Here is a 116,876-nt window from a genome sequence, read left to right as displayed (position 1 = left end):
CAGAATGGAAAGTAATGAGCAAATCGAACAGACTTTGGTAATTATACGGATGAGAGCTGTTTTGCTCAATTTTATTTTCTTCCCAAATTCGTTCAAGGGATTCCATTTCAGTTGTTTCTTTTTTAAATTTAACTTCAATTAGCCAGCATATAGTACATCGTTCGTTTTTGGTGTGGTGTTCAGTGATTCACTAGTTGTGTATAACACCCAGTTCTCCTCACATCACGTGCCCCCCTTCATGCCCATCATTCCCCTCTCCTGTGGGTTACCCCATCTCCCCACTCTCCTCCTTTTTCAGTTGTTTCTCATAAAAGAGTAGAGTGGTAAGCTCAGGTCAGCTCACAGAATTTGAAAGTCAGTGGAAGGAGAAGCAGAACTAGACCACAGGAACTGGGCCCCAGTTTACCATCTAAGATTGACACTGAAACCACAGGCCATTCATCTGAAAAGCTTCTACTGATCTGAGAGGTGGTGAAAATTGCTAGATTGGTCATTACTTTTTTGTTTTGTTTTGTTTTCTTTAACACTTAAATTCTTCCATTTGTTTTCCTAAACCTCACATCTAGCAAATATGAGACCAGCGGGGGGTTGGGGGGAGCGGATTTCTTAGGCGTCACTGGCTCCTCTCGTTCAAACTGAGTCTGGGCAGCTTGGAGGCTTCAGTGCCGAGTTCCAGAAACTCAACGATGAACTCTGTGTGTCTGCCAAACCTCGGCACTGTGAAAATCATGGCGCAGTTGCCTCAGCTGCTTTCAGAAGCAACGTCCAAAAATCACTGAGGCATATTTGGTGTCAGATACACCCAAATCAGCCCTGGCTATTTTAGGCGTGGCTAATGACTTTTGGAAGTGGGTGACATTCAGATTTTTTACTTACGGCTACTCTCACGCATGCTTTAAATATTCTGTTCACCAGGCATTTGGACGAACCTGCGCTCAGCCTGCTGCCCAGCACTCTGCATGTTTCGCGTGTTAGAAACACTGATCATTGTGCAAATATCTAATAACCACAAACTGATTTTAATGTTGTTTATTTAAATATTCCAGGAAATACAGGTGTTGGTGGCAATCCACTTAAGAAACGTGTGTGAAGCAAGCTGGAAGATGTTCTTTTGAATCTGCCAGGAAATCTATCAGAAACGAGGAAAAATAAGCTTGAAAAGTACCCATCTAATGGCTTTGAAGAAGCGATGCCACCATCTCCTGCCACATTAAGGGGACAGAATTACCTAGTCTTGGATATATTAGTAAATTAAAGTGGTGTCTCATCCATAATCGGGCTGAAGAACATGCTTTTTCAATTCAACAACCATTTATTAAACACCCGTGCGGTTACTGTTAAAAATACAAAATCAAATAACACAGAATGAGCAAGAATAATTTTAAAGGTACAGTTTAACATAATTCACCATGACAAGTAAAAGTTATTTCTCATAAATCCTGTAGGAATGGTGAGTCTACTTTGCAATACATTTTCCTCATTAGAAATGAAAAGAGCTACTACTTTGCCTGATATATATTCACACATCACATGCATTTATAAACAAATTTATTCTGAATGATTATTATTATACACTGGCCCACAGAGAACCTTGTTTACCCCCATAAATAGCCTGGCTTGAAACATTTTTTAAAAATAGGTGTCCCTTTTGATAGTGAGTGGTGGGAAAGGAAAATTGTGCTTCACTTGGAATTTGGTTCTGGTGTTTAGCAAATCATTCAGGTCAATTAAACATTTCCTACTGGTTGCTTCCACTCCTCATAATTTCAGTAGAAGGAAACCAAAGCGAGCTGATATCTTGAAAGAATAATGATATTTCTTACCTTCTTATAATTTCATATTCACAGGCAGACATTTTTCTTCAATGGGAATTATTCATACCTTTATGCTATCTCATTAACAGTTTCATTTGCGACTTCCAACAGGAGTATTTCGAATGCGGAATCCCATGACGTGCCTGTCAATTTCCAGCTAAACTCTTGTCAGTGGTTCTGCATTTTTGAAGGCTTGGCTTTATTAGAATTTCTATCTCCAGAGACTTCCCAGTTTAATTTCACATTTTGGGGCAGGTAATATTTAGTAAAAGAAAGTAAAGAGAGCCCCGATGAAATAGGATTACTTCTTGGGAGTGTGTTTAGAATCCAGTTTTATCTGAGGTAAAGGGTATAGTTTAAATGCATATCTTACCAGCTATAGGTTATTTATCTGTGAACCTTGCGTTCTAATGGGACAAATCTAAAGTAGAAGATTATGAGAATAACTTTCAACCCATAAAATATAGTTCCTTAGAAAAGGGTTATAGGAACAAGTCTTCTGAACCTTGGCAGGGGAAAAGATCCAGAGAGAAGGATTAGATTTGGATAAACAGTCATTTTAAAAGTTTCTTTTTTCTTCTCTTGACCGTATGTTCAATCTCCTGAAAAAGCTAATCACTCATGGCCTAACTATGGTAAGTTCCCAGGACTCCTGCGGGGCCTTTGGAGAGCTGTGGAAAAGATGAGCTTGTCTTACAAGTTTCACTTCAGAGTGCGTAAGAACATGAAGGTAGCAGGCATAGGCAAAGCGGCAGCTTCAAGAGCTTCCTGAAGAGGAGTTGTATTGAGAGGCCAACACTACAGGCGGATCTGAGGAAGGCCATTTGCTTCACCAGCGATCTGTGGCAGAAGGAAGCAAGGAGCTTTTCTAGGAGCTAGAGCGCCTCCTCTAGGAGAGTTTCCAATCCACAGAACACTTATCACGAACGGAAGGCTCTGGATACGCTGTTAGTATTCATTAGTTTAGGGTTTATTGTAGTCAGTTTTTCCTGGGGAATCCTCCTCCTGACAGTCCAAAGTGATTTTTCTAGGTTTCCAAGTAAGGTAGTCACTTGGTAGCTCAAGCCCTTCACATCTCTGATGACTCAGACCCAGCCTTTATGGAGAAACAGTGTTCTCTCGGTGGTGGTTTGGAGGACAATACTGATGCTCATCTTAGCAGTTAACTGTCATGTCTGGTTTTAATGTGGTATTTATTGAAATTCAGGGGACCTGAAATACATTCATACCTATATACATAAAAATCTAGATAACTACAGGCCACATTAAGCACAGTCCTATGGTATTTAAATTTAGCATAAAAGTACTTTCATCAGTTACTTTAGGAATAAATGTTTCAAAGATATGGCACAATAAAAACTTAGTAAGAGTTGACAATGAAGATATCTTCTGTATTACTGCTACACTAAATAAGAAACCCTAAGTTTTATAAACAATTGGTGAGGCTTTACTATATTCAGAATGCCTCTTGACTTTAGACTGAAAAAGTGTCAATCTTCCTATTATAAGGACAACAAAATAAAAGTCATTGCTTTACTGTGATGATGTTCCTGAACACCTCTGGATGATTTCATGGAAATATAGACAATAAATATATATAAATTTTGATTGACATGAAAATAATATTTTCACAAGATATAACTCATTTTGATGTCGCAACTGTGTTAACCATCTGGTAATTTTTATAGGCAAAATATTTTTCCAATGCTATTAAAACCATTGTCTAATGAGACTTCTTTCATAAAAGCATAATTAAACTTGGAAAATAATTTGTACACATCAGTAATATAGACATTTTCTTAGTAGTAAAATAAGTTCATATTATTTGGGTTTCATACATATGAAATTTAACAATAGAAAACCTACAAATTTAAAAAATTGCTTTGTTTTTCATATTAAGGCACAAGAGATGCAAACTGACATGGTCAAATGACACAGTTCTATGAGGAATTCATAGTTATAACTGGTAATAAGGTATAGAACACTGTAGAAGTCAGAATAACAGATTTGTACTTGAATCAATCCAATTTAGATTTTAGACACAAATTGGGTTACTCCTCTATTGTCTTCATGTGCTAAAGAGTTATATGAATTTTTCATAGTTTATACATAAAATATTTTCCTGCATTCATTTAAAATGAAGAAGGAAACAATCATTTATATATGTATAACTTACAGTCAGTGGATCTTTTAAAGCAGTTAAAGCACAAAATATAGGCTTCTTAATCTATTTTAAAACAAAAATAAGGAGAATTATAGTAGGAGTTCAACTGCTATATACGAATGAAAAGATTTTACTACATACATGCTAATGAAAAATCCGCCTCATCTAAAAAATTTTGAGTTATGCCTATCACTAAGGATTAAAAAAGTTTCATACTTTTGATGCACTGCATACATTCTCTTCTATATGTTCATTAAATTTTTTTTATAAAATAGAATTTAGGCCCGTAACATCTTTTTGACAGTTAGAGCTGGTCAATGCAATAGATATATACATAATACATATTATTTACTGTTTTAAGAATCTTGTTAAAGAAAATTTTAAAATTATTTTAAGTGCAACAAGTTTAAAGATAATAAAAACCACAATTATTCTAATTATAGGAACTCACTCTGTAGTAAGACAAAAACATCTATATTATAAATTCTGTAAAACAATCTGAGTATCAAAGTACCGTTCTTCCCAGTAATGCATTAATTTCATAGACCTCTGAGTGAGAATTCTAGTGCAACTGAAATACTTGCAGTCATTTCTCAGGCTTTTTTTTTTTTTTTAGTAGTTTTGCTCTTTTAATATTTAAAAAAAACTTGAGTTTATAATATACCCCAAATTTCAACTAATATGTACTTACAGAAATTTCTTTGAAGCTAATTTTTTCAAATAAATTATGTTATAGAGTTAATATAAATCAATTAGAAATTACTGTAAATATTAAATGGTAATAAAAACTATTATCACATACCTGTAAATTCTCATACAGATTTAACTGCATTTGTGTTTTTTACTCCTCAATTTTTGTTATGCTTATAGAACCTATTCCTTTATAACTGGACATTTACTTTCAGTTCAAAAGACTTGGTAATGCTTTCTTTAAAAAATAATAAAACTCGGAAGTATTTTGACTGTGTATCCATTTATTGATACATATCAAACTCATTACTGGAAACTTATTAAATATGAACTGAAACGACTGGTTTACTATATATTTTACAGAGGACAGTATGGGTGTTGGTTAACTTGAAGATCTGTCATACATACCTTACATTTTGATATGTCAAAACAGTCATTCCAATATTCAGTAAGTGCTTATTCTATGTCAAGCACTATTGTGGGTGTTACATTATTTAATATGTTTCAATGTTTTCAACAATATAATATTTTGGTAATTTTATGAAACTTTGGTAACTTTATGAAACTTATATATGCTCTTTTATATACTTCAGCCTTTTATAATTTAAATATTATCTTTCTCCCTAATATGGCTATTCTATTTTATAAAGGACACATCTATTTTTCCGTGAAATCATATAAATATTTTATTATTTGAAGTTAATTTATAAAGTCAACTCTTATTCCCCACCATCCCCGCTCCCCTCAACCTTTGGCTCTTGGACAACAAAGGCTAAAGTAATACTAACCCACAAAAGGACTTTAAAAAAAAAAAAAAAACAAGGAGAAAAACTTTCTGTCAAAATGGGTTGAGTCGTATTCCAGTCCCTAATGGTGAGAATGGGTTCACCTTTGCCCACATCAAAGCGTCATTCAGTGAGATAGTGGATTTCCCATCTTCAAGGAAATATACAGGGCCCTGTACACAGAGTCGAGGAAAGAAAAGATGGGATTATAAATTTGCAATGTGCTTATAAATTTCCAGAAACAGAATCCCTTAAAAAGAAAAAGCACTGGCAGTATTCAGACAATGCTAATAGAAAATTTTTAAAATACGAGAAAAGTCAGATTTTTTTAACTACTCCAAAATATAAAAAAATTTTAAATATCTTAATATTATGCCCGGATGTCTTTCAAAATAGAATTTGGTTTTATAATCAGAATTCTCTGAATACAGTAGTGCTACCTATGACAAAGGTATTGCTAATCCATTAACTAACACAAAGTTAACATTTTATAAAAGTATATATGCTTAAATAGACTTAAATACACTTCGCTATTTTATAAAAGTATATATGCTTAAATAGACTTAAATACACTTCGCTATTTCACTCATATAGCCTACATCAATACAGCTGGGGAAACTATTTAAGCCAGAAGCCCTGAAACTCCTCTCCAGAAGATAAAAAACATACTGCTGTGTATATTATACACAATTTAAAATCATGTCAATCGTATGATGTAAAAGCGTATTTATGATTCAGTTACTTCAGGTACTTTGTCAAGGGTAGTTCTGAAGAACCGAATTCAAAAAAACCTTTTAATCTATTTCTCCCAGCTCTCAGAAAGAAAAGCATGATTTCAAAAACACAAAATGGACTAAAAACTAATGTTCTTAATTCTTTTCTAGAGTGAGCAGATTTTTGATCACGACTTCAAATCACTAAATCATGTGTAGACGTTGGAAAACCCGTCATGTGAAGTAGACTGCTTCCTACTCAAAGACAAGTGACATTTCACAGTTAGAACCAGAACAGTGATTTCTATCAAAAGACAAAGATCCTGGGAGGGAAACACCCCATTTACATTAGTGCTAGATGATAATGAGTAGGTTCTCTCCTACTTCAGGTCTGGGTGCAGAGAGGTAAGGCAGCCTCTCTGCTAGGTCATTCGGCTACTGCAGATGGAATGGAGAAAAAGAACCTGAAGGGGAGAAGTGAACAGGAAGGTGCTCCAGGTATACGAAGGAAGGACTAGGAATGGCACGGGGAGGGCAGTGAGTAGCACTGAAGATATATTCTAAAAATTGCATGATGATTTTGCTCTTAATTATAAGTTACTGAATTTACTGCTTTGATTATCTCTCAACATAAGTGGATAAAAAAGCATGCACACAACTGAATGTCCTGTCTGCTTTTTGGACTGTCCCCACTGGCCTGGCATATCAGTAATAGAAATGTAATAAGTCACATTCCATTAGAAATAAAGAATCCACTGTGTAAAATGTGAACGTTTTTCTGGGAAGTGGTGTTCTTTGTATCTGTACTATAGCTTCAATCCACAGTCTGTGTGGACGCGGCTTGTTGTTCCATGTGGACACCTCCACCTGGCCTGGCTCTGAGACCATGAAGGCGTCTCCACTTGCCCTAGAAATGGGGCACTGGGAGGTGTCACTCCCCATCATTACTTCTGATTGTACACTAGGGACCTTCCTTAGGGATTAGCTATCCCTCATGATTGATCCCAATAATTCGTAATTGTTGAAAAATTCAGTAAGCCAATATAAGAGCATGTATATCAATAATATACATATGCCAGTTCTTAATTTCTTGTGTTTATAAAATACAAATGGAGACTATAAAGTTAATTTTAATCTATTGCGATATGATCATTTATAACTGTGTTGACTGGCTTTGTTTCCCTTATTTAATTTCCCTAAGGATATGATCTACAAAAAAAAAAAAAAAAAAGGATATGATCTACATGTACTTTTTAAACATTTGTCACCCAGTACACCTGTTACATGAATTGCTTTCACGATAATAATACAACAACCATCTCTCTGAATGTATTTGGAGGAGAGACCATTTAAGCTAACCGTAGAGCATTAAGGGTGTATCTTCTCACTAAGGCATCAGTCCTCTTCATAGGTACCTCCTCTTATTCAGATTATACTTATTTTAAGACCATATTTTTAAAAATAATGAAACACATGAAAACAATGGAAATGAACAATTTATGCCTTACATTAGGCTGTACCTGGATTTTTAATCCCGTAAGACAAGAGATGTGGATATCAGAATGACTGGGCAGATTTGATCCAGTCACGTAATCTGGTCCAACAATTCCTCTGAGTGGTTCTTGTTCTAGTCTCTTTAGTAAAGTTGCATAAACCATTTTTTGTGAATCAGTAGGGGGTGTATAGGCAGACTCTTCCGATGATCTATATTTTCAACAGATATTACATTTTCATTTTTGTAAAATTATTAAGGATTAAATCAGAAACAGTCTGTAAGGATTATTTGGTCCCCCTTTAGAAATGATGGCAACTTAGACTTGATTTGTAGTAAAGTGAAGGGCTTTGACAAGACAGAAAAGAACAGGATTGTAAACTATCACCAAATATATGCTGAACAAACCAAGATGCATTATTTGGCTAAAATTAATAGTCAATCCACATTTTCACCAAGTTTGTCTATAATATGAAGTAATACCTCCGCATTCCAATTTTTCCATCATCTCCACTCACCGGCTGATGGACTGTGTGCAAGCTCTCCACGCATCCAACTCCTCCGAAAGGTGCTCAATTTTTAAAGGCACTGACACCGCCCGACACTTTAACAGCTGACTGAAACATGTGAAACAGAAATTAACATCTGGCACCCAAGACTAAGATATCAAAAAAGCAAATGTGCTTTAAATAACTGCAATTTCATATTTAACAACTGCTCAAAAATACGTGTGTATACACGAAGGTGTGCGTGTGTGAGCTCGTGTGCGCGTTTAAGTGCCCTGAAGTCAAAGATGTTCGGTAAGTGCCAGTTGGATGACGGTCTGAGTGAGCAGATGAATGAATGAACCACAAGGGAGGCTTTGGGGGGATGGGCGAAATGGGGGGGCAGGGAGGAAGGGGGACACTGGTCGTGAGGAGCACGGGGTGACGTACAGAAGTGCTGAATCATTACACAGTACGCCTGAAACTAATATTACACTGAAGGTTAACGAGATTTAAATACAAACTTGAAAAATAAAATGTAAAACTTGCAAAAAGTGGGTAAACAAAGGAAGGAACAAGTGAACTGTGGAGAAAGGAGAAACGAGCCAAGCAATGTCGTGTACCGGTCCCGCAAGGCTGCTGTCCTCTGAATTAAAAGTGAATATTAGGGGAGTAAGAAAGCAAGTGGGAGAACAGCAAGAGAAGAATGTCAACTTGGTGGAAAGGAATGGACATGAGGACTGCAATTCTTTAAAGACAGATGTGTGTGAGAAAAAGCCGCAAAACAGTGACATCAGGGATCCATCACATCTCTGTAGAGAAAACTGGAAAAGAGATATGATTAGTATTAATTAGGAAGCCTTAGATAAATAATGACTAGTCCTAGTTTCTTTAATAAGTTACGAACTCAGTGGGTTTTCCAAGGAACCAGTTAGCTGAAATTTAAAAGTAAAAGCTGTTTGAGAGATAGAAACAGAACACAAGACCTTAGAGATGAAGTAAGGGTTAAGGAAGCCATTCTGTAACGTGCATTTTCTGGTTATTCCGGCTAATTATAATCATTCTGCTGGGACATGATAAGACTTGGTGAGGAAAAAGGTAAAACTCTCCCCCCATACACACGCATGTCTAACACTGTAGAAATATTATCTCAAATTGACTAGTAGCTTTTCATGTTCTTTAACCCCAAATGACTAAACTTAAAATTTTTACTGACAATGTGGCTAGATCCAAAATGAATTCCTTAAACACTCTGGCTTCCCTGTCTACAAATCTGCACTTGATAGGACTTCATCTGTGCAGTCATTTGGGTAATCTGCTATAAACAAAGCAGTGCCAGAGAATGAGGAGAAAAACCAAGGTAAGCAGTGGAGGGACGCTGAGAGAGGGAAATCTTCCACAGGTACGGGGGGGCCACGAGTAATTCAGTTTGGCCAGAGTGGAGGACAGAGAAGGCTGCAGGGGAGGCGTGGTCAGAGCCCTGTTTTTGCAGACCTTTAATGTAAGACTAAGGATCTGGAAGCTCTGTGATGGACAGTGGGGGGTCCGGAGGGTACCGAGGAAGGGTGGTGCTGCTGGGAGCTGCCAGGAGGCAGATGCCACAGCAGGAAGGGGATGGAGCAGAAGAACAGAGATGCAGAGATCAGGTGACCAGACGCAGGGCTGAGGCAGGAGGGAGTTAGGGCAGACCCTAACTATGGCAGTCAGAAGAACACTTAATCAGGACCCTGATCATGTGATTCTGGGTGACAGAAATAGAATGACACAATCAAAAGAAAGAGAGCACACAGGAGAAGCAGCAGATTTGAGGAGGACGAGGTTTTCATGTTGAGCCCATGGAGCTGAGGCCAGACTCTGGCCGGCCACGGGAGCGATGCCTGAGTGTGAAAACCACCGCGGAGGCGATGGGTGCGGCCACAGAAATGTTGAGGGTTCCATGGAGAGAAAACTGAGGGGAGAACAGAGTGAGGGAGACCTGGAGAGCAAGCCGGGAAGCAGAGGAAGGGAGGGAGCAGAGGGCCAGAGAGAAACGCCCTGGAGGCTCAGTATGAGGGGCGGGGGCAAGGGCTGAGACAAGAGGACAGACACTTAGCCAGCGAAGTAAGAAGTTCCTTCCCATGAGGGCCTTCTTCCTTTCTCGTTTTACACTAGCAGGCTTAGATGCATTCTCCTGAGTCTCTCCTGCCTCACGTGTAAAAGCCTCCTTTTATTTCTGATTCTATTTCAAGGGACCATTTCCCCTGTCTCTACTTTCATTACCCAAGTCACATGTAAATGGAACACATTTCACCAAATATTTTCATTCCATGCGGTACATCCTATTGCTCCCATCAGGTATTTAAATATTGTTAGAAACTGCTTTCAAATTTGGGTCTGCCACCTGCACAGAAATAGGTTTTTCCCCGAGTTTCCCCGCAGGGTCACTCCCCACTGTCCCTCAGTCTGCTCCAGGTGGCGGCCTGAGTCCCACACGAGGCCTTAGTGGAGACGGAGAGGGAAAGGAGGGAAGAGGAAGCTCTCTCGGAAAGTCGGCCCCGTGTGAGGGGCACTCAGAAAAACTGCTTTTACCCACACATACTCAGCATTTTTTGGAGTTAGCTACTCTGCTGTGGAGCAAACTAGTCAACTGGGAAGGGATGTTTTGCAAAGGCGCCACGGATTTTCTTTCTGATGATAACAAGTTTTAAGCACAATGGCTGAAGTTCAGCAAGCCGGTAGAAAATAGAGGAGTTTGGCAGGACTGCTAGGCTCAACTCTAAAGTAGTGAGTCACCCACTGTTCACAAATCCTCTTTGCTTTTTCTTACTCTAGAGATCGGAAAGCTGAAATACCCAGTTTCTCTGTTTCTTCTAAAAACAGGGTTCCACGGTTCTCACCAAAGGGAGGCATATAACCCAAGTGAGCCTCTCCTTCCCGAGTCGATGGCCTCATGCTTTAGGGTCCCTGCCTTGCCACTCTTCTCTACTTCCTGGTTAGAATGCAGACCTGTCGTGGTGGGTTCCTCAAGCAAGTGGAGGGGAGCTGAGGAGGTCAGCGTCAAAACAAGGGAAGAATTCAGTCCTGGATGGACTTCATGCATAGCTCTAACAGCCCTGGGAAGCCGATCCCAAGGGTCTTGACACAAGACCAAGAAACCCCATGTGTTTAAGCTAGAATTAGGATTTCTATCATTTACATCCTAATTCACTTCTAATTCACAGATTTTTATCACTGCTTTATTATAAAGTGCATGCTAATGAACCAGTGGACACATATGATATGTACAGGAGGCCTTCTAGGATGTACTTAGAGACTATCTCAGTGAAAGGAATTTCCCTACGTTTGTAACAGAAGCGAAATCGGTTTTACCTCGTGTATTCATAAAGTGCTGGAACGATGCTTTGGTACTGTCTTCTGATAGCCAATAGTGCCCCAATATAACCACACAATATAAGCAATTCATTTCGAGCTCTAGAAGAGAATACATATATACATACAGATATATATCTTTAATTCCATAACTTGAGATCTAGAACATTACTCACATATGTAGTCACTGTACTTGCATCTCTGTATTTTGATGAGTGACACAGCAAAATATGTTTAGAAAATTTTCCAGACTTGAAGATGTTTTATTCTTAAGTTAACTCCTATTCACACACTTACGCTATACCACAAATAAGGTTTAACTCTTGTCTTCTTGCTTTTCTCTATTCCTTGTCTGTTTCTTCATGTCCATTTTTCTCTAAATAACTCATTAGGCTCAATTTAGGAATTCCTGGCATACTCTGTAGACTCTGGGAAAGGACAGAGCATATCCACTCCACTTCTGGCTAGGGAAACTTGTCAAAGTTTCCCAGGCTGTGGCGTCATCATTTCCACACATGCCATTAAAGCAAAAATAGCCCAAAGCCTCCATTATAAACGACACAGTCTCTGGGGACCTTCAATCTATGGACAACAGTGTCCTTAAATGACATATGAATGCAGGGATGGTGTCTGTTTTTCACTTTCTAGCACCTTCACTTTTCTCCCAGCCTAGTATGATCTGCACACAGTTGCTATTTAATAGATAATGACCACTAGCTTCTTGAGGACTTGAGGACTAAGACTACCCCACAGCTCTGAATTAGCCCTATCTGAGCCAGTTAGGGGTGTGTGTATGTGTGTGTGTGTACGTGTGTGCACATGTGTACACATACATATATAAACATACACACTCTAGGTATTAGTAAATAGGACGACTAAGATTATTTGTTTCAAATTGATCTCTTTATGTTTTCTTAAGAATAGCAAATAAAGGCATGCCTGGGTAGTTCAGTAGGTTAAGAGTCCAACTCTTGGTTTCAGCTCAGGTCATGCTCTCAGGGTCATGAGACTGAGCCCCAGGGTAGGCTCTGAGCTCAGCCCAGAGTCTGCTTGAGATTCTTTCTCTCCCTCTTCCTCTCCCCTTCCTCCCCCCTCCCTCTAAAATAAATATATATATCTTAAAATTTAAAAAAAAAAAAAAGAAGAGCAAATAAAAATGTAATTTTTTCTACAAGGGCATCTACTGGTCCAAGATGATCTTTTTTCGTGATCTGAACACTAAAAACAATATAACCATTTTAAAACATTACATAGGTTCAGTTATATATTTTGGAGAAAAAGTACTCACTTAGTACACGTATGCAAGACTAATTTTTCAGTACGAATATAACTCAGCAGGTCAAGAACAGGATAAATGGTATCCAATGTCCAATTTGAACTAGTGATGTGTTCTGGCAAAATAAAACCAAATACGAGATTCTCTAAGTAATAGTTTTAAACGTGTTCATCCAATTTTTTAACTTATGTAATTAATTCTCTTCTGGTCAATCCCGTCTACCCCCTTATTTTCTGGATCACAGGTATTTCCATATTTACTGTCTTTTAAGTCCCCATACTATACAATCACCAATCTCTTTACTTTTTAAATTTAGGATGGCCAGTGCTTGATTTTAAGGTTGCTTATCAATATTAATGAAAAGATCAAGTAACTGGGTAGATTTTAGATTATACTAACAACTAGAAACTTACCTTTAATGAAATCAATACCAATAGGAAGGGCTTTTTCAGGTTCCTGACTTAACAAGTAGTATTTCACAGTTTCAAATATATTACCATCTGCATGGGCTGTCTCCGCTAACTGCATACATTCCTCTACCGTGGGTAGCTTGCACTGAAAGTAATTGGTTTGATGATGTTACTAAAATTTATAGGGATAAAAATAGCAGTATAACTAATAAACATTTCCAATATGTCTAGTATGCTTTTCTTATTAAAGTCGTTCAAAATAGATGTAAATGAAATAATTTGTATTAAGAGCATACATTTAGGAAAACACCTTTAGGATCTAAATACAATAAACAGGGTATTAGCTAATGAGTTAATAGCTTTCCATCACATAAACACCTAATAAAAGAGGTGGAAGGAAACTGTGATAGTTGGAATTAGTATCCATGCATGTAATTCAGGGAAAAAACAGCTGAGATTTGCTATTTCAAGATACACTGACCAATGCCAGAAACTACATCAAATGTAGAAAATGTCAACAGTACACTCTTCCACAACCTCTACACTCTAGAGTTTAAGTTCACTTGGCCTTTGAGACAAAGCCACGTCATTTCAAGCAGGAAGGCAAAACACATACCAGCTCTCACAGTTTTTAGCTCTGACATTCTGAAATGCCACAAAATGGAGATTTTGAGCCTATGAGATTTCATTACTGTAAAATGCGAAGCAATACTCCTGGTTTTTTTTTTTTTTTCAAATAATTTTTTTTCCTGTTGAAACAGAGAGCCTGCTCTTTCCTAGGTAAGCTCTTCCGCTTCCAGAATGTAGGCAGGAATTGAAAGTTATCTTTTATATCAAAATCTGATGTGTTCATGACGTTTGAAGAGGAAGTGTTAAAGGTCTGCTGGTCAGTTTCTAAGCAACACCTATAAATTGTTGAAGGCTTTGTCTCGCTGGTCTTCGGCGACCCCGGAGATGATGCTCCCGGGGCAGAGGGCTTTCCTGTGTGACCCCCCAGGCCTCAGTTCAATCACAGTAGGTCATGGGTCCGCTCACCTTTGAGATTCCTCACACTCATCCCTTCATACTTCCCCTGATGTCCCCTCAAGTGACTAAGATGGTTTATTCGACCTATTTATTAACGCTCTTATTCAAGAGCTTCATAACTTCTGTGACTTAAAGTGGGTGGGGAGATGGGTGAAGGAGGTGATGGGGACTGGGGAGCGCCCTTGCTGTGAGGAGCCCCGGGTGATGTGTGAAGTGGTGAGTCACTATATTGTACACCTGACACAACCCACTGCAAGTTAACCACCCAAAGTTAAATGAAAACATAAAAAATAAATAAAAATTTGGTAAACTGAACATTTTAGATTCCTTAATCTCTCTTAAACAATTACAACAAACTCTATTAAAGGGGCTTTCATACATATAACATTTCCACATTGTTTCGCCATCTTCATTTACTAAACGCCAGTCTTTACTGAGCAACTACTATGTGCTAGGTACTATGCCTGGCTAAATAAAATAAAGTTTCTTCACTTTGTTACATGCTCCAAGAGTAAAGGAAATGGAAAAATGATTTCTATTGAAATTTTATTCTCAAATAAAATATAAGTAAGATGATCATTCCTGTAATTTCTGTCCCATCTTAAAATTCTAAGTTATATAAATCAACAAAATATTTGAAAACACAATTTTTAGCATTACTTGTGAAACTGTCCAGAGGCAGTAACACATGTACACAAACTGACTAGTCTTTCTAAAGAGTTATTAATGAAGTCTGACCAGAAAGTCTGATATCTTTTTAGAACGTGTGATGAAAAGACTGTGTGAATGTCATCTTGCCCATGTCATTACCAGTGTGTAAACACAGACAAATATTTTTCCACTCTAAGCCTCAATATTAGCACCTGCTGTTCTCACCTCAGAATCTTAAAGCACTAGGCAGGGTGTCTGCATGGCCCAGTGTGTTACACGGCAGGTCCTGATCTCAGGGTCCTGGGACTGAGCCTGGCACAGGGTGCTGCAGTCACTGGGGACTCTGCTTCTCCCTCTCCCTAGCCCTTTGCCTCCCCTTCCTCCTGCTCCTGCTCTCTCTCTTTCTCATATCAATCAATAAAACATTAAAAAAAAAAGGCACTATGCAACAAATGTAAAGTTCCTACTTCCTTATTTTAATTTCAACATGGAAATAGCTTTTATTTGTCATATTTGTAAAAACAAGCGCAGCTCATTTAAAAAAATAATTCACAAAATACAAAGTGTATAAAGAAGTTAAATCACCCCAAATCTCACAACCCACTGATTACTGTGCATACTTATCCTTTCACAGGTATCTTTCCTGGTATCACACATTCACACACACTTCCACACATCTGCTCACACACTGGAGCTCACACACACACACACACACACACACACACCTGGTCTATTTGTACTATCACAATACTTAGTAAGTATCCCATTGTTGAATGAATAAGGCCACTCAGCCACTGGGCACAAATCAAGGGTCATATAAGTGTAACAAAACATGGTTATTTTCAGAGTTAAAGATAAGAAAATGTTTTATTCTATCTTACATTTTTCTTAAAAGAACTGTACATATCTCCTTGAATATGCTATAAATAACATAAGTACGTACACAGTTGTTTTCAAAACGAAAATCACACGGCATGTGCCTATTTCATATTCTGCCTTTTCATGATTGCTTTACAGCCATCTACAAGCGCCAATAAAAACAGAACTTCATGACCTTTTTAATGGATTAAAAGCACTGAACTACAAAAATGTGCTGCACTTTATATAAGCCATCTTCAGATTATGGAATATTTTGGCTGTTTTTATATAAAATCTTGGCACATAAGTTCCTATATTCTATAAAGGAATAATTCTTTAAACCACTTTAGAGTAATGCATGGGAATTTCATCATACTTCATTAACTCTTTTAGGGATCCTAAGTTGCATATTTTTAAAAAGTCAGCTTGCATGTTCCTTACAATGCAGAGCGGCAGAGTGGGAAGGCCTTGGGACGTGGAGGCAGGCAGGCTGAACCTGACATTCACCCTCCGCCTTCCACTGAGGGCAGTTCCTTCCCTTCTCTGAACTCTCTTTCTTTGTGGAATAGGAACAATATTCCCGGCTTTTCAGGGCATCATGAGAATTGAGTAAAACACATATTCATGCGAAAATCTACAACTGTCCCAAGCATACAGTAGAAGCTTAAGAAATGTCATGTACCGTTACCATTTTTATTCTATTTATAAAAGGGTTGGAAAGAGATATGTTTGTTTCCCTGCCTGAATCTGTATGTGCCCGAACCTACAGTTAGTTAAATCACAGCACTGTGTTCCGACTGGGGAATGGACTGTCCTGAGCTTACCTTCTCACGAAGATCGTTCAGCTCTTCAGTGCAGCCTGGGTAGAAGGCACAGAGTTTGACCAGCTGCAGCTCATTGTCAGGAGTCATCATCAGCAGATCGGCCGCCAGATTCCTACACACGCAACAAAAGGGGAAACTTCAACTGAGGAAAAAAAAATCTAAAAATAACATTTAGAACTATTTCCAAGGAAGAAAATTCTACCGCCTCCCTCGATTTTCTACTTATATAAACAGCACCAATTTCCTACCTAATTATGGAAGTCTTCTAAATGTGGATGACAGAAACTGAAGAGCATGAAGGATAAATGGATTATGAAATTTCTGTAGTTTTTTTTTAATCTAAGTGAATCTTTATATATTCATAATTAACTTTGTTATTACAGGACAATTCTCTAACCAAGCTAAGTAGAATTAGATATGTTCTTTGGAGTGAATTACACAGCAAATTTTGTCAAAGCTAATTCTCATCAGCTTTGGTCATGCTAGTCAACCACAGCTCCTTAAAACCAACAGAACACCTAGATGTTTTAAGTTTAGAATTTGGGGTATTCCGCAACTCTCCTAAACTTTAGGTGGAAATCAAAGATAGAAATGCAATTTTTGGATTTGCTTTTTAAAGATTCAATAAATGGAATAAATCACTTAAAAAAATAAGGTACTTTTGGGGCGCCTGGGTGGCTCAGTGGGTTAAGCCGCTGCCTTCGGCTCAGGTCATGATCTCAGGGTCCTGGGATCGAGCCCCGCATCGGGCTCTCTGCTCAGCAGGGAGCCTGTTTCCTCCTCTCTCTCTACCTGCCTCTCTGCCTGCTTGTGATCTCTCTCTGTCAAATAAATAAATAAAATCTTTAAAAAAAAAAATAAGGTACTTTAAAGTGTTGTATGGACTTAACAGCTTTACATTAAAAATATTTTGTATATCTTCTTAAAAATCACTAGGTAAAGAGTTTTTGGTTGCATACATCATAACTGAGAAAACACTACTTTTTAATGGTTTGAGATGTTATCATTCCATTTTCAAGAAACTGATATTTGACACATTCAGCATAACCTGAGAATAGACAATATTTCAAATGTGAATTTCTGAAGGTCAGACTTCTGAGAGTAAAATCCTCCTTCACCTTCTTTGTGAAGCCTTCAGTCAAATGTACACTGGTCATTTATATGAATCAATCATTTTTAAAACATTAAGAGATGTTTGAGAATACTGTGAGCTTGGAACAGGAATAGATAACTTGTGTGTGTCAAATATTCTACCATCACAGAGCAGGTAACCCTTTGGGTATTTTTACAAGTCTCAAATTAGGGTAATTCATCTGTTCTTGCTAAAAGGTTTCAATGACTCTGTTTTCTGATACCAACATTTAGTAGCAGTATTCAATTATGTCCATGAGAATAGGGAAATTACCATTTGCTTTTATAGGGCATAAAATAGCTGTGCTAGGGGCACCTGGATGGCTCAGTGGGTTAAAGCCTCTGCCTTTGGCTCAGGTCATGATCCCAGGGTCCTGGGATCGAGCCCCACATCAGGCTCTCTGCTCAGCAGGGAGCCTGCTTCCTCCTCTCTCTCTGCCTGCTTTTCTGCCTACTTGTGATCTCTGTCTGTCAAATAAATAAATAAAAATCTAAAAAACAAAAAAAATAGCTGCGCTAACCTTCTATTCAAACTTTTATGAACATTTAAGTCTGACTTTCTCACAGTAGAATTATATAGTCATACACTGAAATTTACAGCAATGCTAGTTAATTTTATTCACTCTTTAGTGTAATTTACCATTTATTGAAAATTCAGGACACGAATTGGGGAAAACGTATATATTTGTAATAATACAGACCTACCTAATAACCTAAAATCTGAAATTTTGCTACCAGAACAGGCGTTTTTCACTTGCTTAGTTATTAACTATCATTTAGTACTATAGAAAGTCACAGTTTGTTTATTACACAAGTTTTAAGTATAAAATCAGGAGTGATTTTTGTATCTGGGCTAAAGGAACTGTTCTTGTTACTTTGTAGCTAGGTTTTACATGTTATAAATTCTATGAAAGAACTAGTATTCTGTGAAACAATGAAGCAAGAACAGGTAATGATCATTTCTTAATACAGAGTTCATATTCTAAAACTTTAATATTTTAGAATTTAATATTCTAAAATAAAATATGAGTTTTTTAATTAAGTGTTTTTATAAAACAAGATAATACCTGTATCCAACAGATGGAAAGCTAGAAAGAAAATGATTTTAAATATGAATACCATGGATAATATGCAACGAGAACCAGGAAGAAGGAAACTTTTACCAGTAAATGCAAAATAGGCAAAGTACACTTGGTTTACAAAATTATGAACATTCTCTTGAAATTACGCAGCTATCCATTTTTACTTAAATTTCTGGGGCTCTATGAATACCACAAGGATTACAGGTTCCCCCTACAAACCTGATTGGTGCCACATATTTCAGAATTTGAACTTTAATCTAGTTTCTTGTGCATGTGTCTATTCTATGGATATATAAAGGAAACTTCTTGGGGCAGTTATAAGGAAATGGAAGTTTGTTTTGTATTAAAAGCAACTAAGATATATAGTCAGTTGAAAGATTTGTTTAGACCTCACTTAAATTTAATTGCTTTTTTTTTTTTTTTTTTTTGGCTATTTTTACCCTCATCTAAAAAAAAAAACAACTAATCACATTTTATTGAGATTAGATGATGACTTTTAGCCTGGAGTCAGTCACCTTTGTGACTAAATAGCCTGAGTTAAACCTCATGCTTTGGGATGGGTCCAAGGCAAGTCGCAATAAGTATGTAACTGACTGCTATCCACAGGGAAAACCGGGCACTCGCAAAGGATGGTGGGAAGTTTAAGGCCGATGGTGGGGGAGGGAGCTCTTATACGTGTTAAGATATGGTAAAAATTATAAAATCCCTGAGATTCCTGATTCACTATGAAGCCCCCAGATCCAGAAAGAAGAGGAAAATGGGAAGTGCTGCCCTTCTGCTGATTTAGTCACAGATTAAGGACGTGGTACAGCGTGACAGCTGCCACAGCCTGGATGCTTGTGTTGCCCCCTGAATTCCTGTGCTGAACCTAATCCCCAATAGAATGGTATTTAGAAGTGGGGTCTTGGGGAGGTGATTAGGTCTTGGGAGCCGAGCCCTCATGAATGGGATTAGTGCCCTTATAAACGAGCTGGCCCCTTCCACAAGTGAGCACAGCAAGAAGATGGCCAATGATGACCCAGGAAGCCAGCTCTCATCAGACACCCGATCTGTCAGCATCTTGATTTTAGGCTTTGCAGCCTCCAGAACTGTGAGAAATAAGTTTCTGCTGTTTATAAGCCACCCAGCCCGTGACACTTTGTTGCGGCAGTCTGAACTAAGACAGTAGCTAAGTGCAAACTTTGCAGCCAGTTTATGTAACCTTGAATCTTGCTTTAGTGGTGAAGGAGACCTGCGGCGAATCAGTATTGACTGCAAAGTATCTAGTGGGTCATTCCACGTAAAGTGCTTCAAACGGTGATTGGCACACAGTAAGCAGCACAGAAGGGTCAGCCGGCCATCCTTATGATTACTATTTCTGTCCTCTGTAGATGCCAGCAGTGGGGTCTGTCCAGCTCCGCCATAAGAGTGGCACGTGTGTGCACGGGGCGTACGGCGGGAAGAGGTGCAAGACCTGAGAAGCAAGTTTATTCGGAAACTCCTTGGGGTTCTATGTACTTTGCGGAAAGAGAAGATAAAAGTCTACAGTTGCCTTTACTCAACAACCGTCTTCTGACTGTCAGCATCGTGTGTTTCCTGAGGCGGCTCGATGAGGAAGGACCGCCCGCCCTGAGATCAGGGCGCTGCGGACAGGAGCGAGGACTGCTGGGACAGGGCCCTTCCAGAGTAGATGTCTTGGCACGCTGCCCACGTCTGGGGGGACAGCCTGTTCCGAGTCTCCGGCTAAACCACACTGTTACTCTCCATTAGAAAAGTGACTTTATTTTCCACACCTTAAACTAAGACACAAGATCTGACACGAATGAGTGTAGATATGCAGAATTTAAAATGTGGGAATGTGTGGTCCTGATTATCTTAAGAAGGGCACATTTGTTCTCACGATGTTTTGTGTGCTGGAAAGATCGTGGAGGTGCACCTGCCCCGAGTCAGAATGGGTCATGGAAGATTTCCTTCTATAACGAGGGTAGTTCCCACTGTCACTTCGCTGTCATGGCCCGGTTTCCTCCCATAGTCTCTGCTAGTAATTTAGAAAAAGGAGATGTTGTGCTCTCCCAATACACACCAAATGCAACTAACTTACAGTATTTAAAAAACGTATCCCATCACTGTAGAATCTTTCTTTGAATTTGGAAATTCTTACCATGTGGAAATCATCATGCATTTTCTTGCCAACAACTCCAGGGCGTAGTGGGTGCCAGGGGCCGCGGCCTCCCCCAGCGCGGTGCCCACACACACGGCCAGTTCCAGCTCATTCCCACGGATCAGGTACGCCATAGCATGCTTGCTCAATGACAAAATAATTGCTTCAGTTTCATAGACGTGGCATTGGCTCATCATTCCCCGCCAAGCTCATAAAGTAGATAAAGCAGTATTAACCTATAATCAATCATTCTTACAAAAGATTGAATGTCATATACCTATGAAGTTCTTATGTAAGTACAAATGCAATTTGCAGGTGGAAAAGCCCACGAAAAAGGGTCAGAGAGGAAATTTTTATAAGGTCAGAATTTAAGTTTAAAACCCTCAGTATTGGGCGCCTGGGTGTCTAAGTTGGTTAAGCAACTGCCTTCGGCTCAGGTCACGATCCTGGAGTCCTAGGATCAAGCCCTGTATCGGGCTCCCAGCTCCACGGGCAGTCTGCTTCTCCCTCTGACCTTCTCCCCTCTCATGCTCTCTCTCATTCTCAAATAAATAAAATCTTAAAAAAAAACCCTTAGTATTATTTTTGTAATTAATAACTGTCTTTCTGCCATATCCTCCACATGTCTTTCAATCTATCACAAAACAATGTGAATTCTTAAAAGTTTTTTCAGTAGTGTGCAATGATTATCAATTACCCCTTAAATACACTATACCTAAGGATATACGCAAAATAGAACCCATCTTTACTTCACATTCTTCTTATTAGATTAGTGGGTCAAACAGAAAATACTTTAAAAACAGAATATACCAAAGAATACTTAAAAGTAAGTGCTTTCCAAGGTCAGGTATGCTGAGTCCCAGTCCAGATTCTTCCATTTACGACACTACTGCTCCTCACATAAGATGAAACACTTAAAGTAAGGTGGTTACAAACATGTGTCTTGTGATAAAAATAAATTAATTGGGGAAAAAAAAAAGATCACATAGTCTCTAGAGTTCATGTGTGCTTATAAGGCCTGGGAGCTCAGGCTTGGAAAGCACACACAGTCAGATCTCACACAGAAGGTGCTGCATTTTTTCCACTCCAACACCATGCCACGTCTTAAGAGCGTCTCATCCACAGACAGCACAGTGAAAAATGTACCTCGGTGTTATCTACAGCTAGCTGGCAGCAGGCGGCTAGCACGGCCCGCCCGTCCCGAAAATACCACTCCGCTAGTTCTTCACTGACTTTGTGCAGGAGTCTAGAAGAGATAAAAGCATATATTCTCCATAAACGCAAGGATTCCACCACAGAATGGACTAACGCCCTTTAACAACAAGCTGATTAAAGGATCAAATCGGATTTAATTTGATATCTTTGATTAGAGTATAAAGTCTGATTTTTGGTAAAAAAAAAAAAAAAATCAGGAAAGCAGGCGGGGCAGACAAACCACCCTGCCAAATGTCAGACGAAAAGCTTAACTTTCAGAATTCACCATCCTACACTGAATCATTTATAACTCAGCTATAGGGACAGTCAAGTAAGTAAATGGAAACTTTCAAAATTTAGTGGTGACACCAAGTACAGGCGGTGTATGTTTGAGCTTAGTAATGGCACAGAACAGCAGCAGAGAACCAGGAAGGAGTACGCTGGTCACAACACTATTTGTTTAACATTTTATAACTTTTTTTTTACTTGATAAACGTCCTTAAAGTTTAAATATCCAATTATCTAGAGCAATGAAAGGAGCCAATAGATGTGGCACGGGAAAGTAGATTATTAGATTTTACAAAGGTCAAAAGGCTGAGGAATTCTAATCTCCAATTCTTTTAAAAGTATATATAGCTGGATTTCTTCTTTAAAAGGAGCATAAGTTTTATTCCCAACACTAACTCTGGGGTCTTGGGATTATGAACAATGAACAGTTATCCACACTGACTTTACAGTGAAACATTAATAAACAGCACACATGTATTTTCATAGCCCCTCCTTCCCTAAACAGGTCTGATCAGTTTTTAAGTATTTAAGTACTTAGGCGCTTTATTTGGGATCTCTCTACTGAATGCATTTTCCTTCTCTGGAAGGGACACAGAATGTCATAGGCTGTGTCTCTGTGCCTGACCTTGCCCTATTCTCCGCAGGAGGAGCCGAGACAGAGTGTGACCGTGGTGAGAAACGAGGTGACCCCGCCAAGCCTTCTGTATGCAGAGAAATATGAACTTCATGGTTCTCAAAACCTCCTACACGGAAGCCAACCATGAAAATATGACCCCACACAAGGGATGAAATGCTCACTCATTAAAGTCCTCCTTGTAGATATCATCGGAAGATGAAGATCCTTTTGGTGTAGAAACATGTAAGGTCTGCATGTTTCCCTCACAAGCAGCCTAGAATTTAATGAAATCTTTAATTAATTTTTAGCTAATTCTTGATAGCTGACCAGTTTCAAAAATTTTTTTTCCAGAATATTATTTTTATCAAAGTACAATTGACCCTTGAACAACATGGGTTTGAACTGCATGGGTCCACTTCATGCAGATTTTTTTTTTTCAGTAAATACAGTACATCACTGTAAATGTATTTTCTCTTCCTTATGATTATCTTAATAACATTTCTTTCCTCTAGTTAACTTTATCATCATAATACAGCATGCAATACATATACAAAACATGTGTTAGTCAACTACATTATCGGTAAGCTTCTGGTCAACAGGAGGCTAATCAGCAGGTAAGTTTTGGGAGGGTCAACAGTTATATGTGGATTTATGACTGGGTGGGGGTTCAGTACCCCTAACCTCTGTGTTGTTCAAGGATCAACTACTTACTCAAATCATGTTTTAAATTTATACAGTTTGAAGATACCCTTAGAATTTGGGGAAAAAAAACGTGAACTCCCTTTGTATCAACAAGTACATGGTTACTAGAAAAATCTGCTCAAGCACATCTAACATTCATCAGTACACAGAAGTTCAGACATCAGGGATGCTGGTAGGTCTAAACTACACTCGATGTGCTCAGATCGTGTGAGAGCGATGTGGGCGGAGACAGCTGGGAGGTGGGCGGAGGCCAAGCCATCCACGACACCAGATCACGTGATGGCAAGTGCGGAAGGTCAACACAGCCTTCCTTCCACGCGCCCACCCACCAGGGCATGGAGCCTGTGCAGTCACGCAGCTGTACCTGTGCAACAAGCAGAGCTTCTTTAAGCTGACCTCTTGACATAAAAAAGTCGACTAATTTTTTCACATCACCAATGGCGATGCAGTAAGGAATGACATCATCCTTGTCTTCCTGGATTAACTGATCCGCTCTCCTAATAAAATAAGAACAATTTCTTTTATAATATGCTAATTTCAAGGTTCTAGTTCCGACAGAGATTTTCTGAAATATCTAAACATCCAAATATTCAAAATACGTGGTAGATTTCATAAAGCCCTTTTGCATATCACTTTTCTAAAAGCCTCAAATTTTATAATCAAATCAGATATGGAAGACAAAAGTTTTCTGGAATAATAAATACTACAGATACTTGCTTTCTCTTAGAACACTACGTATTTTCATATTTTTAAGTGCACTGAACATTTTGGTCTTTAAATGAATGTAGCTTATCTATTACAATGAGCAGTATGTTTTCTGAAAGTAAGTTGCAAACCAGGTATGTGAGCTGGGATATCTGCTTTCACCTGCATTAATAAATCCAGGGGTGTCTACTTCACCACAGACAGTAGAATGTTAAATGTTTTACTGAGCACAACCGTGAATGGAGAGCTTCTAAATATAAGTAGTTTAAAATCATTAAAAAAGATAATATAAAAGTATAAATATTGGTAATACAGAAAATATTATGAGTACCCCAAGCAAGGTAGTTAAGAAAAAATAATGCTCCTGATATATGAGGGGAAGACAGGATCCTGATCTTGGACATGATAAAGGGTTTACTTATGCCTGCCTCTGTCTCTCTGTATCCTGTCTTTCTCTTTTCCTAAGTCCCAGGTAGTTTTCCAATGACCAACCAAATTAATTCAACTCTTACAGTTTCATTAAAAACTAATCTAGTCTATTTAACTTATGCTGGCGTTTGCATTAAACTACATTTCAACTGCCAATTTTTGGATAGGTGTAGCAGACTTTTTTTTTTTTTTTTTTTTTGACCCAGCTTATTGTTAACAGTCTTCCATTCATAGGGTTTCTGGCATTCTCCCCAACAACTATGTTTTTAACCACCTGACCCTGATTTCCTTGTTAGAGGAATAATATCCCCTTCCTAGGGACCGGGGCTGAGATACTGCCACTCAATCTCTCTGAACGGCTGGATTTATACAACACAAACTTGGGCGTTGTGGGGAGACCACTTTCTGGCCAACATGTGTATTAAGGAGCAGAGAATATCAGATGTTGGTTTCCCCAAATAATCTGAGGGTTTTGAAGGGTCGGGGGGTGGGAGGTTGGGGGAACCAGGTGGTGGGTATTGGAGAGGGCACAGATTGCATGGAGCACTGGGCGTGGTGCAAAAACAATGAATACTGTTATGCTGAAAATAAATTTAAAAAATCAAAAAAAAATAAATGAAATAGTTTTTGCTGAGGTTGAAACAAAATGGTTTTGTGAAATAATTATCACTAACTTGGCTTTATTAAGGTTTCCATGGGAGGGAACAACATTCATAATTATGCAGTGAGGGTGCAGGAACTGAGAATTATTGGGGATTCTTAGGACTTAAGAGGGGGGAAGCCTTAAGAGGAGGGGGAGCCTTAAGAGGAGGGGGAGCCTCTCTTAAGGGGAGCCTACAGTGCGAGGGCTGGAGCCAGCGTGCTGATGAACACACCATCGGGAAAGCAGGTGCTAGCGCACAGTCTACGTTCCTATAACAGGTAAGTTTGTTAATCCTTTTGCATTTCATGCTTATCCTCTGACAGATTTTTATTTGTACATGAGAACTGCAGTTGAATTTACTTCTAAATCATTGCCATGAAAGAAAAATCAAAACTTTTTAATGCCAGGAGGAAGGCAATTACTCATTAGACAGTACTCTACGGGCTTAGAGCAGTGATTGGCACAAAGTGAGGACTAACTAAATAAACATTCACTGAATGAATAGAATAGAATAGAACAGAAAGCAGACTTATGTCGTGCATTGAAACGTGTCTGCCCAAAAGATATGCTGAAGTACGACGCCATGATATCTACAAACGGAACTTTATTTGGAATTACGGTCTTAGCCAATGTAGTCAGTTAAGATGGAGCTGTACCGGTTTAAGGGAGAGAGGAAATCAAATATGACAGGTATCCTCAAAGAAAGGGGGACAGACACACAGGGAATAACGCCCTGAGAACACAAAGCTGGTGTCGGAGTGACGCACCCACGAGCCAGCAGGTGCCAAGGGTCGCCGGTAACGCCCGCAGCTGGGGAGAAGCATGGAGCTGAGTCTGTGTCAGAGCCTTCAGGAGGAACCAATCCTTCCGGCCACCTGACGATGGACCTCTAGCCTCCAGGGCTGTGAGAGCCTAAACACCTGTTGTTCTATGCCAACCAGCTCATGGTGCTGGGTTGTAGCAGCCACGAGAGACGAATACATCTCCGCAACAGTCTTCTTTGTCATCGGCACCTCCTTTATATTCATGGAGGGAACATGGCAGGGATTAGTGTCCAGAGAGAAGTTCTGAGTTATGACTCTCTAAAAGTTATTTGGAGAGTAGGTATTCTGTGAACTTCTGGTAACTGTCAGAAACTCTTACCACTTCTATTTCAATAGCAATATATTCACCAGTGAGTATGTTTACGATCTGTCAATTACGCCACTGACAGGGGAAAATCTCCCTTCCACTGTTTTTTTCAGATGTCAGGTCAAATACAAGAACACCAAAATGACTTGTAACTGATTCATTTAATTCACTGTATAGTAGACATAAAATTCCGCTATTTTTAAAGACAACATAACAGTAAAAATTCTCAAATGTTACTATCATATTTATATACTGCTTCCACTTTAATATATTTCAAAACATGTATCTGGACACAGACTCTCGGCTTACCTCTGCATTAACTTCTTCCAGTATTTTACAGACACCCCTGGGGCGACGGACAAGGCTTTGTCCCACTAGAACAGAAAAAAAGAAGAAAAACATGTTGTCTATTTTAAATTTTATGTATTTATTTATTTGAAAGCGAGACCGAGAGCTGGGGGGAGGGGCAGAGGAAGAAGTGGACCCCCCACTGGGCAGGGAGCCCAGGACTCTGGGATCCTGACCTCAGTGGAAGGCAGAGGCTTAACTCACAGAGCCCCCCAGGCACCCTGATTGTGCTTTTAATGGACTTTTTTTTTTTTTTTTTAATGAACTCACATTTATAATATGAGTTTTTAGTGTATTTTTAGAGTGTTTGGATTTCCAGGAATATTTTTGTATTCTACCTGATGCATTCCACAGAGTATAAATATTACCACATTTTAAAATAAAGTAAGATATATAAACCGTATTATTTAGCAGGGGAAATCCCAAACCTAGAGAGCAGGGGGCAGAGTGTGGGAAGGAAAAGAGTAGTAACTAAACTATACAGTTTGAAAAATATACTAACTCATCTTCTGACACAACCCTAGAGTAATTTGTTTTATGGTAGTCTATAGTCTATGTTCAAAATAATACATGCTGAAATTTTTACTAGTGTCACTTCTCCTTAACAAATAAGACATTTATTTCTATTTTTATTCTTTCCTTGTTTATTCATAAATTTTATTTCTTGTCACTTCTTCCTTTTTAGTTGATAATAATGATCTTCATATTTTAAAAATCAGATGTTATTAAATATGATCATTGTTCAGTTAAGACAAGTGGACAATTATATGGAAATATAGATTTCACTGAACTCAAGTCTAGAAGGGAAATGAAGAGAAAGTATTCTGAAATATCAAAACATGAATCCAAGTTTCATTTTAATTAAGATTCTCCTAAACAGTAGAATTCTACTAAATCAAGGCTAGAAAATTGGTAATTAGCCTGAAAATAATAGGTTAAATTTTAAATAGGAAACTTTTTTTAAGTTTTTATTTAAATTTCAGTTAGTTAACATAGAGTATAATATAAGTTTTGGGTGTACAAAATAGGTAATTATTAATACTACATTATTTGAGTCATATTACCTTTTTTTAAAAAAAGTAATCTAAAATATGCTTTGAGGGAAAATTTGCCTTTGTTGGAGTAGAGGCAAATGGAAGACAAGTTAAAATACAGGTTAAATTAACTTTGAAATCATCAAGATTTTTCTATACAAACATGTCTTGTTGGTGAAAAGACTGAATGTTTTCCTAACCTCACAGTATTAATCTCAGAGAAACAGAAACTATGGAAGCAGGTGACCATGAACAATTACAAGGACACTCCCATTTTTCAAGGATTATAAGCGCAGTGTTTTGGATCATTAAGAAGATTAATTCTTAAGCTCCAGAAGTAGGTGTTTTATTAAAGTATCTTTAATTAAATTTGAATTATATATAGCTTAAAATATATATATATATATATATCCATATATAAAACTAAGAAAGATGAAGAATTAGTATCCTGTCAAAATTTATTTGTTCATTTTGTCCTTGACTTTTGATAGATATTCTAATACAGCTTTGTTAAAAGCGTAATTTTTAAGACAAATCTCAATTTCTTCAGAAGTAAATTTTTTTTTAAAGATTTTATTCATTTATTTAACAGTGAGACAGTGAGAGACAGAACACAAGCAGGGGGAGTGGGAGAGGGAGAAGCAGGCTTCCCGCAGAGCAGGGAGCCTGACACGGGGCTCAATCCTAGGACCCTGAGATCATGACACTGAACCAAAGGCAGAGGTCTAACAACTGAGCCACCCCAGTGCCCAGAAGTAAAATTTTTATATTGCTCCTAAATGCTTCATAGTATACAATACCTTAAATTTTTTTTTTTCATTTCTTTAAAGTAAGAGAGAGAGAACACATAGTACAATGGGGATGGGTGAGAAGAGCAAGAGGGAGAGAGAGAATCTTAAGCAGGCTCCACGCCCAGCACAGAGTCAGACTCCGGGGATTGATCTCATGACCCTGAGATCATGACCTGAGCCAAAAATTAGGAGTCACTGCTTAACTGACTGAGCCACCCAGGTGCCCCTTCCTTTTCAATAGCGTTTTTAAATGACATTTTTTGTCTTAGGTCAAGCAGTGAATTCATTATTTATCTCTAGTGTGTGGATGGGGGAATAAAAAGGTGAGTTAAATTTAATTTTGATATATTTTAATGTAGCCTTATTGTTTTACTTTACATTATTTATTAGTACACTTAATAGCATGCTTTGTAATTATAAAATTAACTAACTTAGAACTTTTCAAAATGATCAACTATGAAATGAGTCCGTGCCATTCTCTTTTTTTTTGGAGGGTGGGAGAATTGTTCTTGAACTACAGTGGCCATGCAGAAAAATGAATACCTTCATAAATTTCACAAAATTTCGTAAAATCCACAAACTGAATACACTCAGGTAACCAGCACCTGGATCAAGATATTTGCAAATGACACAAACAAAGGGCTGATATCCAAGATCTATAAAGAACTCCTCAAACTCAACACACACAAAACAGATAATCATGTCAAAAAATGGGCGGAAGACATGAACAGACACTTCTCCAACGAAGACATACAAATGGCTATCAGACACATGAAAAAATGTTCATCATCACTAGCCATCAGGGAGATTCAAATCAAAACCACACTGAGACACCACCTTACACCAGTTAGAATGGCCAAAATTAACAAGACAGTGTAGTGAAAAGAAGGGCCATATGTACCCCAATGTTCATAGCAGCAATGGCCACAATCACAAAACTGTGGAAAGAACCAAGATGCCTTTCAATGGACGAATGGATAAGGAAGATATGGATCATATATACCGTGCAGTATTATGCCTCCATCAGAAAGGATGAATACCCAACTTTTGTAGCAACATGGACGGGACTGGAGAAGATTATGCAGAGTGAAATAAGTCAAGCAGAGAGAGTCAATTATCATATGGTTTCACTTACTTGTGAAGCATAAGGAATAACACGGAGGGCATGGGAGATGGAGAGGAGAAGGGAGTTGGGGGAAATCGGAGGGGGAGACAAAACATGAGAGACTGTGGACCCTGAGAAACACACTGAGGGTTTTGGATGGGAGGGTGGGTGGGAGGTTGGGTGAGCCTGATGGTGGGTATTAAGGAAGGCACGTGTTGCATGGAGCACTGGGTGTGGTGCATAAACAATGAATTCTGGAACACTGAAAAGAAATAAAAAAAAAAAAAAAAAGAAACAGAAGCTCCTTCTCCCTTTTGTTCTATTTTATTTGCCACCTACTTTTCAAAAGAACCACTATCTTGAATTTTAATAGGATAAATTCATCTTAATTTTTGAAAACTGTGTTTCGTTGAATCAGTCCTCAAAACAATCAAGATGTGCCTTAGAAACATCTTTCACTAGGTAATCCTCAATGAAAACCCTCTTCTGGCCAAAGCAGGGTCTCATTATGACAAACAGTGTTAGCAAGGGGCAAGGGAAGTCCACTGTGTGCAACTCAGCCAATGTGGATATTTACGGGGTATCAAAGATCCTACCCTACGGCAGTGGTTCTCAACCTTCAGCATGCATGTGAATAATGCGGAGGGCTCATAAAAGCACAAATCACTGGGCCACATCCCCAGAGTTTCTGATTCTGGAGGTTTGGGGTGGGACATGCTTGTCTAACACATTCCCATGTAATGCTTATGTTAATCTGGGGGATCTCACTTGGAGAAGTATCTCTCGGATATACACCTGATATCAAACTGGCAGAGAAGCAAACAGATCTGGAAAAAGAGAAGCTTAATATTTAGCATTTCACCAATACTTAGAATACTCTGTTAAACTCACTGATTTTAGCACTTTACCTCTCCAAGTTCAACCATCAGTTCACAGTATCTCTGAATTTGTCCTAATCTCAAATGTATGTCAGCAGCTTCCTTCAGCCTTTCCTCTTTAGTGGGGACCCCAATGCCACCACCAAATTTAGACATCTTGACTGTTGTCAATTCTTGTGCTTCAGACTGGTTAAAAAGAAAATAAAATTTTCTAAATTTAATTATCAAGAGCTGGTGATAACAGATGATTATAAAAGCATTGCACGGGCACGTATTTTAAAAACATGTAGCACTGGAAGTTAAATATTTTAAAAAATCAGTGCTTTTTCTCTATAAAATATGATACCTCTCCTACTATAATATTTTGGTGTGGGTGTGGGATAAAAAAGTGGATGTGTCTGGTGTGGGCAGGGAGAGGCTAAATCCCACTGTCCCTTAAAACTCACCACGTGTTGTGGTTATACAGAAATGCAGGGCCCAAAAGGTCGTGAGTGATAATGTAATCACTGGGAAAAAAAAAAAACACAAAAGTCTGGAATAAAAATTAAAAAAAACAGGCTCACTCTAACTGGCTCCTGTACTGGCAAGAGGTAAGAGCTGCCATCTTCCAGTGGAGTGGTGACTATAGAAAGTCCTCCTTTATGAAAATAACTGTTTCATCTGACCTTCAAATCCCCATCTCTGGCCCAGTTCTCATGCTCTAATAGTTAAGTTAACCATGCTATTTCCTTGCAAACATAAGACCCATTTCCACTTTCTGGTCCCTGCACTGGTTTGTTGGTACTGGTTATCACTCCACGCATAAGGTAACTGATAATTTTGTAATGAAATTCATTGAGAGCTCTAATATGGCCAGTTTTAACAAAACATATCCCAGAATACAGTCTATTGGGCCTCTGAGACTAAGGTCAGAGTGGTCCGTATGTCACGGTCATCTGGTAGTAGGGTAAAGCATTTCAAGGAGTACCAAGTGACCTTTGAAGAAATTCATGAGATTCAACCTATAAACCATGGCTGCCTCAATCTGGTCTCAAATAATTCAGACTCTCATGACTGATTTTTACAACATTTATCTCCTCAGTGTTCACTTACTTCAGTCTACTAACTCTAATTCTAAACATTTTTCAAAATAATTTTTGTATTTCAACAATGAAAAAGCAAAACTAATTTCTGCTTGAGGACATGATGCTTGTATACTGTACTTACCATTCGAAACTTAATCAGATGTTTCAAATGCATTATTCCTTTACAGTAGTTCTGAGGAAGCAGGCTATCGTCCTGTCCTCTGATCACAGCCACTAAATTCCACAAATTGTCACTGCCACCTGGAGGCTGAAAGGTTGATACAAAATAACCAAAGAGAAAATAATGCATTTGAAACCCCACAGAATTTTGCATCTTTAAAAATATGAGGCAGGCATATATCTAAGTTGGAAAATTAACAAAATAGTAATATATCTCATTTATTGTTCCTGGTTTCCATTTGCTTTCTTACTCTGAACCAACTACGTTCAGAGGAACTGCTGAGTTGGGATGGTAAGTGTAAATATGTGATAACGACAATAGTTGTAATGACTCATTCTGATTACAGGGAAAATGTTCACATTTAACTCCTATAATACTCACTGATAAACATTCTGAAAACCATCTTAGTTTTTTTGCTCGAGGATTACCAGTTAGTTTCTCTATTTCGTGTTTAATACCTCTTGACACTTTACCACACAGTAGAGGAGGGCTGCCTTGTTCTATAGCATGATCTAAAGAATAGACAATTCAGTAAGAAAGGATTGCTTTTAAGATATTATTTAAAAATAAAATCTAATACATGCATATTTTCAATACCGGTGTTCCCGATAATTTCTTCCCAAGATCTGTCTGCCAGAATATTTATTAGTAAAGGAGTGATTAAAGGTGTTAATGACCAGAGTCTCACTGTAGAATCACGGGAGCAAGAGGCCATAGTGAAGGGGCGGCTGGGATGACATGTTAAACCTGATGGGAAAAAGAAACCCATTTTAACAAAAAGTAAACACTGAAAAATATTATTTACCTATGTGTACCTCATAAAACTTCTACAGAATTGAAGTTATATAGAAGTGTTTTGAAATAGCATTTCTATTTTGGCTGAAATGATACAAGAATATATTATTTAGCATATTCTATAAGTATGAATACAAAATTGAATAATGATTAGCTAATGGTCCTGGATGAAAATGCTGAAATTCCATTTCAGTTGGTTTAGCAGCTAGCAAACTGTCACAGCAATGGCGTCATGGTAATCTGTGAGGAAATGGCAGATGGACGGAAGTTCTAATTATAAGAAGAACGAGAACTGGGACTTCCAGTTTAGAACAACCAGAAACAGGATTCTCTCCCACACTCAGCCCCTCTGCCTCAACTGAAAGGCCACTGAGGTAAAGTATACAGACACAAATGGCTAGAGTGGGATGACTTTCTTAAGGAACGATTTTTGCCTTCTTAATTCACCACTTAGGCCCATCAAGGTTTGGGTCTATAAATGAAAATGACATGCAAAAGACAAGAACTCTGATTTCTATACCCACCTTAATTGTATTTACAGATTTACTATTACATTAAAAAGCAAAACATTGTCCTAAATATCCAAGAGTAGAGATACAGGAATGGCTAGATAAGTTATACCTACTTTATCACTGATTTCCTGTTTTACAACTTCCTTCAGGAGTGATGGTAAAGGAAGGAAAAAAATCCAAGCCATTATGTGTGTGCATGTGTGTGCGTGCACACAGAAACACAAATAACTCCTCATGACATTTTGTATTATCTTCTGTGTATTCTAATATTCCAATAATAAACAAGTACAGTTTTAATAAGAAAAATGTTATTTTAAAATGAAAAAGTGAAGATTTCTTTAAAAACATTGTATTTCTCAGAAATTATAAACTTCATTAATACAGCAAAATTTAAAAGTGCATGAAAACCCTTTACCATATACATCTGCACCATGATCATAAACAGTATCCAAACAGGTTCCTTCTCGGGTGTCCCATACTTTTATAGTGTAGTCCCAGCTGCCAGATATGAGGAGATACGGAATCTCAGTATTCCACATTAAACCCCTCACAGGCGCAGTGTGGCCTCTAAGGATGTTTATGCACGCATCTTGAGTATAATCCCAGATTCGAACAGAACTGAAAACAGAATATCATGTATTATAATACATGTTATAATTTGTCTAAAGTATTAACACATTCTTAGAGGAGCACAATTACTTCTCAGTAAATTTAAAAAGCATTTTAAGTTTCAAGGTATGTTATAATTCTTTTCTTTATAGCAGATGAAAATAAACAAATAAGTAGGCTATATTTTTTTCCCTACTTTAACTAGTCCTTTACTACTGATCCTACATCTACTATTTCAGTTTATAGACCTAAAAAATTTCTTTCTTAAAGTGAAATATCCAGAACAGATAAAGCCAAAAAATATTACTAATAATATGGATACAATAATTTAACAACACTCACATTATTTGTAAATCATGAAAATAAAGCATGTATATTAGGTATTATTTGACAAATCAATTCATCTTTATGCTCTTATCAAAGAGTAAATTATTCCTTCATGTTTTGGTCAATAAAGTTGGTTAGTCAGTGTGGAATCACTAAAATCAAGTACAAAATTTAAATATAACTGGATTCATAATATTACTTGAATCTACCAACTGTACAAAATACAAATGGTACTGAAAAAAATCTGAACTCAAAAATCAATTTAAGACCTCCAAATTCCATAGGCACCTGGGCGGCTCAGTGGGTTAAAGCCTCTGCCTTCAGCTCAGGTCATGATCCTGGGGTCCTGGGATCAAGCCCTGCACTGGGCTCTCTGCTCAGTGGGGAGCCTGCTTCCTCCCTTCTCTCTCTCTGCCTGCCTCTCTGCCTACCTGTGATCTGTCTGTCAAAAATAAATAAATAAATAAAATCTTTAAAAAAAAAAAAAGACCTCCAAATTCCAACTCTGCTTGGATAATTCATAATAATTTTTAGTTACAGATTTATATCAACCTGACAATGCTAAAATATTAATACTTCAAAGATTATATTACACTATAAAGGAGACACATCATATATGTATTTTTCATTTCTTTAAGGTATATTTATTTCAGCTTTCTATAAAGACTTCCTTCTTTTTCCCCTTATCCTGGTTCCTGTGTCTAGGCATATCACAACCTAATTTTGTGCTAAAACCTTATGTTAGCACTGAATTGGTTTTGGTTGATACCATGTTTTTATAAGTAAGCTAATGTTAAAGTGAGGTGAATCAAAATACTTTATCATAAGGGACACTCATTAGAACAGGTGCCCTTGCTTTGTGACGTAATTTAGATTAGGCAAACATCAGACTAACATCATAATTATATTTTGTAGTCAAACATAAAGACACAGACCTGTACCCCTGGGGCAAATAATAACATCATATGTTAATAAAAATAATTATAACAAAAAAATTTTTTTAAATGTAAAAAAGCTTTATACATCCCATTGTACATAAGCGCTATTTAAAGGTGCTAGATAGCATATTACCTATATAGCCACATAAAGGGACCAATAACCAGAATTACAGAAGAATTCCAAGTTTCATCACCATAATTAAGTAAAATAATCTTATTGCTATCTTTCTCACAAATATTTCTTAGACAATGGTTGAAAATTATACTTTTTTTAAATGTAGCAGTAGAATTCAGACACTGAGGTCTGTGTTAAGAGACAAACAATCTCTAAGTCAACTCATTCACTGGGACATGACAATCTTACTGTAAGCAACATTTCCAGTGATAACCCACAGAACTCCCACAATTGATTTGCTTAGGAAATTTGGATGGAGGCCAAAATTTCAAGATAAAGAGTTAATTATTCAATATTAAACTTGTGGTTACTAAACACTATGATTTCTATCTGCATAAAGTAAGATTTTTCTTACCTAAATTTATCTCATATTCAAATAGGGACCAAACTGTACTATGCAAAAATCTATCCTGTTTGAATATAAAATAGAGACAAAATTTCAGTAACTTTTTCACAAACCCAGGAAAAAATGTTAAATCACTCTCATTTCTAAATAAATTCTCTTCATGCTAAAAATACATGATCATCTTCTTGTTTTCTATTCTTAATGAAAACAGAGTACAGCTGTTTTCCATATTAAATATCAGGACACTACTAAAAATAAACTCTTCTCTATATTTTACAGAGATTTGTTCGTTTCTGATCTTTTTTCGCTTTCCAAAATGATTCTTCCGAAATTTTTGTTTCTGTTAACTATGTGGCTAATAAGATAGAAATAAGCATCCATAATAAGCAAAATAAGTAAGGAAATAGAAATCATGAGCATGATAGCATAAGCATGGCAAAATTTAATTTACTATGGTTAAATGCAATTAGGTAATTGTTAACTGCTAATACATCCTGGTTATATGCACATATTTAAAACATTTCCACCCATAAGCTGGATCATATTAGTATATACACTTCTAGAAGATTATAAGCTTATGAGTTTAAGGACTAAAAAATTAGAATCCAAAAATACATACCCATCATCAGAACCACTACAAAGAATTCCCTCACTCAGAGGAGACCATTTAACATGGAACACTTTTGCAGTATGTCCACTAAATACTTTTAGTGGTTGATCAGAGCTGGTGGCCACATAATAGACACGAACATTTTTATCTTCACAGCCAGTGGCTATCATGTCTCTGAAACACCATCAATTGCACATTAAAACATGAAAAAATATTGATATTATTTGTTACCAATAACAGAAAGTCACAGTCCTAGTTTCCCAATTGTCTCTGGTGGCTGCACCAGCTTGAGATGCTTTAACTCTTCCAACTAGGGATTCTCTGTAAATAAAATACGTGGATATGATCTTTCAGTGACCTTTGTTTGTTATTCTCAAGAGAGTGAGAGTAACTAAGCAACCATTTATATCTATTGACATCCTAGTGGTCATACTCAGAACACTGTTCCAAATGGAGTCAGGAGGTCTAAGGCAGACCCATAGAAATTATGCCCAAACAGTCTCCCTGAGAACATTAACAACCATACAAACAGCCCCCATACTCTAGACGGAAGTTACACATTTTGGACCCAACTGTTATCATGATCTTCCGCAAACTTCAAACTGTTGATTTTTGTCACGTGGGTTATTATACATGCATTTATTTAAGCCCATATGTATAAATACACCAGTTTGCAAACTGGCATGCCAATTTATAAATGTGCATTTTACATCTGCCTAAGTCCCACTGATAAATGGGCCAGTCTCTACATGTGGGAAAATACACTTTGCATAATACAAATATTTACATGTATACATGAGAATGTTTTTGATTATGTGTATATGGACACGTGAATATAATATCTTAAAAATTAAATAATAAACATTCAAGGAATGTACATATAGAAAGAGATCCAAATTATAAATTCAGAGATATCTTACAAATAAACTTTTATAAGTTCAAGGTATTTTTCACTTATCACTGAAGGGGCTATGTAAAGTATGGATACTGCTATTAGAACATTTTAAAAAGGTTTTTAAGAATAAAACTGAAATTTATTAGGTATACTTGGTAGTAAGCATAAACGTTAACCAACAAAACATTGCATTAATGTCTAATTTTTATTTCAACTGGTCAAATACTTATTAATCATATAAAACAGAAATAAAAATGTGGAACTGTTTTATTGATCAGACACAAGATAATTCTATCCATTTGTATATTGAAGAAATATTTTTTAAACATCTACTTTGCTCTAGGCACAGTGAGGGTTAGCAGCACAGTGTTTTCTAAGAATATACTACTAAAAATAGATAACACAGTTGCTGATCTCACAGAGCTTATATTGTAGAGGGCAAGACAGCCAATTTCCAACTAAAATTTAATTATGTTTTTTATTTATTTTTTATTAACATATAATGTATTATTTGCCCCAGGGGTACAGGTCTGTGCAACCATTTTGACCTCAGCCCCAGCAACTTCTTCCTAGACACACTGCCAAAGGCAAGGGAAGCAAGGGCAAAAATGAACTATTGGGACTTCATCAAGATCAAAAGCTTTTGCACAGCAAAGGAAACAGTCAACAAAACCAAAAGACAACTGACAGAATGAGAGAAGGTATTTGCAAATAACATATCAGATAAAGGGCTAGTATCCAAAATCTATAAAGAACTTATCAAACTCAACACCCAAAGTACAAATAATCCAATCAAGAAATGGGCAGAAGACATGACAGACATTTCTGCAAAGAAGACATCCAAATGGCCAAAAGACACATGAAAAAGTGCTCAACATCACTAGAAATCAGGGAAATACAAATCAAAACCACAGTGAGATACCACCAGACACCAGTCAGAATGGCTAAAATTAACAAGTCAGGAAACAACAGGTGTTGGTGAGGATGTGGAGAAAGGGGAACCCTCCTACACTATTCTTGGGAATGCAAGTTGGTGCAGCTACTCTAGAAAACAGCATGGAGGTTCCTCAAAAAGGTGAAAATAGAGCTACCTTACGACCCAGGAATTGCACTACTGGGTATTTACCCTAAAGATACTAATGTAGTGATCTGAAGGGGCATGTGCACCCTAAAGTTTATAGCAGCAATGTCCACAATAACCAAACAATGGAAGGAGCCTTGATGTCCATCAATAGATGAATGGATAAAGAAGATATGGTATATATATACAATGGAATACTATGCAGCCATCAAAAGAAATGAAATTTTGCCATTAGCAATGACGTGGATGGAACTAGAGGGTATTATCCTAAATGAAATAAGTCAATCAGAGGGAGACATTTATCATATGATCTCTCTGATATAAGGAATTTGAAAGGCAGGGTGGGGGATCCTGGGGGCTAGGGAGGGAAAAAAAGAAACAAGATGGGATTGGGAAGGAGACAAACAATAAGAGACCCTTAATCTCATGAAACAAACTGAGGGTTGCTGGGGGGTGGGAGGGTAGGGATAGGGTGGCTGGGTGGTGGACACTGGGGAGGGTATGTACTATGGAGAGTGCTATGAAATGTGTAACAAATCAATGAAAGTAGGAGCTGGTTCTTTGAAAGAAGTAATTATGGTTTTTTAAAATTATATATATATATATATATATGTATATATATATATATATATATATATATTTAACTCATATGGCTAATAGTTCTGTGTCAAGTAATTCATAGTTGATTTTTTTTTTCATCATGGTAAGTGTGCTCTTCAATATACATCCAATATTTCCCCCATCTCTTCACCCACTTCCTTTCTGGAAACCATCGGACCGTTTTCTACAGTTAGGAGTCTGTTTCTTGGTTTGCATCTTTCTCTTTTTGTTTTCCTTTGCTCATTTGTTTTCTTTCTCATATTCCACACATGAGTGAAATCATATGGTTTTTGTCTTTCTCTGACTTAGTTTGCTTAGCGTTATACTGTTTAGCTCCATCCATGTTGTTGCAAAGGGCAAGATTCCATTCTTTCTCACAGCTGAATAGTATTCCATTGTGTATTTCTACATATACACACCACATCTTCATTATCTATTCATTTTAACATTTGCTCTTCCAACCCACTGAGCACGGGATGTCTTTCCATTTCTTTGTGTTCAGTTTCTTTCATCAGTGTTTTATCATTTTCAGAGTACAGGCCTTTCCCTCTTTGGTTAAGTTTATTCCTAGATGTTTTAATTGGTTTTGGTGCAATTATAACCAGGATTGTTTTCTTAATTTCACTTTCTGATGCTTCATTATTAGTGTATAGAAATGCAACAGATTTCTGTACATTGATTTTATATTGTGCAACTTTACTGAATTCATTTATCAGTTCTAGTGGTTTTTTGCTGGAATCTTTAGGGTTTCCTAAACCATCTGCATATAGTGAAAGTTTTACTTCTTCCTTGCCAATATGGATGCCTTTTATTTCATTATGTTGTCTGACTGCTGTAGCTAGGACTTCCAGTAATATGGTGACTAAGAGTGGTGAGAGTGGACATTATTGTCTTATTCCTGACCTTGGGAGGAAAGCTCTATGCTTTCTGAGTATGATAGTGACTGTGGGGTTTTCAGATGAGGACTTTATTATGTTGAGATATGTTCCCTGTAGGCCCACTTTGCAGAGGGTTATCATGAATGGATATTGTACTTTGTCAAAGGTTTTTCTGCATCAATTGGAATGATCATAGGGTTTTTATCCTTCTTCTTACTGATGTGATGTATCATGCTGATTGTCTTGCAAATATTGGACAACGTTTGCATCCTAGAAATAAATCCCACTTGATGGTGGTATATGATTTTTTAAAATATACTGTTGTATTCAGATTGCTAATATTTTGTTAAGGACTTTTGCATCTATATTCATGAGAAATACTGGTGTGTAGTTCTCTCTCTCTTTCTCTTTTTTTTTTTTCCTCCCCTGGTTGCTTTATCTGGTTGATATCAGGGTGATACTGGCTTCACAGAATGATTTTGGAAGTTTTCCTTCCTCTTGTATTTTTTGAATAGTTTAGGAACAAAAGATATTAGCTCTTTTTTAAATGGTAGAATTTGCCCGTGAAGCTGTCTGGTCCCGAACTTTTGTTTCTTGGGTGCTTTTTGATTACTGATTCAATTTCATTGCTGGTGATTGGTCTGTTCAAATTTTCTATTTTTTCCTGCTTTAGTTTTGGTAGATCATATGTTTCTTGGAATTTATCCATTTCTTCTAAGTTGCCCAATTTATTGGCATAAAGATTTTCATGATATTGTTATAACTGTATTTCTGTGGTATTGGCTGTTATTTCTCCTCTTCCATTAGTTATTTTATTTGGTTTTGTTGTTTGTTTGTTTGTTTGTTTGTTTTTTACAATGTGTCTTGCTAGAGGTTTAGCAATTTTGTTATCTTTTCAAAGAACCCAGTTCCTGGTTTCATTGATCTGTTCTATTGCCTTTTTTTTTTTTTTAAATGTGGTTTTATTTTATTTGTTTTAGTTTCTATTTTCTTCCTTCCTTCCTTCCTAGATTTTATTTTTAGTTAATCTCTATACCCAACATGGGGCTGGAACTCACAACCCTTTGATCAAGAGTTGCGTGCTCCACTAACTAGCCAAGTAGGCACTCCTCTATGATTTATTTCTGCTCTCATCTTTATTAATTTTATTTGTTATAATTACTTTTATTAAGTGCTCCCAGGATATCACAGAAGAAATTTACCTAACATGGGGGTCCAGAAACACTTCTGTAGAAGTGGTTTGATGCTGAGGGCTAGAATATAGGTGGATGTTTCCTAAATACAATATAGAAGGGTTGTGTGCATGGGGTGGGGAAGAGATTCCTAGATATAGGGAGACAGCATGAGAGAAAGCTTTGGTATGAAAATGAGCTGACTAGTTCAAGAAACTGAAAGCCAGTGTGGCTGAATGCAAAGAACAAGGGGGAGCCAGGCTTGCAATGGCATGATTAAAACACACAGGAACCAGATTATACAAGGACTGCCCTATCCGGCCCCTAAGATTTTGCATTTTACCCTACAATCAGTGTAAGCAATGCAATGGTGCACTGAGATCGGTTGTTAAATACTTTGACTTCACATCAAGAAGGTGGGGCAGGGAGACAAGGAACTGGTGACAAAGGATGTGAACTCTGGAATTGATTTAGAAGGCTTTTGAGGAAGTCCAAAAGCAAACAAGTAGTATTGGGTTGGGGAGGGGAAAGGAGTGGTTAGAAAAAAGAGTATTTACATGGATGGTATCATAGGACTTGACGGCAGACTGGAAATGGAAATGGACAGATGACAAGGCATAAGAGAAGAGGCCAAGGATTTTGGCTTCTGCAGCTTTGTTATGAACATTATCAGGCCACTTAGATGGAGAATCCTGGGGGAGGAGCTGGGCATGAGCTCACTTTGCATAAAACCTCTGACAGGTTTTATAGGTTTATAAGGTTTATAAACTCTTCTATATTTACTGAAAGAAATACACAGATCCATTATTTTTTATGTGATTTAACCCAGAACACAAGTATAACAAGGTTTTAATATTATAATATGTATATTTTCCACTTGCAATGTGGAAAAACATAATTTCACATTATTTTCACAATATCTAAAGGAAGTTTGAATCTTTAAGTACACTTTATACAGAATAAAAAGAGGCTTGACATGCAAGATTCTTGGAAGTGCAGTCACTTGAAGGATCAGTTTTAGTGGGGATTTGACTTGGATTAATTTTTAAATCTGACTTGACTTTTACATGGTAAATACTAGGCTTGTAAGGAAGGATGACCCTTCAAAACTATGCACATAAGTTCTACATTTCGGGAAATCATCCAGTGTCAGGGCATTGCAGAGGGGAGGACAGTGGAAAGTTGTGGTGGAATAACACCACTGGCGAGACTCCTGAAAGGGTTTAGGGAAAGGGTCACATACACTTCCATGGTAGAAGCCACATAGAGATTCAGACTAAATTTCCATTTCTTTTTTTTTTTTTAAGATTTTATTTATTTATTGACAGAGATCACAAGTAGATGGAGAGGCAAGCAGAGAGAGAGAGAGAGAGAGAGAGGGAAGCAGGCTCCCTGCTGAGCAGAGAACCCAATGCGGGACTCAATCCCAGGACCCTGAGATCATGACCTGAGCCGAAGGCAGTGGCTTAACCCACTGAGCCACCCAGGTGCCCCTAAATTTCCATTTCTTATTAGTTAGTCCTATGCTTCTTCCTAAACACCAGCTAACATAAACAATCAATTACAAGGCCAGACAATGAGATCATTACCCTAAAGAGAGTGATGAGTATTACCTGTGGGAATAACATTAAATTTCAGGTTTATTTAAAATCTCAGAAGTTATTATTTATCTTGGGAAAAAAAGAAATTCTTACTTGTTGTTCTGGCTCCAATCACAACCAAACACCGCAGCTGGATGTTTGTATTTGTGTAGCACTTTACCATCAATTGTTCGAATAATACTGAAATTAAGTATAATAGATTAATAGAAAAAAAAAAACATTCCAAATACATTATTTACAAAAACAAAGCCAGTATTTTATAATTCAAAAGTAAGTTTTTTAGGATAGAGACCTTGTCTTCAAAGCACAGGGAACATTTAAAAATACTGAGTAAATGATATCACCAATTATGAGTGAGTATATTTATATCAGACAGTATTAACTATGGCAATCTACTTAAATCAATTTGAAGGTGTAAATTTTGATTTAGAATATTTCTTATAGAATATTTTTATATTCTATTTCTTATCGAAATATTTTTTATAGAATTTCTTATAGAATATTTTTAGTTGAGAAAAAACATAGTTTAACATATATTTTGAAACAATGATATAACTAACATATGCTTTCAATTTTCAGCTTCAAAATTTAGCAGTTCAAAATTTATATTTCAAAGAGCTCATTTATAATGCAAGTTGCATGTACTATTTTACCAAGTCCAAGACATGCAAGCTGTAACATTGTTGTGGCACGTTCTGAGTTACATAACTAGAAATTTGGAGGATCTCTTCTCCCCAAAAGAATACATTTTAGCTGCAAAAGTTAAAGAGGCTCTAAAACCCAACTATATCATTGCCATAACAAAGGGCAATTGATTAAAAAAAAGAAGAAGAAAAAGAAGAAGCAGCAGCAGCAGCAGGAACTATGTATAAATTAATGTATCACAGAGTTTTAAAAGTCTTAAGAAAAGATCCTCCAAATCATCATTAGGCCAATGAAAACTTCTGAGGCTACTGGGAAGTGGTTGCAAATGTTTAGTCATTGCCTATGGTTATTTATCAAACCAGTGATGTCCTGAAAGCCCATGGTAAAGCTACCTGTGGATCACCTTATCAAAAAACTCTGAAGCACATCTATTGTATTTTGGTATTTATCAATTAGCAAATAGTTCTTTTCAAGGCAAAAAAATCACTAATATGCCTATTTTTGGAAAATTTCCCCTTCCTGGTGAAGATCTTTGGTTTCCATAACAACTGTCTTTTTCACTGAAATTAAAGAGAGGACGAGAAAATTGGGCTGTGGCCTGCCAAACCCAACAGGAGACCATCTCTCCTACATTGCCTGCTGCCACGCGCGACTCTACCACCTGTCGACAATGACAAAACCTACAGCCACACAACAGCAACATCTGGATAAAAACATTTGTTCAGCTCAAAGGCGATTCTTCCCTTACATATATATTCCTTGGAAACCTACTTTGTCCTGGGATTTAGCAGAATTAAGAAAGCACTGGTTTCTGAAACAAAGGGTCAGAGCCATTACGCATTTCCCACATGCCTTATTCCTTCTTGCAAAGGCTTTTCATCCTTTTATAAATAATGGCATCTACAAAAGGCGAACAAGTGTCTAGTCCGCTTGATATCTCTTGAATCACCCATGAAACTGAAATACCACTCCCTCAAAAACGTGATGAGGATTAACAAGACTCTTAGCGAAAAGTTCTTAAAGTCTCTTTGAGGCATTCACAGTATTTTAGTTACGACTCAGGAAGTATTTTCATTTAGAAAGAAATGACTGGTTTATTTATTTGAAACCTCACCACACTCTGATTTGGTACTGTTACAGAACACGGCCTGTGCCCATGTGGGCTGGTACACATGCACTGACGACAGCTGGTGGAGCCGTACAGATGGGATCTCGTGGACAACCCGGATGTATGTGCTAACAGGACACAACTGGTACTATCACGTGCATCTTTAATAAGCAGTACAACTTCATATCAGGTACTTACCAGAAGCCATCCCCACTGCAGGTAGCTATTCTTTTGGAATCTTTATGACTCCAGGCAACACAGAATATTCCATTTTTTCCATGCTTCAAAAAATGCAAAATACCTATCAATAAAAAATAATTCACCCCTTTTTTTCTCTTATTTATTTACTTCTAGTATTGCTCTTCTGTTAGGAACTTACTCTAGATGATGCTAACAGGGGTATTACTGTCAACAGCAGAAACGGAACATATACTTTAAAAATGTAGGAAGCTAACACACTTAAAAAACCAACCCCCTCTGCTAAGATATCGATTAAGTGGCTCTGTTTCGGTTTTGCAGACGCTGGCAGAGAGCGGAGATCTGCAGAATAAAGCCGTGCTTGATGCCTTTTCTAGAAGTGCCTGCATGGAGACAAAGGCAGGGATCTCTCCGCTTCCTAAGCCGGTGCTACCACAAACACAATGGGAGAAACACCGCAACTGTTATTACTGGTTGTTCTAATTCTCAAAGATTTCTGTTTTATAAAAACAAAGAAGGATTTAAGGTTCTTCCTGTCACAAACCACTCTATATTGACCTGTTCCTCTGCTTTCTTGGATTGGGGGAGGGGAAGGGATACAGTCACAACCAGTATGATGAGGATTTGTAAAACCACAAGGAATATACTACATATGGGAATGTCATTCATCAGCAGGGCATGGGAGAATAAATGTTGCCATCGATCCGTTTCCAACTTTTCTTTAACTTTATATAGCAGTTCAGTTGTGGCTGCTGCTAAGGAGAGACTAAAGTTTTGAGTTTTAAGGCAACGTTACTGAAGTGGTCTCTAGCTGGCTGTTTTCTCCCTCTTTGCGGATCAAGGGGGTAGCTGTACAAAGATGGGCATAAAATGGAGACAATCTCTATATTCATGGAACTGAAGGAGTACAGGCCTTCCGTCAGCTTCGTTTATCCCAGGAAAAGTGCAACTTAGGGTTTCTAAGACCCGGCATTTCCTTCTGTGAGACGTGTGTAACTCAGTTAATTACAGCCAGCACCGCCCCGTATTTATTATCCTAGATTTAGGATCCTAGATTTAATCCCAGATTTAAGCACTTTTTCTATCAGTCACGACTATGCTCTGGAATGCTGGGAAGACATGAAAGGAAGTGAGGGTCACCCTCAACCCCCATGCTAGGATACTGGTTGCTGGAGTCAGGCTGGGGCCGTCACAGTGCTGATGGGCAGACATCTGAGGTCACAAGAGGCCAAGATGCAGTAAGAAGAGTTCAACAGAATGACGCCCAAGGATAATATCCCTGAATTTAGGTCAAAAGTTTCTTTCTCAGATTTATCTCTTTTCTTTTTACATGACTATTATGGGATCAGTGCTGTTCTTGACCGGAGGGCGAAGGGCAGGTCGGGGGCACTGCTGAACTGAAAGCACTGCGCTGTAGAGAAAGGGAGGATGGGAACTATATGGGCCTTTGTCAAAGCTTCCTCTTTTGGGGGCAAAATTGCTTACTGGTGGTTGGTAAAGTTTCCCTAATACTCTGCATTTTCCACATTACTTTAGTGTCCCCTAAAAGATCAAAGCTGCTTGATCCTCAGAGGAAGATCAGTTTTTTGTATAAATAGCTTTAAAGTCATTTTCAAATAGATTATATCTTCAATAAACTCCAACAGTAATCATTTGAAATGAGTGAAATTTCAAAAGAGAGATCCTTTCTTATTTCCCTTGATTCATATCCAACATATTACAGTGAGATCACATGCAGTTTCCAAGTATTAGTGGGACTCAGTAAAACACAGGATGACAATTAAACTCCAGGCAGAAGTCAAGTACAATGTTTGCCACTACCAGCAGGAAGGGGCATGGTCTTAGCACTTGTCCTGGAGGAACAGAATTTGGGAGGTGGAAGGAAGTCCACGAAACTGTATAAATCCAACTTTCCCATCTTACAGGTGAAGAATCAGGTTTATGATATTAAACGGTTCTCCCTACGTGAAAAGTGAATTGTAACAGAATTTAGACTGTAATTTGGAACTTGTTTCGAGTTTACTCTTCTTACAACTATTGAATATTTGTCCAGATAATTTTGTGGAGAATAAATCATAATTCCTTTGAATGTCTAATGCAACTGTAGGTGAATTCTTTTATCTTAGACCCATCTATATGTTTCAGAATTCATTTCAACATGTGTATGTTCTCTTACTTTTTTTTTCCAAGTGACAGAACATAATGTCACCTGGTGATTATTAAACTAAGAGAGAAAAGCATTTACAAAACATGAGGCAGTATAAGACATTGTACTATTCGGCTACCAATAAATACACCTTACCTCATTAAATCGTTGCACCATTTTGTCCTTCCTAACATCCCAAATAAAGGCACCATTTCGGGAAGTTGCTCCAGCAATACAATTTAAGTCACCTTAGGAAACAATTTGTTAGACATTATATGAAATGTCTGCCACACATGTAATTCTTTCCAAAATGTTAATTTTTGAAAAGGACTTGCAATTTACAATGCAGTTTTTCTAAGTTTTTATTGATGAAAATTATCAAATATATGGAAAGAGAAAATAGTATAATGAATGTGTTATACAACTTCAACAATTATCAAAATATGGTCAACTCTCATTTTGTCTATAGTCTCTCTTGGGTTTCTTTGGAGCAAATCTCTGACAGTCTATCATTTCACCAATAAATACTTCAGTACAAATGTCTAAAAGACTCTTTCATTAACATGACCAAACTATCACAATCACGAACACAAAAATTATCAATAATTCTTCAATACTATCACTTATCCAGTCAGTATTTACATTTTTCTTTACACTGCATCTAATGAGTTGTTTTTTTTTTTCTTTTTGGTTAGGAAAGCATTTCTGTAAGCAGAACACATGAAAAAATCCAGGTTCTTTAAATCAAAAACCTAAACAATGCTCTTTGTTTTTAAGAAACAAAAAGATTCATGCACATCAAACTGCTGCTAAGTTAGCAGATGTTCTGATACATGAGTGTTTTTTGCAAGGCAGTCAAAGAGGCTTTCTGCATTATAACAAAGGAACAGTTGTCCTGTGCTACCTACAAGTAAGACATGGAGGAAATACTTTGGAATAAATGATTAAAAACCTTAAAAAAATAAGTCCTTACCATTTTTCTAGTATTTTCATTCTGCTCTCCTTTTTTGGGTTCTCAAATTATTGAGGAGAAGTTTCCATATTAATTTGTACTTTTTTTTCTTCTCCTGCGGTTGCTACTCTAAAAGGACAGCAAGTTACACAATCCTCTAAACCCTACTAGACTTCCAAGCCTATCGACCTTCGTAAATCTTTTAAATTTTAACCATACTTAGCTAAAAGTAGTGCTTCATCAGTAATCACATTTCAAAAAATTAAAGAATTTTCATTTTCCAACAGTCCTGCTTTCCAGAGAGTGAACTAATGCTTTAGGTAAGATCGGGTTCTGTGTTCTGAATCAGAACAACGGTTTTGACAGTTGCGATTTCTATTTCAGTTTTAGGTGTGAGGCTGAGGTAATACTGTGGAGGAGGAACTGTTCAGCCAGGAGCTGCCACAGCGCCATGTCTCTGTGCCGCCAGCCGGGGCCCCCCCCCGTACAGAAGCATACATATGGCACTGAGTGGGAGCCCAGGCCCAAGTCTGCCTGTGTAGACCTCACTTCTGCCATCATTCGTGAGGAATGTAAGCTGGGGAAGTTATTCAGCCTCTCAGACCCTCTTAAATAAATGTTGGTAAGCACAAAACGTCAAATGGGGATGAACATGAAGAAGAGACCTAATTAGCTCTTTTTGTGCCTCATTTCTTAGTGAAGTAACTTTTTTTTTTTCAATTGGCCTTGTATCCATGATGGCACTAAGTATATTCTGCTTACAGAAACAACTACTGTCAGAGTAAGAGTTGGAAGTAAAACCTTCTTCTGGATCTTCTGCTCATTGGGGCAATAAGGGATAAATAAAACAGCACTAGCTTCTTAACCTTTTTTGTATCATGGACCTTTCTGAAAATCTGATTCCTATGATAATCTTTGACAGACACAGGCATGCACACATATAGGCTAAAACTTTCATGCATAAAATCCAAGAGATTCCCGGCATCCCTAAAGACATCTAAAACCCTTGACAGCCCATAAATTTAAGACTAAAAATCGCTGTGCACGAGGAGATAATCTAAAAAATAAGCTATATCCTGGTTATAGTTGGGTTTAAATATGTTACCACTAGGACAAGTAAGAAAAGCATTCTATATACTTTATAAAGTGAAAAATTCATTTGGGTGTGCAAAATGAGATAGGGAAATAATGTTTTGGAGAAAAAATGTCAGGTTTCAAGGACATCTTTTCTCTCCTTTATGTATGGGAAGGTATAAAGGTAGCAATTTTCTGAGATCAAACAAAAGACCCTATTCTGGCACAGAAGTTCTTCAATGTTACGATGGTGGGATTTATATCAAATTACATTGTCAACATTGATCTGTGATTATACAGAATCATTCATATTTAAAAACAGATGTTAGGGGCGCCTGGGTGGCTCAGTGGGTTAAAGCCTCTGCCTTTTGGCTCAAGTCATGATCTCAGGGTCCTGGGATCAAACCCCTTCGGGCTTTCTGCTCAGCAGGGAGTCTGCTTCCCCCTTTCTCTCTGCCTGCCTCTCTGCCTACTTGTGATTTCTGTCAAATAAATAAATAAAATCTTAAAAAATAAATAAATAAATAAATAAAAACATATGTTATCAGGGAAAGATCTATATTATTTTTTTAAAAATTTCATGTATTTGATTCATATGAAAATTTTAAGGAAAACTTTTGTCACATAAAATCTGTTACACCTTGAAAGTCATAGCTATACAAATGCAGCTAAAATTAGATGGTCAAGATCATCCTTATTGACTGTGGCTTTTGTATATGATTATGTCATATAGAAAGGTCCAGAAATCAAAGTGCCTGCACGGGGCAGTTTATTCAAAACCCCCACAAAAACGGAACCAACATATATATTGGTACTAATTTGTCCCTACAATTATTTGAAGCAAGGTGGCATTGAGAGAAGGATATAATTCAAATGAAAACAAAAGTTAGGAGAGTCCTTTAACTGCATTCTTGATTTTAATACAACACTTCTTACCTGGGGCCCATGATAGGGAGTAAATAACCCCTTCATTACCCGGGGAGGTGTACACAGCTGTTAATGTATTTATGTCCCAGACTTTTATAGTGCCATCAAAAGAAGCTGTTGCTAGAAGATTGGGATCATCGGGTTTGAATTTGCAGTCAAAGATCGTTTCCACATGTCCCTAGGAACGTGGCATAGAGAAGTGACAACTACTGAGGAAGATTCGTGTTATTAACAAACAACAATGTATAATCAAGTTGACATATGTACTATAGTTTTCAAATATTTACACAAAATATATATATATATATATATATGTACAAAATTAGAATCACTGTTGTGGTTGAATGTTCTCTATGCTGTTATTTTACTCTTTTGTACAGACCTAGATTTTATTCAACCACAACGCCTCCAATCAGCAACTAAATACAAAGGTGTTAAAAAAACAAAAGAATGCAAAACATATCTTTTCTGATTATCATATACATGATACCGTCCTAGAAATTTATAAAACAATGAACTAGTGATAGTTATTATGTCATTCTGGAAGTGTGATAAAAGACTAAGATGAAATTAAAACTACAGTTCCTTAAATGCAAACCTTCTCTTTTTTATACCAATGACATACTCCAAGAGAACTTCATGATTTTGGCAGAAATAAAAAGAATCCAGCATAATCTTGATTTTTAATTAGTCTTGTTCAAAATTTTCTAACAACCTTATTCTTTGAAAATTATTAGGGAAAAAATCATTATGTTCTCTGGCTGGCAGGCATTATTAAAGTGAAAACAAGCCACTGAAATAATTTATAATCAAGAGTATTTTAGTTTTTAATGAGAACTATCAAATAATACAGTTTTCTAAATAAAATACTTTAACATGAAGATACACAATCAACAGAAATGCTACTGAACTTAGATTACATGATTTCTCCTTTGCTAATACAAGTTTTTATAGATTTAAATGTATTCTTATATTTTTCTCTCTTCCTTTTCATACATTTTTGGGAAAGTAAATGGTAATTTGAAGTACAGGAAGAGTTGACCACACTAGAAACAAGTTTACATAAAAAGTTGACATGGAAAGGGAATAATCTATCTGCAAAAGGAATAAAAATAACTAAGCTACACACTGTTATAAGATTTTTTTGGCCATATTTCAATTTTTTCACTCGAGGACAAAATTAAATTTGTTCTAAAGTGATACAATATTACTTTCTTTCCCTCAATTTCTTTACAAGGGTGATTATAGCTCTAGATTCCTTTTCAAAGTTTTTCCCCAGAAAAACAACCAACATATAAAAGTTTTTTAAAAGTCTAGATGAGTCTAGTGCAGACCTGTAGAAAATAAGAAGGCATTTTTTTTTTAAAGATTTTATTTATTTATTTGACAGAGAGAGATCACAAGTAGATGGAGAGGCAGGCAGAGAGAGAGAGAGAGGGAAGCAGGCACCCTGCCGAGCAGAGAGCCCGTTGTGGGACTCGATCCCAGGACCCTGAGATCATGACCTGAGCCGAAGGCAGCGGCTTAATCCACTGAGCCACCCAGGTGCCCCTAAGAAGGCATTTTTATGCCCTATCAAATAGGGAGATTTAAAGAAGTGGATTCTTGACAAATCGCAATTATAACACAATATACATTATTACATGCCTTCATTCATTCACAAATTCCTTCATTCAACAAAACTGAATAAAGTCTTGCTATGTGCTGGGCACTATTGAGGGGGTTTAAGCATACATAGAGCAAAACCAGTCAAAAATGCGAGTCCTCAGCGAGGTTGTACTCTTATTTTATATGGAGGCTTAAAGATCACAAGAACAAATGTTCACAGAATACTAGAATCATTGTATTGATTTGATAACAGCAAAAATCTTAGAAGTCTTAGAAAATCTCAGAAAACACTGAACCCAACCTTGTTCATTTCACAGATATGAACAATAAAGGTTGGAGTAACTGGTACAGATGGACTTGTCCTTCCTCCTGAAAGAATACTTATTTCTCGTTTTGCTTCCAAAATATAGTACTGCAATGCAATTTTCCAATATTATATGAAGGATCAATGGGGCGTACACAAGAATGGGAACACTACCAACCACGCAGAATAATCACAATAAGCTAAATTAAAAAAAAATAAGCTAAATAAACATCAAGATTGAAAGAAGTTTAACACTTAAAATTTTAAGAATTGTCCTAGTTTTGTCATCTCTCATTCTACACACAATTCTAAAATGTTTTAGCCAACCAAGATAAAGTCCTAACATACAACTCTTTATGAAAATAACTTAAAACAGTCATGCATGTAAGTAAAAGTAAACATCAAGAGCTAACACAAAATAAGTGTGGTGTATTAAAGTAGGAATGAGCACAAACATACCAAATCCCTAAGGAAATCCCATTTCTTGGCTCCCAAGTCATAAAGTCCAACTCCACCATCCAAGAAACAGCACACTGCATGCCCAGGAGGAAGAGAAAATGCCTGATTTTGTGTCAAAGTCGGTTGTGGAACTGCTTCACTTGTCGAGGACATATAATGATTTTTAGTTGGAGACTGGGCTAAAACTAAAAAAGAAAATATAGATAAGTAAATATTTACACCAACAGCTTCCCAGAAACTGGAATGAAACCACAGGGTCTAATTTATAAAAATGCCTCTGCTTTCTTTTATCCAGAATTTATGTCAGCAAACCATGAGGCAAGAACCATTTTCCACCACAGAAGTGCTTCTGCAGCACTGCCAAAAATTATACATATGGGTACATAAAAGTGGATGTTATTTTGAAGAGATGTATAAAAATGCAGGTGCAGCAAAATGGATGGAAATTAGTGAGTGAGGAACCACAACATGTTGTGACTATTTGATTTCTTATCACCCCATAAATGAAACGGCAGCATCATTATTTTTTAATTAGAATCTTTTTTCAAAATGCTGACTAATGACTTACTTCCCCTCTACACACACAAACATCCATGAGAATGTTTTTATTTTAAAGCTAATAACTCTCTTCCACTAATTTCCAATCCAGTGAAAATAATTCTTTTTGAAGTTCTTTATAATTCACTGTAATTTAGCACCCAAATTAAGAATCACAACTGTCTGACATACATTTGCATCTCAATTCTCCCCTCTTCTTCCTCGGTTTATTTTCACTGTTCATTCACTTCCATGTCTCAATTTTAAATTACATAAATGTCTCTCTGTACGTTCTTTATCTCATTTTTTGTCTTCTTTCAAGAAGTTGTTCCTTAGAACATGAATATTCTCTTGCAAACATAATTCAAAATAATGATACTGCTGGAAATGATCAGGCTAATCTATATTAATTACTTAGTGGAATATAGATAAATATTTCCCAGTAAATTCTCTTTTTGGTCCAAATATAATAAAGTCTTCTTTGTTGCACTCATTTGGATAATACTCATTTCTCAGAATCTGAGAATGACAGTAGGTCCAAACTAGCATAAACTACTAATAACAAAAGAGGCATTTGGTTCAATAAAATATTGCTGACAGCTTCATTAAAATTAGTATGTTCCATGGCCGGTTCTTCTAATATTTTAATTTGTTGACCTTACGGGTTGTGTTGATACCTTTTATGTACCTATGTATCTGTAATTTATTTATTTATTTATTATTATTTTTCTAAAAGATTTTATTTATTTATTTGACAGAGAGAGAGAGAGAGATCACAAGCAGGCAGAGAGGCAGGCAGAGAAAAAGGGGGAAGCAGGCTTCCTGCTGAGCAAAGAGCCCAATGCAGGGCTTGATCCCAGGACCCTGAGATCATGACCCGAGCCAAAGGCAGAGGCTTAACCCACTGAGCCACCCAGGCGCCCCTGCAATTTATTTTTTTAAAGGATTTGGTGAGTAAGTCTACATCTAAAATTTTTCATTTTCACATCATTTTTCTTATTCCACACTTTCTGTTACTTTAAAAAATTGGGAGGAAAAAACCAAGATGTCTAATAATAGGTAGCCTGAAAGGACTTGCTTAATAATGACAAGATCGGTATGTGCTTCTTTATATTTTTGGTTTTTCCTCTAATGGGTCGGGGCTACTCTTATAATAAGAAAGAAAATATGAAAGAAGAGAATCTGTCATATTTCAGTCATCCCATGATAACAACTAAACAAAGAAACTAATAACTTAAAAAAATACAGGATATATTAACAGTATGCTAGCGTCCAGCATATTACTTCTCTGGCCCTACCCCAGCATAGGGTAGAAAAGGAGAGGCTTATCTTATCTTACAGGATAAGATATTATCTTAATATCTCCATTTATTAGCATTTTAAAAATGTAACCTGGCTCTAAATATTTTCAAATTAGTAATATTAGAGATCATGTGGCCTTGATGATTCCTTTAGTACACATACTGTCAAAGGCTAATTTTAAAAATCTTGTTTTCAGTAACATATAGTATTTGGTATGTTTATTTTCTTTTTTCTTTCCACATTTTTATCTAATTTCCAGTAGGTTAACACACAGTGTACATTTATTTTTTTATTATGTTCATGTGATATGTTAATATTATAATGATCATTGTATTTGATAGCAATAAATCCGACATCTTAAAATACTAAATTTTGATGATATTTTTACTTACATTTTTTTCGTGGAGGAGAATTAAGCACATGTAAGCAGTGAAACCCTGTCCTCTTTAATTTAAAATTATCAATAGGTGTTGTTCTTGAAACATTCCAAATGCGCAAAACACCCACTTGAGAATCTAGCCAGATCAAGAAAAAAGTATTATGTTAACTAGTTTTATTTGAAACATAAAATGCCCAGACATAAAAGTAGTAACAAAAACTTAAACTTGCAAGATTTGTAGCACCACTTACTGACATTCTTCAAACAATAATGTACAATAACCCAAAGAAACAGGTGAAATGCTATTCGTCCTTTTAATGTTTGGCTTATTTTGCTTTTTTCTGTTCCAGATCCTTCCCTAGAGTGAAAGACTGCCCGTTTTGGCAGCTTCCCCTACAAAGGTCATCAGAGTCTGATCACAAAAAAAGCACCCCACTGACACACCTGCTCTAGGAAAGCCAGCTACAAAAACTCTCCACCTCTAACAGTAAATAATATTTTGTCTTTTGAAATGTATTTAAACTGCTCCCTTGCTCACCTGCAACCAAGACTGCCTGATATACCAAAGACTAATTAGGAAGCTCCCTCGCTTCCCAAAAATCCCACCTATTACGTAGAAGCTACTCTGGGAGACTTTCTGGCAGTTCCTCCAGTGATTAAACAGAGTCACCATCAGACTCAGTGACTATTACTCCTACAACACAATGATAAATGTAAACGCAGACACATGGCACATGTCACACACACAGAATACATTCCACTTTATAACCAGAAACCTGGAAAACTGAGCCTTCATTTCATATTTATTTGTCTTTATGTTAATGAAATACAGTGTAAATAAAAGTAAAGTAAGCACTTACTATAATAAATAATAACATTAGGATATTAATACATTTTATACAAAATTAACCAAAAAAAGAATATAATTTCCCTGATTCAGTTAGAGAATATACATATATTTAAAACTTTGGGGAACAGGGTAAACTTACCCCCAGTTACAAACATCCCAGGAGCACTGGGAACCCAGGCCAAGCACTGCACAGAAGCTGCTGCATTGGGAAAATTAAATGTTGTTATGCAATAAAGTGATTCCGAATCTAGCAGGCGAATTCCAAAATGCAAATTAGCCACAAGGAGATAATCGGTAGACAGTGGGTCCCATTCCACAGCTGTCACTGGGTCCTCTTCGTCTGTCCCTTCAAGAGATTCAGGTCTCAGAACATGTTTCTGACTTTTATTACCTATTAAAATATAAAGAAAAAAATTTAAACAAAATGCTCAAAAGAAAACCAACAACTAAGATCTTATTAATTTCCTCTTTAACAGCCCTGGTCTCCGAGAGTACTGGGAACAGAGATCTGGCCTTTGTGTGCAGAGGTCCTAACAGACACGGGAGTGCAGGGAACGAAGAGGAAAGTCAGACCGAACTGCCCTGCTCTGGCCACCTCTGGTGCCCTGAAAGTTTCTTCTATTTGTTACTGAAATGCCAAAAGAAAAAGAAGAGATAGACAATACCCATGATCCTGTCATCAACTACAGTTCTTGTGGGGACAGGAAGGACCTACCAAAAGGGACTCCATGCTGTGTTTAGAACCACAGACTTTGCCGCCGGCTGCCCTGGTGCACAGCCTTGTGCCACCACCGACCAGCTCTGTGCTCTTGGACAAGACACGGACTCAGTGTTTTATTTGTATAATGAAGAATATAACAATACTTAGCTCGTGGAGTTTTGTAAAAGAGAGAGTCAGTCACTTCGGGGGCTAAGAACAGTGGGACCTGTTAGAAGCAGCGTATCAGTATTTACAGTCACCCCTTCCTCATGCATCACCGCATCTGTCGTAACCACCGCTCACTCCTGGCAACCAGTACGAACGAGGCAGCCAGAAAAACAGGGACGTAAAACACACGCAATTAAATGAAGCAAAGGATTATCCAACAATCCTCTTGTTCCTTCCAAATTTAGACACCACTGGCAACGGGGAGAAAAAGGCCTCTGCTGGTACAGCACGCGGGGCTCCCGACAGCCGGCCTCCCATTCCCAGAGGAAAGGCAGCGAACCAACGGTGTTCAGGGACCACGGTCTTCGCAGAACCAGCTCCCGCTGAGTATTATAAACGCAGCCAGATGTGTTTACTAAACAAAACCCAGCTGATGGATACCACAGCTCCTTCTGCAGTATCACCATTACATACTGTTTTTCAACATGTCAGAGAATAAAAGCAGAAAAAACATCAATTTCCTTGGCTATATAAGCTATTTGTAAAATGAACTGAAAACCTTACAGCTTCTGTGTTGGGATTAAATTTGTCAGAATACATTATTCTTTATGATGTTAAGCTCACATTTTATTTAGAATTTTTGCATATAAGACCATAGAAGCTACATGTGATATTTCCTTTATTTGGCTTTAACAAATTTTTGCAATCATCATCAAGAAAAGTTTGTTACTTATCTCCCCAAATCAGCATCTGCTAAATTGCTATTTGTCTGACAAACAGTAATGAATATTAATATAATCATTACAAGTCAGAGCGAGATAGAAAAATGATTAACCTAAGCTATACTAAAGCTGTTTCTAAAGTAATTTTCAGTTAATATGAATGGTTTATCAAAAATATTCCAGAATGTGAAAAAAATCAAAACAACAGTAACACAAACATGGGAAAATCTGCAATGCAAATGCTATGGTATCTAAATCATGTTGCTTGAAAGCCCGTGCTTAGTAAAAATGATTATAAATTACCGCACTGTTTTCTCTTCTGTCTAGTACCAACATTTTTATTATAAAAAATAGAAAACTAAGTCTATAAAATTTTATAGCCAGCCATTAAAACAGCTGATAATACTTTCATTATTTTACATACTTTGTTTATTTTTATTTATGTTCTATTTTATTATACAAATATCAGACAACTTGTGTTGTCAGATAAGGACGAAGCATTTGAGAAGAGTAAGTCAATAAGAAGGTAAGGTACATAATTTCGGTATAAAAAACAAAAACTATGAGTGTCTTGGTGGTCCAGTCAGTTAAGGTCTGCCTTCGGCTCAGGTCATGATCCCACAGACCTGGGATCGAACCCCGTGTCGGGCTCCTGCTCAGTGGGAAGCCTGCTTCTCCCTCTCCCTCTGCCTGCCTCTACCCTTGCTTGTGCTCTCTGTCAAATAAATAAAATCTTACAAAAACAAAAACCAGGACAAGGGAAAATTGGGGTTTAAAAATGAGATAATGAAGTAGTGTATAATCCACATAGCTGTTCAAATTTTTATTTTGAAACCGGTGGCCAAAGCAGAGGAAAAAGTCTTGAAAGGTTACATAACTCACGGCGTCCATAGGAAAATAATAAAATAAAAAGACCAAAAAAAAAAAAATGTGTCCAGGAGAAGCACAACTTTTCCCAGAACTGAGACCAGAAAACTTGTGTGTTTTCAGAAAGGGAACACAGTATTACACAGGGAATATGTCATCAACATTTCTAAAATAAAACCATGCAAATTAGATTAATGCACATCCTTGGAATAACACCAAAGTTAATTCAATGAAAACATTTCTATTATGAAGATAAAAAAAATTATGATGACTTAGCCTTGTCCAAAACTATAATTTAAAATAGCTAGAGCAGTTTTCTAATGATTTTGGCTCTAGAATCCTCTGTTTACTCTGAAGTTTCACATGAAAATCCAATACATAAATACAGAATAAAGTGGTTTTCAGACTGAAAGGGAGAAGGCATAAAAGCTAGCTCCATGAGTATTTCCTTTTCCTTCCAAAAGAGATAAAGACCCGACAGCAGAGACCTTGAGGTTTAGTCTCCTGCAAGAGGCTGGAGGACATTAATTCTTCCTTGTTATTAGAGATAGAACAATCTGTTGTGCCAATAAGTCCTTAAGAAGGTAAAGGTGACCACTCCTTAGGAAAAGTAAAAAGCATAACAATTATCGGTATAATGCTAATAGTCTCAAAGCTTCAAGCCGCAATACAGAATTGAGCATTAGAATAAAAAGTAGTATTTCCTTCATGACCCATTAGCTCATGTACACACAAAAGGAAAATACACAGCAAGATTATACCTTCCCTAATATTTTGTACATATCCACTGCTAAACATCCTATGGAATAAATGAGGTCAACAACTCTGTATGGGGTTGTTATGGGTTGAATTTGCGTCCCTCCAAAAGATGTTGAGGTCCCAACCTCCAAGGATCTGTGAATGTGACTTTATTTGGAAACAGGGTATTTGCAGATGATAAATTGAGATGAGTCACTGGGGTGAACCATTATCCAACATGACTGTGTCCTTATAAAGAGGAGAAATTTGGACAGAGCACTGCATGCACACAGGGAGAACACCATGTGAAGCCTGATGCTGGGCTGCTACGAGCTAAGGAACGACCAGAAGCTAAGACAGAGCCCTGGAATGAAGCCTTCCCTGGTGTCTCTACAGGGCCTTGCCTTGCTGACACCTTGACCTCCTATCTCCGGGCTCTACAACTGCAAGACAATGCATTTGTTGATCTAAGCCACCCAGAGTGTGGGACTCTGTTAGGGTAAGCCTTAGCAAATGAATCCATGGGTGGATCCAGAAAAATAACACTTGATGATATGGGAGATATGGGTACAGATGCACAAATTACTTCGTTTAATAACTGGAAGATGAGTTATGGCAAAATGATGGCCTCTTCTGGAAGTCACAGGTCAGATGTTGAAATATTATACATTCCACCCTGACTTAAACCCACAAAAGGGAGACGCAAAGTGCAAAGGAGGTCTTTATGCCTCCCTATCCTTTCAATGCCAGAATAAGCATACAGTGTCTCAATGTTTTATATCTTAGAGATATAATACAATGTCTCAATGTCTTAGGACTTAACACCTTCAAAAATACCTAATTAAGAAAAGTACCTAATAATGATATATTAATAATAATAAAGCAAGAAAAGAAAGCCTTAAGTCAGTGAAAAAGAGATGGTCAAAATGACAAGTTATAAAATGTGAATAATACCTAGAATGAAATTTGGGCCAAAGTGCGTGCACACTCCTCATTATCCTCTCTAGAGCTCAACAGCACCAGGTTCCTCAAAAACAAAGTACTGCCATCCTCACGAAGTCTCTGGGTGCGGGCTCGCTGGGGGAGTGGTGGGGAGTTCCTACTGAGATCTGGTTACACCCCCAGAACGCAATCACGAGGAAGAACCACACAGCACACGGCCATCCTGACTGTCCCTAAATTACCTCCCTGGGACTGAAGAAGACTGCGGGATATCAAGAGTCCAGGAGGGAAAAGAAGTGGTGTGCACCAGATCCAAACGGAGAAAGTCTGTGAATGAGGTCACTGAACCCTGAGCCCAATGACCAACTCTCAAACAGAATTTTCTCCCAACGCAGAGGACAGAACAGATAGGGTGGAGGTGTCTGAGACAACAAATCCAAATGTAGCAAAAAACAAGCACAGACCTGTCCCCCCTCCAACTGAAAACAGATAAAAGCCTCCCCAAGTTACATTAGTATGCCCAGAAGGAACAGGAGGATAGGCGCAAAGAGCAGAGGGAGGTGGTGAAGACAGACATGCACATTTATTGTCATCTTGCTTTAAGAGGTAAAACAGCAGATCCCGTTTGAAATGTGTTTGAGATAAAATGGCCCCAAAATAGCAGTGTTTTATATATCATTTTTTAACAGTAGGAAGATTTCTTTAGGAAATATTTATTCAAATTTTCAGGATTTCTTCTTTTCAACTTCAACTTCTTTTTTCTTCTCTTAGTTTCAGATAAATTAGATGTAACACATTTTTTAAAAGTAGCGATCTTAATCCTAAAAAGCACTTTTATCCGTCTATCTGGAGAGTCAGGAGTCTCCTACATCAACAGCGATGCCAGATGGCAAAAACATGTTTCTCAGAGGGTAACCACACTACTTTTGAGTGGAGAGCTATCCAGATAATTTTCAGATTTTCCCATTACACACTTTATCATTGTTTAAAATGGAAAAAATAAACATAAATTAGCTTCTCAGACCCCTTCATTCAGCTAGATTAATTAATTAGCTGATGGGGGGATCGAAAGATTTATTGTTCCTTTCCACCTCAAGTTCAAAGTCTTTGCTAAGGACCTACAGGCATCACATTGGTATTTTAGAAGCAGGTGGGAAAATATTTTTGAGTTGTATTAGTAAGTCATCATATTCTGTTGAATGTCCTTACTCATTCAGGCCATTTTCTTAGTAAAGGTATAGAAATAAACAACTAACTTAAAAAAGTAAAATAACGCGGCAAATGACTGTATTTGGGTTAACTCGAAGTACAATCTACACAGTTGAGTTAAATATATTACAATAAAAGTGACTTCTTGGGGGGCACCTGGGTGGCTCAGTGGGTTAAAGCCTCTGCCTTCGGCTCAGGTCATGACCCCGGGATCCTGGGATAGAGCCCTGCATCAGGCTCTCTGCCTGCCTCTCTGCCTACTTGTGATCTCTGTCTGTTAAATAAATAAAAAAATCTTAAAAAAAAAAAAAGTGAATTCTTAGTGCTGGATATTATTTGTAGAACTATTATTTTAAAATTAAAATACTGTGAACCTTAAAAAAATAAAATAAAATAAAATACTCTGAACCTTGGCTGTATGCTACGTAAACAAGAAATTACATAAGGTAAGAAAAAGAAACTTGACTAAATTAAATTCTTACCTGGTTGAAAAATTGATAGGCTTCCATCAATATGACCAAATACAATCTTTCCCTTTTTCTGGGTATGCCATCTGAATACACAGACATCAGACAAGAAGCTGTGAGCTTCCTTGTGTACAGTCACTCCACTCTCTGGGCCTGAGATGGTCCAGATGAACAGTGGGCCTCTGTGGGAAACAAAGGCCACGGCATCACCTGCATTCCAGCACCAGCTGAGAGAGGCAGGCGTCCCTAGGAGAAATGAAATACAGACATGTCATAGAGACATGAGGAAGAAGAGTGTACCATTAAATAGTATTCCTACTGTATACTTCTAGAACAACTTAAAATACAAGACTAGGCTTGTTATTAAAAAAAATATATTACCACCTTCTTAGTTGGGAGTCAGACTTATAAAGTGATCCTAACAACTACAGGCAACATAGGCAGGGTGTTTCCATAATTCCATAATGAAAGGAAAAGTACCCCGTTGGGTTTGAAACTATTCATATCATAACATGCTTCATATATATAGACATTTATGGAGTTTTTTCTTTCAGAAACTACATATTAAAGCAATGAATTCTTACTGAGTTTTTGTGTAGACTTGCTGTAGTCATTCTAGGTATACAAGTTAATACAGGATAAAATTCCTATTTTAAAGGATCTTAAATATAAGATACAAATATAATATCTTGGGAAGATAAGGATTACATAAATGAAAAGTTATATGCAACTATAGGGATTTAGTAATAAAATTAATGCTACAATCTATGTCTTATCAGGGTTTAGATTCAAATCTTAGTACTGCTTAGATGAACTCAACAAGTAACTTTACCTCTTAAATCTGTCTTCTCATCTATAAAATGCAGATAACTAAAAATAGCTGTACACCTATTCCACATGAATATTAAGACGAGAAATATAATAATGCATATAAAAGACCCTTTTAAACTATAAAAGAAATACAAAAGTTAATTATATTCCCCTTTCTATAAATCATATATAAAATAAGTATTATGGTAAATTTCTAACTCAAGACAGAGATTATGAACCTCCCAACACAGATACTTTATAAATGCATCAGAATCAGCAAACTGAATAAGCACATCAGATCATATGGAATTAGGGCCCAGGAATCTATTTGTAACAAGGTTTTCCAGGGGCACCTGGGTGGCTCAGTCGGTTAAGCCTCTGCCTTTGGCTCAGGTAATGATCCCGGGGTCTTGGGATCGAGTCCTACATCGGGCTCCCTACTCAGCGGGGAGCCTGCTTCTCCCTCTTCTGCTCCCTCTGCTTGTGCGCATGCTCTCTGACAAATAAATAAATAAAATATTTTAAAAAACAACAACAAGGTTTTCCAAATGATTGTGACATATAGAAAAGTCTGAACTGTTGGGCAACTGTCCTGGAAAGAAGTTGGATTTGGATTATACTTTGAGGAAGCAGTAGAGTTTAATGTATGGGATAAGTAGTATTTCCCAGGAAGAGGAAATGATATAAAAAAAGGCACAGTTTTAATTTGTTCATTGACAGTAAATTCAATTTGTGTCCTTAATGTTCCAAGAGGCAGAAACCAGAAGCCTAACCCCTAGTTCAGGGTCTGACATAAAATGGTAACTCCATAAATATTTATAGAAGGAATGGATAAGTCCATGAATAAGGCCAATAAAAAGCTGATGTGGTTTTAGACTACATTAAGTCGAATTTCCCAATAAGGGATGAGACACTCTGAATGGGTCAAACCACCATCGAACACTTGAAGAAAGCCTCTGGAACGTGGGCTCTCTGAATGCGTGATTCCAGAGAGACAGCAAGGAAGAGAAGGAACTAGAAACAATGTCATATAGGTAAAACAGAAAAGACTTCTATAATGGCTCATTATTTGTAAGTACTTCTAAGAACTCTGTAAAACATTAACTCATTTAATTCTTCCCAAAATATTCTAAGACAGTTAGGTAGTACTATTATCCATCGGTAACAGTGTTTTGTTTTTGTTTTTTTTTAATTGAAAGGATATTATCAAGTGTGATATTTTTCAACCTCATGATAATTTTAACATTTTACATTTAAACAAACTAATACATTTTAAGTAAAATTTTTATTACTGTGGAAAACAGAATGATGAAATAAAAAATACAGAGGCAGTTTCAAATTCTAATATTGATTTTTTAAAAAGTTTGACTAAATGCAAATTTCTACTTTGCTTAAGCCAGATTCTGAAAAAAAGATAGAGTCTAAGACATTTCAAAGGGAATTACTTACAATGAAAATAACCCAAATATTCATAAATTTTTTGCAAATAAAGCTTTCAATTTTTAAATTAAGATATTTAGAAATAGCATGAGGAACTTATTGTGAAGAAAATTTCAAAACAAAAGAAAATACATAAGGAAAGGAAAAATACGTAAAAGTGATCAAAACTATTACCACAATGATTAATAATTCTACAAATGCAAATGAAAAGCTTTTTATTTTAGGATTTAGCTATCTTTTTAAATATAAATTCAATTAGCCAAGGTATAGCACATCATTAGTTTTTTATATAATGTTCAATGATTCAGCTAATGAAAAGACTTATTTAATTGTATACTCACTGGCAAAAAAGCTATGGTGCACAAAGCTAATGAATAAAAAAACTCTTCCATCATGAAAAGAGGTGATGCACATAGCGTTTTATGACAAATCAGTGGGTACACAAGGTGATAATACAATAGTATACTGTCTAAGCTGTACCTATGCATAACATTTAGAAAATGTTATTCTACAGTTATAATCAAGTATAGATTTTGTGTGACAACCTTGTAAGATCGATGACATCATGTAGCATTCAAGGAGTATTTTTCACATAAAGATTAAAATTATTTTCACATAAAGTTGAATATAAAGTATTGAGAAAATGCACTCTTGCCCAATAAAAACAATACTGGAAAAACCTGTAGGATTGAGAAACAGGACTGACCAAACAAACATGAAAAATCTTGACTGAGGCTATTAATTGCTGTTTTTATATATCACAAAGCCTTGTACTAAAAGTATTTTGGATTTTTCTCATTGATGTATTGAAAACCTTAAGGAAAACTGTTATTTACTTTAATGGAAGCTCACTGAATAGAGTTGACTTTAAAAAAATTTTGCTCTGAGATTGGAGCAAACTGCACACTATCTAATACTGAAGCTTAGGGGTTGTTGCAAATGAAAATAAGCAGCAGGTTATATGAGCTTGGGAATGAGAGTCACATTTTTCTAGCTGAAAAATTAACCTTGTTTGACAAATATTTTTTTTTAAATGGAAGTAATATAACAAAATTGGTTTATTTTACTGGTATTTTCAACATTCCTAATGACCTAAATTTGAAAAGACAAGGAAAAAGAAATATACTAAGTATGCTGAACATATCCAAAGGTTCCAAAAGGCATTATTATTATTATCTTGGAAGCAAGAGTTCCATACAATTGCCTATGAACTCTCAATATTGTTGCTACACACTGAAAAGAAGATTATAAAGAAACTGAACAAAATAAAATTAGTGAGACGGTCAAATCTCAGTTTTCTGTCTCAAAGCTATAACCAGTAATTGTTAGAGAAACAACTGGACATGGAAAACACGTCCAGCAGTAGCTCTCAAAACCATAATTAATAACTGAGACACCCTTGGTGTTTAAAAAGTGATTGAATTATTATGACATCTAACAGAGAAAAATGATAACTTCATCATTATCATGGGGTAAGATGCTAGCTAGGAAGAATGTCATAATATTCAATTCACTAAGACCTACTTGTGTGAACTAGGACTTTCTGTCTTGACCCAATTAAAAATAAAGGAAAGAAACCAGCTCAGGGCACTGATTACATATGTAACACTGTCCTTGTATGTTTCAGATTGGAACATAGTAATGAACAGGCTAGACCAATTGTCTCATTAAGAAGATCTCACCAGTTATTATTTTTATATTTATTTTGGGAATTTTTGTTATATTTACATATTAATGAAATCATTTGGTATTGATCATTTTTCATAGATCATTATGCTAAGTATAAAATATTTCATGAAATTTTGTTTCAGTTTTTATACATATGTACAATGAGTCATGATATGAAATTTCTTCCATAGATTTCCTACATAGATTAGCACTAGTAAGTTTGAAAAGCAGTTTAAACTAGAAAGTTGGAAAAGCTCAGTTTAAAACCTGAGCTAATTTAAATAAAATATTTTGCTTATTAAAATAAAAATATTTCATTTAGTAAAATAAAACCCAGTTATAAATATACCTTTTGTATTGTCGAGCTTAGCAATGACTTTTTGTTCTGCAACATTCCAAATGATGACTAAATTATCGGTACCGCCGCTTGCAAACACATCAGGGTTATGTGGACACCAAGAGATAGCTGTGATTGTTTTTTTATGTTCAGACATAATTGCGTGAAGTTTGAATTCATTATAACGGTGATCCAACTAAAAAAAATATATAAATAAGACATTTCAGTGCTTCTTTTTAGATAACACACTTCTCAATAATCACATTAATTTTAAAAAGCTACATACATGAAAATTAGTATACCTAATAATATGGTATGAACACATTTCAAGCCTTGGTTTGCTTTCAAGTGTTAAGTGTATTCAATCAAAAGAAAGAAATCATTTTTTAAAAATTTTATTTTAATTCCAGTTAGCTGATACAGTGTACAACAGAGTGACTCGACACTTCCACACATCAGCAGGGCTCATCACAAGCGTCCTCTGTAACCCCCAGCACCTATTTCCCCCTTCCCTCCCCCCTTCCCCATCAGTTTATTCTCTATAATTAAAAGTCTATTTCTTGATTTGTCTCTCCCTCTCTTATTTTTTCCCTTTGCTTGTTTTGTTTCCTAACTTTCACATATGAGTGAGATCATTATGGTGCTTGTCTTTCTCTGACTGACTTATTATACTTAGCGTCATACTCTGTAGCTCATCCGTGTTGTTGCAAATGGCAAGATGTCATTCTTTCTTACGGCTGAGCAATATTCCATTTACATGCCGTCCACTTCTTTGTCCATTCGTCAGTCAGTGGACACTTGGGCTGCTTCCACAGTTTGGGTGTTATAAATAATGCTGCTATAATCATGGGGGTGCGTGCGGCCCTTTGAATTAGTGTGCTTGTATTCTTTAGGTAAATACCTACTGGCATGATTTCTGGATTATAGGGTAGTTCTATCTTTAACTTTTTAAGGAACCCCCATACTGTTTTCCACAGTGGCTAAACCAGTTTGCATTCCCACCAACTGTGCATGAGGGCTCCTTTCCCTCCACATTCTTGCCAACATCTTTTGTTTCTTGTGCTTTTATTTTTGTGTTTGTATTTTTTTTTCTGGTGCTTAGCCATTCTGGCAGGTGTGAGGTGAGATGTCATTGTAGTTTTGATTTGCATTTCCCTAATAAGTGATGATGAGCAGAAAAAAATCCATTTTTTAAAAAAATAAGAGAATTAAAATTAAATAATAATTTTAAAACAAATAAAAATAAATGTAATAAAATTTATTTAAATAAATTTTAATAAATAAATAAATAAAAATAAATTTAAAACAAATAAAAATAAATGTAAATAAAAAACATTTAAATATACATAATAATTCAGAGCCTTATTATATTTTCCATATCCATATCTACTTATGGGGAAAAAACTCTTGGTTTTGGAATATTTTTTCTGTAATTTTTCAATTAGGTTTAAATGAAAAAATTTAGGCTAAGAGAATAAACTACTGGGACTATACCAAATTAAAAAGCTTTTACACTGTGAAAGAAACCATCACAAAGAGAAGATATTTGCAAATGACATTTCCAATAAGGAGCTAACATCTAAAACATATAAAGAAACATCTAAAACATATGAACATTATAAAACTGAACACCACCCCCCCCAAAAAAAAATAATCTGATTAAAAATGGACAGAGGACCTAAATAGACATTTTCCAAAGAAAATATACACATGGCCAACATCACTCATCAGCAAGGAAATGCAAATCGAAACCACAATGAGATATCACCTTATACCTGTTAGAATGGCTAAAATCAAAAACATAAGAAGTAACAAGTGTTGGTGAGAATGTGGAGAAAAAGGACTCTTGAGGGGACTGTAACCTGGGATATCCACCACGGGAACAGTATGGAAGTACCTCAAAAATTAAAAACAGAAATTACACATAATCTAGCAATTCCACTATTGGCTATTTACCCAAAGAAATGAAAATACTAATTTGAAAAGATATGTGCACCCCTATTTTTTATTGTAGCATTATTTACAATAGCCAAGATACATAAACAACTCAAGTACACATCAATAAATGCATAAAGAAGATGGTGTGTGTGTGTGTGTGTGTGTGTGTGTTGGAATATTACCCAGTCATAAAAAAAGAATGAAATCTTGCCATTTGTGACAACACTGTTGGAGGTAGAAGGTATCATGATAAGTGAAATAAGTCAGAGAAAGAAAAACACCGTATCATTTCACTTACACGTGGAATCTAAAAATCCAAACAAACAGAAAACCAGACTCTTAACATCAGAGAACAAACTGGTGGTTGCCAGAGAGGAGGTGGGTGGAGGGATGGGTGAAATAGATAAAGGGGATTGAGAGGTACACACTTCCAGTTACAAAAATAATCATGGAGATGAAAAGTGCATCACAGGGAATACAGACAGTAATACTGTAAAAACATCGCATGGTAACAGATGTTGATGGCACTTAGCGTCATGACCATGAGCAGTGTATACAATGGCTAAATCAGTATGTTGTACAGCTGAAACTAATAGGACTTGGAATGCTAAGTGTATTTCAATAAAAAATTGGGTTAAATAAACTAATTGCTCATTATTACCTTATTAAGATGTCTAAAGTCTGCAGAGCAATGGTATCACTGGACCCATTTTCTATTACTGCTTTTTGGATGGGGCTTATGTCGTGCTCTTGCATGTAAGTGGAAAAAAGAAATAGCCTAATTTTCCGATCTCCTTTGTAAATGTGCCATTAATCAGTGAATTTTTCTTTTTCGCATTTTCAACATTTGGGATTATACAGTGTATGCCATTTTGTTGTACCTGGCTTTTCCTCTTAACAAATTATGAACCTTTCAGAGTATTATTGAAGAGGGTTTCCAATCAACATAACATTAACTATTTTTTACACCATTCTTTCTTCAACCATATACTTGCAGTAAAATCCGAACTGCAGCATGGCCTCCGATGTCCCACATTTCTTACCTCTGCTATCCGCAAGGCTCACTCGGCATCGGGTTCCTGCTTGTCCACTCTGGCTTTCTTGCTGCTCTATTACGGCAAAATTATTTCTGCTTTAAAGCCTATGTTTGCTGTTCTTTTGGCGTTGAATGCTCTCCCCATCTATTTGTTCATGGTTATTCATTCCTTCCTGTTCAGCTCTCAGTCCAAAAATGCCTCTTTTTACAAAGGTATTTTCTGACCACAACTAAATAAATTTATACACCCACCCCAAAACCTGTCCCGTGACTCTATCCTTTATCCTTTTAAAATTTTTTTTAAATTTTTATTTATCTTTTATTTTTTTAAAAGATTTTTATTTATTTATTTGAGAGAGAGACAGTGAGAGAGAGCATGAGAGGGGAAAAGGACAGAGGTAGAAGCAGACTCCCCATGGAGCTGGGAGCCCGATCCTGGGACTCCAGAACCATAACCTGAGCCAAAGGCAGTTGCTTAACCAACTGAACCAGCTAGGCGCCCCTATCATTTTTTTTTTAATTAAGATATGATTGATATATAATATTGGTTTCAGGTAGACAACATAATGACTTGATATTTGCATATATTGCTAAATGATCACATAAACCTACTTAAGAATCACCACACACAGTTACAGCTTTTTTTCTTGTGGTAAATTTTAAGATCTAGTCTGAGCAACTTCCCAATGTACAATAGAGTGTCATTAACCACATTCAACATGCTGTACATTGCATCCTTGTGACTTATTTAGTTTATAACTGGAAGTTTGTACCTTTTGACTCCCTTCACCCATTTCACCCTACCCTACCCCGCCTCTGGCAACCACCAATTTATTCTCTGTGTCTATGAGTTCAGTTTTATTTTGTTTTGTTTTTGTTTTAGGTTCCACATATAAGTGAGAGCATATAGTATTTGTCTTTCTCTGACACATTTCACTTAGCATAATGCCCTTGAGGCCCATCCATGTTGTAGGAAGTGGCAAAGTTTCCTTCTTTAATGGCTAAATAGTATTCCACTGTATGCATACCTAGACCATTTTTTTTTTTTTAAGATTTTATTTATTTATTTGACAGAGAGAAATCACAAGTAGGCAGAGAGGCAGGCAGAGAGAAAGGAGATAGCAGGCTCCCTGCTGAGCAGAAAGCCCGATGTGGGGCTTGAACCCAGGACCTGGGATCATGACCTGAGCCGAAGGCAGCGGCTTAACCCACTGAGCCACCCAGGCGCCCAAGACCACATTTTCTTTATCTGTTCATCCATCATGGACACTGGGGTTGCTTCTGTGTCTCGGCTATGCTGCAGTGAACATGGGACTGCATGTATCTTTTCAATTAGTGTTTTCATTTCCTTCACATAAACCCTCAGAAGTAGAACTGTAAGATCCTACGGTAGTTCTGTTTTTAATTTTCTGAGAAAAACTCTACTGAGTTTTCTATAGTGGTTGCACCAATTTACATTCCCATCAACAGTGCACAGGGTTCCCTTCTCTCCACATCCTCCCAATATTTGTTATTCCTTGTCTTTTTGAAAATAGAGATCCTAACAGGTGTGAGGTGATAGCTCAACGTGGTTTTGATTAGCATTTCCCTGGTGATAAGTGATGTTGAGATTTCTTTTGATGTGTCTGTTGGCCATCTGCATGTCTTCTTTGGAAAAACACCTATTCAGATCCTCTACCTATTTTTCAATCACATCATTTGTCTAATTTGCTATTGTGTCATATGAGTTCTTTATATGTTTTCGATATTAGCCCCTTATCAGATTATGATATGCAAATATTTTCTCCCATTCAGTGGGCTGCCTTTGCATTCTGTTGATGGTTTCCTTTGCTGTGCAGAAGGTTTTTAGTTTGATATAGTCCCACTTGTTTTTGCTTTTGTTGCTTTTGATTTTGGTGTCAATGACTCTAACATATGACCTGTTTTTAATAGCCTTTGTAGAACACATTTCTTCCCGAAACGTTTATTATTTATTTATTTATTTATTGACCTCTCCCTGCCCCCATCCTTACTAGGAATATGAATCCAATGAGAAGAATCTACCTGATTTGTTCATAGTTTCATTCTTAGTGCCTAGTGATACTTGGCCAATGGAAGAGATTCAGTTATTATTGAAGAAATGAGCCACTATGCTATTGTTTACCACTTAAGCCGCTTTGAAATTTTGCTATAACAAATAATGCTGTAGCGAACATCAATGCATATAAAATTTTGACTAACAACCTAATTATTTCCTAAGGTTTCCCTTCTATAATTTCTATATTTCTCACTACTTGAACTTCAACTATTCCTGAACAATGTCAGATGAAATACTGTTAAAAAGAACCAAGTACAAGTGGAGTTTTGCAGTTATAATCATCTTAAGTTGGCCTGTTTAAATATATTTAAGTACATTTTCTGTATATTTAGGAATAGGTTTGTAAGGAATAGCTGTGTAAGTTTTAAGTCATTCAGTGATTTATCTGTGGTAAATACTATGAATGTGTCTAATGTATCTAATAGAAAAACTGCTATATAAGTTAGAAATTCAGTGGAAGAGTCTATAAATACAGTAAGTACATGAAGAAGCTATCAATGATCTTCACTGGCTTTACTATTCAAATTACCCAAGTAGTATCTTAAGCACAATATAAATACATATGGGGATTAATTTATTAATACATTCCTATTATATTTACAGTTCAGTATTATGAGTCTATTCCATTACATTCAGCTGCACCATAAATTATTTTTAGAGTAGTTAATACATTATCGCATCACAATTCAATGGTCAAAGGGAAAATTCTTATGGCATTTACAAGTATCATTTAATAGTTCAGACAGATGTGATAAAACATCAGTATTGTTATACAGAGTGTGACAGACTATCAGGCTCTGACTGTACATTGACCCTAGGTATGATTTAATAAATATTCCCTTTGAAAATAACCTTAATATTTTATATTTATGTAGCATAATTTTCAAAGCACTTCAATTTAGATAATGACATTTAAAACAATACTGATTAACATAAGTTGAATGTTAATGTCACCATTTAATATAAATGTAATTGTCTATTTACATACTTTGAAACAAGTTTTTACAGGAACTCTGTAATGAACTGTCACCTGAGTTTGTTTTAATATCTAAATCAGGATGATTCTTAGTTTGTTTCAGTCTTTAATAACACATAAATTTTCTTCATAGGTTTTTTATATTAATAATTTTAGTTCAATCTTCCTAAATATTCAAGTCATAAAATGTCATCATAAAACTGGACAAAGGTGAACATGAAAAAAAATAAGTTCTGCCTTCATCCATTCTCTGACTGTCCTTACTCACTGGAGGAACAGTTTACCTAGACTGATATGTTATACTGAAACTCAGGTTGATTACTGGGTGTTTCTATAATCTTGAATAATGGACTACATAAAATCTCAGTATTGTGGGAAATTAACTAGTTTATAGAGTGATGCTATTTTTTTCTTCAATTTTCAATAAACTACACTATTGCTAATTGAAAAGATTTTTATTCCAGAATAATGCAATAATTTTTTTCACTCTTCACTGAAATGCACTGTTGTTTCAAAACAACAACAACAAAAATGTATCATTCAAAAAATATTTAATGAGTATCTTAAATTCCAGAGAGCACAGAGTAACTTGAGAAATTCAAAGGTGAGGAAGACTGATTCTGGTAAAGGGAAGCAGGCAGAGAGGCAGTCCGTTTTATAAGGTCCTTTGCTATCACAAAAGCGGAAAAGGCAGAATATGGAAAAGAGTTTATACACTTGAGCTGAAATTTGAAAGATGAGAAAACATTCTCCAAACAGGCAACAGAGGCAAATGGAAAAATCAGTGTAAGCAAAGGCAAGATACAAAAGAGTCTGAGATGCCTTAGAAAATACAATTAGCATGGTCTGCCTCGGGGCACAAGGTGAGAGGAGGAAACAGTGCAAAACAGCGTCACACCATGAAATCTGGATGTGAATAGAAGGAATGAGGAGCCGCTGAAGACTGAAAACTTCGGATCTGCATGACAGACGATCGACTACACTGAAGTGTACATTAGAGGGAGTCAAAGTAGAGGCAGAGGATAGTAAGAGACTATTGTAATAGTTGGGTGAGAAGGCTACAAACCCTAGATTGCTCCTGGTTAACCTAAAATACAGGAGTGAGAAGCAGGAGCCAAAGAGAGCTAACCCTCACGTCCGTGGTTCAGACGAGTGGTTGGCTGCTCACACATAAATGCTGACTCCAGGTTTAAGAAAGTTTGACCTGGATTTAAGATGTTTATAGCACCTCGATCTGGGGCAATTCAGAAGGCCATTGGCTCTTCAGCCTGGAAACTGAAGAGCGATGTTTGGATAGAGTTCAGACATGAAGAAAAGGAGTTATAAAGGTTTGTATCTCAAGAATATCTCAAAATATTTTATATCTGCACAGTTTTTAATATAATGATCTCTAATGGATAACCCATATTCTCTGATTTTTCTCATATGAAATGCTACTAAGCAAAGTCTGAAACAAATGAATAAATGAATTCCAATTATTTATATGGAGATACATTTTAAAAGCATTAAGTTCTAATTGCTCATCACTCATAAACTGGAAGCTTTTAATTCTTGAAGAAATTCCTTCTGATGAACAGCACATAAAGGTTGATGAAATCAATTAAGATTTTTCTAGTAACTTAAAACTATGATAAAAGCATTTTCTAAAAGCTTGAATTATAAAGCCAATATAGTATAAACAGCAGCAAAATATAAATATCAATTACATTACAGTACTTTTAAAACTTTTATGTAACAGGAATTTTAAAATATGTATTAAATGTTAATTTTACCTAATAAAATGAGAAAAGCAACCAAAGTATTTTACCTGGTAAATATAGATGGCCAGAGTGGCACAGTACGCAAACCTGTCTCCACTGGCAGCACACACGTCCTTGTTCCACGGCTGACATCCCGCAGCCAGCAGTCCCACCTGCCTGACCTGGGACATGTTTGCCTTGAAAACCAAATTTGGAGAAATATCAGTCATTTTCATTATTCAAAAAACTTAATTATTTTATAGCTATCTTTATCAATCCTTATCTTTATGCTCTGAAAAAAAAATTTCTACTAGGACTATTGATCTCAGGGTATACTTTCAGAGAACGAGAGCTGAAATCCCCAAATGTTTAGAGACATCAAGGCATGTAATTCAAATTTGAAAAGCAAGAGATTAGAAAATGATCAATGACAAAGAACACAGGGCCAAGGACTGGGGATCCTAGAGGAGCGATGGGGACCATGGTGAAACAGAAGGGGCAGATTCTACATAAAGGGCTCCAGTGCCACTGGAGAAGGCCCTCCCCTGTTGCCAGATTTATGAAACTTCCAGGGAAATGGAAGCATCCAGAGTTCTGCATAAAAGCTACCAATTTTTAAATACTGGCAATTCATTCAAAGCAGCAAATTCAAGGGTAAAACAATATTGGGAGGACTGTGGCCTCTGCCAGGGAACATCACTGTGTTTATAGTGACTCAGTGTCTTTGCACAAAGTATTTGCGGTACACAGGGTAGGTAGACAAGCCGCGTCAACAATATTGTTCATTGTGAAGATGGGACAGAAGGAAGATAGTAACTACTGGTTACAAGATGTTGATGTGGCCAGCAGAGGACGGAGGAGTAAACAGGCAGCATCAGTCCAGCTGGGACTCAGCAAGCAGGGATGGAGGCCCAGCTCCACGCCGGCCTCGAGCATGAGCTGGCGTCAGGAATCTAACCTCGTGTCTCTGTTCCTTCCATCTAAAAGAACCCTCTGAAAGAGGTTTTCCCCACCACTCCTCTCAGCTCCAGGGTTTCTGTGACTCTATGTATAAACTCAGTTCTTCTAGGATGCTGGAGAATAGGAAGCCAAGAGGGAGGATGTTTATAAGTCTATGATCCTATTGAAAACCCAGATATAGTGGAAACACCAAGGCAAAAGCAAAAACAAAAAACCTATTCTGAATATTACCCTATGTAGTTACTTCAAGAATGGCATTCAAGAATACATTAATTGACCCAAAAAAGCTTTTTCAAGGCAGAATCTAGACCATTATATGATATCTTTTCTAATACGGTCAAAATATTGGTCTAAAAATGAGGACTCTTAACATGAGACAATCTTGGGGTGCCTGAGTGGCTCAGCAGGTTAAGCTTCTACCTTCGGCTCAGGTCATGATCTCAGAGTCCTGGGATCGAGCCCCGCATCGGGCTCTCTGATCAGCAGGGAGCCTGCTTCCCCCTCTCTCTCTGCTGGCCTCTCTGCCTACTTGTGATCTCTTTCTCCCTGTCAAATAAAATCTTAAAAAAAAAAAGAGAGAGACAATCTTCACTTATACCACAAAGTTATATCTTACAATTATCAATTTTTCACTGTTAATTTATATCTGATTAAAATATGGAAAAATAATAAATAGCAACTGTAACCTTAAAATATTTTTGAAAAATTAAGTAAATACCCAGCAGATATAATAAATTTGGGTCACACTGACTAACATACCAACTCAATTTTTTTTTTAAAGATTTTATTTATTTATTTGAGAGAGAGACAGTGAGAGAGAGAGCATGAGCGAGGAGAAGGTCAGAGGGAGAAACAGACTCCCCATGGAGCTGGAAGCCCGATGTGGGACTCGATCCCGGGACCCCAGGATCATGACCCGAGCCGAAGGCAGTCGTCCAACCAACTGAGCCACCCAGGCGCCCCCCAACTCAATTTTTAATCAATACTTTGTTTATGCTGTTCAAAAATTTTATATTATTTTAGTAGCAAAATGTTATTGCTTTAACATATAAAATATCACACATATGAAACATTAATACATAAATATATATATACCTCTGAACTATGACACAAGTCTAATAGGTAACTAATTGTTCAATGTATCCCCAGGAACCATCCACCTCAACCTGCCTCCTCTCTCTACCCTGCCACCTAGTGGTTTATTATTTATTTATTTATTTATTTATATTAACATATAATGTATTATTTGTTTCAGGGGTACAGGTTGGTGATTCATCAGTCTTACACAATTCACAACACTCACCATAGCACATACCCTCCCCAGGGTCCATCACCCAGCCACCCCAGCCCTCCATTCCAGCAACCCTCAGTTTGTTTCCTGAGATTAAGAGCCTTTTATAGTTTGTCTCCCTCTCTGGTTTTGTCTTATTTTTCCCTCCCTTCCCCTATGATCCTTTGCCTTGTTTCTCAGATTCCTCATATGATCTATGAAATCATATGATAATTATCTTTCTCTGATTGACTTATTTTGCTTAGCACAATACCCTTTATTCCATCCACATTGTTGCTAATGGCAAGATTTCATTTTTGATGGCTGCATAGTATTCCATTGAATATATATACCACATCTTCTTTATCCATTCATCTGTTGATGGCCATCTGGGCTCTTTCCACAGTTTGGCTATTGTGGACATTGCTGCTATAAACATTCGGGTGCACATGCCCCTTTGGATCATTACATTTGTATTTTTGGGGTAAATACCAGTAGTGCAATTGCTGGGTCATAGGGTGGCTCTACTTTCAACTTTTTGAGGAAACTTCATACTGTTTTCCAGAGTGGCTGCACCAGCTTGCATTCCCACCAACAGTGTAGGAGGGCTCCCCTTTCCCTGCATCCTCGTCAACACCTGTTGTTCCCTGACTGGTTGATGTTAGCCATTCTGACTGGTGTGAGGTGGTATCTCATTGAGGTTTTGATTTACAGCCATACCACCCTGAACGCGCCCAATCTCATCTGCTCTCAGAAGCTAAGCAGGGTCGGGCCTGGTTAGTACTTGGATGGGACACCTAGTGGTTTAAAATAAGCTACTCTGAACCAACGATACTTGGTACCATCATTGAAAAATACAGCAGTGTCTCTTTATCATCTGCTTCCTCTTCAGTATCAGTGGAATCATCTACTGACCATAACACTGCGTTTCTCCTTTATTTTAATGCTCAGCAATTAGTCTAGTCAGTTACACATCTCCAATTTATTAAAAAGTTACTTTCTTGTGTCTTTTCTATTTCATTTTTCCACCTTCTAGAAAAGATCTCTTCTTTCCTCTTTCTTCCCCAAATCTATCGTCATCCCATTAAATCTCCTCATCTGAGTGGAACTAGTGTGGATTTTTTTTTTTAATAAAGTAAAAAGTTATTTGAAGTGAAAAATTCCATGTAACCAAACCATACTTCAGTCTTTGAGTGCTTAACTATAAAACTCTTCTTGCTCCCTTCCCCCACCCCTGCCTCAGCACCTGCATTCCCTCAAGCACTAGCATTCCTGACAAATTTTTTAAATATAAGTGTTTTTTTAACTAGTAATGTTACAACATTACTTTTCACTGAAAATATATATTAGTTCAAACATGGGATGAGTCGAATAGGCTTTTGTAATTTATCTCTGGAGTCTATGATTATTATTAATAAAGTCTGTGTGTAAGTGAAAATGGTTTCTGATTTATGTTTAAGCAAATTTTGAGCTCATAACTGTAAAAGAAACATACAAGAAAGATTTAAGCAAACAAGTAAAATGGAATCATTTTTAAAATTTTTACTTTCTGCTGTTTTTAAAATCTTTTTTAAGCTTAATAAATTGTTTTTAAAGAGCAGTGTTAGCTTCACAGCAAAACTGAGTGGAACTTACAGAGTTCCCACTCACTCCCTAACCCCCAGTTACACACAACCTCCCCCACTATCGATACCTCCCATCAGACTACCACATGTGTTACAATGATGAACCTACATTGACTCCACATCATCACCCAGAGTCCATAGTCTGCATTAGGGTTCACTCTTGGTGTTATTCATTCCATGAGTTTTGACAAATGTAGAAGGTCATATATCCACCATTTTGAAATGTATAAAATAGACACGAGGCCCTAAAAATCCTCTATGTTCTGCCTATTGATCTCTTCCTCTCTCAATAACCCCTGGAAACCATTGATACTGTTATACTCTCCATAGTTTTGCCTTTTCCAGAATATTGTATCATTGTAATTATACAGTATGTAACCTTTTCAAATTGGCTTCTTTAACTTAGTAATACGCATTTAAGTTTCCTCTATGTATTTTCATGGCCTGATAGCTCATCTCTTTTTAGCAATGAAAAATATTCCCTTTTCTAGATGTACCACTGGTTATGTATCCATTCATCTATTGAAGGACATATTGGTTGTTTTCAAGTTTTAATAGTTATGAAAAAGCTGCTATAAACATCCATGCACAGGTTTTTGTTTAAACATAACTTTTCAATTCATTTAGGTAAATAACAAGGTGTGCCAAAGGAGGTGATTGCTGGATCCCAGTAGGAGTATATTTTATAAGAAATGATCAAACTGTCTTCTAAAGTGGCTGCACCATTTGCATTCCCACCAGAAATAAATCAGAGTTCCTGCTGTTTCCCATCCTCACCAGCCTTTGGTGTTGTCAGTGTTTTGGGGAAGCCATTCTAATAGGGATGCAGTAGTAACTTACTATTGTTTCAATTTGTAATTCCCTATGTTGGACATCTTTCCATACACTTACAGGCCATCTATCTTCAGTGAAGAGTCTGTTCAAGTCTTAATTTGCTAGAAGGGCTCAAGAACTCAAATAAATATTTTACTGGATTACTGGTTTATTAACTCAGGAACAGCCAGATAGAAGAGATGCATTAAGGCATCTCCTTTTCTAGTTTTCCAAGGTAGAAGCTTAGAAGATTAAATTTAGTATCTTCCTTCTTTTCTAGTATAAATTTCCTCTAAGCACTGCTTTTGCTGCATCCCATAAGTTACGTTGTCGTGTTTTCAATCTCATTTAGTTCAAAATGCTATTTTTCTTTGATCCATGTGTTATTTAGAAGACTGTTGCTTAGTCTCTAAGTATTTGGGGACCTTCAAGTTACATTTCTGTTATCAGTTTCTAATTTAATTCTGCTGCTGTCTGAGAGAAGACTCCATATTATTTCTATAGTTTTAAGACGTTGAGATGTATTTTATGGCCCAAAATATGGTCTGTGAATGTTCCATGTGAGCTTGAGAAGAATGTGCAACCAGCTGTTGCTGGAGAAGGGTTCTATGGGTGCAAATCAGGTAGAGCTGACTGGAGATGATACTCAGGTAGAGCTGACTGGAGATGATACTCAGGTAGAGCTGACTGGAGATGACACATAGTTCAACTTCGCTCTTCCTGATTCTGTCTGGCAGATCTGCTCAATCCGACAGAGTAGTAAAGTCTCCAACTATAACAGTGTGCTCATCTATTTCTCCTTGCACTTTTATCAATTTTTGCCTCATGTTTTACAATACTCTGCTATTAAGGCACATACAAATTAAGGACTATTATGTCTTTTTGGAGTACTGACCCTTTCATCACTATGTAATGTCCCTCTTTACCCTTGCTCTGAATTCTGCTCTGTCTGAATTTAACATAGTTATACCCGCTTCTTTTAATCGGTGTTAGCACGGTGTGTCTTTCTTCATCACTTTACTCTTAATCCATATATGTCTTAACATTTAATTTGAGTTATTTGTAGACAACATATAGTTGGGTCTCTGTCTTTTTATTAGTGCATTAGACGACTGATGTTCAGGGTAATTATTGATACACCTGGATTAGTATCTATCCCATTTTTACTGTTTCAGTTTGTTCCTGTTTTTGTCTTCCATACTTTTCCTTTCTTTTGTGGTTTCAACTGAGCACTTTATATGATCCAAATTTCTTCTTCTTCTTTAGCATATCAATTATGTCTCATTTAAAATTTTTTGTGGGTGATTATCCTAGACATTATAATATAGATTTACAACTAATCCAAGTCTACTTTCGAATTAACACCATATCGCTTCTCAGGTAGTGCAGACACCTTATAATAACCAAACATCCCTGAGTCCTCTTCCCATCCCTTGTATCACTGCTGTCACTCATCTCACTTACACATCAGCAACACAGCACATGTGTATGTATTATGTGCATATGTATATATATATGATTAAAGCATACATAATCGGGGCACCTTGGTGGCTCAGTCAGTTAAGCATCTGCCCTTAGCTCAGGTCATGATCCCAGGGTCCTGGGATCGAGCCCCGCATTGGGCTCCCTGCTCGGCGGGAGACCTGCTTCTCTCTCTGCCTGATACTCCCCCTGCTTGTGTTTTCTCTCTCTCTCTCTCTAATAAATAAATGAAATCTTAAAAAAAAAAAAAAGCATACATAATCAAATCCATTGTTGTGTTTTTGTTTTATTTTTTATTTTTTTTTAAAGATTTTATTTATTTATTTGAGAGAGAGACAGTAAGAGAGAGCATGAGCGAGGAGAAGGTCAGAGGGAGAAGCAGACTCCCCATGGAGCTGGGAGCCCGATGTGGGACTCTGTGTTTTTGTTTTAAACAAACTGTTCAAACTGTTAACAAGGTCACAATTAAGAAAAGTGAAAGGTTTTATTTTACCTTTACTCATACATTCTCCAATACTCTTCCTTTGTTTATGCAGATCTGAGCTTTGGATCTATATCACTTACCTTCTCTGAAGAACTTCTTTTAACATTTGTTGTAAAGCAGGTCTACTGGCAATAAATTTCCAAATTTTTGTTTGTCTGAGAAAGTCTTCATTTCTCTTTCACTCTTGAAAGATAATTTCACAGAGTATGGATTTCTTGGCTCGTATTTTATTTCTCTGAACACTCTAAATATTTCGTTTATTCTCTTCTTGGTTTCATGGTTTCTGAGAAGTTGAATGTGATTCTTATACTTGTTCCTCTGGTTTTTTTTTTTTTTTTTTTATTTTTTTTTTTTTTTTTTTTTTTTTTTTTTTTTTAGTTTGAATATGATTTGCCTAGGTATAGTTTTGTTGTTTTGTTTTTTGTTTATTGCATTTATCATGTTTCATATTTGCTGGGTTTCCTGGGCCTGTGGTTTGCTGTCTGACATTAATTTGGGGAAATCCTAAGTCACTGCTTCAACTGTCGCTTCTGTTGCTTTCTCTTTCTTCTTGTTTTGGTATTTCCAGTAGGTGTATGGCACACATTTTCAGTTGTCCCACAGCTCTTGCATATTCTATTCTGCTTTTTATTTCCCCATTTTTCTTTCTCTTTTCTTTTCAGATCTGGAAATCCCTACTGTCATATCTTCAAGCTAAGAAATTCTTTCCTCAGTCCTAAAGAGTCTACTAATGAGCTCACTAGAGGCATTCATCATTTGCTGGTGTTTCTGGTCTCTAGCATTTCTTTTTGATTCTTCTTAGAATTTCCATTTCTCTGCTTAAACTATCCATCTGTCCTTGTATGTTGTCTATTTTTTAAATTAAAATCCTTAGCATATTAATCATAGTTTCTTTAAATTCTTGGTCTGATGATTCCAATGTTCTCTGCTCTAAAAGGTTGTGATAATTTGCCTCGTGACCTCACTTCTCTTAGAGATCTAAGAAGAGTGGTTGGTTTTTCAGTTTGTTCAGCTTTTTATCATTTTAGGCCAGAGTGAAGACTTCTAAGCTCCTTACCTGCCAAACTAAAAACTCCAAGTCCCTCTGCTATGTATTAAAAATAAATAAGTTACTTCAAAATCCATTTTGTCAATGTATTTTTACTTTAATTATCAGTATATTTTGATTTACTACTTTTTAAAATTTACTACTTTTTAATTTCCAAGTGTAGAGAATATAAAAATTTCAATATTGTCATATAATTTGGTATGACCTTGCTTCTAAGCAGCTTTCACAAGTCTTACAAGCTAACAACTTAATTCCTGTTTAAATTCAAAGTTGAATAATTTGTCCAAACCAGCCATCAAAGTAATAAGCAGGATAAAACAAAATGGCAATTTATTGTAAAGATCTATGATTTTGAATAAAATTTGAAAAAAATGTACATCATTAAATATATGAATACTATTGCATTTCTAAATCTTAATTAGGTGTTTAAACGGGCAGTACTGGGCCACCTGGGCTCAGTTATTAAGCATCTGCCTTCAGCTCAAGTCATGATCCCAGGGTCTTGTGATCAAGTCCTGCAAGGAGCCCCCTGCGTAGAGGGGAGTCTGCTTCTCCCTCTGCCCCTCTCCCCTGTTCATGCTCGCACTCTCTCTCTCGAGCAAAAATTAATAAAATCTTTAAAAAATATAAAAATAAAAAAATAAATGGGCAGTGTTTCAAATTTCCACATTATTTTTCAAAAGTATTATTAAAAACATATGTAACATGATGTAGCTTTTATTAAGTGATGTTTGTAATTGCTAAGGAGAAAAAAGAAACATCTGGAACCTTTTGTTATTTTTGTAGTCAGCATGAATGGTTACATAACTAATAATCCTGCATTACTAAAAATGGAAAATGTTCAACTGCAGGTATATTCCAAAATATATGCCTTTTTAAAAACATAAATCCTAAAAAAAAAATGTCACATATTTAGGTAAATAAGCATATATTAACTGAATGTAACAGTTAATTATAGATTTCAGATAAATACTATGTACTTTTTTGTATCCTTACTTTAGAATAGGTTGCATTTTTAGGTGAATGATTTAAGAATTTCCACATCCATTCTAAGGATTTGTTGCTTCAGAAAAATATAATCTTACTGGCCCAGAAACAACATGCACACTTTAAAGATGAAGTACTAAGCCCCTGTGGTACACTGAATAATGGAGAGTTACAAAAGCTTTGGGAAGAAAGTCTGAGCATTGTGTCACCCCACATATAAGTGACAGTGTTAGGAGCCTGGCAACAACCTACTTGCAAAGACAATTTTTTGCAAATTCAATTTTTTGTTTCAATCTCATACAAAGTACAACACATACATTATAATTACAGTAAAGATGCTGTTCACATTAAGTATACAAAATTTTTTAAAAAACAAGTGGTAAGAGTATATTTACATTAGATTTGTATAATATTAAAGTTCACTTCTGAATATGCAAGAAAATGTTGATATGAAATAATCACAATGAACTTTAAAATACAGCTAGAGTTACAACACTGCCAAAAGCAAAATTGTAAAACTAAGCTAAAATCAAGTTCATATGTATGTGTCCACGTATCTATAGAAATATATACCTACGCCATAAATATTAATTATATCAAAATAATGCTATCATAATTTTGTACTAAAGATCAAACTCACACTTGTATGTGGTTTTTCAAATACTGCATTTCTAAATTACAACTTTAACTAAAAAATCCAACTTATCTTTTCCTGTGAACATTTAAAAGAATACTCTATTCCCACCAACAGTGTAAGAGGGTTCCCATTTTCCTGCATCCTCGCCAGCATCTGTTGTACACTGAGTTACTGCTCTACTTCATGCAAAATGTACTAACCCCATAACCATACTTTCATTCACCCCATACAGTCCTTTGTACTATTATCAAATATGTTGTATCTATGGACATTATAAACCCCACGCTTCAATGTTATAACTTTGCTTTTAAATAAATTAGGAGAAAAAATTTCTATTGAAAAATTTGCTATGCTGAATGCTGATGATTACATAAGACATATATGCACATACACATCATCTGAAAAATACATGCTATACTTTTAGAAGAAACTGAAGTCCATATTCATGTGCCAGTTTTCATTATTTAGAATACTATCTTTCACTCTCATCTGAATCTATGTAAGAACTGACTAAAACTTGAGAAGCTCAACCTCACGAAGACAACAATATTGTAATTTCAGGGTTGAACTGTATCTATATATAGTAACAGCTGCTTCTGTAATAGGTTTCAGCCAGGAGTTCATTTATAAAGACCGATGGTAGTATTAAAGGGCAGACTGGAGTCACGATGGAAAACAAGATTTTGAATCCCCATCATCTCTACGAACTACCCTTAGTCACTAAAGGAACACCCAATTTTAGTGAAAAGCATTTCAGCAAGTTAGTATGCCCTCCCATTGAGAAATACATGGGCTATACTTGAAAAAAAAAAACTCTTTGGTTCAACATCAAAAATGCATTTACCATTACATTTAAAGTGCACACACATAACACAAACACAGGGTCCTGGCACTGCAGTGTGTGTGCAGTCCAGTGGGACTTACTAAACTCATAAGCTGGAATATTTCCATCATTGAGGGATAAGATTGAAATTCAGAATGACAAGCTACCCACTGATTCTCAATCTGTTCTCTGAGAACACTTCAGGGTCCCTAACACAATGATTATTCTCCGGAGTTTGCTATTAACCGGCTGCAGAGATGTTTACCAGCTTGCTTTAGAATTGGGGGGAAAAATTTTTTTTAGGAAAAGCCCAAAGGCAGGAAGCTTTAAACTGCTGAGGAATTACAATTAAAAAGATAGGGAAAAGGAAGTAAAATACTGAGAAAATGTCTTTCATGGACGTGTGGAGGAGGGACCCCGTGGAAGTAAGGCAGGAGAGAAACGCACTGCTTCCTATCTTTGGTATTGTTTGCCCTCTGACTCGACAGGGAGGAAAGCTGGAGACACTGGAGGAAGATACTCTGGCTCTTGGTTCCACTCATTAATAAAAAGAAAAATCCAGCTGTGTAAGAAAAGAAAAATCCACAAAGTGCTTTCATTTAAATAATAAAGAAATCTTCCATTCAAAATGTGAAAATAATAAAAACGACATCGTATTATTTTATACTAAATCAATTTTGATTAGGTGCACTTTTAAATACTCTTGCAATAATAGATCAGAACAGCTATTTTCAAAATACTATACAAAAGTTGCCATGGTAACAATGCAAATCTTTTGAAACATAATTAATTGCCTAAAAATTCATCAGATAGAACATGGCATTTTCTTCAGAAAATTTTTGCACTTTCTTTTACAATATTAATGTAATATATAGTATTATCATACACATCTTCTATTTCATTAAATGTTTTTCTTTATGTAAAATGACTTAAAAGTATTGCTGTTTTTATACATTAATCTCATTAACAAGAATCTATATTATATTTCAAGCCTGAAGACATTCTGAAAATATTAAGATTTCATGAAACAAAGGCAGAAAAAAAAATCTTTTCATCAATGTACGATTATGACTATATTTACATACTATCTTCTTACCTCTGCTTTGGAATCTACCAAGTATCTTATTTACCCTCAAAATATTTCAATGCAAAAGTGTCTGCAAAATAAATTATAAAGAAATACAGCTGCGTGCGCGGTAAGCAGAAAAACCCACAGAAAATCATAATCACAACATAAATATATCTTACTCTTTGTAGTCCTTCATACCAATCATCTTGCTCAAACCAATTTGAAATGTAAGTCATCCAAGCCATAGAACGTTTCTACTTTAATCAAGGCAATTGGAAAGTCGGCATCAGAATAGTCAGCACCTAAAGTAACAATAATGGGTTTCAACCAAACAGCTTTACCAAAATCTGCCTTGTGAAATGTTGTTCAGTACATGAAGCTAGAAGCCCACAAACATTTCAGATGAAACAGTTTTAATAATTTACAAATAATAGTATCTGTAAAAATAATGTTAAACCAGAAAATGTAAGCCTCTACTCAAATAGGAAAGAAAAATCAAATAATCATCACATTGTATAGTACCAGCAAATGCTTTAGCGAACATTAGGCTTTCGGTTTTCATTCTAAAAAAACATATTTGATTCAACTGTTGCAAGAAATAGACAAATTACATCTAAAAGTTACCAAGTTACAAATAAGGAATCCAGAGAAACCACAAAGCAACAGGGGGCAGGAAAGTAGTTCTATTTTCAACCTTAGGAGTTGGAGATAAAACCAGAAGAAAGCTTCTAGGTTAAAGGTGTACAATGACAAGGCCAAGTCTGTATTTCTGTTTGCTTCCATCTCAGCACTTAAGAGTTAAATCATTTTACGGTTAGCTGATTGCTAATAACCTAAGGGCCTCAAAAAGTTTGGAGACCCCACATCACTTAGTAGAGGGCTAATATGTTCCACAGAGAATCAAAATCACATGAATTTGGCTTCTTTTTCATTTTACTCACTTCTGGAAGATACTATTTACTAGCCATGCTAAGTAAAAGACTTCCTGGTACACTGGAGGATACGTGGACTTCAAATTATCCTCTAAGGTTCAGAAGGTTCACCCAACGTAGAGCAGCGAGCTCTGACCTTTCCCTCCTTAAACACATCAACCATGACACCTCCATGGAGAAAAAAGGAAAGAAGACATAGAGTGGGGGCGGGGGGCTAAGAAAAAGAAAAAGAAAATGTTTGGGTAATTTGAGTGTCTCATTCTTCGTATCCTAAACTAAGATAGCATTTGTTCCGGTATAACGAAGGTACACTTCTAGGATATGTGGAAAGCATCACCATGGCTGACTGAAAACAGCCTTATTTCTAAAAATTTATCAGATGGAACATGGCACTCTTCTTCAAACTAATTCTTCTCTCTTTTTTTCCAGAAATAGTTTCCAGTATCTGCTTGAAGCCTCAGGTCAAAATGTTTGGGAACAGGCTCTCACTTCCACAGGAAGTTGTAGGGCTGACGTAATCTCTAGTTATATTTGTTTATATCTGAATGACTTCCTGATTCTGGACCCTTTCAACCACCTCGGAACACCCTTCACTTCCTCCTACATTCCCCATTTCAGTGACTATCGTTATGCTCGAGAGGGTGACCTGAGATATCAGCAAGCCGTCTCTGCCTCTTCTGTCACCTTCCCCTCCCTGTTCCACTATATTCATCACCAAGTCTTCTCAAACAATCTTTAAAATATCTCTTCAAAAGGCCCTTCTCTCCATCTCTCATGTCAATGTTTTAGTGAAACCCCTCATCATGTCTTGGATGAACAAACAAAATCGTTCCCTCACTCATACCCTGCGTGCACTGCTATTCCTAAACATGTTCTGTACCATCGCCACTTTGTGCCTGTTAGTTTTTAAATGCTTTTGCCTGAGCTGTCCTTCCCCTTTTGCTGTGAATAATGAGATCTGCCACATTTCTCTAATGTGCTCTAAGACACAATTTAAAAATGCTCCTTCTTTGAAGACTCTCAAATGCACCAAAGTCCTCATCTGCTTGCCTTTATTTACATATCTGCAAGGATTAGATACTGATTACTTGCGTAGATACAAATTATGAGTTCCCCAAGGCAGAGGAACTTGCCTTATTTGTCTTTGTATAGAAAATACAAAATGTTTGTTCGGTGAATTGACACTCACAGCCCTAGAAGTCTGTCAACTAATGGCAGTTCACATGAAGTAAACTTACATATTTCTGAAACCTGGAAAGGGTCTAAAGAAATGTATCCAAGTAACAGTAACATACTCACCAGCAAATGAAATGGACTACTATTCAATTCCTTATAGGGAAATGGCTAATCAAATCATTTAAGACATTTAAGCATAAAATTAAATGCCAACTTGAATTGGTAAAATTATTTTATAATCATATCAGGCACAAGAATATTTATTATATCATTTTAAATACAATGTATTTAAAGTGAATACCTTGTTCCAAGGGCACACAATAGTTCGATGCTTTATTTTGTGATATTTTTCCATGAGCACTATTTACCATATTTATAAGAATTAAGAAAAGTAAAATATCTCATGTAATCCCAGTGAAATACTACCTTGCATAAGGATACATACTTCCTGATGGTAGTCAGGTGTTTTGAGGATCTGAGAGTGAATGGAATCTGGTTCATTTCGTGTAAGAACAACAGTTTCAACTCACACATCTGCCTGATGGGTTAGGACTGTCTGGAGGGCAGAGCTAAGGCCTGTAGCTGACCTCAGAGGGGAAGTATGCCATGATCACTGAGCAGTAACTGAGGCAGGAAGAAGACAGTCACTGTGGCACTTAGTCCATAGATTTTTTTTATCTGGGCATTAGTTCATGGGGTTTAATTGACTAATTTTTGCTAAAATCACAAATTTAACTTAATTCAGAGTCAGAAAGTTCTTACTACCTCTATGACTAGTGATGGAAGGAAACAGTAATCAAAGGGACACGTCAGGTTAAAGAAAATAAAGAGAATGAAGTAAATATTGTGTATTGTCAGAAAACTTCCTGCAGGCATTCATATCCAAACACACAAGTAACCTGAAGTTTGATTATCAGTTCTGACTTTTTTATATCTCTCTCTGTATCTATCTGTTTGCCATGAACTTGTCATAGGCAGACTGTAAACCACCATCTATTGCCTTTGGACTTGCCCTGTAACTTGTTTTTCTCAGTGATAAAACGTGGGCAGAAGTCAGATTATTCCAGTTCTAATCTCTGGTTAAAGGGCCTACTTCCATTCATACCCTTGCGCCTCAGCCATCAATGCGAGAACATTCCAGGGCTACCCTGCTGGTCCAAGAAGGACAAGAGACACCAGGAGGAGAGCTGCCACAGATCTAAGTGAGAAGCAGAACCACTAGGCCCAGCCAAACCTGTTATAAAACCCTAGTACTATACTTGTGAGCATGATAAATCGTTAATGTTGTATTTTGCTGGGTTTTGGAGTGGTTGATAACAAAATGTATTTGTGGCAATAGCTAACTGACACATTACCTCTTGAGTACAGGACAAGAGGCACTCTCCAGGGCGGTCAGTTGATTAAGTCAATATTCTCACCTTAACCTACATGAGGAAACTGGGGTCTACTGACTGTAGGAAATAACCAAGATTTATTGACTTATGCTTATGTCCTTAGCAAAACAGTTTTAAAAGATAGGATTTTTAAATGAACCAAATATAGCAAGACATATTTATATGAGGAATCTGAGTGATCTCACATTCTTTTTCAAACTCTAAAAATCATTGAGAAACAGTTGAGTTCTTCTTTTCATAAGAGAAAAGTAATCAGCACATTTTATATGATCCATTCATGTGCATGTGATGTATCCATTTCGCTAGGACTCTCTCTTTACAGAAGTGCTTTGTAATTCTTTAGAATTAGAAAGGATGGTGAGGACCAAGTAGGAGAAATAGCAATTTTAAGTAAAGTAGGGCCTGCTCTCTTTCTGAGAAGCTGGTCATATTGGGCAGTCATCAACATCCTACTATAAATATGGGGATTAAAATCAAGACCCATGTCAGCAGTTCCTGGTCTAGAAATGAAAGTACAATAAGTTCTCTGGTTGTGATTTTATGTGAACCTAATTGTTCCACATCCTGAAATGTTTATTTCTGCTTTCTTCTGCCTAAGTTGATAATATTTTCTTTTACTCATGCCTGTTTAAAACCCTAAACAGAGTAAAATGACATGTTCTGCCTATCCTAATGTTTGGGCTCTGTGATGTCTATTTTGATTCTACATTTAGATTTTTCCATCCAGTTTTACCTGATATCTTAGACCAAGATACTGGCTTCATCCTCTGAAATTTGCAAGCCATCTTTTCTGTACGAAATTCATCCCTTACCTACTGTACTATCTGCAGTTCCTACACTCTCTTAGTCAGTCCCCATCTCTGCTGTCTTATGAGACAGAAATTATAGTTTAAGCTTCCTAACAAACTAAGTAAACATGTGAGATAAGCACAGGCCATTGCTTATTCCAACAGGGTAGAATGAAGTATAAAATAAATGGCATTGCTCACAATTATTCTCTTTCATCTGCCTATATCTGCCCTGCCTAAAGTCATGGTAGGATAGGTTAGGGGAGAGGATGGGGTTTGGGAAAGACTCAGGATATGCACACGGGCCTCATGCTAAGGGCCTCAAGATGACAGTGATCGGGGACCATCTGTCTGCTATCCTTACTATGAACAGATACTCTTGAGGCATCTGTCAGTGAAAGGCAGATGACAAAAGCATTACATCATACAATCTGGGGGAGCTGTCCATCCCAACCAGATTACAATTCTACATAAAAATGTCAAGAGGAAGTCTGAGTTAGAGAGCAGACACAAAGTTTACCCGGTGTGCTCCGAAACCTCAGAATGATTCTATAAACTGAAAAGACTGCTACTTACAAGACCCTGGCTTCCAGCAACGGCTGACAAGTGTGTACAGACATACACAAACACACACACAGACATATACTTGCATGCATATCGCATATGTATACACACCTCTCTAATTCTATTACGCACAACTAGAAAATCTGGATAAAAATATGTAAAATCTCAAACCAAAAAAGAACCCCAAGAGAAGTTCAAAGGGTCTAGCCAGGCACTTTTTCTTTGGTGGTAGTGGCAGGGTTGAGGGGTGGGGGGCAGGGAATTCTAATTCTTCCCTAATAAGATCTGCCTATAAAAGTAGTAGCTAAAATACTGAAAAGTTATGGGGAGCCTCAGTATTTCCATGGGGCCTGAGGGAAAAAAAAACTGGAATTCAGATGCTGACAAAGAAAGAAGTGATGTAATATTGGTGTCCTTTCAGTGACAGCTACCTGGGTCTACATTTTAAGACTAAGACTGAAATAGAATGAGACTGTCCCTTACAAAGACTGAGGCTCAGCTTCAGATAAATTCAATGACGGGATTCAGTTGGTCTTCCCTACCCTACTGCTTTCTAAAATCAAAAGTATATGTTCTCTCTGGAGTAAGATAACATTAAATTTTCAGGCTGGAAAGCAGTCAAAGAATTCCAGAGATCAACAGGCCCCTCTCTGAAGAGAGAGAACACACTAATAGTTTCATCATTGACAAGGCAAGGGAGAAAGAGGTGATTGTCACAAAAGCAAGTAAGAAAACCAAATCAGATAAAATGTAAGTAATTCCCCAAAGGCCAAAGTGAACTAGAGCATCAGTTTAGAATAACTAGATGCAAGTTGGGTTTGCACTCAGTTGTGAGATCTTCTCCACAGGCCTCAACTGGGTACTTAGGAGAAAGACTAGGGGCAAATCAGACATGGTCCCCCTCAGTGGCTCAGACATGCAGGAAGCAACTGGCTGTAGAGAGCTGATGGGCATGAAACACTATATATGTGCATGACTCCTCCTCTCATACAAAACAAATCCTTCAACTACTAGGAGAGAGAAAACAAACACCCTCACTGCCAGGGACAATGGGGGAAGAGAAAAAGCAAATCTTACCTGTCTCCAGGAAGAGACAGAAAATCCTCCTTCCTGACCCCAGGTACTTCTGGGAGAAGGGAAGAAGCAAAAGTTGTCTGTCCCTGGGGGGTGGGCAGGAAGGCATCTCAGACTCCCAGCCTGTACCAAAACAAAGCACAGATCTGCCACTGATTGAGGAGATGCAAAAAAAATGGTCTCCTACTCAACACCCACCATAAATACAAAACATAGTTTGGCTGCCCCAGAAAAGGCTTGGGGGAGAAGACACAAATCTCCTCTAAGAACCAGATTCCCCCAATCTGGGAGATAAAAATTGTAATACAGTCATACACTGGCATACGGTAATTAAAATGAACTATGCACAACAAAATGGATAAACTCTAAATTCAGTAAGAATTCAAAGTCAAACATGAAAGTCAAACATACATATTGCATGATTCTATTTATAAAAAGCTTAAACACAAGCAAAACTAATCTACACTATTAGAAGTTATGAGAGAATTTTCTTTAAGCAGAAGGAAGTAGTGACAGGAAGCAGCCATAAGAGGGATTTCTAGAAAGCTTACAATCTTTCTTTTATGCTAATTATGCTAATGAGCACATTTTGCTAGTACAAAACACTAAACTGCACATTTCTGCTGTTAGGTATATAATCTAAATTTTAAAAATTACACACTAAGAATCCACAGCAGTGTTTTCTAATACTAACACAATTAAAAGGGAGAAAAACCCAAAATAAACTTGTCCATATACAGATACCATATAATTGGATTATATTTGCTAATTTCACTTGGACACTTTATTTCTTAGAGTTTTCAGCCTCACTTGCCACTCCCAGCCATCATATTTCGGGACACATTAGCTTAAGTCTCTCTCTCTGAGATATGGCACTAATACTTCTTAATCCACAAAGTATTTTCAGAAGCAGTGACAGGGACAAGCAGATGAGAAAGATGGACACAAAGAATGATCTCACAGCAAGAAATGAGGAAAAACTGATCTACCTTGAGAAGCTGAAGGGGACCAAGGTGGACTACATTAGGATGTGTGTTTGGAGATCCAAAAGGAATACCAAGAGGGAATGTGATGATTGCCATGACAGTCCAAGTGGTACCATTAATGTCACATCCACAACACACCTTCTCACCCCTTAATTCCTTTTATCCCACCAGGAATATGCACCTGAGCAGATCTCCACAAGCACATTCCAACATGCCTGAAGAGATCTGTAAAGTCAGAGAGTTCCAACCCAAGCATTTCATGCTTGACCAGACCCTCAAAGCATTAAACAACCACATCCAAAGAACCACCTGAAAACTCAAATTTCAAAATAATCTCAAAGCTCACCCTTGAACAACACATCAGTACTGCTCACAGCACTCCCAACTTTTAGTGATTCTAATCATTCGTAATGAAGTGATAAATCATATAGTATAATTCTCTTTAGCTTAGGTCACTTGGTGTTTTTAATGTGTAGTTATAAACAAAATAGATGAAAGCATAGTATTTTTATCAGAGAAGAGAATATATACAAAATAAAAATAAAATGGACACTCTAAGACTAAAGGACACCATATCTGAAATTCAGATCTCAGTGGATGAGTTTATTGATAGACTGAATACAGCAGAAGTCAGTATCAATGCAGTGGTATCAGTAACTAGCACATGGCAAAACTAATAGAGAAAAGAAAGAGTGAATAAAACAGAGAACAAGAAAGAGACAGGATATGCTGAAAAGTTACACATAGATGGACAGGGAGTCTCCAAGGGGGAGGAAACATAACAGAACCAATACTCAAAGAGAAAAAGAATGAGAAATTTCCAAAATTGATTTTAAAAAATCAAGTTCCTAGAGATCACCAAATCCTGAGCAGGGTAAATTAAAGCAGAACTACATCTAGGCATACCACAGTTAAGATGCTGAAAACGATGGCCAAAGAAAAAAAATCTTTGACATGGTCAGAATATTGTCAAAGATCAATCAAAATAACATAAGTCAAAAGATAATGGAATGACATTTTTAAAGTTAGAAGGGAAAAAAAAATAACCACACACCTAGAATGCTACTATACCCAGTGAAAATATAGCTGGAGGCAAAAATTATGATATTTTCATACACACAAAAACTAGGGAATTTATTACCAGCAGGCCGGAACTAGAAAAACATTAAAGGGAGTTCTTCAAGCAGGAGCAAATGGTCCCAGGCAGAAATATGAAAATGCTGGCAGTAAGTAAGATCATCAGAAAGAGGAAATATGTGGTTAAATAGAAGTGGATACTAACTATACTATAATTGCAATGTCTTCTGAAGTTTAAAATATTTGTAACATTAACATAAGCAAACAGTAACACAAAACGTTAGAGCAGGTTAAATGGAGTTAGGATCCATGAAGAGGTAAAAATAATCACTTCTATTAAATGGTTAAAAGTTAAGGTTACATGTTAGAATTTCCAGCGTAACTACAAAAAAAAAAAAGTATTAAGTGAATCGAAGGAAAATGTAATTAGTACAAAATTTGTGAAGAAGAAAACAGAAGTTTGTACATGTAAATCAAATTATAACACCTATACACCAAATGAGAAATGGATTAAAGTTACAAGTAAAAGTAAAATTGGCAAACTCCACTAGAAAACTCAACCATATACGCTTTATAGGAGTCACACTTTACTGGCAAGTTATAGGATGGTTGAAAGTCAAAAACAGTAAATTATTTACTAGAATACTATTAACCAAATGAAAGCTCTTATAGTTATATAAATAAAAAATAAATTTTAAGGCAAGAAATATTACTAGAGAGACAGAGGGATGTTACTGAAGAATAAAGGGGGATCTGACTAAATGATATGACGGTTCTGAAACTGCTCCTGCACGACAGGACGTGAACTGAAGGAGAAATAGACAGATCTATAATCGTAATGGGAAACTTGAAGTAATCAGTCTCAATATCTGCTAGAAGAGGAAATCCTGTAGAAGTGTGAAGCACCCGAACATAGTCAATTTAAAATCGGCCCAACTGACGTAGAGAGACTACTGTACCTAACAATGACAGAGTTCCCATTCTTTCCAAAGATAAACCACGTGCTGAACCATAAGGAAAACCTCGCCAAACTCCTAAATATTGGGATTCTTTGAGTGTATTTTCTGGTCACAATGAAATGAAGTCTGAGATTAATAAAAGAAAGATGAGTAGATAATCCACGGCTGTCTGGCAATTAAATTACGCACTTCTAAATAATCCTTGGTTCAGAGAGGTAAAAATGGAAGTTAGAAAATATTTAACATCAGATGGCAAGGCCACACAAATACAAATTTGTGTATTATAGCTAAAGCAATGCTTGGAGGTGAAGGGCTAAAGCCTTCATTATATTTTTCTAACAGAAAATGGGAAAGGAGTAACTCAAAGTTTTACCCTGAAATTCAAAGATTTAACTTTCTATCTCAAAAAGCTATGAAAAAATTTTTAAAAAATTTTAAAAATGCAGGAAAAGGAAATAACTCTGAAAAGAGGAGAAAGCATATTTATATTTACAAACATATAGTAGAGAAAATCTACTAAAACAAATGCTGGTTCCATTAGGTCAACTTTTAAAAGACTTATCAAGAAAAAAAAAACAGAAAAAGTAAAAATATCAATATCAGGAATGAAAAAAAGACATCACTGTAGGAAATACTGACAACCAAAAAAGAGTAAGAGACTATTATGAACACATGTGCAGCAATATACTAGATAAACTTGAATGAATGGATAAATTCTCCAAAAAACACAAATTACCAAAGTTGATGAAAGAATGAGAAAATCTAAGAAGCAGGAATATGAGTCTACAATTAAAACTTTCCCACAGATTATCTCCCAGGCCCAGATGGTTTCACTGGCAAATTTTTGCAAATATTTACAGAAGATCTTTTACACAAACTCTTTGAGAACATAGTGAAAGGAATCACTTATTAATTTTTTACATCCTGCCAAAACCTAAAAAAGATTTTAAAAGAGAGGGAATTACAGAGCAATCTCTCTCAGAAATTAAATATAAAAACCCCAAACAAAAGAGTAAAAACATAACATGTTAATGGATAATAAGATTTACTACTATAAAGATGTAAATTGCCTCAAAATTAATCTACAGATTCAATACAGTCACAGTCAAAATTCCAGCATGTGGGGCACCTGGGTGGCTCAGTGGGTTAAGCCTCTGCTTTCAGCTCAGGTCAGGATCTCAGGGTCCTGGGATAGAGCCCCACATCAGGCTCTCTGCTCAGTGGGAAGCCTGCTTCCACGCCCTGCCCCCCACCCCAGCCTCTCTGCCTACTTGTGATCTCTGTCAAATAAATAAATAAAATCTTTAAAAAAAAAAAATCCCAGCATGTTTTGTTTGCATGAGTGTTGTATAAATTAACAAGATAATTCTAAAATTTACATGGATATGTAAATGACCAAGAAAAGTCAAGGCAGTGTTGAATAGATGAATAAGGCTGAAGGTTTACACTATTAGCAAACAACACTTCTTATAAAGCTATCATAATTAAGACAGTGTGGTATTGACGTGAGGCTACAAAAACTCACAAATGGAGCACAGTACGTCCAGAATAAAGCCCTTCATATGCTGTTAACTGATGATGAAGGTGACAATGCTGTACACTGAAGAAAAACAGACCTTTCAATAATTGCTGGTCGACTGAATACCCTTATGGGAAAACATATCAAAATCTTTACCCCAATTTTACATAATTCAAAAAAAAAACCCACTCATACCAGAGAGATTGGAAATCTAAATATGTAAGGTAAAACAATAAAGCTTTCAAAGAAAACTAATGAGAATATATTGTCTTTGGAGTAGAAAAAAGTTTACTAAACAGGATACACCAAAACAAACAAACAAACAAAACAACCACAAAGGGGAAAAATTGACATATTTGATTACATTAAAATTACAAACTTATATTCATCAAGACATCATTAAAAGAGTGAAAAGTAGGGCACCTGGGTGGCTCAGTGGGTTAAAGCCTCTGCCTTCGGCTCAGGTCATGATCTCAGGGTCCTGGGATCGAGTCCCGCATGGGGTTCTCTGCTCGGCGGGGAGCCTGCTTCCCCCTCGATCTCTGCCTGCCTCTCTGCCTACTTGTGATCTCTCTCCCTATCAAATAAATAAATAAAATCTTTAAAAAAAAAAAAAGAGTGAAAAGTAAGCCAGAGAGTGGGAGAAAATATTAACAATAAATATATTTTAATAAACTGATCTACTACTAAAAAACAAAAACAAAAAAAGACTGGCAAGCCAATAGAAAAATGAACATAAGACTTTGGACAAAAAACAAAAGGACTTCATAATCACAAAAAGAGGGCAATGAACATATGAAAGTTGTCCGTTATTACTGCAGGTTAAAACCACAAAGAGATCCTGCTATGATTCCAACAGAAGGGCTAAAATGCACATAAAATGCACAATAGCACAGGTTGGCAAGGCTGCGGACTAACTGAGACTCACATGCTGCTCCTGGGAGTGTAAATTGAAACAAACAATTTGAATAACTCATTGGCAGGATCCTTAAGGCTGTGAACAAATATATACCATATGATCCAGCCTTTCACTCCTAAGTGTTAGCCAACAGCAATGGGTATTACGGGTATGTATGGTCACCAAAGACATGTATTATAATGTTCAGAGCACCTCTATCACAGGACCGAAGTGCAAACGGCTCCGGTCTATGGTAACAGCAGAATGGATAAATAACTGGTGTATTCGGACAATGGAAGGGGTTGCAATAATGAGAATGAATGGCAACAGCTCCAGGCAACCTGTATAGACGAATCTCACAAACACAACACTGATCGAAATGAGCTAGACACAAAGATAACATTATGATCATATTACTCCGTTGACATAAAGCACAAAAACAGACAATATTCGTCTGTTCTGCAAGAGGTCAGGACAGAGGTTATCCTTGGTGGAGGTTGTGAATGATGGTAACATTCTGTTTATCCTTACGAAAATCTATAATCTAAAAAAAATTCAGAGAAGAATTATCTCTGGATGATAGGTTTCTTTGAATCTTAGTTATCAGAGCCAGAAAGTTCTTTTTAATGAATCCTCATATCCTGAAAGTTTGACCAAGGTTCCTAACTGGAATCTCTAAATTGATCTAGTCTAAAAATAAAAAATGACTTGCGCTACAGTAATTTAAGAGGTCTAAAATGTCCAGCACATGTTATGGTGTATCGTAAATAAATTATTTTCGTTTTTTAGACTACCTAATGGAATTCCAAGTTAACTGCTATATACTAATTTGATTTTCTAAGAAAACCTATTATGAGCAGTTTCTTAAATATACTATATTTCTAAGATACATAAATGTGGTCTCTGTCAAAATTCAAGGAAAAACATTTCCCATTTTTATGAAAGTGATTCTTTTTATGAAAGTGGACACAGCAGAAAGAGTATTATCAACTGTTCAAAATATCTTTATTTTTAGATAAGACTGTATTTCTCTGTATATACGTCATCTTTGCCTTTGCTATTTCATAACACCTAGAACAAAAAATAAATGAATTCAAAATGTCCTTGGAAAAACATCTCATAAAATGCAGACGCTATTAGAGAAAAAAAAATTTTTTTTAAAGATTTTATTTATTTATTTGACAGAGAGAGATCACAAGCAGGCAGAGAGGCAGGCAGAGAGAGAGGAGGAAGCAGGCTCCCCGCCGAGCAGAGAGCCCGATGCGGGGCTCGATCCCAGGACCCTGAGATCATGACCCAAGCCGAAGGCAATGGCTTAACCCACTGAGCCACCCAGGCGCCCCTAGAGAAAATTTTTTGAGAAAAAGAAGAAAGTGTATTACTAAGCTCTATTTGCCCAGATTCTGGACGGTGAAATGCACCTGGTATGCATTGTCTACTTGAAGAGCAGGGGCGTGCTGTCTGTAGCCCACCCTTTGCCCCCACCTGTATCTGGATGATGAAGGCAGAAGCTTCAGGAGATACCCTCCATCAGATGGGGGTTCCCCTCAAGGAATGGCACAACAGTGGACCTCTGAAAACGAGAGCTAGACCTCTGAAGGCCTCTTGGACTTCATACCTCCAGCCTTTTTTCTTTTTCATGTGTGAAAGAAACAGACTTCTATCTTGCTTAAGCCCCCATGATTTTGCATTTCTTTATTACATTCGAACAAACCTTGGGTAGGCTCTTAGCCTGCATCATTTCCAAAGTCATATTTTAGAAAGCAGAATTCATCAATAATGTCAATTGGTTATAATCTTCTTAATCGTCTTTAAGTAGAAGTAACTCCCAGGCTTTCATCAGCACAGGCATGTACTATGATTAAAATTCAGTCATTCCTGTCCACCCTACTACAACAGGCAGAGCTGGGGTTTCCCTATTTTCCCGTACCGAATGTATCTCTGGGCAACCACCTCATACTCAGTGAAAAGCATCTCTATCCATGTGTATCTGCTGTATCACGTTATTCCATTCATTTCAGCAAATATTGAGTGGGTGTTTATCATACCTAGGCACTAATGCTGGTTACAAAAGATGCAAAGATGAGCAAGAAACAAACAGGGACAAGAAAGCCCTGTTTCAAGAAGCTACAGCATCAGGAGAGCCAGACACAGCCCTGTCGCTGCCTGTTGTCTAACCAACAACATTCCCGCCCATCTCCTCCCCTGCCCACAGAAACCCAGAATACTCACGTGCAGGTGAGGACCGGACTTTTCCTATTGCTAGGAGATGAAGGATGCTGGTCTAAACCAGTCGTACTAATATCATCCCCCTGGGATAATCACTGCACTAAGTGTGGGCATGTGACACAATTCCAGCGGATGAAATGTAAGTAGCATTCTCTGATGTCCTTCTCCCCCTGCTGCTTTTGACCTGGACACTGACGTGCTGCTGTTGCTGCAGGAGCTATCTTGAATCCATGACATAAAGGCCAAGAAAACTCCAGAAATGTTGCAATGCTAACGCTATGATGCACCATCTTCAGTCACTTGTTCTATATTTTTTAAAATCTCTCTTGAAGTCACTGGTTTTCTGTTATTTACATTTCACTTCTTTTCTGAGAGACACAAATAAATGTATGAGACAATTTTCAGTAGCTGCTTTTTTTTTTAATAGATTTTATTTTTTTATTTGACAGAGAGAGACACAGCAAAAGAGGGAACACAAGCAGAGGGAATGGGAGAGGGAGAAACAGGGCTCCTGCAGAGCAGAGATACCCACGCGGGGCTCGATCCCAGGACCCTGGGGATCATGACCTGAGCCAAAGGCAGACACTTAATGACTGCGCCACCCAGATGCCCCAGTAGCTGCTTTAATAGAGAATGAGCAAGGGTTTAGAGGAGTGAAAAGACAAATCTGCTTTAAGTGCTTAATAAGGCTGTCCAAAAAAAGAGAGAGAGAAAGAGAGACAGATGTGAACTTTCATGCAAAAAATTATTTTTTTATGCCTAAAGAATCATGGTACCTGAGGAAAACAGTGACTTGTCTGCCGGACAAGAAGGCAAAGATATAATGATGGAAAATCATGTAGATCGGGGTAAGGACTGTGGATTTTATTTTCCATGTGACAGGGAGTCCTTGAAGCAGTTTAAGCATGGTGATAATGATATCAGATTTCTTGATTTACAAATATTACCCTGGCACTCAGAGTTGAAGACTGGTGGGCAACAGGGCAGCAAAACATACAGAAGTAGGTGACAAACAATGAGGCTGAACTGCTAGCCTGTGGGAAGTGAGCGCCAGGAAGCACCCCGGGAAGACTGTTTCTCAGCTGGCTGGCCAAAGGACAGGGTCTGTTAGGAGGGGGACAGGCCCCGGGTAAAGCTCTACTGAGATCTACTGACTCTGAATGTGTGCAGGACATGTGGGTAGCTATACCTCCAATAAAAGAAATAAAGATCAAGAACCAAAAAATGAAAACCAGCTACAAGCAGGCACAGAGAGTATTTACATTACTGATAATTCATTCCTAGGTTCTATTTTTCTGATACTAATGCATTACTTAATTAATCTGCATTTCATTACCTACATATTATAAAGTCCACAACGATTAAAACGTGAGCATAACTAGAGAGACAAATAGCTAAATATAAGTTTAATTAAAACTTGTTATACTTTCAAATTCCAACTGAGGAGTTTTGTCCTCCCAGGCTTCAAGGTTCAAAGCCCTATTTTGTTCACAAGCTCAGTCTGCCCGCAGTCTCCCGTGTTTTAGAGGCATAAGAGGTGTTCCAGCATTTCTAGAGGCTTCCATCAGTCTCTCATAACTTCCCATTTAAACACAGCAGTGAACATCTGTTGTCCGCCTCCCCATCATCTTCCTTCCTTTCTTTCAGAAATAACTCTGCAGTTTTGTCTGGTGATTCCCCAAACATCTGCTTTGGTCCAGGTTTAAGTGGAAGCCCCGTCTGAACTCGAGCAGGTGGTTCAAATTTACACTAATCACTTCCTCGGCCGTGGTGATGGTTCAGTGACAGGAACACAGCTTAACTGTGTCTAAGCATGAAATGCAGGACTTTTGTAAGCACTACTCCATCCTCTGTCGACATGAGAGCCACAGTGAGCCTGAAATGAGAGCCAACGCAAGCATCGGGCTCTCACGAGAAGCGATCTAGAACCGCTGGGGGTTACTACCGAGTGTGAGAAAAGCCAGCACAGGAGAAAGGGGCTGAGTCACAAGAAGAGTAAATGACAACGCGCACGCTACCTAACCTTAGACTTTCAGTTACATGAATAGTAATTCCTGTGGCATTTTCTGTTGCTGAAACGGAAAGAATCCTAACTGGCTCTTATAAGATCACAGAAAACACACACACAGAGACACACACACCAAAAAGCCTTCACAGCGGCGCTCAAAACGTCTCACAACGTTCCAAGGGGAAATCCCACTATATACCAAAGTTCTCTAATTCTGTCTTAGGCACTAGTGTCCTAATAGATCATCCACGGTACTGTTAGAAAGTTAAAACGTCTTTCTCCAAAAGTATGTCTAAATGAACACTATCACTGCCTCACTAGCTGTCCCCCATTCAGAGAAACAAGATCTCTGTCACTTCGACGTTCCACTGTGTCATGGGAGCTGGGGCGCTGCCTGTCACTCCCTTCACGCACTTCTTTGTGTCCTCTCCACTCCATCTATGACCTCTACTATTCCTACTTAGCAACTACAGAAAAAAACAAAAAAAAAAACAAAAAAAAGACCAGCTACTAGAAAAGAAACGGGAGACAAATGGGACATAAAAGAGTACCACTGTACTCCGGGAAGTGTAACTCTTTAATTATATATTACAAATGGAAGGAAAAAGCACAAAAGTATTTGTATTTTTTAATGAATTTCCTCCATCCATTTAGTCAAGGTAGAGAGGAAAAAATTCCATCTCAGGACAAAAGAACCACACTAGGTAATGAAAAGCATGCTAGATGATGGCAATTAGGTCAGGATATTGACATAAGTTTTGTTTTTGTTGAGATTTTTATATTGATCAAATAGTGATCTGATTGATCCACTGTTCAAGAAGACAGAGACTGGGCTCGCAGCAATCTGCATAGTCTTTTGATTCTCCTTTATGGGCATCCTCTCATTCAAGAATAAGAATGAGGATACTACCAGCTAAGATAAAAAGGCTCTGGGATGAGAGAGTCAAAACAACGATCATGAAGAAACTAAAAGGCAAGAGCAGAAGAGAGATCCCCATCAAAGAGCAATAAAAGGCAGAATTCGAAAACAAAACAAAATAAAACTTGTATTAGTGATTTCAGAAAACAAGTAAAAAAACCTCAAAAGCATTATGGGAAGGGATGCCTGGGTGGTTCAGTCGGTTAAGCATCTGCCTTCAGTTCAGGTCATGACCCCAGGGTCCTGGGATCGAGTCCCACACCAGGCTCCTTGCTCAGCGGGGAGTCTGCTTCTCCCTCTGCCTGCTGCTTCCCCAGCTTGTGCTTTCCCTCTCTCTCTGTCTGACATATTAACAAATTCTTAAAAAAAAAAAAAAAACATTATGGGAAACAGAAAGATTTTTTTTTAATTAGAGAGAAAAGGAAACATACCAGTGTACAGGGGATGAAAACCCAAACTACATATTATAAACATGTTTAGAGATGACTCGAGCACAAGTAAAATAACAGAAATAAAAGCAACAACCCAATAACTAGCCAAAGCAACATTACTTGAACTGAAAAAGACCTTGATTAGAGAGAAACCCTGATTAGAACCCTAAAAGTGGTCTTATTTCAAGCAAAATACATTTTTCAAAAAGATCCATACATAGGTAGAAGGCAAATTCAGGGGTTAATTTAGTTTTTTACAACCATATGAGTATCTAAGTAGAATTCTTAAAAATGTTATGTACAAACGCAGAGAATTCAGACTGACATCTTTCACCACTGCTGAACACGTATCAGAGGTACAATAACTATGTTAAATTCAACTATGATGACCTTACTATTCTATAAATGACCAAAATATAATTTATGTGTGAAGGGAAAACAAAGAGAAAAATACTGTCATAGACACAAGAATTTAGAAGGCATTTACTCATGTAACATTCCTTTTAAAATCATTTGAATAAAAAAATACAGGCTTTTGAAAAAATGAATCAGAACAACTCAAATATAGAAGTTCATATAATTTAAAAATATATTAAGCAAAGAAACCTGAATATCTAAGTTATATGGTTAAAAAATTATTAAAAAATAATTCAAAAGGAAAAAAAATTCCAAAGGAATTATTGAAAGAGAAGACCAATGATATAAAAAATTATAAAAAAATTTAAAATCTTGGTTTTCCCAAGTACTGAAATTAAGGAAAAGAAGAAAACAAAGATATGCTAAATTTTTCATTTTACAAAAGTAATCAATAGACACAATTTATTTCTTGATATTTAGAGAGAAATTGACTCAAAGTATTTTTATAATTAAAAAATAATCGGGGCACCTGGGTGGCTCAGTGGGTTAAGCCTCTGCCTTCGGCTCAGGTTATAATCTCAGGGTCCTGGGATCGAGCCCCGCATCAGGCTCTCTGCTCAGCGGGGAACCTGCTTCTCCTCCCTCTCTCTCTCTGCCTGCCTCTCTGCCTTGTGATCTCTCTTTGTGTGTCAAATAAATAAATAAAATCTTTAAAAAAAAAAAACGAAAAATATCATCATGAAACAAATACTAAATTTTGAATTCCTGTTAAAATAGACCATAAACAAGGCCAAAAGAAAAAAGTCAGACAAAAATATATAAACATATACATAACATCTTAAAATGCAAAATGTGATAATGAATCAATGATTTGAAAAAGTTTTCTGTAGTTAGCTTAATAGGCATGTTATAGTTAGGTCCCAATATTCAAGAATCTACATACAATTTATATATATGTATAAACATATACACACAGACACATACACACATTTTTTTAAAGATCTTATTTATTTACTTGACAGACAGAGATCACAAGTAGGCAGGGTAAAGTGTTAGCTATTTCCTAGCCGGAAATTTATTATTCCTTTGACTTGTTTATGTTTTCTAAAATTTTAATAATCCTTTCTCAATTTCATTCATTCATTCAACAAGTAGTTATTAAGCCCCAACTATGTGCCAGTCAGGCACTCATGAAAAAACACTCTGCAAAACAGACAAAAATCCTGCCCTTCCACGGTTCTTATTCTTGAGGAAAGGAATGAGAGAATGAACTAAGCAAACAAGTCAATGGCATATATGAGAAGAGAATTTGTGGTACAGGGAAGATAATGGAGGAAAAGAGGACAAGGAGTTCTGGAGATTGAGCTGGCGTGGCAATTTTTTTAAAAGACTGTGTGTGTGTGTGTGTGTTTGTATTTGTTAGAGAGAGAGAGCACAAGCAGGGGGAGCAGCAGGCAGAGGGACAAGCAGACTCCCCCATTGAGTAAGGAGCCCAATGTCCAATGCGGGGCTGGATCCCAGGACCCTGGGATCATGACCTGAGCTGATGGCAGACACTTAACCGACTGAGCCACTCAGACACCCCTCACAGGGCAATCTTAAAAGATGGGAGTATGGGTGATACTGAGGTGACACTAAGCAAAGACTGGAAGGAGATAAGAAGGGCAAAATATACAGGCATCTGGTGTCCGGTGCCGAAAGCATGCTGAGCCAAAGCAAAGGTGGAAACCAAAGTTCATGGCTGGTTTGAGAAACACTGAGGAAAATCAATAAAAGGATATAAAAATGTATTCAAACATCAGAGACATACCAGGATGCGGAGATTCAAGGTAGTTTTGTTTAACTCACCTTTATAGTCTCTGGAATTTTGCAAATTTTCTTAATAGAACTATACTGATTACATTAACAAAAAACAAAGAACAAAACCTAAAAACTTTTGCTAAAAATCAGTGTTTAAAATTTGAATAAATCTATGCTCAGAGCTATACAAAAAAAATTTTTGTAATTATATAATCAACATGTGCTCATTAGGAAATATCTGGAAACTGCCCCCCAAAATGTGTTTTTTAATAAGCCATTGGCTCACTAACTTGAGGTCTTTTTCCTCTGTCTAGCATCCGTTAATTCTACAGGACTACTATTCTCACTGATACGTGGAGCCATGGATTATCAAGATGAACGAAATTTTAAAAAAATCTCTATATCAATGCATCTCAAAGTGTGGGTCTTACTTCTCTTGCATCAGAATTAACCGAGAAACTTGCTAAAGTTGCAGGTTCCTGGATCACACCCCAAAGCTAGTGGGTCAGAATCTTATGGTAGAGCCTGGAAACCTGCTTTTTTTTTAAGTTTTTATTAAAAGTCTAATTAGTTAACATATTATGCAATATTGGTTTCAGGAGAATTTAGTGATTCATCACTTATATCTACCACTGAGTGCTAACCACAACCGCCATCCTTAACACCCATCACTCATTTAGCTCATTCCCCACCCAGCTCTCTCCAGGAACCCTCAGTTTGTTCTCTAGAGTTAAGCATCTCTTATGGTTTGCCTCCCTCTTTTTTTTCCTTCCCTTATGTTCAGCTGTTTCATGGAAATCTGCTTTTAACATTACCCCCAGATGATTTATATGCACAGTAAAGGTGGAGAACTACTTATATAGTTTAAGGACAGTAAAGATAATTTAGCTGAAAAACTACCTCTAGAATCTTGTACTGACCAAGATTCAACTCTTAAATTTCTACCATTCCTACATTTACCTTTCCTGAGCTTGGCCAGGCAGTTACTCTCAGCACACCCAGCATATGTCAAATCATGATGTTCTTAAAAGCTTACATGGTAAAATAGGTCACAACAAGCACATGGTATTAACCTACGTTAAAATCCTGGATTAGTTAGCGAACAGAAAAGATTAAGGTCATATGGTAGTTCTAGTTTGGACTCAGAGAACGATCACTCACGCCAGCACAAATTCAATTTGATCAAGAAAACACACTCGTTATAAGCCCAAGACACTGATTTAAAGATTTCATCATCCACCTACACGGACTCTATCATCCATCTGCACATTTATTTTTACACTTTCCTACACTTTAACCCCCAAAATGAAAATTATATGGATTTAAATTATGGAATTAGTTTTCTCTAGGTGGTTGGAGGATTTTAGAATCTCTTGAGCTGCAATGTGGGGATAACTTTTAATTTGACTGAAGAAGTAATCCACTTTTCTTGAACAAAAGGATCATGTATATACCTCAGTGTGACCATTCTGAGTCAGCGAAAGAAAAGCAGAGGAGGGGTGAAATCATCTAAATTTTCACCCATAAACTAGTAAGTTAGAGGAAAATATTCCATTGACAGAAACATTTTAATATAAGTATGTATTTGTCATAAAAAGATATTGGATTATTTCCATATTAGGGTATGGCAAAAATATGTAGCCTTATTTTTTTATTTTATTTTATTATTTTTTAAAGATTTTATTTATTTATTTGACAGAGATCACAAGTAGGCAGAGAGGCAGGCAGAGAGAGAGGGGGAAGCAGGCTCCCAGCTGAGCAGAGAGCCCAATGTGGGGCTCAATTCCAGGACCTTGGGACCATGACCTGACCCAAAGGCAGAAGCTTTAACCCACTGAGCCACCCAGGCGCCTCTGTAGCCTTATTTTTATAAATAGGATCATTACTCCTGAAAGAAAATTTGAGAAGCTATGCCATGAATCATTTTGTAAACCAGGATCCCCACCCCCTTCTATTAGTCTGTTTTGTGGGTTGTATTTTTTTTATATGAGTTTTTAAGCAAGGGTGGGCCTTTATGCTTATCTGGTTAAAAATAAGGATTCCAGGGGCGCCTGGGTGGCTCAGTGGGTTAAAGCCTCTGCCTTCAACTCGGGTCATGATCTCAGAGTCCTGGGATCGAGCCCTACATCGGGCTCTCTGCTCAGCAGGGAGCTTGCTTCCCCCCCTCTCTCTGCCTGCCTCTCTGCCTACTTGTGATCTCTCTCTCTCTCTGTCAAATAAATAAAATCTTTAAAAAAAAAAAAATAAGGATTCCAATTTGGCACTATTACTTGGACTGGCATTTTCTCATTCTTGGCAAGTGGTATTAAAAATTATTTTGATAAGTCAATTTAGAAAAACCAGCAAAGGAAATCCAATGATGTTAAAGCTGGAAAGCTTTAAAATGAACAGAAATAGCCCACATAAGTCACTAAATCCAAAAATGTCTTCAATGTATGCATCCATACATTGATAGAAGGCCTGAGATAAATCCTAAAGTTTGATAAGCGAAGGGTTACATGGGCTAAGTCAGGACAAATGCAGATCACATAGGTTCCTTATTTACTTGATAGCCCATCTGTCAAAAACTATGCTCTTAGGCAACATAAAATTCCCCTCAAAGATGAATTAATGTAGTTAATAATGAAGATGAAACATTATGTCCAAAAAGCTACTATCAGATGTTTATGAAATGTACCCACTATTATGTTTTCAGGAATTAATTCATTTATTTGGCAGTTCATGTGCTCCCAAGTTTCAAAAGTGGAATTACCAGCTTATGAGGTGTTGGGGTCCAACGGCATTGTACCTTATATCAGTACTTTCCAAACCCTACCTTGTTTAAGAATCACTCGAGGCTTATTAAAACAGATTCTGATCCCTCCCTTAGAGATTCTGGTTGACTCAGGGCCTGATGTGAGAATCTGCATTTCTAACAAGCTCATAGGAAAGCTGCTGGTCTAACGTACTTCGAGTAACACTGCTCTAGATGGCATCTCGTACCAGAGTGGCACAAAGTCTAGAAAATAAACATCTAACTTCAAAGTGATACCTAATGGTAATCATCATCTAGACTTCAGATACAACTTCCAAAAGTTTCCTATTTTTAGTATTCAACTGCATTTAGTATTCAACTGGAGATGTGATGGCTACAGGTACTTAGGTACCACTGAGATGTATTGGGATAAAGAATTTTTAAGATAACTGAATCTCCAAGAAAATCACATAAGACTTTGCAGCAAAACTTAACTTGTATTAATGAGCAAATCAATGAACGATACAAATTGTGGGAAAACACTTTCTAACCAATATTTTAAGTAACCCTTCTATATGATGAAACCAAACACCTGTACAGTGCTCACTTTGTACAGTAATTATTTTAACAATATAGAATAAACAAAAAAGTGATGTAATTCCTAACTACTCCAAGTTTTGAATTAGGTATTCGAAAAAAATGTAATGAAAGAGAAAGTGATGGGGCACCTGGGTGGCACAGTGGGTTGAGTGACTGACTCTTGGTTTCATCTCAGGCCTTGGTCTCAGGGTTGTGGGATTGGGCCCCATGGCAGGCTCCCCCCCATCAGCACAGAGTCTGCTTGAGATTCTGTCTCCCCCTCCCCTGCCCCCTCCACCTCCCCTGTCCACTCATGGGCTCTCTCTGTCTCCCTCTAAAATAAATAGATAAATATCCTTCCCCAAAAAAAAGAAAATGATGCTGGTGACATATTCTGCGCTTCTTTAGGGAGCAGCACAATACAGAATATCAGAGCCCAAGTTCTATATCAGCTTTCCCACTGACTCATTTTGAGCAACATTATCATTACGTGTTTAGTGACCTCATCTACAAAATAAGGGTGTTAGATTAAATGGTCTCTAAGAGGCCTTCCAGCAAACATTCTGAAATGACTCTTCCAAGCCTATTTACCATACTTACCTTCAAAATAAAATGTTAACTCTTAATGAAAATTCATTCATACTGTTTTATCTTAAAAGACCAAATTTAATTAAATATTACCTGTTTCATATTAACCAACTGTTTAATTTTCAAGACTCCATGTGGAGGTGTTTTACATAGTAAAGGGCAGATTTTCCTACAGCACATCAAACATGAGTGCTCTCTGTAATGAGAATTATTTTCTACTTTCCAATTTGAAAGTTTTGTGTGCAAGATAAGAAATTGAATTTATTATATATAATTGTAAATGAGGCTGCCTGGGATATTGGTCCTTGCTCACAACCTAGTGTGTCAGCAACCTGGAAGAAAATGAACCTAAGAATAAGGAAGACAACTGAACTCCTCTATTGTGAGTTGTCAATGGCTGAGCATTCGAATCTATAAATTAAGTACTGAATGTAGTAACATCCTTACCAAAGCATGAAAAATTATTTCTTACATTTCTTCATAGAGTTTTCCTGAATATGACCATTATCAATAATCCTTATTAATAGCAAATAACTGATAAATTATCTGCTGTATGATCTTACTGTAGAAGATTTTTATTACCGTCTATTGTTAATATATATATATGTAATTAAAATGCAGAATTGCAGAGTTTTAGGAGTAATTAGGCTAAAAAATCACAGTGGGGACCCATTTGTAGAGTAATAAAAAGCAAGACTTCTGTCATTACTGTTTTTTAAATTCTCTCACTCAAGTAGACACCTGCATGACAAGTGTCTCCTATGGCTTCAAAGGCAGGCGGCCTTTTCTACAAAGTCTAGCCTATTTCAACTGTTTGAATTTCTCTTCAGTTACAGATCTAGTTTTTCCTAGTCATTGAAGTCAGGTAAAAACATCCTGAACCCTCTCTCCTAATGTGACAGCTCACGTTTTACTGTTACAACTTTTGAAATCTTTCTAATCAATCATGATGAGATATTTTCTTGATACACAAAGGCATTGGTCAAAGCTGGTCATTTTATAATATGTCTCTACCAATATTTGTAACCAAAGTTACATGTTCTTGAACATTTTAAGCAACCCCAGGTAAGAAAAAAGACTTTCCTTTAGGTTTTGTTTCTCTATAGAGTAAATTCTTTGGGGAATTTCTCAAATTCTCTTCAGGCATCCACATCTCATTTCTTTCTTTCTTTCTTTTTTTTTTTTTTTTAAGATTTTATTTATTTGACAGACAGAGATCACAATTAGGCCCAAAGGCGGGCAGAGAGGGGGAGGGAAGCAGGCTCCCTGCTGAGCAGAGAAGCACGATGAGGGGCTCTATCCCAGGACCCTGGGATCATGACCTGAGCCAAAGGCAGAGGCTTTAACCCACTGGGCCACCCAGGGGCCCCCACATCTCATTTCTTTCTCACAATCTCCAGGAAAGGTCTCATCAACAGTGAGAGAATAATCTCCATGTGATTATCACAGAACACAGCAAGTCTTGAATGTTGAAAAGTGCCAACCAATTCTTAGTTTAATATGTTTTTGATACAAAAGAAAAGAAGGTATCAGAGTTAATAAAGAAGCCCCTCCCAAATTCCTAACATGATTCTTATGGATTAAAATACTCAATTCCTAAACAAACCATAAGAGACTCTTAATCTCACAAAACAAACTGAGGGTTGCCGGGGGAGGGGGGTAGGGAGAGGGTGGCTGGGTTACCGACATTGGGGAAGGTATGTGCTAGGGTGAGTGCTGTGAAGTGTGTAAACCTGACAATTCACAGACCTGTACCCCTGGGGCTAATAATACATTATATGTTAATAAAAAAATTTTTTTTAAAAATTTTCAGTTCCTGAAAAAATTTCAGTTCCTGAAAACACACTAAAAGCTGTATGACTTCACTCGAATATTTCAGAGTAGATATACAAAATATAAAAGAAAATTAGTTGATTCTACACAGTAGTAGTAAAGTTTGTATATATGGCATTGCCACGAATGGATGAGTAAACTGGTGATTCAGTAATCTGATAAGCTGTCACCTTTCTGGAATATACCAGACTTCAATAAATTCTGGAATATAGGAAGGAAATGTGAATCCTTCAAAACTGAATTTCATTTTGGTCTTCATTTCAGAGGTTAGGCAAAAAAATTAGGTAGTCTGGAGAATTTGAACAAATTTTATTGATCGTGATAACCTAATCACTTATGTTGGACTTCTATTAACTACCAGGGTAAAACGAAGAAAAATACAACTATTCCTAATTGTCTCTGAGTGATTTAAAAACCGCCACTGGCTCCTCTGTGCCCAAGCTGAGGGCTAGAGGTAAAGGCTAGAGAAAATAACAAAAACATTCCAGCCTTCATAGTCCCTCTACTGGGAGCAGGGGATTTAACAACATTTTTTTCCTAAGCTAAATTAATTTGTGGCTTTCTAATATATGGAATTATTATGTAATGAATGAGTAACAAAAAATTTTAGCACACCAATATTTAGTAATAACAAATGAAGAACTTTTAAACTTTCGAGTAAATATACTTGATTTTTTTTCTCCACAGATACCCACAGTTCTTTACATATTTTTATAAATACTAGCACAGGAGAAAAAATCAAATCAATATAATAACATTCAAAGAGCCATTTTAACATAAAGTTTACAGAGCTCACTTAAAATACATGTTTTTTATGTTGCATATAAGAAATAAATACAGTGCCCATTGTATTTTGGGCTGTTCAGAGGGAAAGAAAAAATGAATGAATGAGGATTTTTTTTTCCTTGTATGCCCTTTGAAACAGACCACTGGTTTATTCCACTTGAGAAGATATCTCAAGAACTCTTAATGCAATGACTTAAAACTAGCATTTGTGCCATCAAACTCTAAACAATACAGTAAAGTATTTACTGTTTCCCAAAATTTTGAGTTAACTGACAATTTTTCATAGTCACTTAATTTCTACTTTAATTTTAGATCACAGAACAGTAAAGACTGTCAGACCACTTGGCTCAGATTCCTGCCTTCACACAGATAAGACAAAACTATGCCCATTTTCTTGCACACTTAAGCCAGTGAGACAGAATCTCAAAAGGATATTAAAAAGTGCTTTTTCCATAGTGGTTGTAATCACCGTAAGCCCAGCATCAGCTCCCCCCAAGCAGGGTAGTGAGAATATCCCAAACCTGTTGTGTTGTATGATAACCACAGGGAGATTATTCTCTCACTATTGATGAGACCATTCCTGGAGACACACCTGTGAGAGAGAGAGAGAGGGATACCTAAAGAGAATTTTATAAATTCCCCGAAGAATTTACTCTGTGGAGAAAACCTAAAGGCTTTTTAAGTAACCTAAGGTTACTTAAACTATTCAAGAAGGACTTCTAACTTTGGTTATAAAAACTAGTAGGGAAAACGCGTTCCTCTCAGGGGTGTTCCTGAAATGCTCAGTGCAAGATTCAGAAACGGTCACCTCTCTTCAAGCCCTCGTTCAAGACTGCAATCAATCAATCGACCAGGAGAAGTTACAAACACAAGTGGTACACAAAGTGATCACTACATTTCATTCACATCCATTGCTTTTAGAAGAGTAAAAGTCATCTTAAATTTGTCTCCTTTTAATATTTGCAGGCAAAAATCTGGGAGGGTGTGGAAAAACAGGAAGGACTGTATTTTTTATGCTTTACCACATACTATGCCTCTCACATTCAATACTGTCCTTTCCAGGTACACACTTCCGTCTCACTCAAAGCCTTCTTGGTACAACCTATTAAGACCATCTCCCAAAGGGTGGGAAATCTACACACAGGTGCCCTGCGGGCATACAGTCCAGACTCCGGACATGCATATACTTAATAACCTTAAAAATCAGAATAATGGTCAGTTCACACTGCAGGGCAGCTCAGGTGTCCATACACACACTGGCTGCTGGTTGTGCCTCCTGATCATCAGGTGCCTGACCCTAAAACTCCGGGGAGTCACGCATCAGGCTGTCGTGCTCAAAGCCCGGGAGGGCGTGCAGCACGCGGCTCTGCTATCCTCACCGGCGCGGTGACACGCCCGCTCCCGCGACGCCACGCCGCCTCCAAGACCCCTCTTCACGCCTGCGCCCGCCCCCCTTTCCTCCTGCGCCCCGCGGGCCCCTTACCTGGAGAAGGCGGCGACCGCAGCTGCGAACAGCGGGAGGTGTTGAAGCGGGCGCGGCGGCGGAGCGAGCACAGCCCGAGCGCTCCCCAGCCTCCCCCGCCGCGTGCCTCGAACTCCTGGGGCGGGGCGGCGGGACCGCGGGTTCGGTGAGGCCGGGAGGCGGCTCCTCGCGCCGTACCAAGCGCCCGGCTCTCCTGGGCCCGCCCCCGCGGGCCACGTGACAGACACGCCGGTCCCTGATTGGAGCGCCCGGCTGGGAGGCGGTGGCGACTCCCGACCCGCGGAGACCGTGTGTGCGGGAGCTTGGTTACCTGGCAACGGGGAGTCTGCGCGGAGGACGCGGTTCCCGGGCATTGGGCGGGGCTGCTGCGGAGTTTACAGGGAGGCCGAAAGCGAAGGAAAGCGGTGAACCACCGCGTTCTCGGAACCGGAGAGATGCCACATAGTGCGTCGCGCTTCCGAGGAGAGTGAGTCAAGTCTGCAGTAACTCAGGGCGTCTCCTGGAGCGGCGCGCAGAGGGCGGCGAGCCTCCAAAGAGGCCAGGCTGCACCGCTCTGTGGCTGTCATCCCCTGAACCGCTCTGAGTGCCCAGGGCTGTTTCTCTCGCACTTCATAGTTGTCTGAGTGGGCCCAGCTCGCTGGGAGACCCCTTGGAGGCAACCATTTGTCTTTATTAGTGGAGTTATAAGTAGTTAATATACCTGCCTTCAGGATGTGCAGAACATTTTCCTTGTGGAAGTCTGGTGCGGTGGAAATGCTTGGTACTGTATTCATAATTTCTTCATATCTCTGAAGTATCTTCACTGCTTACAGCCCTTATCAAACACACTGGCGACAACAAGCCTTCATGCATTTGGAACAAAGTGTATTTAAGAACATTCATTGAGCTTTAATGATATGTCAGACTCTGGATTGTTAATACATTAATTCCCCCGGCCAGGGAAATTCTCTGGGCATAATCCCTACCCACCTGTGCCATAAGATTTTTCTCCTCTTTTCTTCCAGAGTATCCTCTGCAGACCATACCCTACCACAGCACTTAACATTCTATTTTGCAAATTAAAATTTACTTAAAAGCTGCCTCTCCACATAGACAGTACACTTGCTTGAAAACTGGAATCCATTCTCACAGCTAGTGCCTACATTCTTCTTTTTTTTTAATCTTATTTATTTGACAGAGAGAGATCAGAGGTAGGCAGAGCAGCCCGCAGACAGAAAGGAGGAAACAGGCTCCCCGCTGAGCAGAGAGCCCAATGCGGGGCTCGATCCCAGAGATCATGACCCGAGCTGAAGGCAGAGGCTTAACCCACTGAGCCATCCAGGCGCCCCTCACGCCTGCCTTCTAACAACGTGCTTGGTTGAGTAGCAGATCTTTAATAACTGATGAGTGGTTGGATGGATAGCACATGACATAACAGAGAAAGTAGAGAGGGCAGCAACTAAGTATAAGTCTAGGTAGGTTCTGAAATACAGTTGTGTAAAAGTCCTATGAGAGGATTCCAGGTGAGATGGGAGAAATTCTCCCAGTGTATTCAGAGAAACTTTAAATAAGAGTGATGTTTGAGGACACCTGTTTCTCCTTCTTCCTTGTTCATGCTTGCTCTCTCTCTCTCTCTCTCTCTCTCAAATAAGTAAATAAAATCTTTCAAAAAAAAGAGTGATATTTGAACAGGAAGGGATAAATAAATAGGTTTCACTTGAAGGAGAAGGGAAGCAGACATGTGTAGCAGGGACAGTATGGACCAAAGCACAAATGGGAGAAACACATGACCGATTTAATTGGCTTGGACTTCTTTGCCTTGTCTGGAGGATGGGAGACTGGGTGTCTAAAGATAGAAGGGAAGAAAGAAGTTGGTAAAAAGATTAAACTGGAAAAATAAGAAAACCAGATTGAGGAAGATATTGGACTTCCTGTTTAGGTTAGACGTTAACCCCTAAAATCAGGGCTTGAGGAAGGATACCCTGGAAATGCTGGAGGTAAAAAGGATATGGAAAAATGAAAAGCATGATGGATTAGGAGAAAATGCTGTAGTTCATGGAAAAGATGCTAATGGCCTGAATTAAGACAACGAAAATAAGAATGAGGAAGAGGGAAATTGTAAGAAACATTTTGGGGAGACTAGACTAACATTTTCATTTACCACTGATATTTGCCGGGTGCAGTGCTAAATAGTCAGTAATACACGTGAAGAGAAAGACTTGTCAAGACAAAATGTCTAGCTTGGCCCTTTAGTTGGATAGAAAAGTCTTTTACGTCTCATTAACTCAAAATTGCTCCAGCCCTCCAGTTAAGAATCATGAAAGTAAATGAAACATTAAAAAGTATCTGGTTATGAATTCACAGTTTAAAGATGAAGGTGCTGAGGCCTGGAAAGTCATAGAATTTGTCAAGCCCAGACAGCTCTGTTAGTAGCAGAATTGGTGTCATGAGCCCTGATTGCCAGCCGAGTTCGTTTCTCCCTTTTATGTGACTTGGTTCATTGGTTTTAAAAGGGAAATTCAGGGGCGCCTGGGTGGCTCAGTCAGTTAAGCATCTGCCTTTTGCTCAGGTCAGGATCCCAGAGTCCTGGGATCGAGCCCCTCTGTAGGCTCCCTGCTCAGCAGGGAGTCTGCTTCTCCCGCTGTCCCTCCACCTGCTCCTGCTCTGTGTCTCACTTTCTCTCTCACAAATAAATAAAAATCTTTTAAAAGATAGGTAAAATAAAAGGGTACTTTAAACAATCACAAATATAGTTAGGTCAAGAACCCAGAGAAACAGTATAACCTAATTCCTAAGGAAAAGTTATCTTTACTCTTTACTTTACTCTTTACTTTACTTTTCATTCTTTATTCAACAAATATTTAATGTGATGTTCTCATCATAAGTGAAAAAAGTTGTCACTCACTCTGGCTGACTGGCAGTTTCAGGGCAATCATTAGTTCATTTAACACTTAGAGTACACAGAGTTCTTCAGGGTGAAATTTAAAGCACAATAATTAGGGGAATCTAATGAGTCTGGTCAATTCATTTTCAAGGTGAGGTGTGGTCTATGAGGGCAGTGGCTTTGAAAAGGTGGGCAGTGGCTTTGAAAAGGTAGTCAGTGCTATTTAATGTGGCAAGTGTCTTTTGAGTGGGTATTCTTTTTTTTTTTAAGATTTTATTTATTTATGACAGAGACAGCAAGAGAGGGAGCACAAGCAGAGGGAGCTGGAGAGGAAGAAGCAGCCTCCTAAGCAGAGAGCCTCATGTGGGGCGTGATCCCAGGACACTGGGATCATGACCTGAGCCAAAGGCAGACGCTCAACAACTGAGCCACCCTGGTGCCCCTTTAATGGATATTCTAAATAAAAAACTAACCAGGAAAGATTTTTAACACTTAAATTTTTGGAAAAGTAAGCCAAAATGCTTTAGATTCACTTTTTAATAAAAAGCCCTTTCACGTTATTTTAATTTTTTTTTATTTTTAAAAAAGATTATTAGCACAGGGGGGAGGGCAGAGGGGAGGGGGAGAGAGAGAATCTCAAGCAGAATCCATTCTGAGCGTAGAGCCCGATGTGCGGCTCAGTCTACAACCCTGAGATCATGACCTGATCCGAAATCAAGAGTCAGACACTTAACTGACTGAGCCACCCAGGAGCCCCTCACACCAGTTTTAATGTAGAAATGATAAGAGAACAGAAACAAGCATGACAAAAAAAAGCTGATCCAACTGTATATTAATTATGTAGAGAACTGAATACTTAAAAGCTTACACACTTTTAAAACTTGAAATGGTTTTTAAAAAATATACTTCTATAATTTTGCTATTAATGTGTATATAAATACATATATATGTATATAACATATATGAAATGAACTTTTCTGTTACTATGAAATGTATTACCTATCTTACATCACTCTGGACTTTATGAGATACAAAAATGTTTTAAAATTAATTAACCAATAATTTCATAAAATTTGAGATTTTATCTCTAGAATAACATTGAATCTTTTAAAAATTTTTAAATTATAAAGTCTTTAAAGAAGGAAATACAGAGAACACTACAATAAACATTTGTATTTAATAAATTGTAGGCTTCTGTCATATTTGTATCAAGTCTTTTCTTAAAAAAAGAACATGATGTGGATACAATAAAATCATACCTTTTTCCTCTTATCATTGGATTATGTTGCATCTAGTTAGATGTAACTAATATAACAGATTAACATACATCCTAATTTTTTTCCTGTCATTATTTTCTTAAATTTTGTATGTATTGGTATGTGTGATTATAATTTGTTCATTTTGATTGACATGGATCTCAGTGTACAAATATATGGTCACAATGTATTTATCTATTGAGTGTTTAAGTTGCGTGAACTTTTCTGTATTGCAAAATGCAGCGAAACTCCTTGTATGTGTGCTTGTCTATGAGTTTCTCAGACCACGAAGTGGGTTTGCTGGGTCATGATATGTGTGTACCTCCCCCATTTTTGCTATAACCAGCAGTATATAAATGTTTTTCCTGCCTCATGTCCTCACCAACTTCACATTTCCAGTATTTTTAATCTAATAAATACAAAATGGCATCTTCTTATCATTTAAGTATATATTTCCTAAATTTGTTGAAATGGAACATCTTTTCCTGTTTACAAATTATCCGTTTCCTTTGATTATTTTTTCTTTATTTGTTTAACTTTTCCTTATTGATTTGTCATTTTTTAAATAGTTGGGGTGTTAATCTTTGTTTGATATACCCATTGCAAATATGTCTCCAAATCTTCAATTGTGAAGAATTCTCAATTATAATTCGTTTCAATATTTATTCTATCTCCCTCCTCTAAAATCTCAAGTGGACCTACATTAGAGTTGTCAAATCTACCTAGCATATATCTTTATCACTTTTTCTTTTCCTATTTTTTTCCTATTGTCCCTCTGTATTGAATTTTATACAAATCACTCAGTACACGTTTGGATTGATAAATTCTTTATTTCAAGTAGTTTCAAAGTGGTGAGTCTGGCTTCTGCCCCAGGCTCATACATAGGAGCACCCTAGACTCAGTTTCTCAGCTAAACCCAACTCTCACTGGCTTTTACCTGCTTCAGTCTGGAGATCCACAGGCTTATGTTTTCAGCCCCAACTCATTATATTTAATTTAATTCTCCAGTGTGTTGATCAAATTCTTCAGTTTTAAAATTCTCAAAATCATGATTCCCTAGCACCCAGAAATGTTGACTTATTTCTAGCAAAATGTTTTCTGTATATTCATGTAAGATTTGCCTGCAATTTCAGAGGGTTCATCTGAAGTCCTTTCAAGGATCCAAAATTCCAGGTTATAAAGCTGTATTCTGTCGCTTCCGTTCTCCCGTAACACACTGTTCTTTGCACAACTGAAAATGCCTTGCTTTTGGCTGTATATCCACTGTCACAGATGAGTGTCAGACGAACACACTTTTTCAGCATTCTCTTTCACTCACGTTAGGTCCTTAATATCTTTTTTCAGTTCAATTTAATTTGCGTATAGTAGTAAGGCATGGGGTACGTTCCCTCAGGAGGCTGCTGAAGCCGGATTGTTCTGGCTCCAGAGAGACAACTGCTAATATTTTTCAGATTTTTGCCATCCATTGTTAAGCACAACTACTATTAAAATTAAATGATACAAAACTTATAATTTAAAAATTTTAACAAAAACAAAGTAATACTCAAAACTCAGCAGTTCCTAATTTTTTCTTAATATTTTACTT

The 116,876-nt window shown here is 37.1% G+C and overlaps 1 protein-coding gene across 1 annotated transcript; it reads right to left on the bottom strand.

Moving 5' to 3' along the window:
- Positions 1-5,333: 5,333 nt before the first annotated feature.
- Positions 5,334-84,303, bottom strand: LOC111144513 (WD repeat domain 17). Its single transcript, XM_022498826.1, has 30 exons — positions 84,238-84,303; positions 72,929-73,057; positions 65,107-65,290; positions 60,855-61,085; positions 55,166-55,417; positions 54,190-54,312; positions 51,959-52,143; positions 49,597-49,765; positions 46,791-46,882; positions 44,489-44,571; positions 42,631-42,717; positions 36,320-36,484; positions 33,721-33,923; positions 32,596-32,745; positions 32,380-32,510; positions 31,960-32,085; positions 30,784-30,939; positions 26,907-26,971; positions 24,054-24,186; positions 23,170-23,261; positions 22,036-22,135; positions 20,890-21,029; positions 18,735-18,755; positions 16,537-16,672; positions 13,181-13,322; positions 12,780-12,882; positions 11,492-11,593; positions 8,177-8,275; positions 7,687-7,870; positions 5,334-5,626 (listed from the first exon to the last, which is right to left on the bottom strand). The coding sequence occupies exons 1-30, from the start codon at positions 84,301-84,303 to the stop codon at positions 5,507-5,509; spliced, it is 3,969 nt and encodes a 1,322-aa protein (XP_022354534.1). The 3' UTR covers positions 5,334-5,506.
- Between the last annotated feature and the right edge of the window lie 32,573 nt (positions 84,304-116,876).

This window comes from Enhydra lutris, unplaced genomic scaffold, assembly GCF_002288905.1.
Source record: "Enhydra lutris kenyoni isolate GAN:26980312 unplaced genomic scaffold, ASM228890v2 scaffoldscaffold11, whole genome shotgun sequence".
Classification (NCBI taxonomy): Eukaryota; Metazoa; Chordata; class Mammalia; order Carnivora; family Mustelidae; genus Enhydra; species Enhydra lutris.
The sequence above is the reverse complement of the archived record's forward strand: the minus strand, read 5'-3'. Positions and strand labels throughout refer to the sequence as shown.

Bases quoted from the DNA above. Each gene is read 5' to 3' on its own strand.
- LOC111144513 (XM_022498826.1), bottom strand. From the start codon at position 84,303: ATGGCTTGGATGACTTACATTTCAAATTGGTTTGAGCAAGATGATTGG. The intron at 49,766-51,958 runs GTATGTTTGTGC...CCACGTTCCTAG, and splicing joins GGGATTTCCTTAGGGATTTG to GGACATGTGGAAACGATCTT. The intron at 12,883-13,180 runs GTAAGTTTCTAG...TTATTTTGCCAG, and splicing joins TGGTATTGATTTCATTAAAG to AACACATCACTAGTTCAAAT.